Source organism: Plectropomus leopardus, chromosome 2 (assembly GCF_008729295.1).
Source record: "Plectropomus leopardus isolate mb chromosome 2, YSFRI_Pleo_2.0, whole genome shotgun sequence".
In the NCBI taxonomy this organism is placed as follows: domain Eukaryota; kingdom Metazoa; phylum Chordata; class Actinopteri; order Perciformes; family Serranidae; genus Plectropomus; species Plectropomus leopardus.
Window position 1 is genome coordinate 3,496,130 of NC_056464.1, and position 144,179 is coordinate 3,640,308.

Sequence of the window (144,179 nt, forward strand, 5' to 3'; positions counted from 1 at the left end):
TGAAGGGGTGGGACTAGATAAGTTTTGACTTCCTCCCACTCCATTTTGAACATGCAAATGACAAACTTATTTGACTCTGTGGTTGTTGTTTTTTTCTTTTCTGTTGTTTTTATGTTTATTTGTGTTTATGTCTTTAGCTTGTACTATGTTTAGTTGTTGTTCATGTTCAAAATAAAAAGAAAAAAGAAAAGAAAATAAAGAATTGAAATAATAACTGTGTGACTTTGCTGGTTACAACACTTAGTTTAGAAAAGTGTGATCTGGAATAATTTAGGGGAATTTTCATTGGGGGCAAAAAATCACTCATACAGTGTTTTTCCCAAATAATCAATAACTTCACTCTTTGTGAATATTTTATTTTATTTGCCCAATGTTCTGACATTTCAGAGACAGAGACATGTAAACTGTTAGTCGGCTGTTGATGAATTTAGTTGTAATTTTCTTAAAATTAAAAGGAAAACAAATCATTGGGGTTTTTATTTTAAAAGTTTCTTCAACAGTTTGCCAGTCTTTGCCATTTACATCATATTATATATATATATATATATATATATATATATATATATATATATATATATATATATATATATATATATATATATATGTATGTATGTATATGTGTATATATATATATATATATATATATATATATATATATATATATATATATATATATATATATATATATTTAAATTTATTTTATTTTTTTAGCCTTTTAGCACCGGTTCCCTCGTCTTGAAGTCTCTGGGTTTTTTGAATGGGGTTTTCGGTAAAATGCCTTAAATAAGGTCTGTGGTTAACACAGGCTAAAGATATTTAGACGTTTTGTTCTGCAACATAAAATACGTCAGCTTAAACCTGATTTTTGAACTTTTAAGTTTTTACTCGTCCTAAAAAATGTGGTTGCTAACAAGTGGCTAGATGGGACTACAGTGTTTGTCGGGGACGTTGGACGTCATCACACCATCACAGAAACTCATTAAACCCACTTGTCCGCCTCTACAGCTTTACAGAGTTGTACTCAAACTTGTAGATTTATCTGTTTATGATATTTTTTGATTGTGTTTTAACATGTTTTTACAGTGTTTGTAGTTGTGACGTTTAAGTCATGCGACTACATTGTAGTTAGTGTATAGCCTAACTATAGCTTTTTGCTTCTTGCCATTTCATTTACGCGTCAAGATCATCATGAACAAAACGTGGAAGTCTCATAAACTTGTGTTTGTCACAGAGCTTATTTTTGGCGATAACTGAAAATCCCATTCAAAAATCCTATATGGATGCGATGCTAACTTCCTGGTTGGCCTAAGAAAAATACGTCATTCATTCACCACTCTGTTGAAAAAAATCTAATTCTCTTTTGTGTTTTTTTTTTCATCTAAAAACATAGTGGCATCATGACAAAAACCTGGCATTAAAAGGGTTAAAATGAATGACTATTTGATATTTATTATTAGAAATGATGTTGGTCAAAAATGAAAGTAGAAAAGCCTATTAATGTAAAATATTTTTTTATACCTGATTTTTAAAAGTACATTTTGTGCTCAGAGCGATATGAGTGTGTGCAATATTAAAGCGGGCCCTTAGGGTTAATACTGCTCCTCGTGTCTGTCTCAGCCATTTTGGGTCCATCCCACACACCACTCATTCTGTATTTATACAGTATGCTAAATCACATTCAGAGACAGAGACAATGCATTTAAAACTTTTCAGGCTGTTGATCATTTTCTCCAGGAAATGTACTTTTCTATAAAATACACTTTCTACTCCTGAATTAAATCCTTGAAAAATTGCAAGCAAACTCACCTTTTCTTCAGAAAAACTTGGACTAGAAAGACTTGGACTGATAATTATATTTGATGCACAGATATAGACAGGGTTTAAAGATAAGATAATTTTTTTATTAGTCCCACAGTGGGGAAATTTGCATTATTAAAGCAGCAAAGGGATATCAAAGCAGGCTATGTACAAGATAAATAAAGCAAAAAGAACAATATGAATAGTATAAACACAACACAAAACGTGTCAGTTAACAGTTGTTGTTTTCTAGGTGAGGTCCTCTAGGTTTCTAGGTGTTTTCTAGGTGAGGTGCAAGTGTGTTGCTATACACACACACACACACACACACACACACACACACACACACACACAAACACACAGTGAAAATGGAAACCAGACAAGAAAGCAGCTGTACCTTTTTGCTGTCATTTCTATTTTGGTCAAAAGGATGGTGGCACTCTTTGACAAAGTCTGTTTTATTTTTAACGTTTTCATGCAGATTTGCATATGAATATTATTTTTGAGGCTGGTTTATTGCCAAGCTAGAACTCCATGGATCTGAGAGCATCACAGGGTGCAATGCAGTGAACTTTGAGAGATTTTGTGGTCATCTAGCAGGCCAAAGATCAGCTCATACAATAGGCTACATATCTACAGCATACATTTTATGCATTGGATGTTTGTATCTCACCAGTGGACCTCGTAATAAATCAAGTGTCTCTGCAGGATTCCTACATGTCATTTGTCTTTTTCAAGACTGTCTGGCTGAGGCAAATTGTTTGGCTTCAAGAAATGGTCTGTGAAGAAAAAGCCTAAACGCAATTTTCCTCTCCCCACTGAGCCTATTGAGTCCAGCGAGAATGATGGTGTGAGCCTGTTCCTACTCAGTGTGGTGCTCAGATGCAAATGTTTGCCAGGAGGATGCATTTGCAGAATTAGCAGGTCAGGGCATAAATAACACTTTTAGGACAGAGAGATAAAGCATAGGAGGAGAATTTTTGGGGGAATGACCTCACCTTCTAACCCGATGACTCAAATGAGATTCTGTTTTAAGGAGATTGATATCTGGAAGGAAACCGGATGGTCGACCTTAGCACTCCGCCAGATTAAATCAGAGGTCCCACCGGCTGTGTGTGTCAGTGTGTGTATGTGTGTACGTGTGTGTGGTCCCAGGACAGGTAGCTTATTTGATTGGATAACCGGCGCGCCACTTGCACTGACTGCAGAGCATCTGTCAGGGTTTATTCCAACGTCTCCCAGTGGAGACGCTGCAGCATCTGTGACCACAAACAGAGAGAATGTTTGTCCAACGCATTGTTTTACACCAGACTGTGCTACTCCGCTCGGTCCTTTGAGGGATATTATTTTTGAGATTTTTCACCTTTATTGGATTAATGTAAAAGACAGAGAAAGACAGAGAGGACAGGGAGAGAGGACAAATGTCATAAGCTTCTTTCATAACTGGGACATCGCATTAACCCTTTGAAACCTGGATCAAATTCACTTTTCTTGTGCTCCATTTGCACGCCTCTTACGAGTATTTAAAGCCTTGAACCCTGAGCAAACTGGATTGATTTGTTTTAAAAACATGGGGAAAACAGCAATGAGCAAGAAATATTCAACAAATTTCAAATAAATAAATAAATAAATAAATAAATAAATAAAATAAAGATGGAAAAATATGTTTTCAATAGCTTGGGAAAACTTTCTGGATAATTAAATTTTTAATTGTCAAAGTCATGTATTAAATTTTTTTTTTTTTTAAAATAGCTATATTTTAAAGCACTTTAGGTAATTTCCTGTTTCTCTCTCTCTCTCTCTCTCTCTCTCTCTCTCTCTCTTTATTTTTTTACTTTTTCAGATTTTTTTAATGCAGAATATCAAATATTCGGTGTGCAAAAGTGCAGTCATAAAAACTGTGGTTATTTAAGAGCATGAAGTAGACTAATGGCAGCAGGCAGGAAAGTCTTTCTGCAGTGTTCAGTCCTGCATCTTGGTGGATCAACCTGTGGCTGAACGTGCTCCACCCAAACACCTGCAGGGTGAGGGGAGGTTATCGTGGCTGTCTATGGTGCTCTTTAGTTTTGAGAGCATTCTCCTCTCTGCCTCCTCTCTGCCTCCTGCTGAGTAAAATCCAGTTCAGAGCCAACAACACAGCAATGGATAACTTGGATGGCAGTGCAATTGTTAATATTCAGGTCTGATGAACATACTGAAACAATGATAAGTTGGAAAACTGAGAAGCAAGACCTCTTTACAGGATAGAGGAATGCTGCCGTGAAAGATTTTGATTGAGTAACACGAGTCCATCTGTGGTAATGTGATAAAAGGTGCTAAGGGTGTTAGCTGATTATTTGGTTGCCTGTCCCTTTAGGGAGTGATTGGTAGAGTCAGTAATGTGCTGATGAGTAGAGTGCAAAACGCCTGGATCAAAGAGAGGTGGCTAAATCCGAAGCAGAAATGCAATGTCAGTCACAGAAATTAGTGTTTGCCTTTCATTAGCCATTTACTGTGCTTCAGTGACATGAACTTCTGTTTTCATCTGATTTGCAGCATCTGGAATGTCCTGGATCAGGTGTCAGCACAGAGGGAGGCGAAATGGAAATAGTATGGGTTGATAGATGCAGCAGCAGGCAGCAAACTATCCATCACCCAGTGCTTATCTCTTCGTCTAGCCAGGAGACGACTGCGGTCTCAGTGTCTGCAGTTGGTGTTCCAGTCATTCAAGATTACTGGAACACCAACAAGGCCTAGTGTCGAACTGGTCAACGAGTTTGAGGAAATTCAACAAACTTCATTGTCTTTTTGCAATTTACCAGTTTCCTCCTTGCCGCTGAGGGCAGGCTATCTTAATTCAAATCACAGTTTTAAAAACAATATCAGCTCACGTGACGAGCACAAAATTCCCAAACTCTGCGTGCAGCATGACCTGAGGTGCCCCGTCTCTCTCTCTCTCTCTCTCTCCCTTCCAATCTTTTAAAATCTGATTTAAATTGCATCTAAAAAAGGCAAACAAGGGGAACTTTAGTGGGAAATAAAGGCAACAAGACAGGTAACATTTAAATTTTAGACAAAGATATATTTACATATTTTCATAGTAATGCAGGAGGTGTCAGATCCAATTAAATAGGTTCCGGATCCGACGTGGGAGATGCCATAACATGTTCCATCAGGTTTCGACTCAAATTAAGCCCTGGCCACTGCCCCTGTCCACATAGTGGCTCCACAGTCAACAAAATCTTAAATAAACTCACCTCCTGCTCCATATACTTCTAGAGAAAAGGGTTTTTTGTATATCTTTTTAAAGTGGATTTTGTTTGTTCTTGTTTTAGCCCCTGTTCCAAAAGATTCCACAAAATTGTCATATTTTAAATGCATTAATAATAGACTAGCTTTTTCACCATTCAACTTTTTGTTTTAGTCATTTTGACTGTTATTCCAGTGTGTCTGTGTTTGAAAGGTGCTATACAGATAAAGCGGCCTTGCGTTAATATTTAAGGATAAAGAAGTTCCAACCTAATAGAGCAGATTTGAAAGGCTTAGTTAATAATTATGGCTGAGTGTGTTCTGACAATAACAGCTCCGAGATGGCATCTTTATCAAATCTCCCCTCAGCAGCAGATGCAGAGGATGGAAATGCAAAATGATGCCAAGGTCTGAGCCAAAGGCTGAATAATGTACTGGCCATCGAGGAGAAGATAACAAATTCATATTTAACTTTGACATTTACTCTGAATTTCATTGGCGGAATGAATATATTCCATGTTATTACTAAACCTTGAAATCGGAAGCACGCACACATACACACACACACACACACACAAAATAAAAAGCAACAGACATCTCTACAATCCATTGTCAGCTCAAATCACACAGAAATCTCAATTTATTTCCTCAACCTTTGGCTCGGTTGCTGCAGAAACCTGAGGAAGATGTAATAATTAGCAAACACTTCCTCTGAGACACTGGGCCATGGCTGCTTCAGTCCACTCCTCTCTGCCAGTCCATGGATTGGGTTGCTAATGGCTTTTACTCGCTGATGTACGAGGCGGCAAGAGCGGTCGTCTACGGAGGTCTGGGACATTAATATTTACCAGCCTGGAGGGGTCAAGGCAGAATGGATCAGGCCATCTTCAATAAAACATGTCACCACCAAAGGGACCACTCCCTCTTGCTCTCTCCATTTCTGTCATACCCACAACTAGATTTACTGTCAGAGCGTGTTTTATTAATCTTTGAACTGGTTTTGTGCGTGTCATCTGTGTAAAATGAGCTCAGCGGTCGTGGCACTTTAATGGGAATGGTGTAATCCACTTTATCCAAGGGTACAGCGGATAAATCAATAGGCCATAAAGTTCTGCTTTGGTTACTTTGTGGCCTGAAACATGGCTGTAAAAACTGATCAGTGTGTTTGTCTAAGGGTGCAAACGCCTTTACGCAGGATACCTGCTTCACATATTAAAGTTTTATAATGCAGGCTTTTAGATGTTACATAGAGGAGTTAACACAATGAGCTATTGGATTAGGAGATGTACTCGGCACCAGACAAATAAAAGTCTGCGCCATTATCCAAATGTGTAGAGCCGGTCGTACAGGTATTATTATTTATAATGTAACAGTGTAGTATCCAGGCTAGAGAAGGAGAGGTTCACACACACACACACACACACTCACACACCACACACACACACACACACCACACACACACAGACACACACACACACACACACACACACACACACACACACACACACACACACACACACACACACACAGCAGATAAACATGAATGTAATGATGTCACTGCTGGTCATGAATCCTAATTTGGGCAAAGTCTGGCTCTCTAACACAAGAAACACACTAGCTGCATCAGTGATTGTGAGCATCATGAAACCAGTTTGTTTCTGGTTTTTGTTCTGGCGCTGTGTTAATGTCAGAGCAGCCACCCTGCCTGTGTATGCAGTGCTGGTCAGCCGTGGCGCATCTAGAGAAACGGTGGAGTGCCAATTTTTTCTGTGTGCCGCATAATCAGCAGAAATAGAAACTGAAAATGGCGTTTGATAATTATATTGACTCTATACCACCTTTTCTCAGTTTAAAAATCTCTCTGCCACAGAGTTGAGGAAATACAAAGAACATTCAAACTCTGGTGCTCTCGTTTCAAGAAAAAGTCCTCTGACAATGTCTCTGTTGGCAGAATGCTATTAGTTGTTGACACAAGGCATTTTATTTTGAAATGTTTGCAGGACTGTGTTGTTGACAATACAGGAGTTGCACGACTTCATACACGGGTGGAATATGTACTCATAAATGATGAAACACAGAACTCATAGCAGCAGGTAGCTCTGCAGAAGTGACACAGCAACAATGCTGCCAGCATGAATCACAAGCGTACAACACACTTAGTTCAACGAGGTTGCCATCACACTCTGCTGACGCACCCAATGTGTTTCTGTTGTAACACCAAAGCAGAAACTCCCAAGGCTGAAAAGTGGACCCATTGCAGAAGTGCAAATACCTGCAGTTCCTCTAATGTCCACTTGCGGCTTTCTCCAAAACAGTCAATCCCCATATGTTAAAATGTCCAACTTTATTGCAGAAAAAAACCCAGTTTGGTACAAAAAAGGTTTTGGTCTCTATAGCTAATTTCAACATTAATGACGACTGCACAGCGAAGTAGATTTCTATAAAAACTCACCTTTTTACATTTTATTAAGGCTGACAGTTCCACTTAATTTTTAAAGGATATTTTTCCGCGTTTTTGCCTTTATAATTATAGGACAGCTTCAGAATGAAAGGGGGAGACAGAGGGGATGACATGCAGCAAAGGGCTGCAGGCTGGAATTGAACCTGTGGCTGACATAACCTTTGGACATGGGCGCTCACTCTAGCAGATGTGCTACTGGGCTGTCTGTGATTCTTCCCTACAGCCTGTGAGTCAGATCCATCCCCTCGCTCCACCACAGCTCTAACCTCTTGTCCAAATATGGTCATTTCTGGCTCCAAAAAAAACAAGATAGCAATGGCTCTAATGCCAAAATTGAGGCTTCAACACAGCAGTCCACAAACCAGTCTGTGAAATCAATGTACGTAGCTACCTCCATTATTTATAGAGGCAATGCTAATATCATGTAATAGGCTGAGACACCTGTCAATTAAAGTAAACGATCCTTTTAATGGATGTAAATTGATCAGCATGCTCCAATCCTTTCCTCTCCACTAAAATACATTTTAAGATGGAATGTTGGTTTAAAGTAGTGGAACAGTGGTGCAGTGTTACATGCTGAAGCTTTACAGTAAAAAATGTGTGGGGCCTCAGTGGACCTTTTGTCTTTTTTCCTAGCTTTTTCAAAATCTAGTAATTTCTTGCCGTTTGTGGAACATTTCTTACCAAGTTGCTAATTGCTTTTTCTCAAACATTTTGAAAAAAATTACACCAGTTTGCTAAGGGTTCTAACATTCAAATACTTAGTAAAAGTGATGTCAGGCCAGGTTTCAAAGGGCTAATTAATGTACATAATAATTACCTCTTTGCACTTTCCACATGAGTTTGCACCCAGGTTATGCGCTGTTTATCTTACAAAAGTTGTTGGACGAGCTCTAAAAGTACTTGCGTCATGCACTTTAGACAATACATTAAAGACATATTATCTGGGTCCAAAGATGTTGCCTCAATTCTGAAATCGTGAGCAGCTCAGAGATGAACAGAGAGACCAGCCGTCAGGAGGTAGAGAAAAGGAGATAGCTTTACTATAAAGAAGGCGTCGCTAGCAGAAGTTGCAACATCTCATCATACACGCATACATGGTGAATATATTTATGCCATTTTCTGTTGAGTATGTACCTTACAAAAGCTGTTATTTTTGCGTGTCGAAGCAAGACTTTGACGAGCTGCTCTGATACACATGGTAAAAACAAGAAGATGCTAATATGAGAATTCATAACAATAAAAAAAGCCAAACAGCATGTGATCAATCGTTGAAAAAACCCAGTTGCAAATCTTGCATGTGCACCAGTAAAATTCTACACTTTGCAGCATTTTTGAAATGAAGAGAAACACAGAGCAGTATAAAACTGTATACTGACATTTTCTTTTTGCCCCATTAGAGGTGAGCTGAGACGATGCAGACGGAAAAAAAGAGAGTCAACGTGCACCAAGAAAAGGACAAAAAAGAAGCACTGTGTGTCAGCAAATACGCATAATTCTCTTTTCTTTGTTATATAGCCAGTTTACAACATTACCCCGCTGTGATCCATTTGGGAGGAAGGGGAAAGACCATGTGGGAAGAGGGAGGTGCAGGTTACAAGACCACATCTGGAAGAAACGGCTTCCAACGAGTCCGGTGTGAAAGTATACGTTCCAACATTACAATGTTTGATCTCTCAGTGCGTTTTCTTCCTGTATTCTTCTTTTTCAGCTGCAGTCTCCTGTTCATGTCTAGATGTCTGTGCTCAGTGCTCAAACTAACAGCCCCCTGTGGTCACCAAGTGAACACACTGTAACACAGTGGCATCAGAGAAAACACCCAACTGATTCACAGGAAAGAGGGTATTGCTTTGAGTTTCTACAGAAAGACCAGAAGGACCATGAGTTTTTGGAAGAGGGAAGTGGTGACACAGAGGTTGGTTTTGGGATTTTTAAAGAGGTGTGAAATACCAAGCCAATGTTTTCATCTGTTTAAAAAGTGGTCGCCTGTCACTGGGACATACTGTGTTCCATTTTAAGGACTTTTGAAATCTGCTAAATGAAAATGCCAGAATGGCAGAATCGATCACCCTGCACCCTTCTTTTGCCCAAATTTGGTCACTTGTTTGCCAACCAGTCACATGTTTAAAGGAATACTTTGCAGATTTTCAACCCATACAGATGAACAGGGGTAGGGGAGATGGATGTATCAGCACTCGTAGCGGGGGCCTGTTTATTTTTATAAGAGTTGCTCGGTGGTGGATGAAGTCGAAATGGTTCAGCTGTAGCATTTTAAATGACCCGGTTGATCAGCGCTATTTTGCATCATTGGGCACACAGAGTGGGCGCACTATGGACTTGCACAGCAGAGCATGGCCAAGCGCAACTCAGCACAGCAGAGCAACTAACAACAGGTTTAGCACTCTGCTAGCGTGAATGGGAATGAAATCATTGAACCTCGCAGCTCTTTTAGACTTTCCAAATGTTACTGGACTAAATGGATTAAATCTCCATAGTGAATCAAGTCATTTTGCAGGGGTTCGCTCAGAAAAAATATATCTACTAATTTAGAGATGTCTTTTTCCCAATGTAAGTCAAGGGGGAAAAGTATTTTTGGTTGCAATGGCATCATGCAACGGACGCTGGAAATTTGCAGGACTGCTATTAGGCCACTATGAAAATTGACTTCAAAGCCCAGCACACTTACTGGCGGCACTGGTTGCTATTAGAGCTCCCCACCTGTCCAAAAGCCAAAATCCATACTTTTGCTCACAACACAGGCAGGAGGCACCTTAATACCGTTCATCTGAACACTCTCCCTTCATTGCTGTGGCACAGACCTGGTTGAAAAACAGCAAAGTATCACTTTTATTGTTGATTATCTTGTTAATATATTTACAGGATGGAAATAATGATTGCTGGCGCATTACAGATCTTTTTAAATGCATTCGCCTAGTCACCTGACACAGTGTTTGTCAGTGTATTAATCTCATCTTACCCTTATTCCATTTTATTACCACTTCTTTTACCAATTCCAAAGACATTACCATCATGTAACATAATGTTTACAATGTTTTCTAAATGTTTAAGGGTCAACTTTCTGGAACCAAATTTGGGCTTGATTATTTGATCTGTGTGAGGCTTGACCTCATTTGTGGAGGTGGAGAAGATACAACCTTAGTCCTCTCAGGTGGCCCCTGAAAGCAGCCCTGTTACCAGATGAAAATGTTAGAATTGTACCTTTCTGCAAACCCCAAATATGTAACATTTGTGCATTTCATATGTATCATATGAATGCTTCTAAAATAACATAGGAGAAGAGCTGACTTTGTTATCAGAAGGCGGAGGGGATGGTGGATGGCGTGACACCTGGCAAGCTGTAGACCACTTTTCGTAACCTTCGAAAAAAAAAAAAAGCAGCTTTGTAGCCACAAAATGTGGGTGATTTAAGTAACCTGTCGATTTTTTTTGAGGGGGGTTTGGGCTGTGGAAAGCAGTTGTTTTTCACTGAGACACTGATGGTTTCTCAGGCTGTGATTGCGCTACAAAGACCATAGTTTTTAAGCCCCAAAATGATCTTTTTCTACCTATAACCAAGTAGGGTTTTTAACCAAGATGGTCTGGATGAGTTTTATTTCATTTCAGTTGGGTTTCAGTGAAGTGTGTTTTATAGTGACTTCTGTGACCGAGAGAAATTTTAATTAGCACCACACACTTATTATGCAATATACCATATACCCCAATGACATTCCAGGAAGGTATGAAGGTATGAAATATAACATACCGCCCAGACCTAATTTGTACATATTCCACATGCTCATGAGCCAGTTGCTTGTGTATAAGTCACATACTTGTAAAGGCCACTATCATGTTACCAATGCGCAGATGGGAGTAAAGACGGATGCCCTGGAACTTACCCAGTATGAAATTGTTGAACTTTGACTCATTTTAAGATACATCGTCACTATTTTCTTTTTCTTAAACATGACCACAGTAACTTTACTTTGAGTACATAATGTCATATGTGGGGCACTAATTTGTGGGATACCATACAAACTGTTATATGAGGATACAGTGACAAATGTTGCCTATCCATGGTTTGCAGAAATGTACAATTCCAACATTTTATTCTGGTGATCAGGTTGTGAAATGAAACTAGCTTTGCAACAATTGACATGTTACGTGACAGAGAGATGACAAATGTATAACAAGGGAGTTTGTTCCAATACCACAGCGAATGCATGTTTTTTAGGCCTACTAGCAGTTTGTGTGCGACAATGCTACAAATCGCAGGAGCACTTTACATCTTATTTACATCTTAGAGAATTTAACGTGTTCCTCTTTCACAATATAGAATCCAAACCATCATCAAACAAGTGACTGATGGACTCGCTGCAGTCAGTATATTACAATGTCAAAGCAAAGGGCAATAGAGAGTGAAGGATGATTCTTGTTACTTTTTTCAGAGTGCAAATGTTAGTCAAAGCTACATTACAAAGGTGCAGGACAGACTAAAGATGCACCTGTCGCATTTGCTTGGTGGATACAGATTTGTGACTTTTTGTTTCCTTTTCGGATAAAGCATTTTTCTGGGGAAATCAACTTTTAAATATTTACAAATATAAGACTTTTTTTTCAGGACCTACATGTACAGAATATATGTCAAATAAATAATAAGCAACAATATTAATTTTCTCTGTGGTGGAAAGGTAATGTTACATAAATCTGAATGACAACACAGAGTAATTGTAATACAACATGAGTATGAGAAGAGCAGCACAATGGACAGATAAACATGAGCTTTTTGTATGTACCGTGACAGTTATTTTGTTGTTGTTGGTTTGTTTTCAGCAGAAAGCCAGCTGCTACAAATATCACAAATACCTTGAACATACTGTTGTGTTTAATGCTTGTCGTGATGAACAATAACAGATTCTGGAAACATCTTTATCCCGGCTATTTCTGATGTAAGACAACAAAATAAGTTGGTCAAAAATGTGTATATAACAATTATTAAATTAAGGACTAATATTAATACTATCCACATAATGTAATAAATAGAAATATAAAATAAATATTTGAAATACAATGTGAACTCCAGTCGCTAACTGCAGTACAGATCTTTTTGATTTAGCATCGGAGGGCTTAATAGTGCTGATGATTAGCAGGTAACAACAGTATGAGTGCCAAAGTGATGTGGGCAAACAAATGAGCACTCAGTGAACATTTAGTATAAAATCAAGAATTGACTGTCAGTCCATCAGTCTGCTAACAGAATGATTACGTGACAAATATGGTTGCAGGACATGTGAAATACTGAGCATTCATACTCCTAAAAACCTGTCCTGTTACTCAAACAGTTTTCTTTTTTTCTTTGCTTCCTCTGCGAAAACTAAAAAGTAAGCTGATACGCTTCCTTTCAAGGTGACTGTGAATTGAATGTATATATTTTCATGCTGTCATTTAATTCAAGTATTCTATGCGACCCTAACTCTTTTTTTTCATCTGTAATGATCAACAAATTGAGTTTATAAAAACTAGAGGAAGGGAGAGAGGTGTAGATCACTCAGTAGAAGTGGGTTCAGACTCGAGACAGAGAGTTTTCGAGGCGGTGCGAGTGCATATAAAGTCAATGCAAAGACATGAGAGCACATACATTAATGAACTGAGCCAAAGATGTGTCCATGTGAGTTGAAACTGTTTCAACTTAAGTGAAACTTTTTGCCTGTTCTGAGGCTTCATGAGTCCATTTTAATCAATATACAACATCTGAGAGAGGTCTGGAAGAAGGTAACAGAAAGAACTGGAGGTCGGTGCGTATGTCACTAACTATCTGACAACTAACGACTGTATGTTAGCTGTTTAAGGCAAATAAACATGGACTGCAGAAAAAAAAATCTAGAGGTGAAATTTGTGTCAAAAATGAGGCAGAAATGTAGTCTGAACGCACCCTAAGGATCCCATCCTCTTGTGCTGCATTCACGTCCCATGCAAAAGAACATAGATATTAGCTTCCAACTTAAAAACATTACACATCTCAGCTTACGGGAGATAAAAAGTATTCAAGAGCTTTGGGGCTGGGACCCCAGACTTCCAGAATTTTAGTGTCACAATTGAGAAAATACAATGTGGTTAGTCTAGAGGGATATATATCCATTAAAAAACTTTAATTATTCAAAAAATGTTCCTTTGTTGTACGTATTTATCAGTCCCTCCAGGATTTTGCTGTTTTTTTGGGATTATTGCTGCACAAAGTACCTGATTCCACAGCAGCTTTTCTTTTCTAAAAAATGCAATGCAAGTTTTGTTGAATTTATGTGGGGTTTTTTTGCAGAATAATTATTGGGGGAAATATTTCTTAATAGGGGACAAGCTGTGGCAGGGCAAAAACTGATCACCAAGATCTCTGCCTGGTTAGCACAGCTTAACAGCACTCTCTGATCTAATTCCTACTCATCATATTTTCATAACAACAAAACAACTAAACTCTGTCGTTATAGCCAAATTTTTGAAGAGTCTTATTTTTTTTTTTTTGTTTTTTTTTTTTTTTATAAAGCAACGTTCACAGGGATTGGCTGTATTTGCATTAATTGTTGTGATTGCAGCACCACAAACATCCTGGAGGGGTCACATTATGTGATGTTGGCTTGACGTTGCAATGCCTGGTTTGGTATAAGACACACTTTCAAAAGTTCTACTCGCTTTTTCGTGTGTCTAACAAATAAGAAACCAAACCCAAAAGAAGCATGGAGGCTTAACGGCAACAAAGTAAAACTGCCAACAAACTGTTCTTACAATTTGACATGAATGCAGCATTAGCCTGCATGCTAACTAGGAAATTCTCTGGGTTGTGGTCTACTGGTGTTACTCAAGCAAAACTAATGTTCCTCTCTGTTGCCTTCCATTTCTCTTTCACTAAGTTACTATCATGCTCCAAAATAAGATTTGTCTTTTTAAAAAAAATAAATAAATAAAAAATAACGGACTCATTAACAACATACTGTAGCAGAGCTTGGTGCTTGTGGCCAAAATAGTGTTTCTCTTGGTGGCCATTTTGAACATCTTCACTACAACATTGGATTAGAGGTAAGAAGAACATGTCTACCACATCATACAAGGCAAAGTGAATAAAAGCATGTGATTGAGCCTGCAAGTGGTAAAAAAAAAAAGAAAATGTGTACTTTTCCTAACCAGATTAAACCCAACATGGTATGGAGGAGGTGACAGTGCATAGTTTTGCGGGGCACTAAAATGTGTGCCACGACTGTATACAGCACTCAGTACGGTTCAATGACTCATCTACCAGCTGTGGAAAAACTAAAATCTTTCACTGCGTAAATATCAATATGATAAACATATCTGCCGGCATCCTGTTGAGTTTGATGGTTAGAAGCTGATATGTTACAGGACGGGGCCAGTGTGTGTGTGTGTGTGTGTGTGTGTGTGTGTGTGTGTGTGTTTAAGGGACCTCTTGTGTGTACTTTATTGGGATGCTACACAGAGGGTTGAGGGGCGTTATCAGAAGGGAGAGCAGGGACACTGAAAATGTTCGGAGCAGAAACCAAAGAAAAATCTCTAAAGAACGCCTGGTGATGCCTCCAAGTGCTGAAAGCTGCCCCGAAGGCACACTTCAAGTCTGTGTAAGGGCAGGCAGAGCGCAGAGGAAAACCAGCACTGTCCTCTTTGTCCAAACGTCACCTCCAGTGGGCCAATTTCTCAGAGCTGGAAACTAAAATAAAGGCTTGTGGTCTAATTCCACTCCTGTGTTCCCCTGTTACTGTATCTGCAGAGGAGAGCCTACACAGTCTCCAGACAGGCCCCGCTGCTTTCCTTAATGTGTTTCATATATTAATATATTCATGTGTGTGTTTGTGTCCGGTGTGTTGTGTCGTGGTTTGTCGTAACGCTCTCAAATCCGAGGGTACCACCGCATTCCCCCGTGTGCTGCTACGACGCTACGCCAGCGAGTAGATGGCATTGACAGGCGAGGTGGCCTCAGAGCTCTCATTGCCCTCCGTTTCGTCCTTGTCCTTCTTCACCGTGTACTGGCCAATGAAAGAGCCGTCCTCGTTGAACTGGCCATCGCCGCCTTCGCCATAGTCCACCAGACTGTCGTCGCTTTCCTTCACATTGCCATCTAGTGACGTTTGGCTGCCCTGGAGAGGCTTGTTGTCCTCATCGCTGCTGCAAAAGGGAATAAAGAGTTAAAGGTTAAAATGAGAGCAGGATGTTGTTAGACAGTGGCAGCAGTTCAGTAGTTTGGGACCCTGTCGGCGTTGGTTAAAAGGGGGAAGTGAAAGGTTATAGCGATTGCAGGTAAAGAAATGATGTTAACTTTATGTTTTTCTAACTCTTGGTGAAGTAACCAAATGTTCAGGTCATTTAGGTCTAGTCAGACTAGAATTTGGATTTTCTGGATTCATTTCTTTTCCATATATTCCTTAAAGAATAGGTTTGAATAATTTCAATTCCATATGAATACAGTACTCACATGCTATTTGCCATTTTGAAGACTTCTCTGTATTTATTCCTCCTAATCATACTGGCCATGAGATGGTTTGAGAAGTCCTCCTCACAAAAAAATGACACCACAAGTTGTTTGAACGAGCAAATTGGTACTACCCATATTTACATTTAGTGTAGGCGGCAACCTCTACAGCAGTGATACTCAACTTAAAGCCCATGAGCTAAATCTAGCCCCCGATGGGATGCTCGGTGGACCCCAACCATTTTCTTCACAATAAAAATGAAGTGATTCACACTGAGTATTGTTTTTGTACTTATAGTATACATAAGGTGCCAGAGTGCACAAAACAGCATCAAAATAGAATTTGTGCCAGTGAAGGATCCCCCACACCCACAGACAAAGGTCTTAGCTAAGCCCCTAATGTCCTTAAACCCTTGAAATATTCTAAAATCCTACAAATGTCCTAAAACCCTTAAAACCACCTGAAATCCTGAAAACATTCTAAAATCATAGAAATGTCCTAAAATTCCAAAACTGTGCAAAATTCTAGAAATGTCATAAAATCCTACAAACATCCTCAAATCCTAACAAAACGCCCCAAAATTCTTAAAATATGTTTGGGGCTGCTGCGACTGGCCCCTCACCCCCCTCTTATTTTGCAAAAAGTGGTGCCCAAGCAAAGCAAGTTGAGTACTGCTGCTCTGGAGGCTGTAGGAATTATGACAGGAGCAAGAGAGGAAGTCAGTTCACTTAGTATTTGACAGAATCACTGTTTGCAGCTGGTCTCAGTTGATGGATGGATCAAACAAAGACAAGACTTTGATCCAGGAGACCGCTGTTTGTGTCTTACATGACACTAAGTTTCTTATGTTAATGTAACATTGTGAAATTATGTACATGAGTTATATAACAAACATTCTTATTTTACAGTTTCGTTGTGCTTCAATAAAATTGCATCCCAACCTATCGGGCAGAAGAAACAATTACAACTCTCTCAACAAACTTGAGGCATGTGAGTACTGGATCAAGATAGACTTAAGAAAATCCAAACCTACTCTTTGAAAAGATTGCTGCATTGTTTTTTATACCAAAGATGCTTACTGATTTAGCTAAAAGTGGATTTTGCAGAACACTATACAGTATTCGCCTCTATGTTTTAAAAGCAACCCTGTCTCCTAAAATTTCTGTTCATATAAAATTAATTTGCACATGTATGCTTTATAAGAAAGTGCCAAAAAAGAAGCTAGTCCAATGAGCAGGCTAACATTATGGCTAAGCCAAGGAGGACGCTGTTAATATTTACGTTTTGCAATGTCACAAGAACGAGCCTCTTGTCCATGAGTAGATCTGTACGTCCTTCTACGCAGTGATACAGTTGGCAGGTATAGGTTGGTAGAGAGGAAATAGTTTCTACATGGAACTGCTTCTCTGGCTCTAAACGATGATGACGGCCGAAATGCCGTACTCGAGGCTTCAAAACAGCAGTCTCCAAACCAATGAGCGATGTCACGGTAGCTACATCCATGATTTATACAGCCTATGCTCTGTCATAGCACAGTGCATAAATTATCTGTCACACGTCCTAGACTGGCAAAAAAATATTACCCACATGAAAGTATTGGAAAGGCAAATGAGTAAACAAAGTCTTTGTTAGGAGACAGGGGCTGTTAAAAGAGATAAATACTGTCCTCAAAAATTCAAATAAGACATTTGCATACACATGCCAAATGTTGGCCATGTTCTGACCTGAGATCTAAGCACCAAAGCTCCATCGCACCTCATTCGTGGAGCTGTGCTTGATTTCAGTTTAGAGCATGGCTGCATGTCTCCTAACTCTGCTTTTAGGGGGAAGAGAACTTCATGCACAGAAGGAAAGAGCTACAGGCTAGCTTTCTTATCTCAGATCAAGCCGGTAGCATAACAGCAGGAAATGCACTCAAAGGATGCAAAAGTGAGATATTTTTCTGTTTGATTTCTCTTCTCCGCTTAGGTCTGTGTTGTATTTCAAGGTTATCAAACATTATGTATTCAGATTCCCTTGGAGGAGACAGAATCGACACTGTAGCTTCTCAGAATCATCATGCTCCATGCTGAAACACTTTGAGAACCACAGACATCACCTGGTACATTTTAGAAACCATACACATTAATAATCAAGAGAACAAATGGACCACGGCAGATGCAGCACAATCAAAGTCTGTCACAGTTCATATCAAATTCGACTCTGATTGAACCCAAAATCCAGAATGTGTTTCATCAATCCACAAAAAACATCTTTCATAGTAGAGCAAGAGACAGTGAGTGAAGCAGAGATATTGAAACAATGAACGTTTTCAGAACACATGCTGACGTGTAACACAGTGAAGAGATGAGAAGATGGAGAGTGGAAGATGAGCATGAAGTGGATAAACATGAGAGAAAGGTTGTCATAATATCATCGATTAGAATGTTAGCCAGTCAAGAAAATCCCTGTTGAGTTCACTTTGTAGCAGCTTTGGCTGTATGATAATGAGTCAAATGACAAAAGCAACCGTATATATAGAAATACAGAAAATATGTATCACTGTCCAAATACTTACAGACTGCAGACAGCATACACAGATCAGCCAGAACATTAAAACCACTAACAGGTGAAGTGAATACCACTGAATCATGTTACAATACAATTTTCTGCTGGAAAACCTTGGGTTCTGGCATTCAGGTGGATGCCATTTGATGTGCTCCAACCACTCAAATCAGTGGCAATGGCACTCCTTGATGGCTGTTCAGGAATGTCTTGATGAACATGACATAGAACTCAAGGTGTCTACACAGATTACAAACTCCCCAGATGCCAATCACTTAGTACGTGCTGGTACCATACCTTACAACCAACAGGACTCAAAGAATCTCCTGCTAACACCCTTGTGCCAGACAGCAAATGACACCCCCCAAAGGTCTTGTGTCCATGCCTAGACAGTTTAGCATCGAGTCAAATTCACAGGGGCCTAACTGTGGATTGGAGGTACCTCTGGGGTACTAGCACGCCCCACAAAAGTTTAATCAGATTGGGATCTAGGGAGTTTGGCCACCTTGGATCAGACAAAGTTTTGAACTTTCGAGGCATTGACACAGGACCTCTGGGGTATGTCCGTTGGTGTTTCGCACCAGGGCATTGGTGGCAAATTCTTTGACTTCTGTGCGTTGTGAAGTAGGGGAACTAGCCATACTACGAGAATCAATAAGATTGGGGTTTGGGGAGTTTGGAGGCCAAGTGGATGCCTTAGGCTCTCTGTCATGTTCCTCTGGCCATTCCTGAGCATTTATTATAGTGTGACATGACACATTGTCCTGCTGGGGGAGCCACTGCCATTAGGGAGCGCCCTTGACATAAAGGGAGTGCTTGGCCTGTATTGGCATTGGGGCGGAGCATGTCAGGTGACATCCTCACTGTTATTCACTTCATCTATCATAATGTTTTGGCTGATGTCCGTAAATGTGTTTGTAAACGAAGAAAAGTATCACTAAAAGTGCCCAGAAGGCCTGTAGGTTGTTGAATCATGCGGATGTCCTCTTAACTTGTTGATGCATCCGATTCAGTGTGCAGCAAGGTGAGCAGCACAGCAGCTGGCAGACAGAAAGTGGCTCTGTGCTACAATATCCTTTGAGTGTGCCAGGAGTAGATCAGAAGGACATCTTTCTCTATGCTCCAGTGCCACTAAAACGCTTCAAGATTACATCTCTTCCAGTTAATTAAATAAATGTAGCCAAGAGGCAGAGCCTTTTTCAAACTGCATGCCCCGGCCACATATGCCAAGCTTGCTTTCATTTGTTGACCGTACTGCACCACCAGTCTCAGTGAACCGGCGGGCTTTAAGAAGGAGCCTTTTATTTCAGTGACTTCAAAATGTCTTCCGAATGAAAGAGGGCAGAGCTGGGAATGATTCAATTATCTGATTAGGGTGACTTTTTTAGAGTAAAGGAGCAAAGGTGGGAAAAGTAACTTAGAAAATGAGTGTCTCAGATAACCCTCTAGCATAACAAAACATATTCTTGCCCATCTGCAGTGTTTATGAAATCTCATGAAAATTACACAATTAACATAACTGTAGAGTCAAGAAGTCAGTTCTGACTGCTGCTTAACTCGACAGATTTGTATTTGGGGACATTGTATAGGTTTAATTTGATCCAATATTGGATTATCCATGCTTTGAAAAGCTTTTTATTTAAAATTCATTAGGGTGTTAATAAATTGGAAACAGACATTAATCCTTTAAAAAGCACTGCAAATGAGCAACAAAATATGAGATTATCTTAGAGCAGGATCAAGAGGACTCAGGTGGAGACTCTTCTTTCATACCTTTCAAGAGACCTTTGGACCAATGAGGAAAATAAATCCCAAAAGAGACATAGGACAAAGACATAAAGTGGGAGGGGGTAGAACAGAAAGACAGTCATGACACAGATGGACAACCAGACATGCAGAATACACAGATACTGAAAAGGGAGATGCACACAACATCACAACATTAGCATGTATATATCTTTGCTACGAGTGGAAGGAAATGCATTTAAATCATTATAACCCTAATGACATAAATGAAATAAAAGTTTGAGATTCCAGTAAAAGAAATCAGTTCCTTTTTCTGTCCTTATGAGAAAAAAAGGCAGCATAGCATGTGTTGGGGCAATTTAATTCTACTTTGTTACAACTCAGGTCTCATTTTTGGCCATAGTTATAATAACACCAAAGTCACTAATTGCTGAGATATGGAAATATGGGTTCGTTACAACAGTGAAGTTTGACAGGGCAGGAAATACAAGCAGTAGACAATCATTGTCACAGCTCAGTGTCCAAATTAGTACACAATAGACAAATTCACACCTTGTAATTTACGCTGTCCAGTCGTACAATACCACTGTTCTTGTCTGGCAAGAGGGTTAGGTTGCAAACAAGAAAAAAGTTTATATAAACCACTTCATGAGTAGGTAAAACTGAAAGTGAGCTCAACTGGAACGGCAATTGTAATACTTAAATACACAGGAAAGCTGTGCACACACAAATACTCTACAGTGGGTAAGACAGGTCTAAGATGAAGCAGCTAGCAGATCTATAAAATCTGATGGACATTCTTACTGTTCATATTGAATTTCTCCTTTCTACATTTCTACATTTGGCTTGTTTACAACCTGTATGATTATCTAAGTGCTTGTGTTTCTTCACCCATCAGACTCTTAAGCAATGCTACTGCATTTCCAGATCACAGTAATTAACTTGGTTTGGACAGTATTGATGGCCAACTTAAAAAAAAAGTCCTCCAACCCATACAACCACAAATGTCATTTGTTTCTACCCTCTAATATCAAACACATAAGAAGTTTCTACATTAGTGCCCTTGATGGTGGGAAAAAAGAAACATGGTTTAGTTTAAAGTAAGTACGTTTGTCATGTTACTTGACTTACTATATGTCAAAAAACAGGGACTTTGTGTTACTTTATACTATGTCACCTACTTTCTTTCTTTCACTGCCTTGAAGAAATAAATGTCAGTCATGATAAGCTGCTTGTACAAAAAACCTTTGGTGTTGTTTTGGGGGAAAGACATTGTCAAAAATAAAGACCCAAGTTGTAATAAAATGGATTCATCTTTTACAAATACACTATTAAATCTTGTGGTTTTCATGCAGAAAAGTTAAACTGTTTTCCCTACAGTGTAATGTTTAACTATTATCCTGCACACTAAAACGGTTAAATCTTCTGAAAGATGACATAATGCAAAACAAGATGGAGGAACAGGAGAGGCTATGCGAAGAAGAAACAGAATGTTATTCTTGATGTTTTCACTTTGAAGCAATTTCTGCTTTCAAAGATTCGTGGATCCGAGGTCATAATTTTTTTTGTTTGCATCTCCTAAGTGTTTGTTCAATCCTTTGTCCTCCAACTGTTCTCCAGTTGTTTGTTGCTTTAATCGGTTCCTTAAGGGTGTCAAAGTGTGCCAAACATAGATCGTCCTGCCTCCCTGCCCTCACCACAACTCAAATTGATTTCCCTTGCCATCTCTCGCCCCATGCACCTGGTGGCGGATGCTTTTTAAATGTCAGCCGGCGGAGGAAAAACAATGCAATTAACCTCTAGAAGGGTGAAAAACATGTTGGTGCCTTAGCTGGAACAAAAAATCGCAAGACCTCCAATACTGTTCGCTGCTTTCTGGGATCACATCTGCTTGTATTGCCTGAACAGCTGATCCGTGAAGAGCTCAATGTGGTTTTGGGGGGTGGGACACTTCTTTGTTTTTTATATTTACAGGGAAGTTTTACACAAGCTCTTTTGGCACAGACTGATCCATATGCTACTCGGGATAACAGAAAAACACAGGCAAAGATTAACGGAGATGTGTTTTTACTTTGTGGCAGGGGACCATGGCCTGTGAGTTTAAATTGAGGTTTGGCCGCTAATTTGGTTCTATAAGAGCTTAGGGTTGAACCAGGGCTGTAATTAACCAGAGGCAATTTAAATTTAGGTCTGAACATTTACTCAGCCCTGAACAGCCTCAGTAGCTGCTCTGTTGTGTCCTGAGAGATAATGAAACTTACCTGAAAGATAATCCTGTGAATTACTGCGTAGTTATTTTCTATGAACCAAGTATACAATTTAAAAGCAGAATATTGGCAATGGAGGATATTCTGGGATTCATCTGTTATTATGGAGTATGTCCGAGTTTGAGTTGAAGGGGCTGTTTACACGGCACGGTTCAGTCGTGACGTCACCATTACATCAAGACAGAAGGGGTGGCACTCTGAAAACCCAAAATGCCATTGTTGTGTGAACAAAAGGCTAAACCGCAACAAAAGTTTGACATTTCATGCAAGAACCTTTGCCGTGTAAATGGCCTGTTAGATGTCATGTGATCATCATGGATGCAGAATGCTTTGCATGCTTTGCAGGCCATGTAATCAAATGAACAGGTCTTAAGGTTAGATCGTTTGGCTGATTATTGGATTGGCTGTTTGACACCCATAAAAGAAGCAAAGCCTGGCACTCGGCTGCATCCTGTCCATCTCTCTGATAATCAGATTTAATCACTATGGTGTTAGCTACTGTCTATGATGTGTCCTCTCTCTATCAAATTGTTCAAACAGTGCTTTAAAAACTAATGCAGGACAACTGGACTGATGTTGCTTACATCATGAATGAAATGTGTGCACTCTTTGCCGACTGACCAAAGAGCCAGCAATGCATTAAACAGGCACATTGTCCTGTTTGGTCTCTCCAAATAAGCTACGCTTTATCCAGCAGCACGCTCTCCCCAGCTCAGGGGAAACATCTACCCCCGACATGCACAGGCCAAGAGAGATGCCGTGCCGAAACCAAAGTACCTGTTCTCGTTTTCGTTCCTGTCAGGGACAGACGACCCATTTCAGCGTGGGGGAAAGAGATGGACGAGACGTGAGGAAACAGGGGAGACAGCAAGAGAGAGGAAGGAAGCCCCACATGATACATGCATGTAAGTCCTCGCATGCACACAAACACACGTACACAGAGCTGAGAGCTGAGTGGATTAGCACCAGAGATGGAGTCTGGGTCAGAATCACTAAAGCAGTGACCTTGACTGTGATGGAGGTGTTGGATATTAATGTTAGACTCATTATTGATTGAAAAACAAAACAGGATCTCACACACTGGAGAGATGGATTAATCACACAGTCTTTAGCACAACAGCACAGTACCTGATAATAAATGCTGATAGCACCTCTTTTGAAATTACCCTGGACACTCATGTAGATCATCTGTTGAATTTCAATGCCATCAGAGGCACTGCTGCATCAATCAAAGACTGTAATCTTGTACTTTTAGCAAAAACAAGTCACACCAAAGCAGAGCTTCTTGATAATAACACATTCTAACACATGCTCCTCCCAAGTCGTCATATATCGCCGCTTTGTCAGAGGACGAGTCCACACATAGAAAACCCCAGGAATGAGTTCTAAAGCCAGGAACTTTGTTTTTAGCTCCCCTTGTCTTAGAGTCAATAGGTGTTTTGAATGGGTTTTTGGTTCAAAGCCTGAAATAAGGTCTGTAGTTAACTCAAGCTTAAGAGAATTTTACATTTTGTTCTACATAAAACATGTGCATACCCCAACTTGTGAACTTTGAAGCTTTTGTGTCTTAAAAAGTCAGTTGCTAAGAAACTGATAATAAATCAAGCCAAACCATGCCAAACACGGCTCTGCAGTCTCATATCGGTGGCAACATCAGGGTAGTGTAGTACCTTAGTACCTAATAGCTTTTTATGTGGTAACCAGGGCGACATTAGTTTCCAGTTTAGCCTATAGAAAAAAGTCATCCCTGGGGCACTCTATAATGCTTAAGGTATCCTCCTGTGTCTGCTGTTGATGTTCTGGGATGCCGCAAACCAACAGGAATGTCAGTAACAGAACACCTGTCTGTGTATCATACTGCTGTGCCAGATGCCATCCGCGAAAGGTTCCATCTGGCCAGGTTACAAACTGTCGCCACCCGGTAGCATATCATACCATACTGACGCCGAAATCATTGACAAAGTGATGGTATATGATGACTTCGGAATGAGAATGAGCTGGACATACCCTAGTGCTTGGGCTATGATGGTCTGAATACTGTACAAGATGTACAGGATCCTTTTCTCACTCTACAGTGTTTCCAACAGTTAGCTAAAGACAGTTTTAGTGCCACTCTCACACAGCTGAGTTAGAATATGTGTGTCTAGGTTAAATCCAACATGTTTTTAGTCAAAGTGGACAGACACAGAAAAGACAAGCTCATTCTTCATGAGGAAGAAAGAAGCCACAGAGATCAGTGGGACCTGGAAGGAGCAAAGGACACATCACTTAACCAACACATACCATATACACTCACATTGTACAGAAAAGCCATTATATCCTCACATCACAGAAATGAAGGCCACTGTATATGTTTAGCTATTGTCATAGAAGCCCACTGCATTTACATTGATGTTGTTGGTTATGATGGCACTTTTAATGTTGGCTAGAGGGACGGCATGGTTCTGGTTGAGAAAGAAAACATTTATCCATACTAATGCAGAGAAATCTGAAATTTGTCAAATAGCTGTGTCCACACCTACATTTTCATTTATGTTTTTTTAAGCTTACCAGAAAAGCCAGAAGCAAAGGAAACAACAAACAACCACACTTCATCGGAATAGTAGTTAAAGAAGTATTTCAACAATATACAGAGAGTCATCATGCGTCTTTCTGTCTCTGCAACAGAAAGACGCAAATACTTTTGAAATTGGTACGTCATGACCAGAGAAAAAGGATGCTTTTGCTAAAGAGGGAGAAAACCTAGAAGTACCAGAATGCAATGCGCCGTACAAGACTTAAAAACACTCCCACTGTTGTGTGACATAATGTAGACTGGTCCATGGGAAACAATGACGGCCGGCCGGATCTCATATTACAATTAAACAGCATCTTTCTAAAAACATTTTACTCGGTAACAGAATCTTGGTTTATATTTGGTCAGTGCTGCTGAGTTTCATCATTTGAATTCTGTTTTTTCAGCCTCACTGTGCAGGAAGCAGTATGGCGCTCACTTCATGTTCACCATCTCTCACTATTCCAGCTACACAGGGTGTTAAATATGTTTCCGAAAACATTTTAGGAGAGAAATAGACAGTGCAGTAACATAATCTTTATTTATATTTCATTAGCACTGCTTAGTTTTACTGAAAAGTTTTCCTCTCTGATCCTTTTTTGTTAAGTCTTTTCAGATGTATCTGCATTATCGCAGGGAGCCCCATTCACTATGATTCACTATTAGCTGTAAGCACACCTGGAGGACTAATCGATCAATCAAGGGCTGGCACCTCTGCACCCTAAAACTCCTTCATAATCCAAGCATTGTCTCATCTGATCTAATCTGAAAACCCTCCTCTGTGCTTGTATGACATGCTGGTGATAATGGTGCATCTGGCATCAATGTCTTTGTGCAAATTCTCTCTGCAATCATTAAAAGATCTCATATCCTCTACAATAACTAGGAAAAGCTGAAAATGGACATCATTTGAATATCCAAAGTGAGGTTTTATTCATCAACGGGAGATCTATGATTCACTGCAGTGGCATAAATAGAAGGATGTTGTGACGTTTTTTAAGGATATAATGGTTTCAGAGATTATTTTGTGTTCAGTCACAAAGCGATTCTTTGCAGTGCACTGCAACACTGCTATACACTGTAAAATCACATGACAAATTGATCCGACTTTAAAAAAACAGAAACATAAGTAAATTTAACTATTCTGACATTATGTTTACTTTGTATCTATTTATGTTTACTCAAAATGTTGTGTACTTGCTTTATTTCATGAATTGAACTTAAAAATGACAAGTGAAATGAATTAAAATTAAATCATTATCATTATTAAATCATTATTTGATAGTAACTTAAGTAAACCAAGTTAGTCCGATTTAACTGGACTTTTGCGTTTGCTCGTAGCATTTAGGAAACTGAATGTGTTTTATAATAAAATAAGCACAACAAAGAATGATTCGCTCTCAGGATTATTGTCATTTTTAAAAAATGCCATTCTGAGCATCCTGAGACAAGGCCAGTGCTTGTACAAAACAAACAAAATTAAACAAATCCACTTTAAACCCAAAAAAATCCCCCCAAAAAACAACCTAGAAATATTCACACTAAATCTTTTTTTCAAAGAGAAAGTTAATTCATTCCTTATTTTTAAATTGCAAAAACTTCCGAAAACTAAGTAAATAGAAACAGAAATTTAAGTAAACTCAACAATTAGTTATGAAATAAACGTAAATTAAAACTAATAGTGGGATCAGCTTGTGAGTTTACAGTGCAGCTTGAATTGAAATATTATTTTTTACTTGTCACAATCTTAAAAAAATGTTTTTAAAAGATTAACATGTTCTTTACTGCAGCTGTATCTCAGGATCACCGGTTGGCAACTTGTATTTTTCATACAGTGCACACGATGAGACGTAACAATACATTCAACGATTACCACAAATTCTCTCGACCACTTCAAATAAACTTGAAATCGTCTCGAAGGTCAGCGTTCAGACAAAGCTAGTCTCTGATGTGGGTGGTGCAGATGGCATTCAGACTGTGGTATATACTTACTGGTAATCAAAGGATCCATCCTGATCTTTCTGATCTACTGGGTCCAAGGGAAGATCTTTTTTGTCACGGACTGTGGAAAGAAGAACAAAATAATTATTTTTTTAGCATTTTGCCGAGAGCTCCACTAATCTTATGGTTAGATTTGAGACACAAAACCATCCACATGTTGAGGGGTTTCTGGGGTTAGCTTTAACACAAAATCCTCTGTTAGTCTTTATCTGGTCATTTAGTTCCACATATTTTGTCCTCAGCCTTCATTGATTAAACTGTTAACTAACACTGTGTCCCAATCCCATACTGCATTTGTATGTTTCAAATGTATCAAAGTTTCTGAGTCACTTGGAGAAGATGGGGGATAGTTTATTCTATGCAAAATGCCTATAAGCCTGTGGACCAATAATCAAGACCAACAAACAACAACAAAAAAAAACCTTCAGCAGTTTTTTAGCCATCAAACAGTGATGTTTTTTAGCACCCTGCCGCTGTTTCCGGCAGCCTTTAAGTACCAAACATTGGTGTTGTCTAAAAGCAAACTTTTTCTTTATTTATTTTTTTTTTATCCTCTATGTATAACTTTTTTTTATCACTTTGTGTCCTCTATCTAAATTTGGATGTGTTAATTTTTTTTTGTTGTTAACACATCACATTACATTACATTTTCATTTTTAAAAAATGGTGTGTATTCTCAGGCCTCAATAACGTCTAAATGTTGCTTTGAAAATGTTCTTCCTTTGTTCTCATGTAACATTGTGGGAACATTCTATGATTTATCACCTCTCATTATTATTATTATTTGTTATTATATATCTTATTATATATTATTTGAAATGATAAAGATCCTTAAAAAGTTCTTTGAACATCAAAATGTTTGCTTTAAAACAGTATTGCAACCTGTAGGTACATTAGCCAATGTTGTGGGAACGTTCCCTGCTCGTTGAGTAATTGATCTGTCAGTGTGTTCTGAACTGATGTGATCTGATCTAATCTGATCAAATCAATGGATGAGGGAAGCAGCTGCTGCAGAGGGAGTGCAAGCAAACAGACCCAGCACAGTGACTGTTGATGGTTTCATTTTCACTTTGCCTGACATTCTGCAGCTCTGTCTGTGCCCAGAGTAGCTCTGCTCTGTGGTGCAATCAATAACCAAATAGTGTATGTATTCTAACCAAGTGAACAGTCCAGCTCGTGAAATGTAAATTCAGTATTCTGGCAGCAGATGTTTTGGTCAAGGAGGGCCGTCACAAATAAATTAATGCGTGGAAAAACCTTTTTTAGCAACTGGTCACTGTTTTTCCACCAGTGATCATGCCCCCCTGTATTTTAAAGCCAAAACATAATTATATCTTAACCATACCCAAGGATTTTTTATGCTTCAACTCAACTACCTGTTAACCACAGCATTGTTTAAATATAAAGTTTTAACATTACTGTTAAGTTCTACAGTACTTTGTCTGTTTCTCCCTCTTTCTCCAGTGTTTTCCCCTCCCTTCTTGTTAAATGTTTGTCCCCAGTTTGTTATCCCCATCTGTGTGTGTGTGTGTGTGTGTGTGTGCTGATCATTTCTCTGATTGCCAGCTACCTGATTTAAGCCCAGCCTTCCTCTCCAGTCTTCGCCAGTTTGCTGTGAACCCTTAAGTGGTAACACTGTGGCTTTAATCTTGATCAGTTTTTGTCAAGATTCTAGGAAGTCTGTCTTGTTTTTGGAAACCTGCCTGAGCCTGTCTTTTCCTCTATAACTCTGTCTGGCCACATCAAGCTTCTCCTTTCTCTCTTTTCATTTTATTTTTAATTTTAAACTTTTTTGTGTGTTTTTTTTACATGTCTTTAAAGTTTATTCTCCTTTTTTTTTACTTATTTTTGGGTCATTTCTTCTGTTGTTGCTCCGTCTTCCTGTGTTTTTGAAAGAAATCAAGCCAATTTGCTCAGGTTTCAAAGAGTTAATATGCAGTATATCGTGGTATGCATTAGAAACAGTGCAAGTTTTAAGAGGCTTAAAAGCCTGTTTAAGTAGCAGTTATATGACACTGGGTTGGGTTTGTAAGGCTTGTAAGTAGTCAGATATTTCACTCCCGGTGTATGCGTGAACTTCACATTCGTCTTTTTCTGTCTGTTAGTCTTGTGTTATAATCCTTATTTGTTTTAGCTGGGTGTTAGTTCTTAATTTTCACAGCATCACACTTTAACACCTACCCAGATATTTTGCGAAACCAGTCATGCAACCACCACCTAGATGTTATAGAAACTGCAAAACATTAACACCACTCCGAAATCTGTCGTTCCAAACCATTAAATTATCACATACTGTAGATCAGCAATAATATTGCACGAAGGCTGTTTAAATATTTCTCTGAACAAGGAAAATACTTTTTTTATGTGCATTTCAGTATTTTTTGGGGAGTAATAAATAGATTCAGTGCTGTATAAAATTCACAAATGCACACTGAGTACTTTTCATATTCATACTCATGACGAAGGAAGCTCCTTATTTTGGTGGCTGTGTTCAGTCTTTTACTCCTGTGATCAAAAATGATCTACAGCCCAATTCTGGCAGTGTTCTGTAAACACAAGAAATATGTGATCAACCCATATCAGTCTCAGGCTTTGTACTTCTTCTCACTCCTTTTTTAAAGAGTCATCGTGTGTTTGACCATTTCTTTTGCTTCATGTTTTTTTTTTTGTCTATAAATATTATTTTTATTTGTCTGTCCTCTTGTTTGCATAATATTTTTTCAAAATTTTTTCCATGTTCGAAATAAATAAGAATAAATAAGTCAATAAAATAAAAACTTCTGCTTAGGTTCCACTTGCTTCTGCTTTAAAGCCATATGTTTCTAATACATATATGGATACAAATCTGGTTAAACAGAAACAAAAAATGGTGACCGTGCTCATCCCTATGGGACATTTGACAGATCAGAGTGTAACAGTGTCATATTAATTTAAATTACCAAAACCAAAATTTATTTAAATTGCTTATTCTGTTGTGTATAGCTATCATTAAATACTTAAATACTTTGCTGCTTTATCGATGTTGTTCCAATCCTGCAAACCCTTGTCAGACAGCTCTGTGAGGCTGATGTTGGTCCTTCAATGGGTGTCAAAGCCTCAGCGTCAGGTCTTACCTGGGTATTTGCCCCCGCGACTCCTCTTGATGAAGCAGACGATGAGGAGGATCAGTATGATGAGGGCGATGGCACACATCAGACCAATAAACCAGCCCTGTGTGGCTATGTCCACCTGGTCTATGTAGGCTGGAGACAGGACACACACACACACAGACACACACAAACATGAACAAACACACAGGGTTGCACAGGAGAAGAGAGAGAGAAGAGACACACAGTGAGTGCTTTTCAGGACCAAAATGAGTCGCAGCAAACACATCAGTTCCCAGAGTGATCAGCACAAGTCAACAACTCAGAACCAACATCTCATTATTCGCTCCCAAGCTCACACACAAGATGATGATGTACAAAGGATCCCATCTGCACCAGTAAGGTGTTTGTCTTCTGTCCCTGGGAATCTGAATCAGGAATGACTTTGATAAGGTATGTATTGTGAAAGTTACTTCCAATATTCACTGAAAGCTTTTAGTACAGTCTGAAAGAACACACGTTCTTTGACAGCTGCCAGAATTTCTGACAGAGTTCCCATGGGTCATTACAATCTTTAAACATTTTTGAATTTGAGGGGAAAAGGCATTAAAAGTTTTGAAAATAGACATACAGACATGGGTCACTGAAAGTTCTTGACTTGATATATTTAGTGAAAGGATAGGAAAAAAAGAAGTCCTTTAGGTATTTTTTCCTTTCACAGTAACACAACAAATAGTCACACATTGCAACTCATTCAGCAGAATAAATGTTGGCATTGTACGTTTCTGCAACCGTGGTTACATTTGTAGGTTATTATCTAGCAGATATGCTGAAATGTCAGGTTTATTTATGTTTTGACAGTGCTGTGGTTAACAAATGGTAAGGTTTAGGCCTAAAAAGCAGTTGGTTATGGTTAGGAAAATATGGTTTGTATTAAATATTCGGTTTTGGGGCACAATTCCAGTTGGAAATGGAAATGTCACAGTAAAAAACAATCACTGTTTGTGGCACTATCCACACAATGACAGACCGCTAAGAAATACCAATGTTTGGTGGCTACAGCAATGCTGCGATTAACATGTGGTTAGGTTTAGGCACAAAACCCACTTGGTTATGGTTAGGAAAAGATCAAATTTTGGCTGAAGAAAAACCCAGTTTTGCTGGTACAATTCCTGCTGGAAAAGCAGCAATATCTCAAAAACTCAACTGCTTTTCATGCCACTATCCCAGCAGGAAACACAGCGGCAGATCCCTAAAAACACCCACGTTGGGAGAGTTAAAACGGCACAAAAAGCATGTCACTAAAGAACACCCATCTTTGGAGGATTAACAGCCGCTGGAAAAATAGCCACAGTTGACAATAAACACCCACATTTACTGCCTAAAAGGCTGCTGGAAGCACAGTGCTTACCACTGACCAAACATTGACTTTTGCCTGCCATGTTTATGCATTTATGATGTCGAGTTGGCAACTCGTGTTATAAAATAATGTTAGGACACTCGCCTGGCATGCTTTACATTTAAAAGTTTGCTTAACTGCTACAGCTGATGCATATATTAAAATGTGCAGGTACTAAAAGTAGCTTGCTAGTGTGAACAAAATAACAAAATATATCATTTTATCGTTAGTTGTTGACACTGTTTCTGTGCTTTCAGCCATTTGTACTTCCCTGAAATGTCATGCAAACACCACAACTTCACAAGCATCATCAAAATTTACCAATTTCCCACTCGTAATTACGACTTTGGAGGGCCGTTCATATGCTTGTGACTTGTAAATACAATATTTGTGAGGAGCACATGAATGCAACAACGTATTACGTCCCATTCAAAACGTTAATACAATATGTATAAAATATATAAAAATGTAATGTATTCGTGGTTTGCAGAGACATATAATGCCAATGTTTTCCTCTGGCAACTGGGCTGCACACTTTAAGCCTCACTGCTATCTGTGATAACAACATTTAATCTTGATCCATGTCTCAAACTATGTTGTGATAGGTCCTTAAATTTGAAGGGAATAGGCCATGAATGTCCTCAAATAGTCCTTGAATTTGATGTTTAAGAAGGTGTGGAAACCATGCTCTGAAATGTTATCAGTGACCTCAAGTAAATGAGATGCAGAATGCAGAGCAGTTGTTTCTGATCCTAATCAACACAGTATGTCTCCAGATCGTAAAGATCTTAAACTGCACTAAAACTATGATGACACTTATTATGTCCATTAAAAAAGCAAATCAAAGTTAAAAATAAGTACATTTGAGGTGCATTTGTGAACAGTCTGAGCCTTCTGAGAACATGGAAAGACACATGGAATCCCATCCCATAGAAATGCAACTTTCACTTCCACTCATGAAGTAGATACTGTTGATAAAAATAACCAAGCTGAAGCTTCATGACAATCGAGTTCAGAGGAGTGAACTGTCTCATTCTGACTGAATAGAGTTCACCTTAGGGAGAGCATGCTTGGAATCAAAAACCAACCACAACAACTCACCCAGCTTGGACTGAGTTACTGCAGATACTACCACTGACAGACTTGCACCCAGAGTAGCCCACCTGGCTGGAACCCGGGTTCCACCTGGCCAGGTGGGGTCTCACCTGCTTTGGTCTTAAAGGTGTAAGGTTTGCTGCTGACGCTGTTGAGCTCATGCGAGTAAACCCTCAGATGGTACGTGGCGCCTGCGATCAGATCCGCCACTGAAACGGGGGGCTGCTTTTTCACCGTTATATTTCTCACCGACTTGTCACCTTGAAGACATAAGAAAGGGGCCAATCACATTCCAGGGGGCGTGGCCTTCATTCCACAGTAAAGGCTCACTTACAAAGGTCACGGCATCACGATGCTTTGCTGGGACACAGTGAGAGCGGGGGTTAGTGAAGTGAACTGAGACTGATCACAATGCAATGCCCATCCTCATCATCAATATTCATTCATTTCTTAAGAAGCAGTACAGAGTTTGGTACCTGTAGCAATAATAGCTGGTGTATGAGATGCAACTTTTTGAAGCTCAGTCCAGCTTTCACATTTTGGTCCATTTTCTTTTATAGTACATATGGCTTTAAAATAATATCCCAATATTTTTAGGCTATATCACGATACACAATATACTGTATATTTCAATATTTTGAAGCTTCCTCTCAACTACTGTAAACTAAAACACAAAACTATTGTATGAACTACAGTTACAATTATATGTATGTATGTATATGTAATTATATATAAAGATAAATAAAGTAGATATTGTCATAAAGCAAAGCTAAACAAAGCAGCTACTGTCATGTAATTAAGAGATACCGTCATAATATAGTTAAAGTAGCCACTGTCATATAATAAAGTTAAATAAAGTGGATACTCTCACATAATTAAGATGAATAAAGAAGCTACTGTCATGTGATTAAGTTAAATTAAGCAGCTACTGCTATATAATAAGGTTAAATACAGTACTGCTATAGTAAAGTTAAATAAAACACTATTATAATTCAATAAATCAAAGCAAAACCTATGATGCTTTTATTTTGAAGGACCTGGCTCATCTCGAAGTTTTGATGTATTTGCTATTAATTTAAGGCTTCTGGTCAACAGTTGAATACTAGCAGTTAGCAGATAGCTAACTGTAACTGCAGTGTCTTTAAATGTGAGAATTAATTCACTGAGAGCTGGAAACAAACTAACAGCTCTCCAGCTTATATATCGCAAAGATTATATGTCGCACCAGTGCTCTGTGATTGTAAAATGTGACTAAATAGTCACGGTCTGGAGCTCTGCTAAAGCTGTGCTTTTTGTGTGAGTGCCTATAACAGGCAGAGAGTCAAAGGAGAGCGCAAAAGAACCAAAACACGAAAGCGAGTCTTGTGCCAGTGGTTTAAAAAATGATGTGACAATATTATACTACATATGTTTGCGATATAGTGATTTTATAAATCATACATGGAGTATATTCAATTTATTGCTAACCCCTAATTTGCAGCTATAAAAGAAAGAAGCTTGTCCTTTTGAAAGGGCATTATTCTCCGGAGAACACTCATCTGAAAATTTGGGAGTGATGGAGAGGAAGGGCACAAGGGGCAGGTGTTCCCTAAGAAAAAACAAACCAATACATTGTGGACATCAAAGTATCTTAACTGTGGCACAATTTAGCCACTGTGAATCATGTTAGAATGAAAATGGACCATTAGAGAACTTTCTTTGTTCTTGGGTAACACTGAAGTCAAAGGTGGCAAAGCATTGTTTGTCTCAATTATTCACAGGCCCACACTTATCTCCATGAGGTCACGAGTTAAATAAAAATTTAAAAAGCGTCAACAACCTACATCTTTCCTACGGAAAGACGTGTCGGTCATGACATGGCCGAGCTATGAACATGACTCTGAGGTTGCAGTGAGTGGAGAGGGCAGCACGAGGTGGTGACATCATGCACCATGCTATCAACCAATTCACAAGGTTGATGTCCAACATTCCAAAGCCATGCTGTTAATAATAACCAATATATAAATAAATAATACCAGTCCCAAAACCTGCCAAACAGAATGTCTAATGCAGACACAAGAGAAGACATGCCAGTCCTTTTCACATTCTTAGCAAATGTAGTGCTATGTAAGAGGCCAAAGCTGAGGATTAGTATAATAAGTACAGTGTAGCAAAAAGTATTCAAAGGTCTATTTATTGAGACTCCTAAAGTTCCATCTTTTTCAGACTATAGACCTTCATGTGATTAATCTCATGTTGCTATACTGCTGCTGCGGATCAAGCATACGTATATGGTACTCATCTTTGAAGTGACTTACAATCTGCGTAAGCCCTCCATCCTATGAGACCACATAGGTCAGCCTGTCACTGAAAGCAGCCCACCCTTAAAAACATTTAAACATGACTTTTTTGGCTATACCTAACAAAGTAGTTTTGCTGCCTAAACCTAACCGCAGTGGTTTGACAGCATTAACAACATATTATAACGTGTTCCCGTGCATCACACTGGGATGCTTAAGGGTTCCCTTTCTGTTGTTATGAGAAGCAGATGGGCGCTTCAAAGCTTTTGACAACACGGCACGGGAGCAGGTTGTAGGGACAATTAATACAAAAAGGTCACACCATTTTTATGTAATCATCATGTGAATAGACTGCCTAACAGTAAAGCTTTGGGAAGTCAAATAACTTTGATTACACTTGGGATTCAATTCAAGCAACTCTCACTTTTACTTAATAAAGCAAATATTTAAAAATATCAACTCCTTTCACAAGAATTTTGTGAAAACAGGTTGGACTATAATTATGTAGCCATGTACACATGTACAGTACTTATGCCCACACCCTAAAAGTTGTTCCCATTTCCTTTTCTTTTCTGTAAGATTTCTCATTTCCTTTTTTTGACTAATAGTGTTCCCAGCCAGTGTGCCAGATGTACAATCATTATAGTATTTGTACGGTAATTTTGCCTTCTGTACCATGTAAAATCAATAATTCCAAAGTTGCCATAATTTACGACAATATGACCATTGTGACACTTACAATAAGCACTTAGTTTAGTTTGCACGTCTCATTTTAACTCATTTCCTGCCTCTCATGATCTCCTCTCAGCCAGTCGTGTTTGGTGTATGCCATGTTCGGATCACATAGTCAAGCATATACCACTGTCATTTGTTTTCGTAAACACTCGGCCGCCAGTGCCAGACTGAGAAGACTGAGAATGTAGACTGAGAAATAGCTTCTCTCTGAGGCTGTGGCCGTTTACTAAAATCATAAATATAACCTATTCATTCACGTGATTATGACTGGCATACAGTAATTTTGAGCCCCTGGTACGAAACATTTTCAATCTGGCAACGCTGTTCTAAGCTTTCTTCTCTTATGCCATGAAAACATCATCCTTCACCTGAATGGACAGACATGTAGACACTGCTGAATCACAGTCAGGAGGAGAGGGGGAGGAAGATGGGAGGTGGGGGAGTGTCAGGGGCTCCCTGCCACTCTTCACTTAGAGTCAAAGCTTTTAAATTTGACCTTGGAGAACCCGGGATGGGTTGGGAGGGGCGGAGACCATTAGATCAATCTCATCATCCCCCTCTCCTCCCTCCCTCTCTCCATTTCTCTTTCTATTCACATTCAGACATCATTAAGAATTAAAGCCACTGCCAAAAAGTACATGAAAAATACATCCTCCCTTCTTTACGCTCTTGAACGAAGATCACAGACTGTTGAATTGGTAGACAGCAATAACCGAGAGCCTGGTACTATCCAATCTCAACCAGCCTTGAGATTCCAGAAAAGGAGGGATGATGTGACTTCGAGAGTGCTTGACACACAACCCAAAGCAAAAGCAAGTGATTATGGAAGCGTGGATGACTCAAAAAGTGACGCATTCAAACAGCATTTCACACAAAGCAAGCCAAACAGGCCATTCCCAGTGCTACTCTGACAAGAGCCACTCAAAGCCAGGCAGCGTGTTGAGAAGAAACCATCGTGATGTTACACTGCACAGGAGGTTAGTAGAGACAAGATGACAATTTTCCAACATATAAAGACCAGAAAGAGAGAGGAAGAGTGCAAGAGAGAAGGAAACACAGAAATACACACCTCTGTATTTTGAACCTGCTGTTTAGTTTCCTCTTTAAACAAAGTTCAAACTGAGACGACGGCCTCTCTGGTGAGAAATATACTGATTTTCTTCTCTTTTTTTAAACTCTGATGGTGCACATTTTATCAAATAACAAGATTATCTTTTTTAACTCCTGTCCTCATATTTCCTTTCCCTTCTTTCATGCTGTTTCTCCTCTATGCTCCAGCCTCATTACCTGCTTGTCTATTCAGCAAGAGATTGCCTGAAAGAGCTCTATATTAAGTCACACAAGGGCAGATTTTTGCAAACCCTTGAGCAAATAATTTGGGGGTAACAAAAACCTGCCACTGAGGGGTCATTTAAGTCAGAGCTAAAAAGTAAGGCATCAATTATTCAATAAGAGGACTGAACTCTTTCATTTTTGCAGGAGGCCTCTTATTGAATCAAAATTCTGCTGCTAACAGGATTGTATTTCATTCAAAGATGCAGGGAAAACATAATTTGGCCAGAGAATTACATTTCCGTCTAATGGGGATTTCTGTGAAAAATAAATAAACTGATCATTTTAGCTTTGAAGAGAGTGGGCTAGAGCGCTGTTGTAGGTCAAGGTGTATTTGTTGTCCAGTCATTTCTCCAATCCTCAGCACTGAACACCTTAGGTAGGCTAAGATTTATGTAAAAAAGATTAAACAATCTAGTCTTTGTCAAACATTGGACTTTTTTAAAGTCGCTAAATGTGAAAATATACAAAATCGGCTACTTTAAAGTTGCATTAATCAGGTTGGGGTTAGGGGCAGAACTCCAGAACAAGTCAAGTCATGCTCATTTGGCAAATATGATGAAATATTAGCTGGCTAGCTAGCTACCTAGACATCTGCATACTAACAATTTCTTTGTTATGCTTGTTATAAAGAAACAGACCAAAGTGCGCTGACATGCCATAAACTAAGATAATACGATGGTTATCAAAATTGTTCGTAACGCAGAAAATATAGTTGTGGGTTTTGTTGTGTTACCTGCGCAGCCATCTTGCCAAAGATTTCTCATAACACTGGTTATGACGTGTGCCTCAGGAAAACCTCCACTTGGAGGGCCAATCTACACTGCACAAAACCATGGTGTAAGAGCAAAGTGGTAGAGGCAAGTAATATATTGGGATTGGGCCTTGGGATTTCTAACTTGGGAAATTGCTAAGGTAGGACGGCTCTGAATTCTTATCCTAGGATAAGAGTGGAAGTGCAGTTAAAAAACACGTTTTTGTGACACCAAAAAAACAGAGTTAAGATAGGATTTCAGACATAAAAAGTTTCTATAATGAGGCCCCTGATGTGCAAAGCAGTCACTTCAGAGATGCTTAGCTGATTGAAACTGAACAGTTGGTAATGAATCTCTGTGGACGCATAAGCATAACTCAAAATTTACTTTGTCTGCTCTTTTTACCTAATATCATCCCACTACCCTGGTTGTTTTAGTCTTTCATAATCAAGTTCAGATCTAATTTCAACAGCTCGAGGTGGGCTTGGTCTGGTTTCTTACTGTCCAGTGTGAACTCTAGCACAAACTCGCTGCTGCCGGCCGGGAAGTTGTGTCGCCAGCTGACGTTAGCGTAGTTATTGTTAGTCTCCACCGTCAGATTCCAGATCTCCCGCCCAGGGGCCACTACACAAGGGGGGGTGGGGGTCAGGGGTAAAGGGTTAAGGGGCAGGGGGCAAAGATTGCATAGTTACAAAAACCATACACAGGCTCCATTTAGACCTATGTATGTTGCAAGCACTAAGAAAGTCTACCTACAAGAATGCTTGTTTTGATCAGGATTGATCCAGATCATGGTCTGCTCAAAACCATAAGTAAACTGAGCGTGTTCATAGACAGAAAATTCACCATTAAGAAACTCTGAACTTCTCATCCCATGAAACACTTAGTTGCAGTGCTTACTCCTGGTTTAGAGCAGACTAAATTGATGAGCCAATATCAAAATCCTCATCAATCCAAACATGTAACTCTCACCACTTCAAAGTGTTGAAGGGTACTCTCTTCAAGAACTTTACAGTTATCAATAGCCATATAATTTGAAACAAAAAAAAAAGGTTTGGATTCTCACTTCCTGACTAGGAGGATAGTTGCTGGCTACATCCCAATATTCTGAAGTAATTCCCCACTTTTTGTACAGCAGGTACAGCACAGCTTATCGGAATGCAGCCCTGATGTAGTTTCCTGTTTCGTCAGGTGGGAGAAGGCAATTGTCTTTTGATATACATTAAGTGCCACTCAAGGCAAACTAAAACACTACAAAGACTGTCAAAACCACAATGGGACAACAGCATGTACCCAACACATTCTGATCGGTACGCTTGGTGGTGACCAGCTCAGGAGGCGGGGTGGTAGTTGTCGCCTCGGTTGGAGTGGTGGTGGTGGTAGTGGTAGTAGTAGTCGTAGTAGTAGTAGTTGTAGTTGTAGTAGTGGTAGAAGTTGAGGTACTAATGGTTGTAGGAGCGATGGTAGTAGGAGGAAGAGGAGCAAGAGGAGGAGGAGTAGGGGTGAAAGCTGAAGCCACGGTGGCGTCGGTAAGCTCGACTACAAGGGTGGAGGTGGGAGAGAGCAAAGGGTTAAAGACAAGGCAGCAGGAACATCAAAAAGGTAGACACACAGCAACACACACAGGAAAGAGTCGACGAGCTGAAACACATGAGATGTTCTTCACACTCATTGCTGAGCACATCACACGCCTTACTGAGTCATCACAAGTCAATCACTGATCACACTGTTCATTCGAGTGTTCTCCACCACTCTGTTTGGATCCACACACACTTTATCACTGTCCTGCACTGAGTTACACTCCAATGCCACCAAGAGGACTAAAGCTGACATTACAACAGGCCTGTCACACCTTCTGTGAGGGGGATGCAGATGACTAAGCAGTCTGTTTAATAAGAGATATGTTTGGATAACAAAAACACTTAGGGACTGTTTGGTGCTATTTACATGCTTTTCATTCTTTGGCTGTGTTCGTGCTTATGGCATAAATTTTGCCTGAGTGTGACTGTGACTGTCTTTTGTTTAATCTTGAATTTTCCAGCTCAGCTCCTACAATAAGTCTAAAATACGCCATGGAATTGTTACAATCAGACTGTTAAGTGTAAAATCATGCACCTCTGAAACCCATTCAAACTGCAATTTTTGATCCCACAGCCTTCAAAGCATAAAAACATGCAACAACAGCATCATATTATTTCTGGATGTCATTCTGGGCTTTTGCATTGGAACTTGTCACTTTTAATATTTTTCTCCTGATGACACTATTTTTATCATATTTGGCATATGAAGAAAATATATGCTACTTCCACTCAGTGCCTGGTCACAATCAATGTTGCTGCAAATTGCTGACATATCCCAGGCTGCTGTAATGATAATATTAAAAAATTAAAAACTGCCATTTAAGGGTTAAAATTTTGAAAATTAATGAATATTTATAATAAGCACTGATGTTGGTAGTTAAAAAAAACCCTTAATGACTGTACAAAATTCTATTAATGTGTAATATTTTTTATACCCTGATTGTGGTATGAGTGTGAGTATTTGACACTGCACAAAAAAATAACAATGTATAAACATCAATGTTGCTGCTAATCACTGACATGTCCTAGGGCTGTGATAATCCAAAAAAAAAAAAAAAATCTACTCAGCACTCTCTCTTCAACAAAGACTTGAAAGCACGTAGAACTGCTATTCCTTCAGCATTTTTTCTTTTAACCAAGAACACTGTCAAGTTGGCTCAGAAAGTAATTCACAAGGCTTTATTTGGTAATCTCTAAAATATCCACCCAGCTCTGGTCTGATGATTTTTTTTCCATTGATCTTCTGGTGCCCTCTTGTGGGAGTCAGACTTTGCTCAAATCAGGAACCAGCACATCCTCTTCCACTTTAAGTGTTCACTCCTACTGTACCTTGCAGTTCAGGTCATCTCCAGCCGGTAACCCGTCTCTCCACTGATACCCGCACCCCCAACATTTCCATCATACAACAGCCCCAAACCCCGGCCAGCATGCTTGTATCACCAGACTGGATGCCAAGCATGCCCTCAGACCAGCGTGCAAGGGAAAGAGAGAGAGAGAGTCGGACAGGATGATGGAAATGTGGTTACAGCCCAGTGCGGTGCACCAGTTCAGCCCAAAGCTTCGAGCCACCTTACCTGTACTCCTCAGTACTGTGTGTGACACTAAGCAGGCGAACAGAAGCAATGGATAAAGATGGCAGAGTGACATGACTTTTGAAAAAAACTCTGAAGCACGAAAATCAAGCCAGTGAAGTAAGTGCACAAGCCAACTGCTGATGGAGTTCATCCCCAGCACGCTCATCAGGTTCATTCATCAGAGTGTTTTTGTCTCGACATCTTAATGCGATTCCGTGCATCTTCTCCCATATCACACACACACACACACACACACACACACTCCCAAAACAGCAGCATCATTGTGGCATTGTATCCAGTAACAATGACAGAAAAACGCGCACATTAGTTGCTGTTACACAAAGCTAAACTTGCGTTTCATGGAACAGGAAGCGGCAGTGATGCTGTGACATTACATTGTGAAGGTGCGCCATCAGGGATTGGGCCAGAAATCAGAGGTTAAAGGTCAACATGAGGATGATTCAGCAGCTATCAGGATGATCATCACACATGCTGCATTCATGTGGAAGGTCGTAGTTTCCGTGTTGGGAAGTCATTTTTCCAGCTTCGTTGTGCTCATGTGCTTTTAGGTCGTGAAGCTACAAAAAAGATTGGTGGCATTTTAATGCTAAGAGCGCTTAAACAAGCAATTGATAGCTGTTTTTAATTTATTTATGTTTTTATATATTTTGTTTTTTTTTAAATATTTTTTATGTATAAAAAATAAGTATTTTTTATGTGTAAAATGAGGTTGATAGCTGTTTTTATTTATTTATTTAATACATTTTATCAATTATAATTTTATTCATTTTAATATTTATAAACAAGAGGTTGATCGCTGTTTTCAGTTTATTTGTTTTTTTCTTTCAATTTTTATACATTTTATGTATTATATTTTTATATATTTTTATATTTAATCTAGGTCACTCTACTTTGACAGCCATTAATTACCATTAATACCAAATTACACTTAATATATGATCAAAAATTTATATTAAATACATGAATTAATAAAAGTTTCCTACCATGGACCAAACATTGACTTTTGCCCACCATGTTTATGCATTTATGACATTGTGCCAATGTTATTATTCTCACCTGGCATGCTTTATAGTTCAAAGTTTGCCTGCTTGCTACAGCTAATAGATGCATATATTAAAATGTGTATAGTAAACGATAGCTACTAGGAACAAAATAACTAAATATAAAATTTTTTACCATCAGTTGTTGACGCCATTTCCATGCTTTCTGCCATTTCTGCTGTCCTGAAACGGCACACATCACAACTCTGCAACTCGAGTATTAACAAAATTTCCCAATTTCCCACGCGTAATTACGACTTTGGAGGGCTGTTTATGTGCTTTTAATAACTCATAAATACGATATTTCTAAGGAGCACGTGAATGCAGCATTCTTCCACCATGATAGCAAAGATTTAGAATGTGTGAAATATGTGTCGTGAATATGTAATGCTACATGTTCCGTATATTCCATTCAGTCAACGTATGAATCAGAGAGGAAACTACTGTATGAAAGCCAATGATGACTGGAGCATGTGCAGAGGGCGTCTTCAATCCCTGACAGCACACAGCAGCAGACAAACAGCAGGCTGACACACACAGGGAGGACGGAGAGACGAGGAGAGGCAGACAGAGAGATGGACATGTGAGAAAAGAAAGAAAATATAGAGGAGACAGCAGTTCAGTCCAGTCATTTTTGTTTGGGGTTTTGACATGACCAGGTGCCTTAAAAAGCAAAATCTAAACCTTTTTTAGCCTGGCTTTTAATTTAACTTTACCAATTTATTTTTGACTATTTATTCAATATACATTTTAGTCTGTTTCACTGTTTTACTAGATGGTATATAATTGTATTATTATATCCCATCATAACATTTTTTTTATTGTGGTGTTATCCTTTCATTTAATTTTTACCTACTATTTAGAGTATTTAAATTTATTTATTATTATTATTATTATTATTATTATTATTATTATTATTATTATTGTTGTTGTTGTTGTTGTTGTTGTTGTTATTAATAGAATGTTAATGGAATGTATTTTTAGTTTTTGGAATGTCCTATGTGTGGATTTAAGGGAAAGCACATGGAATGATCATTTTTTATTGTTCCAACATCATCATCAGAAGTTCATGACATGCACACAATTTAATTTTAATCCAGTCACTTTTTCGCTGTAGTCAGATTTGTGTGTTTGGTATGTGCCTGTCGTGTGTTGTCCCTACTGTGCGAAACTCATTCAAACAGCAAACTGCAATTTTTGACACCACAGCCATCAAAGCATAAAAAACATGCATTGTATTATTTCTGTGTGTCATTCTAAGCTCTGGCCTTGGATTTAATCATTTTTACTACTATTTTCCCCCAGATTATGTCATTTTTACCATATTTAGCATATGGAGAAAATACATGTTATTTCCATGAGGTGCACTGTCACAATCAATGCTGCTGCAAATCATTGACATATCCCAGGCTGTAATGATAGAGAAAATCTACTCAGCATGTAGTATATTGAAAATAATTAAGTTTTTTTTTTTTGTTTTTTTCATCTACAAATATAGTGGCATCATGACTAAATGGGTTGAAATTCTGAAAAAGTATGAATATTTGACATTTATGATCAGGGCTGGTGTTGGTTTAAAAAGATTAACTCAAAGAAAGTACAGAATAATATTAATATATCATTTTGTTTTAAAGCTTGATTTTGAAAAGCTTATTTTGTGTGCAGATTTATATGAGTGTGTAATGGAATAGTGTCCTGTGGTGTACCACACACAGATCTTGTATATCTGAACATACTGTGTGTCTTAAGGTTAACATAACAGTAGTTTACTGATGATGTTACAAGAACATGAGGCAAATCAATGTTTACCCAGTGGGGAGACGTTAGCAAGTTTGCCTCCCAGTCTGTCTGCCATTGTAAGCTGCAGCAGATGGCAGAACTGCACTTTAGTGGACAATATAACAGAGGTGGACTGCACTGCTACTCAGTGTTAAGATGAACAGATAGAGAGACAGAGATGGAGGATGGAGGATGGAGGATGGAGGATGGGGGCAACAAGCACACTGTGCTTCTCATTCCTCATTACCTAGACCTGTAGAGTCAGTAAAGTTTTCTGCCAACAGAGAGAGAAGTGGAGAGGGGAAAGAGGTGTGAGAGAGATACAGAGGGACAACAAGCAGGACAGCAGCTGGAAGGTCCGTTTGACACATCCTCTCACTCACCACTAATGCTGTACCATGAAATCTATCAAACTCTGCAGTTTCTCCTGGAGGAAAAGTCCTGATGAAAATTTGCTCACAGTAAGCTCTGTGAGTTACAGAGACACTGATTCCACACAGACACTGACAAAACATTTTTCTCAATTTTTCAAATGAAATGTTGAGCAGCACAAACATAATTCCTTTCACTTCTATTTTATTGGGGTGGAAATGTAAATGCACTTTTTTTTTTCAAAAATAGCTTGATTCCATCTTTTGAGTAAGCCAGTCCTTAAACCCTTTGAAACCATAATGAATTGGCTTGATTTCTTTAAAAAAGAAGGCAGCACAGCAGCATATTGCTGCACTATGAATGAATGCAAAAATCAAGACCTGCATCTGATCTGCTGAGTGTGTGTGTGTGTGTGTGAGAGAGAGTGAGAGAAAGAGCAGTTCTTTCTCCATCTGATATCCTAACAAAGAGACCTGTGTTCACTAAAGGGCTCCCTCACTTTTTGTTTCCATGTCTTTGTCAATCTCTCACACATACATGCACGCAGGCACACACACATACACACACACACACACGCACACACACACACACACACACACACACACACACACACACACACAAACGCACACATGCACACATGCACCCACTGAAGTTCCAGTGATTCACACAAACCAACTCTCAATGTAGACACAATATCGGAGCAGCCCAGTTCCCATGCAGAGAGAATGGCTGGAGACGGTGTAATTACAGAGTCAAATATACACAGTGCAGCAGACTGAAGGTTCAGTGTCATACTGGGAAACACTGAGAAACACATTGTGTTTAAAGGAAAACTCCAGTAATTCTAACAATAAACTGATTCAGAAATTGTCCTGTGGAAATCCTAAAAAACATATATATTTCAGATTTAAGGTGATTATTGTAGTGAAATGTGCTAAAGGATAAAGCCATTCCATATTATTCTCACTATCAGCATTTTTCAACTACCAAAATAAGAAAAATACTGATTGTAGATTTATCCATATCATTTAAAATCAATTGCAGAAAAAAAAAATCACAAATGAAAAAAATATATACATACAGTATAATGAACTATAATGTCCAGTTTGACTGAGTCAGAAGTGACTTTATTTTTTGGCTCTCTTAAACCAACTATTTAATGTGAGAGCAACTGAATCCTCAGGTGTTTTTTTTTTTGTGTGAGGAAAAACTCACTTGGGGTTCATTCCGTTTGTTACATTTTAGATTTTGTTCAAACCTAATGTTCATGCTATTAAAGATTTTTAAAAATCTGTAATATAGTTTGGCTGAATTTTAGCAGGTGGTTATGTACGGTTAGCATCGCACCTTGTTAAATCAGGCTGTTCTCGTGAATTGTGGGTATGTTTCCATTCAAAAACTAATGTATATTCCTACATCCTGTGTACTTTGAAAGGCTACAATCATGTAGACAATGCATCGAAGGGAGTAGAAGGTTATCCCGAGTGCTCTTGTAGGAGGCAGGTTGGGGTGGTGGATGCACTGTAAAAATTAACTTTTTTTTTTAACCATATAAAAAAAAAGTTGCCTTAATTTTGCCTTAAAGGTTGACTGATTTTGAGAAGACCTTTTGAATCATTACAAAATTCCCTCAACTTGTCTGCTCAAATTCAGTCATCTTCTTTCTTTTGGGGCATTCTGGACATTCTGGAAGTTTTAGTTAAAAGTTAAAACAAATAGCTTTCTTTTATGGTGTGGGTCATATACCGCAGACATAGAGACACATATAAAACACTTCATAAACTTTAAGTGAACATAGAGTCATTTTAAGGCACGTCCTCACCATGTCTCTTTTCCTAAATCTGACCTCTTTAACGGTACGTTAGTTACGTAACTGTAAATCAAAGATGTAACTTCATTCATGGGGCTCTAATGTAGGATATATTAACTTTGTGTATGCATTTTCATATGATATTATACAACCCAGTCTATGAGAATACGTTGCTTAAACTAAAATATTAAGACAAGATGGAAGGAGCTTGTAATGGTACATATAAAAAGGTCCATAGAGACCCCGATTCACACACTGCCGTTTTAGCATCTGAAAAAGGCAAAACAATGCAATTCTTGCATGTCATACGTGCCATATATCAAATTTTGTCTATGTTAAACCCCCTAAAATTGATAAAACATCAATCAAATGCTCTATTTTTTGATAAATGTATGGAAATATCCATATGCATATTTTTTGGGTCACAGTCTAGGGCACAAAAACATCCATTTTGGAAATTTTTTTTAAAACCATTTCCTGGAGCTAGTAATGAAAAATATGCTTGAGCCTGCCAAGCATTTGGGCCTGTTCTACACCGTCTGCATGTCTGTAAACAAAAATCTGAAATATGAATGTAGAATCTAAAATCTAACATGTACTGATTTGGCATGGAATGAACTTCTGTTGAACTGACTGTTTTAGTGTTTCAGATGCATTTTCACTCTCAACAAGAACAGCACTGTGCAAGAGTTTTTTTTATCAAATAAACTTAAAACTGTAGAAACACTCACCCTCATTGGCAAAGTGTGGGGACTCCTCAGCAAACACCTCCCCCTCTCCCTCCTGCGTGCGTGCTGACAGATAGAACTTATAGCGGGTGGATCGGTCCGGCAGGCGGAGGGTGAACTCGGTCTCGTTGGGAGGGAAAGTCTGCAGCTGTCGACGACCCACCCTGGAGCCGTTGACTACACACACACATATTCACAAAAGAAAGGACAGACAGGTTGGCTTGCTATCAGAATGATTCCATTCTCAGAGTCTCACACGCTTCACTATGAGATTTCTCCTTACAGTTACTGCTGCTGACCAACAACATTTTAATAACTTAAGAACTAACTTTAAGAAGCAGCACTGCCTTTATGTTCACACAACAGCACAGAATGTAACGATGGTTTAGATTAGGCATCAAAGTCACGAATGGTTAGGTTTAGGAAAGAGGGACATGGTAAGATGTAGGAAAACCCACACATCCACAGTTACAGTCGATTACGTAGTGAAATCTGCATCTCTCAATACACATGTATTTGTTAACTAATGGAACTTAACCTCCCCAAAATGGTGCCCGTGCAGTTGCACATCAAACTGGGAATGCAGTATCTATGTTTCTATATCTATGGGCTCACCTAAGTGGCTCGCCATCCAACATCTTTTCCACATCCCGATGACAAATTCAGCTTGTATACTACATCACTTAGGAAACGCTGATATGATTCGGATGAAACATACAAGTGTAACGTATCAGCAGTACAACACCAACAATTGTAAGCTGGTTGTGTATTCATTCATTCTGATGCCCTTTTGTGTGTTAAAGCTGTGTGGTCCAAATTAAATTAACTCAAATAAAAACTACAAAACAAAGCAAATACCGCTCACTAACACTAATGTAGTTTATACTGCTTTGCAAATCATCAGCGAGAAGAAACACAAAGTCAAACAGTGCTTTCTGTCTGAAGGTGTGAAAGTTTTTACCTGTGTGTGAATACTTGAGCTTTGATGACACAAAACGCCTCACCTGTTTGGTACTTGAGATCGTATCCGGTCAGAATGCCATTGGGCTCCAGAGGTTTGTCCCATTCTAGGTGGATGGTGTCGAAACTTCTCCGGTTAATCCTGAAAAACTTTGGAGCATCGGGCACTACAAAAACACACACACACACACACACACACACACACACACACACACACACACACACACAGACACACACATAAAATAATAAAAAAAAAATTGAAGAGATGAGACAAGAGGGAGGTCAGAGATTTATGAAACAAATGAAACAAGAAACCTATGCAGCCCAAGTTAGCTCCATAGACACTGATTCAAAAAGAGTCAAAATATCTCTCAAAAAGTGAACTTTTGATGATGCTTTTTACATACAAAACATTATGGTCTCAAAAGCTAATTCTACTTTGAAAGTGCCTGTATAGTTGGAAATAAGAGAGACTGAGTGTTGGTTTATTGCCTGTTACACTGCAATTACGACCCCCACACTTGATTTGATTTGATTTGATTTGATTTGATTTGATTTGATTTGAATTGATTTGAATTGATTTTTTGTTTGATTTGATTTATTTTGAACATGTAAAAAAGAAAATAGAGTAATTATTATCCAAACAAGCTGACAAAAAAAGTAATTATTATTATTGTATTATTTTATCATTATTTTATTATTATTATTTATTATTATTATTATTATTATTATTATTATTATTATTATTATTATTATTATTATTATTATTATTATTATATTCACTGTTCTGAAGAGAGTTGCATATAACACTGGGCGGTCTATGCAGTCGAAAGACGCAAATATTTTTCAAAATGGTTCTATGTGAGCAGAGAAAAAGACCAGACCAATAAATGCTCTTGCTGTCCATTTGAAACAATAGCAATAAGGAAAATGTAGCAATGTAAATGCAAATGTGTATATATGTAACAGAATTACATATATACTTAAGATTATATATTTAAAATTATGTTACAGAAAATATATATGTGTTATTTTGTTTTGTTTTGTCTTTTTTGGGGTAATTTCCAGGACATCTTGTAACTTTTAAAAATTTCTTACGAATTTTAGGGGTAATTTCTTGAAAAGTTACACATATTAGATGAAGGGAAGTTGACCACTGTTCATCTACACATACTACCAACACTGATTTGATATAAAGCTGATAGAAAATCAGGTACAGTGATTCCAGTATGTTTTTATGACATTTTAACCCTTTAAAACCTGGATGGAAATTACTTTTCTTGTTATGCATTCAGACACCTTTCACAAGTATTTAAACCTTCAACCCTGAGCAAATTGATCTAATTTCTGTCAAAATGTGGGGGAAAGGGCAGTGCACAACTTAACAAGACATGTCTCACAAAAGAAATTAGATTTGTAGAATATGTTTTAAAATGACAGGGTAACATTTCCAGTAAACTATTGTTAAAAATATCCTAATCATATATTTAAATTAATTTTTATAGAATTGTTATAATTTTTAAGCAGTTTTTTTCTTTTTTAATCTGTGTGTTTGCTTCTTTGTTAATTTTATGCTCATTTTTGTGTCATTTCTTTTTTAAGTTGCTCACTGTCTATCCATGTTTTTGAAAATAAAATAAACTAATATGCCCAGGTTTCAAATGGTTAATGGTGTTAAATATAATCTCATGATTATCTAAATAAAATTGTGAATTTTATTTATTTTGGCCAGGATAATCGTGACAAGAAATGTTCACATCATCCTGTTCCTTGTAAGAACACATTTCTGCATGAGTCGTGTGCCTCACCTCCCTCCTTAGTGGTGAGTTCCACCGTGTTGCTGGGCGGACCTTCGAAGAGGTTGTTGGCCACAACCATGAACATCTTGTACTTGGAGAAGGGCACCAGGTCGCTGAGGATGCCGGACGGCTCGGCCACCATGCTGTAGAAACCTTTGGTCTTCTTCTCCTTGCTGACCACCAGACCCGGAACCAGACTGGACTCACGCCAGTAGTGCAACTGGGAGGAAGATGGGGAAGGAAAGGGGTAGGAAGTCCATAAGAGGGTGATGAGATGAAACAAGTCAGAATCAGTTTTTTTGAACTGAACTCTGCAGTTGGTTCATTATTGCAGTAGCTCCTCACGACCTTGCTACTTTTTTGCTATATTTTCCTATTTTTTCTACACCATGGCCCCTTCTGCTGAAGCACGACATTTCTACAATACAGAAGAAAAACTTGTCAACATCAGGAAAGTTGCGTGGGTTTTCGGACTGAATGCAGGAGACCATGAGAAGATCCCCACCAACGGCATACGCCGAGCGGCCAGTCAGAGCAAAGGGAGAAACGAAACCGAAGGTGCCGGACAAAGAGAGGGAGGAGAGCCGACATTCGTGCAAGGCTGACCCAACTTGGACCGAGAGCTGTTCCTCTACCAAGCCTTCTTCCAGCTAATGTCCAGTCGCAGGAGAATAAAGTGGATGAGATGTGATTGAGGCTCACTCATGGATGTATAATAGTGAAATCTGGATACAGCCGTGTGGGCGGGGCCTCATTCATTTCTATGAGAGCTGCTCAGTGGCGCATGAAGCGGAGAAAACTCTTTTTCCGGGTTTAGAAAAGTGTAAAATACCTGGATCTACTGGCCCATAGAGCATGCATAGAAGTGATTAACGACAGCCGAACGTGGCCGAGTGTACCCGAGCACTGACTCCGACTCACTGGCTCGCTCACACCAATGACCCGAGTGCTCGAAGAGAACAGCACCCGTTGAAGAGTATTCCTCTCGTAGTATAGTTTGAATACAGACCGTAGACTGTATATATGGTCTCTGATACAGATACGATAAGACGTCCATATTACAGGTTTAACAGCCAACAGCATATGGATGTGCTGTAAAATGGTCAAAATGATGAATTATGATTAAAAAATGATGAATTACAGAAAAAACATCCATTACTACAGCTGGCACGAAGCCTGTGCTGTGTCAGCTCTTAGAGTTAGATGCGTGTTGACGCGGTAGAGTCCCGTGGGTCCGATGCGCATTCATTTTATGTCTGGAGAAACACCGAATTCCAAATCTTGATTCGGCAAATAGCACATTTTACGTCTTTAGAACTTAATGTTTTTAATAATGGCTATAAAATAATGCGTTCTGAAAAGTCAACATGTCTCAAAAAAATTATCAAGTGATTTAAGGAGGTCTCTTTCCCAATGTTAACAAATGGAGAAAAGTCTTTCTGGGCCAGTGTGCATCACGTGATGCTGTAGTTCCACTTTCGGCCACTATGTGAATTTTGCTTCAGAGGGTGGCGCACTTCCTGGGGGCTTGGGCTCACTCAGCAACGAGAGATCAGTGGCTGCTCTGCGCACATCTTCACAGAGACAAGCTTAACCCCTAACATCCCGGATCAGGATGTTGCACTGGATAGGCGGACCTCGTTCAGAGCCAAAAGGACACAAGACTCTGATGCAAATTCAAAAAATGCACTGCAGGAATTGTATAATGCCACCAGCAGCAACATGCACAAGGAACCAGATGAAATCTTCATAGTAGCTACTGACTTTAATCAACTTATCCCTAAACTCCAAAGTTGTAGCAGGATCAAGGACAAAAGACTAATAAATCTACCTTCTTCTATTATCATTAAAAGACAGCCAGTCTCACTCTGTACTCCTTGAACTCTCCATGGACAGAGCTCTGGTCCACGGGCTTCCAGTGGATGTTGGCTTTGGTGCTGTCAATGTTTGAAACCCGCAGGTCAGTTGGAGCTTCAGTGGGATCTGAGGACACAACAAGCGACACAGTGTATGTGAACAGCTGGATACATTCAGTTCTGTTTATGCAGAAATAAGAGCACACTGCCTCAGTGGTGCTCTTCTTGCTGAGCAGTCAAATGGCTTAAAATTACATTGTGAAGGGTTAGGGTTTTTGTCACCCTGAAAAGCAATGACACGAAATATCCGCTTCAGTCCAAAAATCAATGCTGGTATCGTCTTTCATTAACTGATAATGAATGTGCATCGACTTACTGTCCTCTCCAGAGTATCCAATCACCACATTGGACTCAGGTCCATGTCCAAACTCATTCCTGGCCTGGATTTTGATCTCATAAGGCACGTAGGTTTCTGTGTTGTGGATGACATGTTTGGACCCCACCGTGGTTATGTTACTCCACTCCTCCCCTGAGTCCTTCCGTCTCCACCACACACTATAGTGCAAGTTCGGGCCATTTCTCTCCAGATCAAGAAGAGGCTAGAAAAAACACCAACAAAATCAACATGTTTACCACCTCACGGTTGTAGGCTTCCACCAACTACTGTAAAACTTCAATTAATAGCCCGGGCATTTATTTGCTAAAACTGCTGAACCCAGCAGGCTTATATTTAGGAGGGGCTTTTATTTCCTTTCTCACAAAGTTGTTGCTCAGCAAAGATGGATACAATCAAATACAATCAAATTGTTAATTTGATTGTAAAAACATCGTTTTTGCATCTCTCTTGTTTACTCCGCCAGAATTACTGTCATCTTTGGTGCTCACTGTTTCAGTAAAATGAACTGAATAATTGTAGAGAATCTTACCAAGCTAACCATGTGTGTGGCATATCCATACTGTCACAATTTTAATCATTTATAGATGAATCCGGTGAAGTACCAGAAGTAAACAAGTCGCCATTACTGCGGTGGCATCTCCCTCATCCCGCATCTGTTTTAATGCAAGCTGTACTGAAAAGTGTACAATTTTCTACTTTTACCTTTACTGCCTGTGTAACACTCCTTTTGAAATCGATGTCTGGGAATTGGGGAAGAACCTGTGCAGCTCTTAGCTGCTCTAACAGTAGTGGCAAACATCAGCTTTTGAAAAAAAAGTGAATGCGAAATTCACACGCCTTTACTTTCTGTCTGAGAGCATACAGTCTGCATAGATTTCCTGCAAAGGACCAACAAGTTTGCCAGAAGTAGGTCAAAATATTAAAGGAATGGACTAAATTATAAATTGTTTGTATTGTAATGTAATGTGATTTTTTTTAAAACTTTTTTTGATGTTTATAGAGAATGTTACCTGAACTTAAAGAAAATTTGCTGCTCAGAACATTCCTAAAACATTGCATGGGTTGCATTGTATCATTTTCAGAACATTTTTAGAACCAAAAATTGCAAGCTGAGTGGCCATCTTATTGGGACTAGGCTTACATTTGAAATTATACGGTAATCAAGTTACAGTTTACATCCATGTCTGTCCAGACTCATATAAAAAACATGCAATGAAGATTTGAAAGGCATTTCAGTATAAAAATTCAGTATCTGACCAAATGCCTGCCTTTCTGATTCAGAGATATGGTATTGAGTAAAGGCTAGAAAGTGTTTTTGCAGAACATTATGATGTCACAGGGAAGTTGACCTTTTGGATATAAAATGTTATCACCTCACCATTTTATCCTATCAACAATTCTGTCATAATCAAAGCATGAATTATCAATTTCATCATGGAGTTCAAGTGGACATTCATGCCGGTTTATGAAAAAGATTTCCTCAAGGCATTGAGGTGCTGTCACATTCGTCTTACCTCCCAGGTGATCTCCATGTTGTCCTTCTTGGATCCCCAGCCTCGCAGACCTCTGGGAATAGCATCTGGGGCTTGTTTTAACACAACCAAATTCATTTAGATTGAACATCAGCTCCAAAAAACCTCATGTCTGCAGTCTGACACCAGCTGAGAAACCAGATGTCTGTACTTTGAAATCTGAGATAAAGGGCCTAAAAGTACACATCCTGCACATGTGTTTAGTTACCGTTAAGTTATTCTTTGATTTTGCCAACAATTCAGTGCTTTATATTTTCCTCTTTTAATTTTTCCTTAGCTGTTTCATTATTTTCCCCAGCTCTGACACAGCCATCAGACAGCCTAAATCTGCTCATGTTTTTAAGATGCACCTGAAGACCAGCTTTTATTCTCCCGATCTTACTGTTATTGTGTTTGACCGTGTTTTTTTTCTGTTTTTATCTGATTACCTTAATTGTATTTAAACTTATGTAGACTATGGGATATAAAGTATAAATAGAATGAGCATTGTATATTATACTATAATATACAAGAAAAATATTTCAATTAAGTAATCTATTCATTTTCTATCAATGCTGCATGATTACTGCATATTATTGGCTTTTTATTTCACAGTAACAAAGTTTTTGTTTCTCTGCATCCATTTTTAACTCTTTGAAACCTGATCTGACCTCACTTTTCCTGTGCTGATTTCAGATGCCTTTCACAAACATCTGAACCCTGAGCAAATACGATTTCTTTAAAGAACATGGGGGAAAAAAAGGACAATGAGCGCCTTGGCAAGAAATGCCAAAAAATTGCAAGAAATTTGTAGATTTAGCAAATTATTGTCTAAAAAAGCTAGGGACTTTTTTTTCAGAGAACTATATGTAATTTAGCATACTTCTATATTTCAAATTATTTTTATAGAATTTTACAGAATTCATTTTATTTTTAAGAAGATTTTCAGGTCATTTCCTTGTTTTTTAATGTTTTTTTCACCTGTCCTTTTTTTTTTTTTTGCTTTTCAGGGAACTATGCTCATTTTCAGGTAATTTTCTCACCTAATTTGGGGTTCATTTCTTGTTAAGTTGCTATTTGCTCTCTTCCCATGTTTTTGAAAGAAATCAATACAATTTTCCCAGGTTTAAAGGGGTTAAGTGTCCCTAGCTATGAGGACATAACTTGCCCCTGTTAATTTGAGTTTTGAATGGCTGTCCTATTGGCTGAAACAGATTTATTTCTAGACGACATGTTAACAGCTTCAAATCAAAGGTTAAACTTATTCGTACAAAATGTAGGGAGGGGGATGTTACCTGAAAACCCTCAGTTAACCATATCATATTTTTTATATAAAGTGCAGGAAATGCTTCAAAACTACCTTAAGCAAACTAAAAAGTGATCTGTTTGTGATATCAGATGAGTGTGTGTTGTGCTCCACACCTGCTCCGCTGGTCTTGTATCGTGGTGAGGGGCGGCTGGGCTGACTCTGGCCCACTGCGTTGATGGCGATGACCCTGAACTGGTAGTTGACGAAGGGGGCAAGCTGCAGGATGACAGAGTTTAGGTCTCCAGGGTAAGTGGACAAGTCCTGCCACCTGCCAGGCTCCCAGCGGTCCTCCTCGAACTGGACCAGGAACTCTGCAGAGCAAACATTTACTGTTAGAGCGGTGGAGATCCAGCAGGTTCTCGATGGATCTCCTGCATATGTGGCTGCATGTATTCTCTTATTATGTCATTTCACCACTTAATATCCTCTAATGAGCCTGTTACATTAATTTTAAAAACCTTCCTATAAATTCAGATTATAATTATTTATTAATTATTCTAATTTTATCAGTAATAGCCTTCCAACTATGTTTTTCAGATGGATTATAATTGTGGCGTATCAAAATGTACATTTTCTTCACTAATGAGTATTTCTATTTCAGCATCTCTTCATTATTCTTTCCTTCCTCAGCTTGGTGCCCTGAGGACAAACTCTACCACGTCACCTTTTTAGATCTCAGGATACACTGAACTGCTACACCCCATCAGGACACCGGGAGAGAAGCTGCGACCCGTTAATGCCTACAAATCAGGCTCAGACTGTGCTTTTGAAGACAAATTTATTTATTTATTTATTTAAATTAATTTCCTCTCAGGATGTTCAGGTGTGTGTGTGTGTGTGTGTGTGTGTGTGTGTGTGTGTGCGTGTGCGTGTGTGTGTGTGTGTGTGTGTGTACTGACGCGTGACTGGGCTCCTGTGGTCGTTTCCGGGGATCCAGGTGAGGCGAACACTGCGGGCGGCTGGGTCTGACAGATCCAGATCCATGGGAGGGTCTGGACGGTCTGCAGAGAAACAGGAAATGACCTGATCTTAGACATTCAAGAACTCATAAACACACACACACACACACACACACACACACACACACACAACCACAGGCATGCTGCATCACACTTGTCACTCATCTCAAAGGCACAGTTCACCCCAAAACCAAAAATATATTTTTTTCCTCATACCTCTAGCAGTATTTATCAGTCTAGATTGTTTTGGTGTGAGTAACTGAGTGTGAGATATCGGCCATAGAGACGTCTGACTTCTCTCCAGTATAATGGAACTAGATGGCGCTCGGCTTGTGGTGCTCAAAGCACCAAAAAAATACATTTAAAAAACTCTGAACTGAACTAGCTACTTTCTACTGAGCCAAACCCAACACCTGAATTATCGTGCAGAAGGTAGCATGTTTCTACAGCTAGCTCACCTAGCACCACAGAGCTACTTGGTGTTATAGTTCAGCTGAGGAAGACTCCATTAATGTTTACATCTTACACTGTCATGACCATGAGCCTCTCATCCATGAGTAAATGCTTCCATCTGCGTTTTGATATGGTTGGTGGGTGTAGTTTGGTTGAAAAAAATAGTTCCTACACAAAACTTCACACAACACATCCATCTGCGTCTGCTGTTGACATTCCAAGATGGTGCAACCATGATGTTAACAAGTGCACATGGTGGGATAATGCTTCACGTGGTTTTGTTCACTCAAACAACAGCACAAGGCAACCAAAGCCGGGACGTCAACAAAAGCACATGCTGGCATGGATGATAAGGTTTAAGCAGAAAGGCACATGGTAATGTGTAGAGAAAAAACATCACATTTAGATAGGAAGCAAATGTCGGTCTTCTGCTTGAAGTCCAGTGTCTGTTGAATCCATCTACTGCCCCTCCCACCCATACTAAGGGAAATTCAGATTCCTTATATTACATTGTTATCGGCAGCGTCTCAACCTTACGCCATTCCAGTGGAGTATCATGCAGACGCGACAGGTGCCGTTCACCGACATACAATAACACTGTGACAGTTCTGTGCGGTCGTGTTCTCACTGCCATCCAGTGGAATATCATGCGGACGTGATAGGTGACTTTGCCATCGGGATCTTACGCAGATGACTTTAGAATGAAAACGGGCTGGCAACTCACACCAAAACACTCTGAACTGATAAACAGCACTACAAGTACAAGGAAAAATATGTATTTTTGATTTGGGGTGAACTGTCCCTTTAAGTTATGATACAACACCAAACTCCTCCTCTAAATCTCTTCACTGTCAAGTTTCAAAATCAACAGTTTCACAAAAAAAAGCAAACATATTGCCCATTGAAATGAGGAAAAATGAAGGAAAAAAAATTTAAAAACAATTTTGAATTAATGGAAACATAGTTCCAAACAGTACGAGACTTAAAATGATATTATATGACTTGGCAGGACAGATGCATGCATATAAAAATCCACTCTGTACTAATATTCATTATTCTCCAACACATGGAGAAAAAAATATTTGGCACATTGTGAAAAAATCATAATCATGTTTTAATATACATAAAGTCATACAGCAAAAGGCACAAGTTTGGACAGAGACAGAGAACAGTAAAACAAAGAGAAGACAGAAAAAACAGAAAAAAACAGGACAGAAAAGAAAAGAAAGACACAGAGTTTAACCCGAGCCGAGTGTTACCTGGAGGCAAGGCACTAGAGACTGAGGGGTTGAGGGAGGCTTCCTCTGTGGGGCGGGGTCAAGGACCAGGAAGTGAGGTATAAATGTTAGAGTTTGCAGGTTAGTCTACCAGCAAGTCAACAGCAAGGGAGCAAAACGGTTAACATGTCACTTAGTACACACTGGATTAATAAAAGTCAGCTTGACTAAGATGCAGTTTGAGACCATCAGGTCATCATCGTGTTCACATTTGAGACGTTTATAACTCCATTGAGGGTAATAAATAAGCATCCAAAATATGGAAATATCTGTTCAAAGATACAATAACACTGCATTTCCACCCAAATTACACAGCTCTGAAGCAGACAAGCATGGCTTTCTGTGTGTGTGTGTGTAATTTGTTTTGATTTGTCACATTACGGACACACCCCAGCCACCTCCCTATTCTGATAAATAAATTACAGTCCCACAACACCAGCACAGAAGTTAAGTTATATCCTGCTGTGGATGGGGCCTCAGCAAAACATATTTTAGCCACCTAAAAATATCAATATCAGTTTAAGTGTTCACTATATTTGAGTATTTGCTCCTCTTTAGCTTCCACAGCAGCTGATGGAGGCAGTGGTAGAGCAGCAGCTCCACTGTTCAATGGAGTAAAATGACATTGATGTTTGTGATGTTTTTCTCAGTGGAGTCTGGTGTTTTTGATATAACGGCTTCAAATCCACGTCAGTAAGGGCTGTTTTACAGCAAGGTCAAGCGCTGAAAATATTCTAAATATAGCATTGGCTACACTTAAACTGATAATTTTTTTCAGTGGCTTGAAACTAATCAATGAAGGCAGAGTTTACTCAGCACTGTTTTATTATATGCACTCAACGCTGTGGTTTTCTACCCCAAATTATTGTAAATTAGCAGTTATGATTGTGGTTTAGTCTACATCATGGATTGTATGAATAATATAGCAACTATCTGAAAGAAGGCATATCTTCACCTACTGAGGAGGAGTCGGACATACTTTGGTTAATAAATGGATTCTCTCTCAGAGCTTTTACACTGGGACAAGGACAGTGGTCCAATTAAATGGCCTAATCAAGCTTTAACTGTAGCTCTAATAACTGTGCATGTAAACGTACTGACTGTCAGAAATGAAAAAGTCTCAAATGTGAAACCAATGTTCACACAGGATGTTCAAACTGTGTCTACGATACAGCTGCACTAGAGCACTTTCTACACAACACTATACAGTCTCTCAATACGCTGCATGCAAACTGTTGAATCACTGGGAGTCAGTAGAGTTAAATCTAAGCTACGTCAGTATTTTAATGAACTGCAGCAACAATAAAACATGCATGATTTCCTTTGGAAGAGCTGAAAAATAGTACAGGGTCAAGAAAACCTCAAGACATTAACAGTCAATATCTAAAGATGATCTAAATAAGAAAATATAAAACACAAAAATAAAAGCATTTTTGTAGTCCATCTTTGTATCTGAGAGGGATAGTAATGTAATGTGTGAGTGCTGGAACCAAACTGCCCACTTTCCTTCACCATATTTCAAATGTGACTTTTATTTTACTACATTTGAGTGGCAGCAAATGTTAAGGTTGGGTTTCGAAAAAAAAATCATCACTTTTACGGACAACTCCTTTAGTATTTTCAGTCTAAATATGTCAGTAACACTCTGTGAAGACCACATCTATAATGCATTATGAAGGCACCCTGAGTAGTGACCCCGAAAGTTCCACAGGCTTTGCAAAAATCTCTTATTATGTGGCTAAAAACATTTCTGACACAGACTTCAGTCTTTTAAATGTATTTTCAAAGTTTTCTACTGTATGGTTGGTATTTATGATGCAGCATAGATTTTTATTAGAACACTTTAGTTAACACCAACAATGAAACATTAAGATGCAGCATGCATTATTATAAATACATCAATATGTACCTCACTTTACTTAACCCTCTAACACCGACATTAGTTTTCTAGTGGTGCATTTAGATGCCTTTCAGAAGAATTTTAACCGCTGAAACCTGAGAAAAATGGTTTGATTTCTTTCAAAACAGGAAAAACATAATGAACATGGCAAAACTTCAAAAAAAATAAATCAATAAATAAAAGGCACCATGGAAATAATGAAAATGATAGAAAAACGACCTGAAAACTATATTTACAATTATCTTAATTATATAGTTAAAATCGTGTTACAGAAGCAAAGAAAAGCAAAAAAAGAAAATAATAATTTTAATAAGAGAGAAACTTTTTTTTCTCCCCTATTTTTTTTTTTCTTATGAATTTCTTGGTCATTTATGGCCATTTCTTATTAAGTTACATGTATTAACTAGGGTTAACACATACAATGATAACTTATGATACTGCATTGACTGTTAGCACACTATGAGTCCTTACTACAGTTGATTGATGATGTGTGTTAACAGGTAGTGTGTAGGTATTTATGATGCATTCTAAGCCCCATCAGTCAACCTTTAGTTTAGAGCTAGTCAGTAGCATCCATAACACTCTTACCACTTAATAATCATTATAAGTCACATCTATAATATTTAATGTTTGTTGATATAGTGTATCAGTAAGCATTATTTGTGTTTATGAGTGTAGTCATAAAGCACTATACATGTATTAAAATTCACTATGAATGCCCTAATAATGCATTATAGTGGTGGTCTTCATAGAAAGTGTTAATATGTCTTTGATTCCAGCACAGTTTTGTGTGTGAGTGTACCTAACACAGTGAGGCGGGCTGAGGCTGAGTCCTCGTCTATCTCAGATTTAACAGTGCAGGTATACGATCCCTCGTCGCCCTCGTTCACATTGGGGATGGTCAGTGACTCGTCGTCTTTCCTCAGCCTGCAACACAAACACAGAGAGAGGATCAGCAAAATTTCAGTCTAAACTTTGTCTCTTTTGAAGCTGACATCTGTGTAAAATTAATTAGTATTTTAATTCTAATATCAAATAGCAATGGAGTGTACAAAAACCCCAAAGTGCTCTATATCTTCTCTAAGACAAGTTATGTTCCTGTTATGTGCTGTAACTTTTAACCAACGCAGTAACTTAAAACACATTGTAGCAATGTGCTATTACACTTCACCTTAGTCAGGACATGCATTAAAGGTCATTTCAATATCAATACGTCTGTTTACACTGGAATTAATAATATTTTGTAAGAAAATGTCACTAATTGCGTGAAGTGAAAACAATAGTTTTTGTTGGGCTAATTTGTGAGTGATATTTAATTAACCGCTACTAATGTTGGCTATCATAGTTAATATACCTGCAGGAAATTGGCAACACATTTAACCAGAGAACAACAATGGTGCTCACAGGCGCATCGCCTTTAAAACCTGAACAAATTGGTTTACTTTCTTGCAAAAATAAGGGGAGAAGGCAATGAGCAACTTAACAAGACATGGTCCTAAAAATAATAATAATTTCCTTTTTTTAAATGTCCCTCTTTAAAAGAATGCAATATGTGGGACACTTCCTGACGCATTGCTTACTGCCTTCTTCCCATGATTTTGAAAGAAACCAAGTCACATTGTTGTGGTTTCGAAAAGTTAAAGAGCTTGTAAAAAGCACCTGAACGCAGCCCAAGAAAAATGATTTTAATCTAGGTTTTAAAGGCTTTAATGTCTAAATTATGTTATCAATTTAATTAATTTATTATCCGTGAGTATTTATCCTGCAGGGGGCTGGGGCCTGTTTCAACCTGGACAAGTCGCCAGACTCTACAGTGAGTTGTATTTGCTCATGATGAATAATATTATGAAATAGGATATGAATTTTGAATTTTTTTTCTGGGGAGGGGACCCCATAGGTCCCAGATATTGTCCTACCTGATGTTAACTCCATGCCTGCAGCCTTGGAGTTGAGTGATTGCACTTGCTTTTAACATTGATTCATTATCTGCAAATTATTTGGCAACATGTTTTCCCAGTATTAACCCTTTCATATCAGTAGACTGTGCACACAACTTTCAAGAGCAGCCCTAGGTGACTCCTGTGTGTTTGCGTGAGTGCGATTTTTATTTTTTCCAGTCACTTTTGTGTTTGGTGTGTGCCTGTTGTGTTTTGTCTCTCCTGTGCCCCCCCCCCCCCCCTTGTCTGCACTCCTTCACTCTCCACACCTGGTGGCACTCATCACTCAACACACCTGCCTGCAATCAGCCAGCTACCTACAAGAGAGCCAGCTCAACAGCCAGTCCCTGCAAGACTGTTGCCGTACATGCTTTGCTACATGACACATCTGTCTCTGCTCAGATCTTGTCCTTTTTTTTCTTCTTTTTTTTGCCCGCTTGCCTATTTTTGTGATCTCTGCAATCCTGTCTACACCTCCAGCTGAAGAAAACTTCAGGAACACAGATCAGCCCTCACCTCAGCCAGTCATGTAGTTAATATTTTACCTGCAGAGCTTATTGTTGGAATAAAAGTGCTCTTTTTTTTCAAACCCTTTTGGGTCCTTAGTCCCAAGTGTGACAACAAGAAGTAGATGTTTCTATTTTGTGTCATGAGGCAGTCCTCCTTAAACTTGACCATAAATATATTATATATGTCTCAAAACTTAACGTGCTTCTCTGCCGAACATCAGAGTTGTAGCAAACAGTGTGGTGTAAGGGCCTTATGAAAAAAATCTTATTTCCCACAATCACAAGCAATCCAGAGATCAGTGAAATAAAATATTTTTTTAAACATTTACTGTTGTTGAAATCACACCTTTGCTTAAATCCGTGACATGTGATTGTGACTTGTCAGTAACATGGTAGTTTATGTTTTTGACTCTACAGATGCAGGATAGGAGCCTCGGGGATATTTTTGGGTCAGTGCAGGTGCTGTTACCTCCATCCCATGTGGAGAGGCTTGTCATCTTTGGTCCAGACCACGGTGATGGGCAGGCTGGGGTCAGACTTCACCTTACAGTTGAAACGAGCCGTGGAGCCCCTAATGGCTGACTGGTGCTCCGGGGCTCGGACGATTCGAGTCGGCTCTGAGTTTGAGGTACGTTGAAGAGGAACACATACACACACGCACACACTACATAAACTTGCACATTTTGATTCATCCAGGAAGTGAGTTACACAGTTAGGTGGATCATAAAACATAAAATTATAATAATAAAAACTATAGCTTTCTGGCATTTTTTCATTTTTAGCTTTTTAAAAATAATCTTCCAAATCAACTTATTTCTTGCAGTTTGCGGGACATTTCTTGACAAGTTGCTCATTGCCTTTTTTTTTCTTGTTTTTCTAAAAAAATCCAACCTTTTTCTGGCTTTAAAGTTTTAAATACTTGTGAAAGGCATCTGAAAATAAAGAAAACTGATGTCAATCCAGGTTTCAAAGGGTTAAAGTCCTGTGTTTTGTGCATGTAACCCTTCGTCAAACTTCACCTTGCAAATAAAATGAAGCTTCACAGCTTCGGCAGATTAGTTCTGTTTTTCAGTGCAGTTACTACCCTGTATGCAAGGATAGGAATAATCTTTGCGGTGTGTGCAGTCTGAATATAAATGTAACTGCAAACAGCAGATAAGGTAGTTTAATGAAAGGCACAGGAGGTTTGAAAAGAATCCAACAGTGCAGGCTGTTTGGCACATGGAGAGAAAATCACTTAATTTTTCACACACAATTCTGACAGAGTTGGAATCCATATAAATAGTCATAGACCCTGTTGGTGCTGGTCGTTGCACATGTCGCTCACACAATGTTTTGCTACATGATAACAGAATGATGAAATATCAACATCTCATTGTGAAATTATTTTTAGATTTCTGGTTCACTGTAAGTTTGGATTGTAGACTGTATACAAAGTTCAACGACATGACAGTCCCACAAAAGTGAAGCCAAAACATCTGGATTGCCCCCTGGTGGCTGTCTGCAGTATCGGTCATAACTTGTTGGACATAGGCCAAACTAAAAAGTCCCAGTACACGCCAAATAAATTTTTCCCAAAGATGGTTTCTGTCACTGAAGGTAGTTCTCATCACCCTGATGTTGTGATCGTTTTGATCATACGTTTGGCTTTAATGACTTAATTAATTCTACAAAAAGGGGATTTTCTGCTAATTGACAGCTGTGACAGCCAAACCATGTGCTTTCAATAGGACCTTAGCGGGAAATTCCCCAATGCGGAACTCACTACAGCGTAGACTCTGGGCCCAAACAATGTCACAAGCGCAAGATGGCAACGGCCACATCTGGGATATCTCTGCAGTTTGATGTCGCCATCGATTGGTTCTGTGTAAAAGTGCGGGAGGGTATAAAGGGGGAATTTTGGCCCTATAGCGTTATCTCTGTGTAAAAATGGCTCGTCGATTGGGTCAGACGGGTGGACTTCCATAATGCAGCTTCAAACTCCAATCACTACTTACGCAGACTCCAAAAGTGCAAGATGGCAGCGGCTGCATCCCAGATTTTTTAGGTTCATTTTTTGTCAAGATGGGTAGAGCTCTACAACCCTAACTGAACCAACCCATGTGAGTTAAAATCCAAAACCTGACCCATCAGGTTCAGATTGAGAACTCTATAGTTGGGGCAGTTATAGAGGTTAACTCTAACTTTATATAAAGTGTTTGTTCTGAATGATGAATCCCAACAGAATACCTCATAAGTCTGACTGCAACATTGATATGATGTCTGACCTTTGACCTCCAGGCGAACTTGGTTCTCGGCCTTGCCCAGGATGCTGTTGGCCACACAGGTATAGGTGCCCTCGTCCTCCGGTCGGGCCCGTTTGATCTCTAGTGTGCCATTGATGTAAACACGGTATTGACCACCATCGAGCCCGCTGCCCTGTCCATTCTTAAACCTGCACACACAAAACAGAACCAGTCATTTCTAATCAGACTGTATATATCAGAGTATATCAAGAATATCAAGGACATGTGGATGTGAGTTACCAGAGGATGATGCTGAGACCAATATTTTTGCATTCAATAAAGGAAAAAATATAATATGCTCACCAGCGCAAGTCCGGCAGAGGGGAACCAAAGAAGGGACACTCTAGGAAGGTGCGGTTGTTCTCAGTGACTTTAATCAGTTGGTTTTTAGGGCCCAGCATCCTCGGAGGCATGTCTACAAGAGAGGGACAGTGGATAACACGTTACCACCTTGTCCTCTTAAGTCACGGGGGGGCTGAAGCCTATCCAGGCTGTCCTTGGAGGAGAGGCGGGACACACCGCGGACAGGTGACTATCACAGAGCTGGCTCTATTGCAGCCACCATACTAGCTGTCATTATTTCCAATCCAAGGTGACGCAGGCGTGTTATGTAAGTAATAATGGAAAGACAAGCCCCTTATTGTACATGGGAGCATCCACGTATGAGGGATTTCTGGGAGGTGATAGACCACGATTTCACAGAGGAATTGTGTATTTAAAACTTCCAGATGATCCACTCAAATCTTTAAGAGTTATGTTATGCAATAACAGCTCTTGTAGTTCCTGCTGCATCATTAGGAGGACAAGTTCCTACTGACAAGCACATAGCCATAGCATCATGTGACCCCAAAAAAGTATTTCCATTGCAGTTTTGCAAAATATTTATGGCTTTTTTCAGATCACCTGAAATACCTCCTCATGCCATCGCAAAAACACTAAGTATGAGAGTTTCATCGAAATTGACGTGTTTCCATTAAGCATATTTTATATTTGCAATTTCAGTTTGTGCAATATGAAGGTTAATGGAAACCCGCCTAAAGAGACATAAAACCATTCACACTCACATCCATAACCTACAGCCAATTTCGAGTCAATAGTTAACCTGCATGTCTCTGGATTGCTGGAGGAACCCAGAGAAAACTCAAACTGACATGCAGAAAACATGCAAACCCTGCACAGAGGGCTTCCCCACCCAAGGTCCAAACCTCGCTCCATACCGGGTTTGTACGTCAGACCCTCTTGCTATGAGGCAACAGTACTAACCACTACACCCGCTCTCAGATAATTAAACATTTATAAAGCAATTTCAGATCTAAAGGATTAAACAGTTTAATCAGTGATCTGGTTCCGTGTTTTAGAAAAAGTCGTGAAAACTGTTGTTCTAGCCCAACAGGCCTTTTTCAGAGCAGACAGTCTGAGTTGTCAAAGTAGGAGAAGCACAGGTGTAATTAATACATTTTGAGACATGTCTCACCGAGGACGCTGACAAAGGCATTGGCAAGCAGATAGCCGTGTTGGTTGGAGGCGTTGCACTGGTACACAGCGCTGCTTCCCATCTGCACCGAGCGGAAGATGATGGTGTCACCGAGAACCTGTCTGCTCAGGTTGGGGGGAGAACCTAGAGTCAAGGAAGGCAAAAATAAGATGGTAAGAAAGTTTTACAGAATGAATGTGATACAAACAAACAAACAAACAAACAAACAAAGAGTTTGTACTTTCTAAAGGCTCTCCGTTGAGGAGCCACTGGATGTTGGGTTTGGGGTTGCCATTGGCGCGACACACCAGGCGCCCGTTCTCATCCGGAGCGAGCACCAGGTTTGTAGGTTTGTCCAGCCAGTAAGGAGCCGCTGTGAAGCACAGGGAATCAGGTTAGTATTGCGGACTCAAACCACGTCCTCCCTCCATCTTTGATAGATGGTGCATTTACAATGAGTTCCAGCCTATACATCAAATGAACTAAAGACATACATTTTGATAACACCATTGTGTCTTTTCAACAACAATCTGGAAAATTTGCCGAAACGACACTTCTTTAGATATCTTAAGACCCATATTTATGCTCGTAGTGGATTTGCTTAGTTTTCAAAATTCTAAAAAAAACAAAAACAAACCAGAAAAGTGTTTTTTTTTTCCGTAACATAATTTAATAATTTAAATATTTTATTTTTAAACTATTTTTTAGACCATTTTCTTGTCACCTTTTACTGATTTCTTGCATTCTGTGAGACATTTTGTACCAACTTGTTCATTGCCTTTTTTCCTCCAAGTTTTTGAAAGATATGAAACCAATATGCCCAAGTTTCAAAGGGTTAAGGGTGAATTGGTTGTCAGACCAACAACCATTATGCTATGTTTTAGTATTTAATGTTATTTTTACATTATTTTGCATTACATACATGGATTTACATATTTGATTTGATTTGATTTGATTTGATTTGATTTGCTCCCTGTCTTGGTCTGGGTGCTGGTTTGGTTTTCTTGTCTTCATCCCACTTTTATCTCTGTTATACTTACTAAATATATATGTTTCCTATCTTTTCTATATTAAAAAATCAAATAACAGATTATGGAGGAAAAAGTAACACATGCTCATATATAAACACATCCCACCATTGTGACCTCCTTACCTTTGACCTGAACGAAGATGGAATGGCGTATGCTGCCTAAATGATTGTTGGCCATGCACACATACTCCCCAGCATCCTCCTCTGACACGTTGATAATCTTCAGGGTCTTGTTGTAGTTCTCAAACTTTACTTTCCGCCCTGGAAGGTCCCCACCCTTCTTAAACCACTTGATGGTGGGCGTTGGACTGTAGGGAAAGGACAAGGAGGGACACAAAGCTAAAGATGCTTTCGCTGCTAGTTCACTATGTCTGCATTAGCAAAACACCTAGAACTGACCTATTGAAATTAAAAATAGTCTATTCTTTTGCAGAACTTGCTTGAGCAGTATTAGGATAAACCAGGCTATTTAGAAATCCTCTTTTTTAATCCCGTCAAAAATACAGGCGCTCCTCTTTCAGTTAAACAAACTGGATGTAGCACACAGCACACACCACCAGAGCTCAGTCTGTGGGCCTGGTGGTGCAGGGAGAAGTTAAAGGACTGTAAACAGCTGGTGACCAGCAGGTAGAGAGAGACTGTGGGGAATAATGGCGTGTTTTTTACATCTCAATCTGTGAATTAAGGATTTATTTGGACCAAACCACAGCTGGTGGTCTCATTGGTGCTGGATTACTAGCAAGAGTAATGCCATGAAACCTTTCCTGATATGAAATCGTATGAACTTTGATTGACTTTAACATACATCCTCACCATTCTCCTTTTCCTAAACATAACCACAGTTACTTTCCGTTGATTATGTAATATAATTCGTGGGGTGCTAATTCCTGGGATATTATACAAACTGTTGTATAAGGACATGTTGACACATGTCACTTATCCATGGTTTGCAGAAATGTTATAATGCAAACATTTTCTTACCGCAACAAAACTAGAGCTGATGTTTGTTGGCACAGTGGATTTACTAACTAGATTACTAGCAAGAGTAACCAAGACAGTTTGGGTATGGAAGGAAGGTATGAAGGTATGAAATATTACATACCGCTCAAGTCTAGTACTTACTACAATTAACTTCATCTTACGGTTAGTGTGTGTGTGTGTGTGTGTGTGTGTGTGTGTGTGTGTGTGTGCACGCGCTCACAGTCCAGCAGCAATACACTCCAGCAGCAGTCTCTCGTCTCGTAGCACCATTTTGGAGCTCTCACTCCCCGATGGTGAGAGAAAGGTCGGCGTGGACTCAGCTACTTTACGGCCTGCAGACAAGGAAGAGGGCAGGGTTAAAACACTCAGACAAAATCTGGTTTATCTTTTGTATCAAGACTCACTTCCTACAAGGAGCTTTTGTTGGCGCTGCCACATAAATCTTACACTATTACTCTGATCATTTCCTTGTGGCTGTGTTCCATCTCCGCCAGGCTTTGGCTCTCCCTGAAGTCTGCTGTAAGGCCAAAGAGGCCTGTAAACGGGTTTACACCCTCTGGCTTGTCTCACAGGAAGACATTAAGGGATACAACAACAACAACAGGGTCATTGATCTCGCTTTATGTTTGCCAGGGGAACACAGACGGCAGCGACTGACATTAAAAGCTTTAATGGAGCAGCTAATAAAATGTGTTCAGTTTTTTCTGCTGTGATGAGATTAGTTGAACAGAAAACGGAGGTATATTTAAGATCATGTTGCTGATGATATAATTCAACCCCACGTTAAATCCTCCCGAAGGGCTTGGCTAAAGCAATGAGCAGCAGTAGTGTTGCCAAAATGTGAGCCTTTAGAACAGAGCCAGAGTTGGCTTTTAGGCTGTAAGACCTTTTATAATCCACATACACAGAACAAGGACTCATACAAATCTAATGGAAATTACATGTACAAGTTTTTGATCCAATAATTGAGGGGAAGTTTAGTATCAGTATTATCTTAGTTGACAGTTAGTTGGAGCAAACCTTTGAACAGAAATGGTGATTAAAACATTTGAGCATAAATCAATCCATTCAGCTGAACTGTGGGACCTGAGCAATTTGTTAAGCGCTGCCTTTGTTTGCTTACTACAACACCCAAACACATGTGGCATTTTAATCATGTAGTCCAGGGTAAACTTGCCCTGATTTATGTACATATATACATATACATATACATATATACATATATATATATATGTATATATATACTATTTTTACCAAAGTCTCTTATGTATACCCAATTACTGTCCACCACATAATGTCACGATGTCTATGACGGGTGCACAACATGAAAGGAAGGTGTCAAGCAACACTTTTTTCTGTCAAAAATTTGTCATTTCTGTAGAGCGCCCCTTGTTGTGATAAAACAGGATTATTCTATAAATTCTATAGGGGAATATGACTTCAAATTTGTGAGTCGTGTAGGCTGACTGTTCAGTGCTCCTAAAGGCTTGGGCTGACCTTACACTGCATCCAACTGCATGCAGCACTGGTAATGATCATTTACTGATTGCTGTTACAACTCGGCCAGTGACTGAACTTATCTGGAAAAAAAACAGAAAAGCTGCTTTTTAAATCTCATTGTACAGAGTCATTTGTCTGACCCTTTTGATTGTTACTTAGAGTTCCAGGTGACACATTTCCACTATGATCAAATCCCGACACAAATGCTGTTAACACTGTGGACATGAAATCAGTCAGCAGAGAGCTACAGCTAGCTGAAAAGTGTGTGGGCTTAAATAAGCATGAGCCTCCTTTGTGATGCAGATCTGTATGGGATTAAAGCATCTGTTAGCAGTTAGCTTCTCCAGAGGCTGTTATTGTTAGTGACACTGAGAGAAGACAAAGACAGATAAGAGGTGAAAACACACAGACGAAGGTAAGTGATCAAAACTTAGTTCGTGCTGCGGCAATGCAGCGAACAGACAGGAAAAGCAGCTGCTAATGACGCTGGCAGGGCTTCCCAGGATCCACTGCAGCTTTAGAACCTCTAAAAAAAAGACAGAGTTCTGTTTTTTGCTTCAGTGTGCGTTCGTCAGAGATTAGTGCTAAAGTCGATTGCGTGTGGATGAGTGTGTCTTTGAGAGGTCGCATGTGAGCATTTCGACAGCTGCTCCAGTCACAGAAATGGGTGTGAGAGAAGAAGTAGGAGGCAGCAAACCTTATTTCCATACATACATGACTATTAATGAATCCAGACTGAATATTCATCATGTGACCTAATCCTCCTTCAAGCTGGAGCATCGTGGCCGTCCTCAGTCCCACTGGGAGCCGCCAGCCTGCTGTGTCACTGGGAGCATCTTCTCCCTTTGGGACACATTCCATCTACCCCTGTGCTTCTCTGCCCCCCTTAGTGCACCCACGGGCACATATGCTGCCACTTAAGCTGATCTGTCCCCTCCAGCTATGGGCTCATTCAGTAGGTGGATGGAATACTGTATGCGCAATACAATTGAATTACAGGTCATTTGTGAGTTAATTACTGCATGTTTATTCATTGCATGTGATCATTTAACACTGATTGAAAGGTGGAATAAACAGATCATGGACTAAATGAGATGAATACTTAGTTCTACTGTGTGGGTGCATATAAGGTCAGAGAGGTGTTGGTTTGCTTCTTTTGGATGTCACGTGTGGTCCAGCCGTTCATTCTCCTCGCCTGCATTGGATATAATTTATTTTGATTTGATTCTATGTAAAATGGCTTAATGACGCTACACTAAATGAATAGGAGTAATTACATTCTAATGCACCATTTGGCATTAAATTGTTTCTGCTGTTGTCATTTATGTTTCAGTTTTGATATATTTTATTCCCACTGAAACAAAAGACAAAATCTTTGATCGAGGAAGGACTACTGGGTGGCCAACAGACAAATTTAAACATACTGCATGTAGAACCAAAATGGCACCGGCTTCAGTCGAAAACTGTCTTAGTATTTGTATTGCTTAGATAGCTGTACTTTTTATCCCCTAGTATGTAGTATCTGTGACATGCCATATTTAATTCTTGGCATTCATGTGTACCTTTTGAAACCTGAGCGAATTGTCTTGATTTCTTTCAAAAACATGAGAAGAAGGCAGTGGGCAACTTTATAAATCATAAGAAGAAATGACCAAAAATGTAGCAAAAAATCTGTAAAAAATAAAATACATTCATTTATTAATTAAAAAAAAAAAATAATAAAATAAATATATATATATATATATATATCAGAAAATTATCTCAAAATTTGCGAAAATATATAAAATTTAAGAAAAACAAACAAGAAAAGACCTGCTTTTTTCTTTTTCCCCAGACATTTTCCCCTAGCTTTGATATAAGTGAAATATTTTTGGATTTTTTTTTGTCTAATGTGGTAACTGCCCAGCCAGGCATAGAACTCTGGTAGACATTCTGAATATATGTGGATTTTGTGATTTTTTTTTTAAAAAAAAATGATTCATTTTAGTACACTGACTTTTCCACATGAAGCCATACAGTGAATTCTACACATGGAGAGAGCTGTTAGAAGGTTAAATTTGTGACCTCATTGTCACTGAGCTAGCAGGTTAGTGTGCCAGCCGTGTTATCAACTAATGAGGTGGACAGGAAGTAGAGCTGTCCTGACAGAAAGTGACTCACCACCAAATGGGTCACTGGTATTGTAAGCTGTGTCATTATACGGCTCCGCTGAAAACACAGGCACAAACAGTGGCTCATAAGTCCACACGCATACATACATACACTCGGAGGGCCTGAAGACACACACAGTCAAAACTATAGGAAAAGATTTCATGTTTATGTCAAGATAATCCAACATTTCATTGTCTTCAGTACTCTGCAGCCTGAGAAAACAGCATTAAAATCATGTCATGTCATTACATCACCTCTAGGTGGGGATATGTCATACTCGGTTTGTGATCAAAATACACACAGCAGACATTGGCCCTTTGAAACTTGAGCAAGTAATGTGTCAAAAGTACAACAGAATTACCTGAAAATTTTTTAAAAAGTAAGAAAAATTTTTTTAAAAAAAAAACAAGGAAATGACCTAAAAAAGTTCTCAAAATTATAACAAATTCTGTAACATAATTTCAAAAGGGTAATTATGATCATAATAAAATATAGTTTTCCCTAGCTTTTTAAAAATGCTGCTGCTGTGTGTGTGTGTGTGTGTGTGTGTGTGTGTTTTACTCACTGGTCATAACTTTGAGTGTGAAAGGGTTCTTCTGCTGGATGGTGTGTGTGAAGGGGAAGCGAGCGTTGCAGCTGTAGTCAGTGTGAGCGTCTTTGGCCAAAACATTGGAGAAATACAGATCACCGTTCAGACCCATGGACACTCTCTTATCCTGAGGGATCGGAATCATGGCTGGAGGACACACAGGGTGGACAGAGGGCAGGACGGAGGGAAAATGGAAAAAGGGAGAGAAAGAGAGAGATAAGGAGAGAGAGAGAGGGATAATGGAAGCACATTAACAATTTGATTTGGTCAGTAACTAACAGAAACTTCAGCATTAATAACAGATAGTAGTTTCTTGTTCCCTTTAACCCCTCCAAAGACATGAATGTTAGATTTAAATATGAACTTGAACAACCTTGAGCTCCAACAACCAATGAAAAAAGACTTCAAAACAAACATTACTTTTGATGGGAAAATAACAGTTATGATTTTGAAGTCATAGTGTCCATTTATTTTAGGGTCTGTGATTCCCCTATACGGGGACAAAAATGAACACGAAATAACAAAGAAAAAGTGCTAATAAAAATGAAATATATTATTATGTTTTTTCTGTAATATAATTTTTAATATATAATTGTTATATATAATATATTTTTTTATTTTTATAATTTTATTTTATATTGCCATTTTACATCTCACATCTTACATTATATGGTTTTAATTTTATCACAACTCTACCCTAGTTTTCTTCTCTCTTGTGTTTAGTAGGACTGTTTGGCTTTTTTACTGTTGTATCTCCATCTATGAATCTTGTTTCTGCTTTGCTTTGTTTGTCAAAGCACTTTGTAAACTCAAAACCCTACTTTAAAGGTGTTACATAAAAAAAGTTATTTTTATTATATTATATTATTCATTTACTACTTCCTATTCAAGGGAATACCTCTGTCATGGTCCAGGTTGTGACATCATCAGTCCTGTCCTCCATCTCATGTTTTCCTAGTGTCTTTCCCTGTCTGTAAAGTGTGTGTGTGTGTGCGTGTGTGTGTGTGTGTGTGTGTGTGTGTTAATTAGAGGCGTGGCTTCACACTGCTCTCCTAACACTGCTGAAGAACTGCAGCTGATCAGCTCATCAGCAGTCCTACAAGAACTCCAGGCTTTCCTTCACTCAGGACCACAACATTACGTCCCCGCATATAAAACAGGAATCCACCAAACAACAAAGGCCAAGTTTCATATTTGTGCTCAAGCAGCAAAATATTGTGAACTGTGATCTATTTTCCTTGTTCTCAGAGACCTTGCCGCGTCCAGGGTCGTCTTGCTCAAACCCTGAGCCAAGGATCCTGTCTTTTCCCTTTAAGCCACGTCTGCCTGCCCCCGCTTTGCTCTCCCAGCCTGCTGCAACCTCCACACTGCCAGTTGAGCTCTGCCCTACCAATCTTCAGTTATCAATAAAAACCACCCAGTTACTCTTCCTCAGTCTCCGGGTCCACTCCTGCGTCCAAAACTACACTCTACAAATTAATTCAGGGGACCTGTCACGACCGCCAAATTAAATGCATGGTTGCAGGATAAAACATCTAATTTATTGATTTAGATAAACCAAGAAAACATAATTTTGATGAGTTGTGTTGACATAATAATGTTGATAATTAGATCGACTAACTATTGTGTGAAATTTTAACTCAAATTTATGCGTGAACTGATTTAGAACAAAATTGGCATTGCAGTAAGGAAATAAAAAAAAATTGGCTTGACATTTTAACCTTTCTTCATTTCTCCTGAACTCAAGTTCAGGATTTTAAGTCACTTATGGACAGACAGTTAAGTCTGTGTTAGGGACCTAAATGCCAATCAATATGACATGCAAAAGACATGTCTTACTAAATTTGTAAAACTGGTATTTTTAGGCTATATCTCAATACACAAAATATATATCTTGATATTTTTTAAATATTTTCAAAAGAACTTTTTAACACTAGAACTGGGAGACAGAATCAAACTTTTTAAAAATAAATTACCTTTTATATGTGACAATATTGAAGGAATGACAATTGGTATTTTGAAAAATATTAACAAAATTCCATTTTTGATTAGTTATAATTAGTAATGTAGCTATAATGTCTTAGTGGGTAAGGCAAGTATTAAAACAAGCAGAACTGTCTGATAAGTTAAGAAAAGTAAATCACTTCACTGTGACGCAAACTCTAAAATCTGTAGAAAAAAACTCACCATTTTTTCCATAACACAATATAACAATATTCAATATCTAAGACGACATAGTCTCATATGTCGATAAGATATAATATCTTTATATTGCCAAGCCTTACATTTAACTTTCACTTCAGTTTTAAATCGTAAGGTTTTAGCTGAGCTCATCTGGTCTGAAAAAGTGGGTGTTAATCGGATTGGCAGTGAAAAAATCAGTTGCATTGTGGGAAATGCAGCATCAAGCATTTTTGGAGATTGATCAGCACTATGGCCTACAAGTCTGGGTATCTCTGCCTCTACCGCTTTGATTTTGACCAGTCTTTTATCTGTCTATTGCAAGTCCTATAACTTTACGGAAGTAATAAATTAAATTCCTTCAGTAACCCTTTAATCAACAAGGCAAACATCAACTATCAAGGCGTGTATATAAGAGATATACAGATTATTTATGAATGAACACTAACATCCACTGCAGTGACAGTATTCTTGTCAGAAACAAGCAGATGTTATAACACATCTGATCACTCAGATCTTGTAGCAAAGGTTAAAAATATCATATCAAAATGTGTAAAGTTCTCTTTAAGGCCACACATTGGCTTGTAGATTGTTTGATGTCTATATTTTCACATACTTTTAGGTTCAACGTCTGTGCGAGTTAGCTCTGCTAACCCGGCTGATATGTCATCCTGCAGTCGCTATAGGCAAATGTTAACTTGCAGCACACCCACACAGACGCCCAGACAGACCGTCATCCACACTCTGCAGGCACGCCAGCTGACGTGAGCCGTATGCTCGTCAAGACACTGCCCCAGGACCTATCAGCAGCCGGGCCAGCAGTCCTAATCATGCGTGTTACAGTGTCTGGGCGACATGACACACTGATGCACTGAGGATGAGCTGAGTGTATATGTCAGTATGTGTGTCATATAGGCTTGTTACTGAGTGGTCAGCTTCCCATAAAGCGAAATAACCTGTAGCTGCCCTATCTACATCAGCATCAGTAGCAAAATGACAGGAGGCAAGGGGCCAGTCGCAGCAGCCTCATACATGTTTCTGGGATTTTAAGACATTTCTAGGACTTCAGGATGTTTCTAGGATTTTAGAGCATATGATTTAAGCACTTTTTTAAAATCTCAGGACATTGCTCAGAATTTAGGACATTTCAGGCACATTTCTTGGATTTTGGGATGTTTTTAGGATTTTAAGACATTTCTAGGATTTTAGGATGTTTATGGAATTTTAGGACATTTCTAGGATTTTAGAACATTAGGGGCTGAGCTAGGACCTTTGTCAGGCAGATTCTTCACTGGCGTTTTTTTTGACAAGCTCTATTTAAATGCTGTTTTATGCACTCTGACACCTTATCTATACTGAAAGTATAGAAACAATTCTCAATGTGTATCATTGATAAACATTTTTAATTGGGAAAAAAATCTTGATTCATATTCTGCTAGTTGCTATTGCACCTTCTTCTGGTTGACCTATTACATCACATACCAAACAAGTTGGCAAGCGGTAAACAGGTTACATGTTAAACAGTGACATCATAGATAACTTTTCCACACTGTACATTTCACTGGCTCAGCAGTCCTGTAGCGTAACCCTCTTGGGAAAAGGACAACAGAGTGCCAAGTAGAGATGTGATGATAGAAGGCCAGAGTGGTTCGAGACAATGAAGTCTCCTTACAACTGCTGAAAGAGAGAAACTAAGATAGAGACGAGGGATAAAAGACTAAATAAAACACTCAGAGGTCAATGGAGACAAACTGCTATGAAAAAAGGGCAATAAAGCCTCTCTCTAGATGACCTGATAGACCCGACACAAATAAAATGCCTTTCTCAGCATCTAGATTGTTCTACCTTGGAGAAGCTGATTGACTTTGTCAAAAAACACAACAGTGATGCAGTCAGCCTCAAAGGTGCCCAGTTTTAAGATGCTAAATCGCATCTTAAAATTGTTTTTGAGGAATATAGCTGAGTTGTACTCAAGATCACCTCAACCAAGATCAAGTTGTGATTAAGACAAGAACAAGACACAAGTCCCATTCCCACTGCACAAAAAACCTACTAACACCCGCTAACATCTGGATTTTTTAAGTAATGGGAACATGTACTATCAGCTAGGGCTGGGCAATATACACAATACATACCGTTACCATGATATGAGACCACATACCGTCTGAGATTTTGTATATTGTCTTATGATGATATGAAGTGATGTAATGTTCTAAACTTACCAGACTGTTCTACTTGTTCTAATACTCACGTTCAGCCACTCAAGTGTCATTAAGTCATTAAATCCATACTGATGATAATCCAAAATCTCATTGTGTTAATATTTTGTCCAACTACAAACAGTCATCCCTAAAATACTGTCACAGTATCAATAGCTACGGTTTTCGTCAATTCGTGACATTTGATTTTGTTGCCCAGTCCAGCATTTATGAAGCTTTTGAGGAGATTTAAAATAGTGTGATATATATTGTGTACCGTGATGTCTCCCAAAAATATTGTGATATTATTTCAAGGTCATACTGCCAAGCCCTGTAATCAGCATTCACACCCAGGTCAAATGACTCTGCAGTACTCACTGGTATTTATTGAGTCTGAGACTTTCATAAATGGGCCTTGAGACTGAGGCCAGTCTGAAGTACTACAACACTAGAATATGGAACATGGAAAGGTCATTATATCTCCGGTGGCGCCATGTTGGATAAGACAGCCTAAAAAGTTAGCTCTTGAAGAAACCAATTAAAACTAGCTCTTTTAAACATTATTAACAACAGTTAGCGGGTCAAAGTCAAGAAAACTTGACAACGAAAGTCAACAACAACAAAAATGATGGAGACAAGGTCTACCAAAAAGGACAATGCGAATATTGAAGATACGGACTTGACAAGGGGAGCCACGCCGGATAAGGGAACCGTCGGTGGGGAACAGGACTCGGTAATATTGGCGGAGTTGCGCAAGTTAAGACAAGAGCACACAGAAGCGGCTAAGGACAACAAGAACGCTCTAGTGAGACTAGAAACTAATCTAAAGGAGATTATGGAGAGAACTGCTTCGCTGGAGCAGCGTACAGTGGACATGGAAGAAAGGCTGGGGGAGACGGAAGACAGAGCAGCGCGGCTGGTATCCCGGAGGGCTCGGAGAAAAACGACACCATAGGATTTGTAACTGACTTCATCCACTCATCACTACAAATCCCAGCGGCCGTGGACATCCACATCGAAAGAGCTCATCGCTCGCTGATTCCTAAACCGAAAGAGGGAACGGCCCCCCCGCGAGCCATCATAGCCCGCTTCATCGACCACCAGGTGAAAGACCGCATCATACAGCAAGCATGGAAACAAAAAATAACATATGAGGGACGGACCATCTACTTTAACCAAGACTACACTACAGAGATACAGAAGAAAAGGAAACAAGTGCGGGATGTAATAAAAAAACTGAAGGAGAAAAACATAAAGGCACAGTCTCCATATCCTGCACAGCTGAAAGTGTTTATGGAGACCGGGTCTAAGACATACGCCGCACTGATGGATGCTACACCCATGCTGAAGAACATAGGGATTGACGTGGAGGAGGATGAATGGGAGAAACTACAGAGAGTGAGGATGCAGGGCAGCTGGACAGCGGTGCCAGGACAGAAGGGGAAGAGGAGACAGCCGCGCATCACAGAGGCAGATCTGCAAGCCCTCATTCAATGAACTCTGAGGTTCACAGTGGTGAAGGCAAGACTAAAGGTGAAAATAAGTGTCAATCCTGAAGGGTAACACGGTCAATTTGAATATATGTCTAGTATAATGCTTAAAGAGAATAAAAGGAGCTAGTTATGGGATTTAAGTATTACTTACACAGATTAATGTCAAAATTGGTAGAAAGAGCGAAACTGAAGCTCAATTTGAGTAAGCAGCAACTTAATTACAGCTGAGAAGTTGCAGGTGCACATTGTGCGATTTCCCCAGAGAGATCATGCCACAACTCTCTGAAGATGGGACTTTTGGGAGTCATAGTGTGTTATTGTTGTATATTAGCTCAGAGGGAGATGTGTATTGTTTGTTTGTTTTTTCGCTGTGTGCCGTTTTACACAGTTGTTTTGATTTATAGGAGGAACGGAGCGGAATGCTTACATCTTAAAGTGTCATGACTAGGTTGAACCTTGTTTCTTATAATGTGCATGGTTTAAATCATCCCATTAAGAGGAAGAAAATAGTGAGTCAGCTGAAGAAACTTCAATGTGCAATTGCACTAATACAAGAAACCCACCTGAATGAGAGCGAACATAAAAAACTGAAAAGGGATTGGGTAAACCAAGTATTTCATGCTTCATTTGGCAAGAGAAGGGGGGTGGCCATACTAATTAATAAATCCCTACCATTTTCTGCAGAGAAAGTGATTAAAGATGATATGGGAAGATATATCATGGTGGTGGGCACAATAGGAGATGAGACTATTTCGATATTAAACATATATGCCCCAAATGAGGAAAATGAAACATTCTTTAAAAACATAGCTAATATTATTATTATTACAAGTAATGGACGAGGGATGATAATCATGGGAGGGGACTTCAATACTATACAGAAAGGTAAATTAGATAGGTTGCCGTCAGAGAGGGGACCAAATACAAAAAAATCCAAAGTCTTAAATAATGTTATAAAAGAATTAGGTCTTATTGATCCATGGAGACATAACAATCCTAAAGGAAGAGACTTTACCTTCTATTCTAACCCACATGGTAGTTACTCAAGAATAGACTTTTTTTTGTGTCAAAACAACAGATTTACAAGATTAGGAATTGCAGTATAGAGTCCATAACTATAAGTGACCCCGCCCCTATCACGCTATCTCTTGAGCTTGGCAGGGAATCCCTCTTTAAGTACTGGAGACTAAATGTGTCAATCCTATCAGACGAAAAGTTGGTCAAAGAACTAAAGCAAAATTTAAAGGAATATTTCCAAATAAATGACAATGGCGAGGTCTCACCATCAATTCTGTGGGAGGGAGGAAAAGCAGTCATAAGAGGGAAAATAATAGAAATAACATCCAGATTGAAAAGAGCTCGATTGGAACAGCAGAGAAAGCTAGAAAGCAAAATCAAAGAGTTGGAGTTAGAACATAAAAGGACGTCTAACAACTCCACTCTCCTCGAATTTAAAAAAAATTAGGTGTGAGTTAGATGAACTTTTAACATATAAAGTAGAAGGAGCTCTCCGTTTTATAAATCAAAAATACTACGAAATGGGCAACAGGGCAAGCCGGTTACTGGCATTTCAACTGCGAAAAGCTCAAACAAATAGAATAATCACAAAAATTAGGCATCCCAGTACCAAACTAATCACGGCAAAGCCAACAGAGATAGCGGGGGCCTTTGCAGAATTTTATAAAAATTTATATAGCGATTCAGAATCTAACCTTATTGAAACCAAAACACAAGAATTCTTCAAAAAACTATGTTTACCATCATTAACAGGGGAAGAAGCATCTGATATGATAAAACCAATTTCATTACAAGAAACAGCCAACACTATAAAGACCCTAAAAAGTAACAAATCCCCAGGTACAGATGGCTTCCCAGGAGAATTTTATAAATGTTTTGCAGAAGATATAACACCAGTATTATGTAAAGTCTTTAACTATGCTCTGTCAACAGGAAACCCCCCAGACACTTGGTCAGAAGCCATAATTTCCGTGCTACATAAGGAAGGCAAAGATCCAACTTCATGTGAGGGATATAGACTGGTCAGTTTGCTTTGTAATGATTTCAAAATATTAACAAACATACTAGCACAGAGAATGCAACAACATATAACTAAATTAATCAAACCTGATCAAACAGGGTTTATCCCGGGAAGACAGGGGGCTAACAATATCAGGAGAACATTAAATCTTATATCATGTTCGAAAAACAACCCCCAACCGACCATGCTGCTTAGCCTAGACGCACAAAAGGCGTTTGACCGCGTGAAGTGGAATTTCTTGTATCAAACATTGGATGTTTTTGGGTTTCATTCAAAGTTTATTGACTGGGTTAAAATTGTTTATAAAAATCCCAAATCTCGGATCAGAGTCAATGGCTGTTGCTCAGACTTTTTCTACCTAAAAAGAGGAGTCAGGCAAGGAGATTGCTTGAGTCCACTGCTGTTTGCTGCAAGTATTGAACGATTAGCAGAGTCAATAAGACAAAATAATAACATTAAAGGAATAAAAGATGAAGGGGGCATAGAACACAAAACATCGTTATTTGCGGACGATTTATTAACATATGTAAGTGAGCCCTCCACGTCTATACCAGCCCTACTAGACAACCTGAAAGAATACGGTGAAATATCAGGGTACTCGACGAATGAAGCCAAATCAAAGGCTATGATGCTCTCAGGAAAGTTTCCAGTGGAACTTAAAGAAAAGGTCCACTTTAAATGGACGGAAAAAGGGTTTAGATACCTGGGAATAATCATTACTCCTGATACAGCACAATTATTTGAGGCTAATTATGGGAAATTGATAACAGCGATAAAAGATGATTTGGCTAGATGGGAGGTGTTGCCCTTGACTCTGGTAGGAAGAGTGGAAACAGTGCAGATGAATATATTACCAAGAGTGTTGTTTTTATTCCAATCATTGCCTATTGGGATCTCGGGAACCTTTCTAAAAAATTTGGACAAAATCATATCGAAATTTATTTGGCAAAATAAGAAAGCAAGAATTAAACACAAGACGCTTCTTAGCAAAAGAGAGAAGGGAGGGTTAAATTTACCTAACTTAAGAAATTACTATTGGGCAGCACAACTCAGAGCCTTAATTATGTGGATCACTAAAGAGAAAGATTCAGTGTGGGTGGAGATGGAACAAAATGCATGTCAACATGTTTCTTTAAAATCTCTCCCATTTCAGAATGAAAAGGCTCGGAAGAAACTCAGGATGGGTAACGAGTGGATCAGGGGAACAATGAAAATATGGGCAGCAGTACAAAAGAAGCTGAAGTTGTCGAATTCAGTAAGCAGGGCTACTAAGATAGCAAAGAACCCAGACTTTATACCATCTACCATGGATCCAGGATTTAACAAATGGGCAAACAAAGGGCTAATATATATTAACCAAATGTTTCAGGGACAAACATTGAAATCATTCACACAACTACAAAAAGAATTTAACTTACCAGCTAATGATTTTTATAAATTCTTGCAGCTAAGAGACTATCTACAAAAACACCAGGAATGGGAGAAAATTTGCAAGACACCATCTAAATTAGAAGAAGTGTCATTTTCAGAGGACAAATCAAAAAAAGGGGTTATATCAAAAATATATAAAGCACTACAACACGAATCAAATGATAACAACTTTGATATAAAAGAAAAATGGGAGCTGGAAGCTAACATCATAATATCAGAAGAAGAGTGGGAGGAAACATTTATAGAAGGACACAAATTAACGAACAGCCCAACATGGAGCGAATTCGACTGGAAGGTGAAAATGCGCTACTTTAGCACTCCGTTTATTACATCAAAATACAGCAATACAACTGATAAATGCTGGAGGGAGTGTGGAGCTGTGGGGGATTACACCCATATATTTTGGGATTGCCCCAAAATACAAAACTTCTGGGAAAATATTCAGAAGGAAATTAAACAGATTATGGGTATTAATTTCCCTATGGAACCATCATTGTATATTTTGGGTATAATTCCTGATACTATGACAGACAAGAGATCTAAATATTTGCTAAGAGTCCTGCTACTGGTAGCAAAAAAGACCATAACAGCGTCATGGTTGAAACCACTGCCCCCAAGCATAACACAATGGAGAGACAGGGTAAAAAATGTATTTGTCATGGAGAAAATCACAGCGAGACTACAGTTGAAAACAGTCATGTTTGATAAAAAATGGGCATTATTTAAAAAAGCGGTGCCAAACCTCTAATCACCTCCAAATTTTTTTTTTTTTATTATTATTTTTATTTACTTATTTTCTTTCTCTCATAGGAGCGTTGTTTTTCACACTTGTAAAGTACTCATACGTTGTATTGTTTTTCTCACATGAAAAGTATCTGTAATATGTACAGTTGTTTTATTTTGTAAAGTACACGTACTCTGTAAGGAAAAGAAAAGACTTTCAGTTTCAAGGATCCCAAGCAAGTGTAACTTTATATAATATACATCTCCTTGGTGTTTGTTAAATTTATGTGTGTATGTATGTATGGTTGTATGTGTAAAATAAAAAAAAGTAAGTTAAAAAAAAAAGGAAAGGTCATTATTCACCTCCATGCCCCCTTTGTTGTTAAAGCCAGTAAATACCAGATTTATGAGACAAAATGAGACAATATTGACCTAAAAAAGTTGTTGATAATGAAAACTATGATAAAATCTATGTGTCGTTTTTGTTAAAGAGACAGGACAAGACAAAATGTTAGTGGGTACTACTGGACATTCAAAATGAGAAGATCACAGAGGAGAACAGAACAGCCATGCGTGCAGTAATTTTCTCACGTCGTATGAGCAGCAGTATGAGACAAGAGCTCTGACTGGCTGTAAACTCCAGTACATAGTCAGCACCAAGATGTTTTGCGAGCCTGATTTTAAACCTCCAGAGTGCGACCAATAAGTCAGAGTTTATGATAACCTGGGTACTAAAATTAGTTATTTGTGGTGTTTGAAACCATAAATTAAGATATTTTGAGCTTTTTGCATTAAATTTTAGACCCTTTTTATTTCAAACTTATCGCTAAATGAAGGTTTTATTCAATTTGTCACCTTGATTCTAATATCTTAGACCTGTAGTAGCCTCATTAGGTTAGTTTTTTTTTTTTTTTTTAAAAGCACCTGGACTAAAATTTCATGAATTTTCGTCAACTAAAAGGTTTCGAGTTTTCATCGACTAATACTAGACTAAAGCCATGGAGGATAAAAATGACTAAAATGTGACTAAAACTAAAACTTGTGACTAAAAGACTAAGACTAGCTAAATCTGTCTAGATGTTAAATAACTGCCAAAATCAATGCTGGTAGGCACACAGTTGTCACCCAGTGCTGCAAGACCATTAAAAATATTGCTCACATGTTAACGTCCACCTAAAAAGATGATAAAACTGCATCTGATAATGGGTGATACACTCATTTTCATTGGCTAATACAGGGATGGCAGCGAAGAAAACTATCAGAAGACACAGATAAAACTATATGTATATTTGTGTCATTGTCACTCACCGCTGTTCATCCAGAAGGTGAACGGAGGAGGCAGGCCTGGTGGGGGGTTGCAGGGTAGAACCAGCGGGGTGCCTTCGGTCACCACCACTGGCTCCAGCACTTCTTTAGGCCACAGAGGAGCCTCTGAAGGATGGGTAAGGGCGAGGGGAGGATAGGAGGGAGAGAAGGGAGAAGGAGGAATGAGAGACGGAGATGTGAAAAATGATACATGACTTTGATTTAGGTCAAACAAGGGTCAGAGAGGGATAATACGATTTTTTCCCTCAGACAGAGTCTCCCACTGAAGTCTAACTGTCATGTTGTAGCGTTTTTCTGGTGGATGCAATTGTGGCCAGATATTTTAAAGCATAGTTAACATTGCACCAACCATTTCCAAAACCTTTGCCTGTTTTGTTTCATCTCTATTAATATAAGGTACCATAATGCTTTGATTAAACCCTATGGAAGCTGAAGTCACATTACTTTTCTTGGGAAAAGGCAATGAGCAACTTTCTTAAGAAATGTTCCACAAATTGCATGATATTAGTAGTTTTAGAAAATTACTTTTTAAATAAAAGCCAAGGAAAATAATATGGAAAACACAAAAAAAAAATTTAGGGGAAAACTATATTTATAATGATCCTTATTACATAATCAAAATTATGTTATAGCTTTATTGTAATTTTTAAGCACTGTTTGTTTGTTTCAATTTGTTTTTGTTTTTTTCTGTCTTTTTAATGTTCATGTTCAGGCAATAAATAAAGGGTCAAATTATTTTAAATATGATCCTAATTATTTATTATGTAATAAAAAATTATGTTACAGTGTTATTATAATTTCAAGTCTATTTTGTCTTCTTTGGATGGTCATTTTTTCAGTTTTTTATTTGTTTTTGGTTTTTTTATGTATTTTTTGTAAATGTTCAGGTAATAAATACAGGGAAAAATGTATTAAATATTATCCTAAATACGTAATTAAAATTCTGTTTCAGTGTAATTATAATTTTTAAGCACTTTTCCAAGTTTTGTTTGCCTTGTTTGTCCACTTTTTCTTTTTGTTTTCTTTTTTTTACTTATTTTCCGGTACTTTTCTCAAACTTTTTACAAATTTCTTGCTAATTTTTGGGTAATTAATTTAGTCTGTAATGATATTTTATTGTATTAATAGCGTGTGTGCATGTGTGTATTCTTACTTGACACTCGGAGAAGGATTTTGTTAGACAGAGCCACTCCTAAGTCATTGTGGGCGAAACACTGGTACTCTCCCTCATAGTCCTCTGGTCGTCCTCCACTACGGAAGCCAATCTCCAGAGTTCCAGAGCGTTTTCGCATCGTCACTCTGGGATCTTTCCCGATGTTGAAAAACTTCCCGTTCCTTCGCCATTGGAACCTGAGTCAAAAGACAATGAATCAAAGGCTTAGCATTTCTACACTGTTAATCTCTGGAACTGAACTTCACTCTACTGATGTCTCCGTATTGTTGTGCTCATTTTGAGTTTGAAATAGTCTTTGTGGTGAAAGCCAACTTTTATTGCTTTGTCATCAAAGACATTTATATGAGACCTCAGAGTCGGCAAAGAGGAAACCAGCAATACTTGGGATGCACAATATTGGATTTTTGCCAATTTCCAATATGCCAATATGACAATATGACAATATGCTGATATATGACAACTCATTTGGCCGAAAATTTGGTTGTTAATGTGTTAATTTGCTAACTGGCTAACTAGAGGTTTTCCAGTTTCCCATTTTGAACGATTACAGACGTCCGCCGTCTGTTGGTATGTAGGGTATTTTCTTTCACACAGGCGCAGAATTTACATGCTGGTTTGCTGTCTATTTGGAGCATTTCTGTGCAAACTTTTTAGCCTAGACACAGGAACATCAGATGATGCAGCTGGGGGCTTTAGTCGCTGCTAGTTCTCGGATGTTGGCTTGGTTTGTCACTGTCTTGATTAATTTCTCCACTGTTTCAACAATCACCAGCTCTGATTTGGTCCAAATAAATCCTTAATTCACCAAGTTATATGAATAAGAAATGCCGTTATTCCCCATTCTCTCTTTTGCCTGCTGGCCGCCGGCTGTTTACAGTCCTGTAACTTGTGTCTTGTGTCTTTCAGCTCAGCTGCCTGTTCCATCAGTAGAGACTGGAGACTGAATTCTGATGCTTTTTGCTGTGCACTACATACAATGAGTTTAACAGAAAGAGGTGCACCTACATTTATGATGGTATTGAAAAACATACCTCCAGGATTTCTGAATACCCTGGTGAACGGTAATACAGAGATACTGGATATTTTGATTGATCTTTGTTTTTTTGATGTTTTGGTGCTTAAATAGAGGCACTGTAATTAGTGCCATATTTAGAATAACAGTCTGAATATGCCAGTGGCAAACACAAGCACTTTTATTGGATGTAAAAAGAGGGCACAAATTCTCTAAATAGCTGCAACCTTCTTCCTCAATACTGGACCAGTTTCAAAAATAGTTATCCAATCAGTCACACAAAAACATCTGAAGCGAAGGTCCAGGTTGAAAAATAGTGAAATTACTTCACTTCCTATGCAGTTATTTCACATTGATACCCTCCTTACATCTCAAACAGTCTACTTCCATTGAATTGTAATTTGACATATCTGTAGGAATTATTGTATTGGCTGGAATTAATCAGTACATTAAAACTGTATTTTTGGGTAGCAGAGTTGTTTGTATGACTTTTTTGTTTTACTGATGGAATTAATCAGTATTGCAAGATGTGGTGTGTAAGTGGAGACAGTAAATCCAGGGGAAGCATGTAAAAAGTGATCTGAGCATTGGCATGGCCACTGGGCTATCACCATGTTAACATGGACTCTGAATTGTTTCAACAACCGTAAAATGTGAAAGTCCTCTGCTTGTCATGTGGTTGCCATCTTACATTACTCTACTGCCACATGACAGCTGCACAGAAATCCAGCTCAGCACACGCTCTCCATGTGCTTGTAACAGTACTGGAGCTTAATCCTGCTCCATGTGGTGTTTCCAGAGGGTTCCCTGATTACTGAAGAACACTCAATATGCTTACATAACCCAACGCTATTTTTAGTGATGAGCGGGGATTTACAAAAGATGCTTCCTGTCATTTTTAAGCAAAATACGGTTGAGCTGGGCCTGTTTGAGGTGCAGCACAGCACCGAGCCTGAACAATGGGCCACTATTGAAGCTCTAGAGACCAGAGCTGTGTGCGTGTGTGTGTGTGTGTGTGTGTATTTGTGTGTTGTGGCATGTGTTGCGTAGTGAGAGACTGACTGTGAGTGAATAAGTGAACGATCCCTTACGCTGAATGTTTCATGAGCATGAATAGTCAACTGAGTGCATTATTGGAGCACAATGCCTGTCCTGGGAAGGGGAGAGCCAGTATGTGTGCATGGGAGAGTGGCTGTGAGTGCCTTATTGTGAGGTTGTGTGCATGTGTATGTGTGTGTGTCTGTGTGTTTGTGTACAAGAGTCTGTGTGAGTGTGCATGTGTTTATGTGTGTGTGTGTCTTACGTAAAGCCAATCTGTCTCTAAACAATGTACCACTGTCCTGAGCTGGTCATACCCCCCAGTGATGTAACCACACACACACACACAGCGTCTCTGGTGGTTACATCACTGGGGGGTATGACCAGCTCAGGTGTGTGTGTGCAGTGTGTGTGTGTTGTGCATGGGTGCATGCATGTGTAGACTGTGTCTTGAGAAAGAATATGTGCATATGTTGATGTTTGAGGTGTATGTATGTACGATTCAGCAGGTTTTTAACTGAGTTTTTGTATGTATGTCAGTCTAGTAGTTGTGGAGTTCGTGTGAGTGTGTGTGGTGTGTGTGTGTTGTGTGTGTGTGGATGTGGCAAACAAAAAAAAGAGGACTGAGGAGAGAAGGGGGAAAAAAATTGTGCTATGAGAGTGCTTGACCGAGAGAGGAAAAGAGCAAGAAAGATAGAAAGACAGAGACTAGAAATCGGAGAGACAGGATAATCCGTGGACTTATACTCCGCTTATTGGATCCCAGTCTACCAATCATCCCTTCCTCCAACTGGCTTATGTTATATAAGAAAGAAGAAAGAGAAAAAAAATATCAAATAAAACCATACTTGATCATCCATCATTAGTTGCATGACTATTAGATGAAAAATACCTTTTAAAGAAAAATTCATGAAATTGATAATAGAATTAATGTTTCCTGGTGCCACAAAATACAGCTAACTTAAAAGTAGCTTAAATAAATAAATAAATAATACTAAAAAATAAAAAAAAAAAAAAATATATATATTTAAATAGAATTTAAAAATAATTAAATTATATTAAAAAAATATTATATATATATATTTAGTATAATATATATATAGTATAAATATATATGTATATATATAGTAAAATTACTATTTCTAGCGTTTTGTGAAATATAATGCATCTGATAGAACTGCGTCAATTTCAATGAGACTCCCATTTATCACAATAAAGTTTTTACGCTCATCATGAGGTGGTATTAACAGGCGATTTGAAAAAGATATAAATATTTCACAAAACTGCAATGGAAACACATTTTTTTGGCTTTTCTAGATCACATGATGTTATGGCTAAGTGCTTGTCAGTAGGAACTGGCTCCCTCAATTTGCTGTGCTGCATAAGTTGAATTGACTCTTCAGTTACTGTACGTTGTTGTGTCTTTGTGTCCACGTTCGTAAAGCATACCAGAACTACTCAGATCCGTTTTATGTGCTCATTAAAATATATATTCATATGATTTATCAACTGTGGCTCCTGAAATTTAATGTTATTATTCATCAAGATGGAGATTGACCAAGAGTACAGTTTTTTTACCTACATCAATAATGTTTTTTCAACTGCCTTAAATTGGCATCTCTGCCGTTATGGGCATCATTCTGATGTGAAAGTTATTTGTAGGTGAGTATTTTTGCGTTATACAATAGAAATGATGAAAAAATGTTTGGGTTTACAGGAGCAGACAGCCAGACAGTGCGATGGAGGTCAAAGAAGGACGATGTGGGGGGCAGCAGAGAGAAGAGAGTGCGAGCAGGAAAAAAAGCACAACTTGTCAGGTTACGGCTGTAGGAGACAGGCAGAGACAGGTGTCACACTGAGTTTATAGGGTTGTTAGAGGGCATGAGAGGAGCTTTGGGTAAGAAAGAAGAGGGTCACTGAGAAAAGAAAAGGTTTGGCGATGGTGAAAAATGTGATTATAATTGTGTGTGTGTGTGTGTGTGTGTGTGTGTGTGACAGACATATACAGAGGGAGGCAGAGTGGCAGAAGAGCACATTGAGTGGCACTGTCACTCCTCATAACTCACACTGGCACAGAAGACAGAGTTGGATGGATGGAGAGAGAGAGAGAGGGACAGGGGCAAGGAGACACCATATGACACACAGAGCGGGGTGACAAAAGGCAGCAGAGGAGAAAGAGAAAATGTACAGAGACACTAGGCAGTTTTCCATTAACCATAAAAAACAATTGAGCAAATTGACATTGCAAATATAAAATAGGCCAAATGAAAACACTCGATTTATAAAAAAAAAAAACCTCTATTAATCGCAAAAAAAAGTTTGATTGAGGTGTATTTCAGGCGATTCGAAAACAGCCATATTTTGCAAAACTGCAATGGAAACACTTTTTTTTTCGCTTTAATAGATCATACGATGTGCAACACTGGGTGGCAGTAATGCGACTTTTTATGGATGCCAACCGCCATTAAACCCAAAGAAGAAAAACCAAGAACAAGACGAAGCAAGAAAACAAAGTCACGTGACATTCTACAATACATGCGCTCAGTATGTGTGAGGACGGAGGAAGAGACCAGATCTTCGGACTCTAATTAGATCCAAAAAATTTATGGTGATATTAGATTGGACTTTATTGAATATGGTTATTATAATGTTATTGTCAGAGGAGAAGTCAAAGAACATTACTCAATGGAATAGCAGTCACCTCACAATTGTGTTTTATCAACATTTTGAAAATATCAATATGCAAAATAAGTTTTGCACAACATCTGTAATGGAAACCTGCCGACTGACAGTGAGGCTGAGTGAAGAGAATGACTGGATGGACAGTGGGAAGGAGAAGAGGAATCAGCATCACATGGATCTCCCATGGTCTGATCTGTCCTCAGCTGTGCTGCATTTGCCTGATTTACTCTCCAGCTGCATGTGGATCGCTGCTCACAGTCTGCAGCCTGTCACTCTGTCAAGCTGACACATCAATCTGCAAGGTTTTTCAAACTTTGTCTGAAAGCGTGCTGTTCCACATCTGTTTACTTCAACCACTCGATCCTATTTTCATTTTCATCAGAGGTGTGTCCAACTGATTTAACATGTTGACGACAGCACACACTTTAACACCTGCATCGACATCAAGTTTTCTTGTGCTGCATTCAGACGCCTTTTACAAGCACTTCTGAAACCTGAGAAAATTGGGTTTGATTCTTTTCAAAACATAATGGGCAACTTAGCAAGCAAATGTCCTGCAAATGTCCTGAAATGAGTGAAAGAAATGGATCTGAAAATTAGCAGGGGAGGAGGATTTTTAATATTGTCAAAAAATAAGGGAAAATTGTCCAGAAAACTATATATGTAAAGTTATCTCTATTATTGCATATTTAAAATAATGTTATATAATATATAATATATATATATAGTATATATTGTGTGTGTGTGTGTGTGTGTGTAATGTGTGTGAGTGTATATATATATATATATATATAAGATTTATATATATATATATATATATATCTACATTCAGCACTTCCGTTGAGGCCATTTCCTGTTTTTTTTCCTTTTTTATTATATAATTATAATTTTCTTGTAACATTTTCCTATAACATTTAACGTCATTCACCTCCTGTGTAATAGGGTGGAGGCAGGTAAAAATATGAATGTAATTGTTAAAATAATGAAATGAATTTCAGATTTTATATTCAGATTCTGCAGCCTTTCGACTAAATGGAATGTCTATTCTAAAATTATAAATAAAAAAATAATATTGCTGTATTTTGCCTCCTTAAATATATCATTCTGCTTGTGTCCTCTGCAATCAGATTCTGTTCCCTAAAATTCAAAGTAAAGAGCGTAGGATGGACAAGTTGTGAGCATGACGTAAGTGAGCATGTTGTGAGGTCAGTCTGTGTGTGTGTGTGTGTGTGTGTGTGTGTGTGTGTGTGTGTGTGTTCTGCTTACGTTGGCACTGGTTGCCCTTGGCCTCACACTCGATGAATGATGTTATCTACTGGGGTCGACAATGTAGTCCTTCACTGACTGTTTGGCCAAGGGCAACCCAGTGCCAACGTAAGCAGAACACACACACACACACACACACACACACACACACACACACACACACACACACACACACACACACACACACACACACACACACACACACGCACACACACACACACACACACACACTGCTGCTTTGCTTCCTTTTGAGTGCACTCTCAACAACATGGGTTTTTAATAACTGAATCCTTAAAAACTCAATACAGTGATTTACAAAGCTACTAAGGGCTGTTCTCAGGTCAGTCTACGGCAGCGCTCAGACAGCTTCCCCTGTGAGCAAGTTTTGGTTATGAGAATGTATAATGCAATGTTTTAGTAACCTTTTATAGCAGCAAGTTTTCTTTTAGTTCCCAGAATGTTCTTCTTAAAGTTCAGGTAACATTCTCTATAAATATGCAAAAATGTTTGTTAGACTTGAAAAATGCTGATCACTTTCAAATCCAAGCTAAAGCCTTGCTTGCTGACCTTTGCTTTTAATTTATTATTCTTTTAACCCTTTGAAACCTGGAGCGACATCAGTTTTCTTGTGCCTCATTTATACACTTTTTTCAAGGTGGTACGACATCTTTCACAGACATGGAAAAAAAGGCAATTAGCAGCTTGACATGACATGTCCAACATATTGCAAGATATTAGCAGACTGAGAAAAATATTTTTTAAAATGCTGGGGAAAAACATCCAGAAAATTTTATATTTAATTAACATAATGACATATTTATAAGTTATTTCACATAATTATTTTAATTTTCAGCTCAGTTGCTTGTTTTTGTTTTGTTTGCTGTTTATACTTTAGCATTTTGTTTGGGGTTTTTTTTTGTTTTGGTTTGGGGATATTTTTTTTTTTGTGCCAATTTTTAGGTTATTTTCTTGGGCTTTTTTACTAATGTAATGTTTATTTCTTGGTCATGTCCTCTTAAGTTGCCCCTTGCCTTCTTCCTGTGATTTTGACAGAAATTAAGCAAAATTTCCTCAGTTTCAAAGGGTTAATTCATTCAATTTAATATCCTGTCACTATATCAATTTAGTATTTCCAATTTTTTATTATTTATTAATCATTGTCTTTTTTTTCATTTGTTATATATCAGTCTAGACTCATTTTAATAAAAGAAATAAATAGCTCATGGTTTCCATCTCCCCTGCTGTGTTCAGTCTATTATACATATTTAATGGCTCATCAAACCCCTCAACAGCACAGACGCACCACGCAGCCAACATTTCTCTGCCCTTTGCATTTCCAGCCCACTGAGCCCTGCAGGGCTGTGCATCTTACACTGTGCACACGCACACACTCACACACACACATACTGCACACACTCACACACATACTGTACACACAATGCAAGATAAGAAGCCCTTCAGAGGGCCAGCCGCCTGCTAGATTAAAGGAGCAGCTCGATGGTGTAAAGACAGCTCTGTGACTGCACTCCTGTCGAACACAGAGGACGCAGATGAGAGAACAGTTTCTCTCTGTAATTGAAGCTATTGCAGCTAATCTCATCCACAACAGAAAAAAGACTGTATTATACATATCCCTCTCGTTGCTAGGGCAACCATAAGAGTATTTTCATAGTATGCATGCTCATGATAAAAGCCAAGCTATGAGAGATAATTGCCATGGAAATTACTCTTCAACACATCAGCTTATAGCACATGGTGCAAGCCTCACTCTCTATAAATTGCCTCTGAATGATCAGTGCTGTGCTGCTGTGTGTGATGCTGCTGTTTTTCACTGTGTTTCATACTGTTTCTAACAGCCAATCATCTGTTAGATTATGTCAATCTACCATTTTTAATGCATTTTGTGGGTGTATTATCTTTTTCACAGCCAAATTTTCATGTGCTACTGCAGCATTGCACGCTACGAGCTACCAGCTACCAGCTATAAAATAAGTAGATGGGACATTAGCGAAGACATGTTAAAAGGAAACACTTACGGTCCTGCAGGATCTTTGCTGTTAGTCCAGTGTAAAGCCGAAGAGACACAGAGAGAAGCATGGACAAATTGTAATGTGACTGTTAATTATATTAGAGACATATAAACATTCATTCAACATTCAAAGTATCATGTTATGTTATGTTCAGCTCAGTGGTTCCCAACTGGCAGGGTGCATTTTGAGGGGGCTGCAAGCAGGCTGTCCAACTTTGTCAAAGAAAGACATAAATGTGATGCAATTTCAACAGCAGTGCTTTTATTTTTAAAGTACCCTGTCTGTCTTCCTGTAGGGTCATATAATGAATGTTATACTGTTTTTATGTAGCAGAGTAAATACTTGCAACTTTACAGTACAGATGAACATGAGAATGACAGAGAATATAATCTTTTTTTTTTTTTTTTACTTATGGTGTAATGAACACAAAAAAGAAACATAAACCTGTCTTGTAGTGAAGTGCTGTCCCGGTTTCCTCATTTTTAGGTGGGATTCCATTACAGATTTGCACAAAACTTACACGATATTTTTTAAAAATATCGATAAAACACAATCGTGAGATGGCTGCGTTTCCACAGAGTGATGTTATGTGACTTCACCCCACACAATTACATTCCAAGAAGCATGGTGATGATGTTCAAAACATCAGCAGCTTTATTTCTATTGCAGCCACCACACTAGTCGTCAGTATTTCCAAATGAAGGTGTGTTACGAAATGATAATGGAAAGGAAAGCTAATTCCTACCCACAATCACATAGCCATAGTATCATGTGACCTAGAAAAGATTTTTAAAAAAGTGTTTCCACTGCAGTTTTGCAAAATATGGCTTTTCTCAAATCACCTGAAATACCACCTTATGCGAGCATAAAAACTCTTTTTTGCTTTTTTTTTCAAAATTGAAGCATTTCCATTAGGCATATTTTATATTTTCAATTGCAATTTACGCAATTTCAGGGTTAAAGGAAACCCACCTTGTTATATTTACAGCACTGCAGCTGTATTGCCCTGTTTCCTTTATCGCATTATTTTTTGGGATAAGTGGTATGTTTTAGTAGTCTGAACAAGCTGTTCAATTTTTTATTTTGTGAAATCAAATTAAAGAGGTTTAGCAAAAAAGTTTGCAATGAATGGATGGAGATAAACTGAATGGGTATTACATTGGCCTGTATGTGTGGAGTGCGCCTTGACGTTTAAAACAACATTATGCAAGAATTGGTACACTGTAAAAAGAAATAAGTTGCTTTAACTTTAAAATAAATTTGCTAAGGTTTCATGGAGTTAAAGGGAAGATGCTGCATAATGTTGCTTTAAGCTGAAATCTGAACCATTATAGTGAACCAGTTGGGAACCATTATTATAGCTTACCGTTATGTTAAGTAGAGTTGATGTGATTTTATATAATAAAATGTCTAAATTAGTGGTTACAAACATGAGGGAGAGAGAACTGTGATCTATCAAATGAAACAGATGAGTGAGGACTCACCTGTAAGGAGTTCCCGAATCAGCAAAGCGTGAGCAGAGGAGAAAACAACACACAAATTAGGATTAAGATTGCACATCAAATATTTTAACACACTGTCATACTGTATATTTCAACCACAAAAAAGAAAGAAGGCATAAGCCTACACTGTAAGTAATTACTGTTTATTTACAGCCAATCTTCAACGATAAAATACTGTATATGTGTAAAACGCTTTGGTGCTGTAGTTAGCAATGCATTGTGGGTGGCTCCACTTGAAGCAACAGGACGGAGGCCATTAACAGTGTGCTGCTGTCTTACATGACAGGACACTGCAGTATTTTTTGGAAACAGGGTGTTGCATGGAGAATTTGGAGCGCGGTCAGAAGTTTGATTTAAAGTTAGTCTTGTAATTCTGACATTAGGTGAATGCTTTTTGTTTCTCAGTCAGTTTTCTTTTAGAGAAATAGACAAATAATTTGCTCTCAACTCCCAAGGGACATCAGAAACTATCATTTGGACAGCAGTTTTTCCCAAAGAGGACGTACAAAACGGAGGACGTGTTACACATCAACAAGACCTGCTTCATCAAAATTAATGGGTGTTGCATCTACAAATAAGATAATAATTAGAGGGGACATTTTTTGCCAATATCTGGTTCATATTGCTAAGAATGTCTGATATCAAGCTGATGCTCAACAGGTTGTCTATTTAGTTTTAATATGTCATTTATTAGTGACGAGGAGATTTGAAAAGCTCAAACAAGTTGCTTGCTCATGGGCAGTTTGTATTTCCTTTCAACTTTTACTTCATTTCATGTCAGTAAGTGGGACCACGGCATGCTTTTTTTTGACAGCCAGATGCTGTATGTGATTCAAATGGGTTTTGGTTTCTGCAGGGCCACAGGAAAACTGAGGACAGTGAGGTGGTAATTGTATTACACTGAGTTGATGCCAGAAAAGACTTTTATTCATACTGTATCATTTTGTCCCAAATGGTAAATACTTGATTCGAGTAAAAAGCTAGTTTATGTTTGTCCAGTTTTTCTTAAATGCACACTGGGTTTGATTTGACTGAGGTGAAGTGTTGTGCTGACTGACAACAGTCCGATAAAGCTCTACAGCTCTGATCTGACAATAAGTTGGGTAATGTGACTTATTCTAGGGGCCTGACTGTACCCCTTTTCTGCCAAAATTAGTGTGTATGTATGTTTTTTTTAACACGGCCAAACCTGCTACAAATAGGCTAAAGACTCATTTCCCATTGCCAGTAGAGCAGAACTGTGTACACAGCTCTGCAGCAGATGAGTATGCCTTTCTCTGTATGTGTGTGTTCTTTTGTTCGTTTGTTTGTTTGTTTTGGTGTGTAGCATTCAACATCACAGACAGGCTACAGAACAGGTAGACAGCAGAAAGCAGCATGGATGGAGGTTTATGAAGACTTTGTAGCACCTCTTTTTATACATCTCTTTCTAATCAGTCTCTCTTTCAAAATCAGTGCAAGATTATTTGGATCAATGTTTTAACGTGGTGGAGACGGACGGTATGTTAAGGTTAAGGCTGGTTAAGGGGCTGAAATTAATGCAGTCACCTGCGTGTTGTGTTTCCATCAATGCTGATAAATACTTGTGATCACTTCATAGTCATTTGATCCAGGTGTAAATGCTGATTACACTCTCTCCCATTACATTAAAAAGCCAGATGTTAGCAGGTGTTCGTGGGTTGTGGAATAGTGAAGATGCTTAAGTGAGGGGAATGTAATGCAACACCAATAAAAAAAATTATTCAACTGGAGCACATGGTAAACCAAAGCTGTAATATACTAGCTGAAGGTATACATATTTAGCAGTAATTTGAAATTGCCAATCGGTCACACACAATCATAAAGCCACCCTGTGTCAAGAGCTTGACCTTGTGCGTGACACACAATGTAAGGTATGTAAGGTAAGGTGTAAGGTATGTGTTGTGCGTGCACATGTGTGCATGCTGACATTTATGCTGTTACTCACTATTATGTATGTTTTGCCTGCATGTATCATATATTTGATCCAGCTAATGTTGATGTCTGTGCCTTGTCAACAACAGTACAACACCACAGACCTTTTTAGTGAGCTGAAAGAGAATGTATCATATGCCCTTTAGAAATTATTATGTAAAGACGAAAAGTGTGTGTGTGTGTGTGTGTGTGTGTGTGTGTGTGTGTGTGTGTGTGTGTCAGTGTGTGTAAGTGTGTGTGAATTTCTGTGTGTGTCTTGTGTGTGTGTGTCCTGTAGGGATGTGCGGAAAGCACTCATCAATAAAGGTCAAGAGTGCAGTTTGCTGTGAAGCAGATAAGGAGACATAAGGAGAAAGGGGGATGGGACTTTTCATTCTGTCTAGTGAATGAACCCATAAACACACAGTGGAGCATGTGGTGCCTTAGTTAGCTCGGATGAAAAGCTAAGAGAAAGATGAAAAGGTTTAGTATTATTTGAGTCACTATCCACTAAATCTGATCAGTGCCTCTTGCAAAAGCACACTGGTGACTTTGATTACATTCAATGCCTAATAGTGATTTAAAGACCAATACTGAGATGGTTCTTGCATTCTGTGTGCAGTTACATCCAGAGCTACTGGAATGCCATGAACCAAGTCATATATATATATATATATATATATATATAATATATATGGGTCTAAAAAGTTTGCATTCACTCACTCTGCACTCTGCTTCTCCTCTCATCCATCTCATTCCAACACCATTTGATAGGGTAAAGCAACTATTGTTTTTTTGTTTTTTTTTAAGTACTTTTACTGTAAGAAAGGCCTGCAGTCAGTAAAAAATGCTCAAGGCCAGACCTCATTAAAAGATTGATTTAAAATTTTGATCTTTGTATTATGTTTCATTCTATTTATTCTGTTTTCATTTAAAATAATCTGTCGTGTCCACTTTCCACCAGTGCCTAAAATAAAAACATTAAAAAAGTGTTCAATTTTAACACACATTAAAGTTGCATGCATATCTTATTTATCCAAATCCTTGTATGCAATGGGTCATGAAGCAAACATGCAGCCTTTACTGAGTATCATACTGAGCCGTGAGCTGATTCTGTGCTGGAGTGACTGACTGATTGTCAGGAATTAATCAAATCTCTGTCTGAGTGTCACTTTATCACACTGTGCAGAATATATTACAGAGAGGTCACTGGGTTATAAGGGTTTTATCCAAATTGTCTCTGTTGGGCAAGATGTGTGTGTGTGTGTGTGTGTGTGTGTGTGTGTGTGTGTGTGTGTGTGTGTGTGTGTGTTTGTATCAGATCAATAGAGCAGCATAAGTCCAGGGTTGAAAGGTCAGGCTTATAAAGAAAACACAGAAGCAGAGAGAGATGGCGCCATGGGGGCGGCAGAGAAAAAGAAGGCTGAGCAGCTGACGGCTGACTGCTGCGTGCGTGTGTGTTTGTGTGCGTGTGTGTGTGTGTGTGTGTGTGTGTGTGTCAGTGTGCAGTTGTGTATGGAAGATATAGGCCAGGTGTCCTTGGCGCTTCCTCAGTTTTAAATCATTTTTCATTGTGTGTGTGTGTGTGTGTGTGTGTGTGTAGTTAAAGTAAGAACAGAGGAGTAAAAGGCAATGACTCCTCCCTTCCTCCTTTGTGCTTTTGTTCCTAATTCCCTCAGGAATCCATTTGACAGCAGAATCCAGTCAGGCTTTTATACATGTCATAATGGCAGGTATGAGAATGTGTGTGCGTGTGTGTGTGTATGTATTGGATGTATATCTGTATTATATATTAATATGTGCATGTTGGAACCCATGGAGACCCATCATCTCTGTATGTGTAGTGAGGGAGCCACCCAGAGTGGAACCCGATTACCCTGGGATATGAATCCGTCTATTCTCATGATAATCACATGTTAATGGGATCACCGTTTCAGCTCCAGCAACACACTTATGCTTTCATATTTTGAAAATTAATGCTAAATGATTTTGTGCATCAACTTCAAGGTTTGGGGCTAACTGTCTTACCCTAAATCTTTGGCTTTTTGTTGTGTGATAAGAATTTTTAAAGCTATCAGCTATCAACCTCTTGTTTAAATGCTCTTAGCATTGAATTGTAACCCATCTTCTCTGCAGTTTCCATGTTGTTCCCACTTTTTAACTTCAAAGCACATAAACACAACAAGGTCGGAGGAATGACTTCCCAACTTGGAAACTCCAACCTTCTGACATCACATGAGCCCAGCATTAGTCTTGTTTGCTCCACCCTTGTTTTTCCTGCTGCACCTTTTACTGTCAGCCAATCCCTACTTTTCCCTGTGTCCACCTCCCCCAGCTGTGTCTTGTTCTTCTGATTAGTTCCCTGTGTATATATACCTGTGTGTCTCCCTTTGTTCCTGCTTAGTTTGTCTGTGGTCCTCCCCGTTGTCTCCAGCAAGTTTGCTGTTGTCTTCAAGCTCTGAGTTCTGCCTTGTTGGTTTCAGTTTAGTTTTTGATTCATGTTTCATTTGTGTTTAGGTTATTTTTTGAACATTTTCATCGGCATGAAAGCTTGCTTAACACCTGTCTGCCCTTTTTGTTCTGCATCTGGGTCCCCATTTCAACTCATACATGACAGTAGATGTCTGTAAGTGAAAGCAAAGGCCCAGCAGAATAAACGGTTAGGTTTCACTTTCAATGCTCAATTAACAGTCCAGTTAATTAACAGTCCAGCTCCAAAAATCTTTTTGTGGGTATGGATAAGATATAAGATAAGATAATCATTTATTAGTCCACAACGAATAAATTTGAATTATTATAGCAGCAAAGGGATATCAACGCTAAGAATGTACAAGTAAACAGGCAATGAACAGATCCTGTGAGATGGTGATGTCACTTCACGCAGGCTTGTGGTGTTCCTCTGTTGTGTGTCATAACAAAGTTACATGTTGTTACAGTAACGCCAACTACTGGCCTGCCATGCATACTAAAGCGTTTTTGTTTTTTGCGAATCTGTGTACACAAGTATTGTTCTCACAATGTTATCATATGAATGCAGATTTTCTTAAAAACACAGAGTAAAGACTTTTCTGTTATAAATAGGGCTGGTCCTCACTAAACATGGCTTCAGACTCATTAACTACACCCACAATGCACCCTGTTTCAGTCCTGCAGGACAGCTTTGTGAAATGTCATGCATCTTTCTCTCCACTATGTTTCCTGTCTCTCAGCCAAGTTCTTTGACTAAATAAAATGTGTGACAGTTTTTAGTGCGGCAGTTATATCATTTGCTGTAACATATTGAATGAAAGTGGATCTGATGATTGCTGAGTGACTTACGGTCTTGTGGGACTTCGATGGGTGCCACTTCATGCCACAGTAGCAGCAGTAATGACACGAGAGCCAGGGCCACATGGCCGCCCTGCCCCAACATCTCTCCCCCTCCAATTGGCCGGCCTCGCCCCTCACCTCTCCCAATTGGCTAGGCAGTTCTCCTGACAGCCGCGCTGAGGACCTGAGAGCACAGACCCAGAGACAGGGACAGATGGTTAGGATGGAGATGGCATAGTAGACAGCACAATATATCTACAGTATAAACTGTGTGTGTGTGTGTGTGTGTGTGTGTGTAGGTGAGCGTGTAGCTGTGTATGTACTCTGGCATGAGACCGTGTGTCGTATCTGGCCTACATTCACAGCTGAGTCCCTGTGTGGCTCCCCGGAGAGAGCAGCCGAGAAACAAAGCCAAGGAACAACTCTGAGCCATTCATTCTTAAAGTGAGATCAGCCTCCAATCACAAGCTGCTTCCCAGTCAAATGTAGATCGGTTTATAATCCGCCCAGAAATGATGGTGAGATTCCACTGATGGAATGATGCCGATAACCTCATGTCTTTGCTACAATGTATATTTTCGTAATCTTTTTATCATTTGAAACCTAAATAAGTTGATTTGATTTCTCTCAAAAGCAAAGGGAGAAGGCAAGAAGCAACTTAACACGACAAACCCTTGCAAAAAAAATACAAAAAAGTTAAAAGAAAATTACCTGAAAAAAACAAAAGAAACAAGAAAAGGACCTAAAAAGTTCAGAAGATCAAGAATATATACTCTATGTATATATTTTATGTATTTTATTATATTTTTCTGTAACTTAATTTTACATGTAAAATTATTATAATTATAAATATAGTTTTCTGGACATCCAAAACTAAGCTTCAGTGTGGCCCAGTCGCCAGAAGAAAATGGCATTGTACGATTTTGAAAACCATTAATCATGTACCATATCAGCATCCTTAAAGTGTTGTACTATATAAGCTGAATGTGTCATTATGAGATGGAGGAGATGGTGGATGGCCAACATATTCTCATCGTGACTCGTCAAATAGATGTTCATCAGATGCATTTATTCATTTTCAAAATAAATCTACAAAGTCTGTAAAATACCCCCTATTTAAATGTATTTTAGTGTGCAACACAAGCCCATGGTTAGTTTAAGAAAAACATCTTAGTTTGGCTCTAAAAATATCGTATGGGAAGCAGGCTTTGGGCTGAAAGTCCTGGGTTTGTTGCACTCATACACCTCCCCTGTAGCCCACCCTAAAGGGACTCTCCAGCAACTTTTATTTACTTGTGGTTACTGGCAGCATTTCATACTGATGGCGTCCAGTGGGTTATCATACTGCTACAACAGGTGCTGACCAGCCAAGTTATAAACAGACAGCACCCGGTGACATATCATACCACCATGACAGGTGCCGTCCTGCAGCATATCATACCACCGCCAAAAGTGGCTTTTGGTCTTCTGACGCCAAAATCACTGACATAGAGGCGGTACTTGACGACTTAGGAATGACAATGGGCTGAGATGGTATGTCAACTTGGGGAGCCACCTGCCAAAATGCAGACTACTGTTCCAGATTAACAAACAACAAAACGAGTCAGTCAGTGCTGTATTACAGAAACTTTTTAAGCACCAAATATGGGTGTTTGGTAGCTCCCAAATTGCTTTTCCTACAGGAACAGTGACACAAAAACTGACTGTTTTATACCAAGACATCGCAACCAAGGATTTTTTGTTCCTTAACCTACCACACATTAATGAAAGCACTGCTGAAACTTAAAGTTTCAAAGTACCCGCTACATAACTATATGCAAATGTATGGTATCCATGGTTTGCATGAATATACAATACCAACCTTTTTCTGGTGAATGTGGTTATTCCTTGTCTTTTGCCCAGTTAGGACTTTCTTAAGCCGGCAAAAACAGCACTGAGTGCTAAACCCAAATAGGAGTTTTGGATTGACCCTGCAGAAGCTTGAAGGCCAGTGACAAAACAGACATTACATCCATGTTTTTTTACACTCAGTGGTCTGAACTCTTCCTATTCAGCAGCCAGCCCATGAGCCAAAGATTTTTTAATTTACTCCCCACCACCTCCACACGACAGCCAGGTCTGTGTACTGGAAACCATGCCAGGACCACCTGCCCACTGTTAATCCCTGTCCCCCATGCTGCCATCCCCCACCAGGATCAATCCTTCACTTTGCTTCACATCACACCAGAGCTCAAAGATATGACAACAGGATAAATTATACAAAATCAGGTGGGAGTGTGGGGGTGGGTGTTTACCATAAGGTTGCCATTTCTAAATGAGGGCGGAGAATGTGACGTAACACAAAAGACTGCTGAGGAGCTGAGGAGGACTGTGACTGCAGTGGGCACACCCTGTCAACTGTTACTGAGTCAACTCAGCACAACTGGGATTTCTTAATTCCAAAAACTAATTCATTAATATTAATGTATTATTAATTACAGCAACACTACAACAAGAAACATTAGTCTTATACAAATGACATGCTAAGCTCGAAAGCAATTAAATGCACTTTTGCTTAATACAGTAGGGTTCTGCTCTCCATTGTTTACCAACCTGTTCTCCAGTCTGTTTGTGACGACGAACTTGGCACACTATAAACCCCCACACACACAGAAAAGCATACATGTCTGCTGCAGAGCCGTGTATACAGCTCTGCTTTATTAGCAATGAGAAAGGACTCATAGCCTACTTTTAGCGGGTTTTCCCCGTGTTTAACAACCTGCATACTTGCTAATTTTGGTGGGGAAGAGGTATCACAGTAGTGGCTTAATTCGGTTATAGTTTCAGTAGTTTACTACACAAAAAAGAAAAAGAAAAAATCTAATATAGCTGAATCACCATGCAGACATAACTGCAGTTGAGCTACCAGCAAGCTACAGCAAAATGTAGCTAAACTTCTAATTTGTAGCTCACTACTGCCCAAAACTGCTTAGGCTACTTCATGTGGTATGATGAGCAGCTTATGGTGGCTAGGTGGCTAATATTAGTTAATGCTGGTTTCGATATAGCACTGCCGTAAAGAGTCTTTTTTTTATTATTATTTACTTTTTTTTAACTTTTCTCTACTTGTGCTTCGATTACACTGAGATTTGACCCTCATTTTAGCAATTACCATTTTTACAGTTTAAACATTAATTATTTTTATGGATTAAATTAGCCTTCTAAGCTAACTCTGGCTCAATTACTCATTTCATTGCTTGATGTTAATTTAGATGTTCAGCAAATGTTACAGTTCCTCTCATGATAAAAAGATCCAAAATCAAAAAAATTACATCAAACTGCTTGTGATTAGCATGGAGCACTGTGGAGGTCCATTAGAATAATTCTATGACAATAATATTTCATGATGAATAGAAAAACTACTTGCTTCCAAATTCATCCAAATCAGCCTTTGTCTTTTTAAACGATGAGCTGTGAAATAACACAACAGAGGGGACACAACAGCTTTTTGTCCTCGGGGCAGTAGCCAGATTCACCCAAAACCTGCAAACACCTACCACACACACATACACACACACACACACATTATGCACAAACCATCTGGTGGTATGTCAGTCCAACACTATTCAACTAAATAGCTAATCTGCCCCTGGGGAGCTAATATCCCCGCATTGGCTGGCATGAGGTGCCAATCAAAAAAAAAAAAACACACATACACACACACACACACACACACACAACCACATACACAAAACATGCATGGATGCAGATCCACAGGGAGGTACAGTACATGGTCACACATGGATGAAGACACACCCCGACACACCCTCACACTCCACACAGCATACATGCACACACACATACAATAACGCACTCATATCTCTGAAGCCCAGCTGTTGTGAAACTTAACCAGGGCAACCCCATCTCTGTTAATTACTGAACTCTTTTCAGCACACACACACACACAAACACCACACGCACAGACACATGCACACATACACATAAAGACACAAACACACAAACACCAAACAGAAAGAAGAGCAAAGGGAAGGGATTAGATTAAAAAGAGCATGCCACACAATCCACAATGAGCCTTAAAACAGAAATCTGCTTTGCATTGCAGATGTGTTCCCAGCAGAAAAGTCACAGAAAGAGAGAAATCAAGATAAAGAGGGAAGACACAGAGAGCGATATGGACAGAGAAGAAAGAGAATGGCAGTGAAATCTCTGAAATAGGTCAATGTTTCTTCCCACGTGTGGAAGCCTCTCCACACACTGCAGTGCATTATAAATGATATCACACAGAAATACTGAGAGGCTGAGTGCACATGCAGGCGAGGAATAAGGCTCAATGAACGTCACACGCTACATACTACACATGCCCTAACCTGGCTGTGGAAAACCGCAGCTGTGCTGCAGACTGCATAGACCTGGGGCCCGTTTTACAAAACTGTCCTCAAAGGGTTGGCAGAATTTTCCTCCATAAATGTTAATCACAAGTACTGCAAATATTTTTTCAAGCCCAGAATCAGCAACTATGAAAAACTACGTAGAATAAAATAGAGTGGCAAAGGGATGACGTATTATTGTAGGCCAACCAGGAAGTCAGTTTTGCACTCGTTCACTCGTCAAAAACCTTATGGGATTTATAAATGTGATTTTCGATTATCGCTACAAATAAGCTCTGTGACGAAGTTTATGATACTTACACATTTGGTTAAGAATGACAATCTTCACATAGGAACGCCACTTTTGTGTGTTTTGAAGCATAAATGAAATCAGAAACAAAAAGCTATTGTTAGGCTATACATGAACTACATCATGGCCACATGACTTTAACGTCACAACTACAAACACTGTATAAACACGTTAAAACACAATCTAAAAACATTATAAACTGATAAATCTACAAGTTCGAGTGCGACTCTGTAAAGCTGTAGAGGCGGACAAGTGGGTTCAATGAGTTTCTGTGATGGTGTGATGACGTCTAACGTCCACGACAAACACTGTAGTCAGATTTAGCCACCTCTTTTAAGACAAGTAAAACCTTAAAAGTTCAAAAATCGGTTTTAAGCGTATTTTATGTTGCAGAACAAAACGTCTAAATATCTTTAGTCTGCGTTAACCACAGACCTTATTTAACACATTTGTGCAAATTAATATTAATTAAAAAACCCATTCAAAAAGCCCAGAGACTTCAAGACGAGGGAACTGAAAGTGCTGAAAGGCAAACTTCACCACTCTATTATAAAATGTTGAGCTCATTTTTTTTTATATATATATATATTCCTAATGGTACTGTTTCAAGGGTTCACTTGGTGTCAGTAACAAGGAACTGGTACAGTCCTGATCATGAAAACAGCTCAGCGAAATGGGAGTGGATCATGATGTAAGAAAAAGTACAATTATTGTGTTAGTCCGACTAAAACTGACCTTTTAAAATATATGTTAACATGTTAGTCTGACTGAAATAGTACTAAATCAAATTTCTCAGAGTCAAAGTAACATTCCTAGATAATGTGGTTGGGGGTTGATTTACTCTATCATGTATATGCCTCAACCAGACCTGTATTGGCCCAGGCGTTCTGCACCTGCTCCATAGTGCCTGAGCTGGGTTTTGACCTGAGTGCATAAATTCATAGAAAAAAGCAGAGAAAAACAAAAAGAGAAGAAGGAAAGAAAACAGACAAGAAAAATGTACCAAGTAAAGTGTAGTGTACATTTGAAATGTACAGGGCCAACATATCCATGTTTTCATCTTTTTTAAGCAACCCATTTGCCGCTTTCTAACTTGTTTGGTATGTGACAAAATAGATCAAATGGCAGAAGGTCCAATAGCAGCTAGCTGAAAGAGAGAATAACTTCACCTATCGCGTCTGACATATTTCTGTCAATAAATTTACTCTCTCCCGGTGCTTGTATATTGGGACAAGGACAAGTCCAATTAAATGGTCTAATCGAGCTGTAACCGTAGCTCCACTTAACTGTGCGTGTAAATGTACTGACTGTGTAGGTTAAAGGTTTCACAGGGTAGTCTGGGGGACACTAACAACGGGCAGCTTTGGACTGGCTGGCTGCTCTCACAGAATGATGGTGTACTCAACTGTAGGCTGTTTCTCATTTCTAGTTGACATAGTTTGGTTTACACATGCTGTGAGACACACACACACACACACACACACATACACACTTGGTGACCTAAAAGACTAGCAAATACACAACCAGGTCAGAGTTACCTTCATTTAGCTTAAGGTGCACAACCTCAGGCACACATTATAATCACACACACACACACACTGAGTATTTTCCCTAACATTACATCAAAGGGTGCATCACAGAAGCTATTAGACAAATGGATGCAATTTTGGTCTGCATCTGCCTTCTGCGCCCTGTGCTACAGGCTCTAGCAGAGACAGACTGGCCTGTTGCGGGCTATTTCTAAATTTAACATGTTCATTTGTGCTTCACAGTATAGTGTGTATCACTGAGCACTGCTTAGTGACCTTCCATGAGTTTTGCCAGAAGCACGCTCAGAGTGCAAATTACGACCAAGAACGATAACATAAATGTTAACCTACTTCCAGAAACTGCATTAATTTGCTAAATTAGACCATTAAGGCAACTGTTCTTTAATATTCTATGACTTACTCCCTTATTTCAGATGAGAGTAGACTACAGATAGTTTATTATAAATGCAGGAAATTACATTTTCCAGTCATGTGGGGTCAAATGGAGAATGAATTAATTAATCTGAAGACTTATTTTCTTATCATAACCCTCACGTTTCATACTTCTTAAGAGACAGAAACTAAAATGCAAGAGCTGAACAATTCCTAACCATCATTTAAACTGCAAAGGCAAGCATGATGAGTATTAATGTTACAGCTACAAACACAAGGTCCACTTTCTGAGAATGAATGAACCATTTATAACAACAGTGTGAGCAGATTTGAAAAGGATGTGCTCTTTGAGGGAGCTCTGTAACAGCAGATCACATACTGCAGACACTAGTGTAGGATATATACTGAAGATGTCTTCAAAATAAATGGTGCAGATGAGTCTTTTGTTGTCTTATTTTTGCCTTTTATTGTCATCCTTTCCTTCAGGATTGTGCATGTACAGCTTTATTGTGCTTCCTCTTTGTCCATGCAGAGAGAACATTCATATTCAATTATGCCTATCCCCATCCCAGAACACACAAACACTCACACAGTCTTTGTACCAACTGCCACTGTCCCATTGTTCCTATGACTGTGAGTTTCCATTAGTGTTGATTTGGATAATGCTGAGTGCTAATGGTGCTCTACAGGCACAAACACAGTGAGGAAAGGGATGAGGTCGTGAAATGACACTGTTTTCATACAGATTTTGAGTGTGCATTTTAGTGTGTTTACATGTGTATAAACATGTCCCAAAACCGGAAAATCCCTAATTCCACACTTGACTTCCATTTAATGGCTTTGCATGTAATTGTGCATGTAGAGCACATATGAATCTTAATGCCAATGCCTGCGAACAGGGCCAGTCTGTATTTATGTGTGCGTGAATCCTTCTGCTTTGTATTAGTTAAAGCTTTTGCTTTGCTGTGCTATGTGCAGTTTTCAACTCCCCAAATATTAAACACCTTTGGCCTCACTCAAGAAATGTGAGCAGAATGAATTGGTGTGTTAAGTGTTTGCAGAAGGAAATTTAGGTGTGTTCTGGCATTCCTCAATGCGTTAATAGTTTCAATCTGTTCATAGGTACTAACGAAATCTACGACTGTGTCTGACTGCTCATAGAGCTTGTGTGAACAAGGAATGCAGATTTCTTATAATTGCAATTTACATTATAAGAAATTACAATTTTAATTCAGATTTTGCTGTGTTCACAATATGCAGATGCCTTTGAAACAGGAAACTTAAACATGACAAAATTGTAGAAATAAAACACACTTGGCTATATTAGTTTTATGGCTATATTGGTTGGCAATTAGCAGGTTCAGTGATTAAACATAAGTGATGGCTGTCAGAACGTAGAGCGATTTGAGATCCTGACATAGCTTAGAATGAAGGCTGCTTAACATAGCTTAAAGCCTGACCTGCTCATGCTTATCTATTTTTTGTTTTTTAGGTGTCTAAAATACATCTTGCAGCTGACCCCACCTACAGCGGTGCATTTCTTACCTCTTACTCCGGCCTGCTTCTTCAAACTGGGGACGGGCTGACTGATATCCACTGGCGGTTACACACTGACTGTGGATAAGTACTTCACACAATCCCACTTCAAAAACTGCAAACTACCCTTTTAAGTTTTGGTGGAAGGCTGTATTATTAACAGTGGATCTATGCTGTTCTCCATTTATCAGTGTGACATACATTACATTTAATCCCACTTCTTATAAATTATATATTCACTGCATGTAGTATATGCAGTGAATGTAGGTCATACAGATCTATGCTAAGTTAGCATGATAAAAAGACAGACAGATATAAAGTCTTGGTGAACCTTTTCTTTTTTAATTAAACCCTCTTTCTCTTGCAGAAAAAGCTTGTTCTAAATATAAATCTTTCACATTTTTTCTCTGTTTTTTTTTTCCGCTCTGAGACAGTGGCAAAGCTAGAGGCAATAACACATTATCTGCCCCTTCAACCATCTCTCTGACCTCCATATACTCCCCAAACACAGCACCACCAATTCTGCTCTACAAACGCCCCAAAAATAGCCCTACACCCATCACACACAATTACCCTCAGCACCACAGTGCTTCAATAGCTAGTGGGAGCTCTGCACGCACATAAATAAATACTGAATGTAAAAGCAAGCCTGCAGTCAAAGAAATCACAAACAAAATCAACTGCAGGAAAGTAATACACACAAAAAAGGCCTATATACATTGGACCACTTGGGACCTCTGATAATTCGTAGTAATCCCAGAGGTCATCTGTGATCTTAATTTGGTGTAAATCTGCCATATCCATAATTTGTCAAGTTATACTTTAACCACCTATTACCTACAATATTTCCCAAAAACAGAGGTCATGTGATTCTATAATCGTTAGTGTCAAATTTGAGGAAACTCCCTCAAGACCTATTTGGACAGACAGAAATGCAACTCGAAAACATAATGCTTCCCATCATGGCTAGCACTGGCACAGAGGGAAAAAAAAAACCTTTGACACATTATCAGAGAGATTGTTATCCCTGTTACTTAGAAGTAAACGGTAAATGGTCTACACTCGTATAGCGCTTTTCTAGTCTTTTGACCAGTCAAAGCGCTTTCAATCTACATGTCCCATTCACACACTGGTGGCCAAGGCTACCATACAAGGTGCCACCTGCTACCTAGTAACCTCTCACACACTCATACGCTGATGACGGACGCAGCATGGGGACCAATTTGGGGTTCAGTATCTTTGCCCAAGGATACTTCAGCATGTTGACTGGAGGAACCGGGAATCAAACTGCTGAACTTTTTATTAGAGGACGACCCGCTCTACCTCTGAGCCACAGCCTAATTAAACCAACCACTTTTATGTGCTGTTGTGTGTCATGTCATTTATGTCATTACATGCCATTTCATGTCCTGTCCTGCTTCACTTGTGTGTGTGTGTGTGTGTGTGTGTGTGTGTGTGTGTGTGTGTGTGTGTGTGTGCTCCTGGTTTTAGGTGCAGCTCACTAGTGATTAGTGATTGATTGACAGCTTATTGAGAGCAGCACTGTGAGGCTGTGGGCGGGGCCTATATCTGTAGCTTCATGCTCTGCTCACTCTCTCTGTTTCCCTGCAGCAAGACCTAGCTTTTGGTGATTCATACTTTTTTTTTTGAGTTAAGAAATGTGATTCCTTTCCATACAACCTGGTGTTGTGTCCTTCCTTATTTTGTAGCTCTCGAGCCAGTAGTTATATAGGTACATATGTTTATTTATATAAATGTGCACACACTTACTAAGTCCATTGTTAAATGAGAAGCTGGGCCACCTTCCTAAAGATTAATGAGCTGGTGAAGTCTCCACAGTATATTCTTGTGAGGAATCATGTCAAACATGCAGCACTGATTAGACAAAAACATAGACTTACGTTCACTGATGTGGACACTTAGCCTCCGTCTGTCCGGCCACTCTGTCGTCACCACTCAACAGACCTGACAAGACACAAAGGCAACACATAAACAATAGATCAACCTCTTGAACGAACAAATGACCACATACAGTTCCCTCATCTGACTAACTATTCAAAACCTGGATTGACATCACTTTTCTTTTGCTGCTTTCAGATGTCTTCACAAGTATAAACCTTTGAAGCCTGAGCAAATTGTTGACTTTCTTTTAAAAACCTGGGGGGAAAGGCAATGAGCTTACTTGGCAAGAAATAAGCCACTAGTTGCAAGAAATTAGTAATTGTTTAAAAAAATGTACAAAAACTATTTTTTATTAAATTTATTTTATTAGTTATTAGGTTTTTTATTTCCTTTTTTGTTTTTTATTTGTTTTATTTTATTCTTTTTTTTTTTTTTTTTTTTTTTTTTTTTTTTGGTTTTTGTTTTTTTTTCTAAAGTTTTAGGTAATTTTCCTGTACTCTTTACAATTGTTTTGCCAATTTTGGGGCCATATCTTGCTCAAGGTTTTGGAAAAAAAATCAAGCCAATTTGCTCTGGTTTCAAATGGTTAAAGCATCATGCAAAAGTTCAACAGATGTCCGTTATTATATTATTCCAAACAAGCAACATCTGTGGTCGCTCTGGCACGCTGTGTTGTAAAGTAATAACCAGATCTGTTTACATCTAAACCAGTTTATTGTGCAAAGAGAGACAGTTTGCAATAAAATAAATGGAAGAAGAAGACTCCAGTCAGATGTGCTGACTGCTCATTAATGGGTGCAAGTCTGAGTGCAGGAAGAAGCAGTAAATACAGTCGAGCAGACAGTACACACTTACACACACACACACTCACGCCTCAGGACTGTCTGCAGCAGTGTTGTTTCTTCAACTATGTGTTTTTGCTTTCAAAGAGCTCGTCTGCTGCCCTTAGGATCATAGGATGCTCTTTCCCTCTCTCTTTGTATCCTTCTTGTCTGTGTTGCTGCTGCTGCACACACTCACACACAAACTCACACTGACACACAGTCTGCCTGGAGCTCTGAGGAGAAGCCTCTCTGAGAATATAAACCACAAAAACATGCTGCATCTCCAAAACAGATTGTGCTACAATGACAACAAGCTTTCAGTCAATACAACAAAACCGTATTTCACTGTGAAAACAACACTTTTCAAACACAGCTGCTGCTCTGCCCACACACTGCTGACTGCACACAGTTCAGTTGGAGGGTCAGATGTGTTACAGTAGCAGCGAATTTAGCCTGTAGCCTCCAGCCTGCAGCAGAGAGAAGCAGCGGTCTACAAAAGGTCTGCTAAGCTCACCTTTTTCTAGCTCTCACCTCCAGATTATTTTTTATTTTACAGACTTGTCGACTGTCAAGTGACATCACTTGAGGCAACTTATTAGACTTTAATTACTTTAATGTGTAAAATTCATGGAGAGTGCCTCACCGGATAAGATCGTATCGAATTGTATAAATATAGATAAGATAAGATAAAACTTTGTTGTCTATTCTCACAGGAATTTTGTCTAACATCTAGTGGCTAGTTGACAGCTCAGTAAATTAGCTTTTTAAATTAGGTTTTTTTGCACCAAAACAACACGTTACATGAGCTATTGAAATTAGATGAGTACATGTCAGTGGATCATTTTAAGTCTATGCTAGATAATGTAGTTACTGCACAGTGCTTTGTGCTTTTTCACAGACATGATTATTTATTGTTTTTATTGCCATCATTTTTACAGTTTTTCCTTCTGTTGTGTTGTTATGCATTTTCCTTTTTCACTGGTTGTAGATCGTTTGCTGTTTAATCCCTTTCACCTTTTTTTATTGATTTTATTGCAGTTTGTTTCTTTCAATGGCCATTGCTATGAGTTTTGTTGTTGTTGTTGTTGTTGTTGTTGTTGTTGTTGTTGTTGTTGAAATTGTTGCTATCATATGTTGTATATCCCTTTAGCCCACTGAATGTGAATCCAGGGCATTGCTATAAAAGAGTTTATAATGCCCACTTAATTTCCCACAAATAAACAATAGCTGATAACATCCACATGGTCCAAACAATCAACAGAATGACATAAAACACTCTGTTTTATGGCCACTGATCCTGTCCTCTGCTCAAAGGGTGAGTAGCTCCTGAATTCCATTGTTTTACCAATTTGCCAACATTTGTGGCCACTGCTCTTCCTCACTGAGTAAGCTGCTCACTACTGCGCACTGTTCTTTATATCTCCCGCAGCAGGTCGCACGCATGACACACTGTAAGATCATCACATCCATCACATCCATGATCCTGTCCTGCTGGCTTGTCCTTTTAATACGCTTTCTTTCTGCACTGTTACCACCACCCTGATCATACCTTATATACAGCACGGCAAGGCGGCATGAAGGGTTTAGGTAGCCATTATCATGCATGCTGGTGGTGCTGCTGAGCTTCTGTCTCATTTGGCTGCATTTCTCAGCAACCTTATTTTCTCCGGCTAACACAAGAACATGTATGAGTATGACAAGATGTTAGTGAACATCAAAAAATCATAAAGGTCTCTGTGTGTATCTACTGAGGGCTATTTTGGGTCGATCTCAGTAACCTAATGGAATGAAGACAAATGTGCTGTGCTTTGTTGTGGATACGGTTACATTTTATAGAGGAATTTTTGCAATTAAATTCTTCTGAATGTAAAAGCATCTTTTAGTGTACTCTGCTGCATTCTACAAAGTATATTTAGAGTGGTTACAGTTTCAAAATATCAACATTTATAAGCTGTTACATCATCCTTAACTCCATCTGATGACTTAAGAGTTCATCAGATACATGTTCAGCAGTTCACCCCCCTCTCACTATGGTATAGCACATATTGAACATCTGGGGGAGGAATGTTTAACTGGGTTAAGTGCATTGCCAAAGGGCACAGTAGTAGTATGCCCTACTTGAGGAGACTGTGTGTGTGAGTAAGACTGCAGATCTGTGTGACACTACTGACATGCACAGCAGAGACTCTCTTCGTCAGCTTGTTTCACAGCAGCAAAAACTACAACAGCAAGTTATACTTTCTCTCAGTCAGGGGAGACTGACAAGGCTTAATTGCCTTGTTAACCCTTTGAAACCTGAGTAAATCTGATAGATTTCTTTCCCAAAAACAAACCAAAAAAATAAATAAATAAAATGAAAGTTAAAAAAGAAGAAGGAAATAACTTGGGAAAAAAGTGCTTAAAAATAATAATACTATAACATAATTTTGAATATATAATTATGATAATTACAAATATAGCTTTCTGGACATTGGTTTCCTAGTTTTTTTGGTATTATAATAAATATTTTCTTAATTTACTAATTTCTTTCAGTTTGTGGGACATTTTATGCCACCTATGCGTCATATGCGTCTGAATGCAGCGCTAGAAAAGTGATTACCCATCATAAAACAGACTTAATTCAACTCAACAGAAATAAAATAAAACTCAGACAAACCATCTTGGTTACTCTAGCTAGTAATCTGGATAGTTAGTCCACTGATCCAATAATCACCAGCTCCAGTTTGGTTGAAATAAATCCTTAATTCAACAAGTTAGATGTAAAAAAAAAAACATGACGTTCTTCCCTGCAGTCGCTCTGTGCCTGCTGGCCTCCAGCTGTTTACAGTCCTGTAACTTCTCCCTCCACTACTAGGTGTCACAGTTTTTTTCACCTCAGCTGCCTGTTCCACCACAAGAGACTGGAGACTGAGCCCTGGTGGTGCATGCTGTGCAGAAAGAGGAGTGCCTGTATTATGATGGTATTGAAAAAAATACATTCGGGATTTCTAATTGTCCTGGTATACTGCGATACTGCCCAAGCCTTATGTATGAGATGAACTGAAGGCTGACAGATGTGCAAAATGGTACCTTTTTAATCATCTGAGTTTTGCCATTTGGAAGATTTGCCAAAGACACTTGCCTCAAACATTGCGTGCAGCAATAGCCCACATCCACCTCGGACAGCCCCGTGGTGCTTGCTTCCCCTTCCACCACTAGGTGTCTCTGAGTCTTTCAGCTCAGCTGCATGTGCCACCAATAGAGACCAAAGGCTGAGCTTGGTGGTGCATGCTGTGCACTACATACAGTGAGTTTAATAGAAAGATAAGTATGATCATCAGACACACAGCTGCTCTGTGGAGCTTCATGTTTAGCCTGATTTCTCCACAGGACTTCTTTCTACTGACATTTTATAAAGGACTGTTTGCTATAACTTAACAATGTTTATGTTACCATGTTAGCCTGGAGCAAAGGCTGTTATCTAAATGAAATTAGCCCTAAAAAACATACATCACTTTTGCGATCAGTCGGCTGATATAATACACCTTACATCTCGAGCTCATTCTGTTAACACTACTTTGAGATCAAGTAATGAAGTCTCAGAGGAAGAAGATAATCACAGAGTAGACAGAGCTGTACAGTAAAAACATGACCCTCAGTAACATACAGTAAATCTGGTGAACAGAAGCTGAAAGCACTGAGCAACATTTGGTCTTAATGTGATTACAGTCCATTAGTCATGCTCTAAATCTATCGTCACATCTCCAGAGAAGGGACTTCTGTCAAATGATCCTGCAGAGGAACAGAACGTGTCACTAGAATGCCATACATTCTTTGCAAGTGCAATATTGACAGCCTGGTTTGTTGATTCTACACTCATCTTTAAAAGAAAAGAAAAACAATAAAAAATACTGATTATGGCATGAAACCAAAAACTCATTAAAGAAACAGATTGGAACCTTCTAAAGACCTTTCTTATAAAATGATGAATGTTGCTAAATTTTATTGTTTCATTGCTCCATTGCTTCATTGCTTTTCAAATGTTACTTTTTCTTATATTTTCAGCTTCACAATGTGTTATTTCTAATTTCCAGACATTTTCTGTATACAGATTGTATCCACCACCACTAACATTCTGGTTATGCCTCTCTGTTACATCGCATGTTGGTTTGTAGCACAGTGGTTCCAAACTGGTCCACAAGTGGATTTTGGATCCTTTCTGAATGGACTTCAAGTTACTCATAAAGAAGTCAAGTTTGTAAAAATCACACGTTGTTTGGAAGTACATTGACACACTCACAAAAATTAATCATTTTTAATATACTACCTGCAAAGAAGATGGATGATTTTGATTGATGACCACAGTCTGTGATATGTCAGTGATTAGCAACACTGATTGTGACAGTGTACCAAGTGGAAACAGCATGTATTTTCTCAATATGTTTTTATTTTTTTAAAAAAAGGTGTCATCAGGTGGAAAACAGTAAAAATGACAAATTCCAAGGCAAAAGCCCAGAATGATACCCGGAAATAATACAATGTATGTTTTTATGCTTTGATGGCTGTGGGATCAAATACTGCAGTTTAAATGGGTTTCGGTGCAGCATTTTTTGCACTTAACAGTCCGAATGCAATAATTTTGTTTCCACAGTGTACTTTTGACTAATTGTAGGAGCTGAGCTGAAAATTACAAGATTAAACAAAAATACACAATCTTGCTAAAGTTTATGCCATATGCACAAACACAGCCAAAATGATCAAAACATTGAGAATGAAAAGAATAATGTACCAAACAGTCTTTAGGGGTAATTATATTCCAAAATGTTAGAGTGTTCCTTAAAAATTACAGGAAAAGAACAATAGAAGCCAGTATGCCAGCTCTGTCTACATGACCAGGAGAAACATGTGTCCAGCTTTGAACTGGGTGTGTCTCCACGCAGACTGTAAACAGTAAAGATGCACTCAGTGTGTGAGGTGAATAAAGAAAGGACTGATGTTGTTGATGCTGCTCTCTGTGAACGGCTTTCAACAGCCTCATGGGACAATAAGAAGTGTGTGTGTGTGTGTGTGTGTGTGTGTGTGTGTGGGCACTTTGATGTCCAGTCTATCACCTGCAATTCCCTGATCTATAACAGGTCTAGCACTCACCAGTTCGCTAATGATGGTCCCGAAGGTGTGTGTTTGTGTCCGTGTGTGTGTTTGTATTCTGTCGCCTCTATACATGTATATTACCTCCCACCCCCATACATCCCCAACCTCGTCACCCTCCAGCTATGGCCTTTGAACTCCATCCATTACTGTGCCTCACACACACACACACCCATTGAGATGTCATATGAATAGCTCATGCACACACAGGAAGGTCACGGGTCACATGCTAAAGAGGTTGCAGGGGCAAATGTCTATATGAGAGTGACATCATTTCCTCACTATAGATGCTCTTTAAAGGCGTTGACATGACAACCGCTCTCAGGAGCTCGTGGGATAATTGGGAAAAGTGTGGGAGGTGTTGGGATCATGTATGTGTGTAATGAGGTAATTTGTGAATTCAGTATTTGGCACAGCACAGAAATATTGCAATGATGTTTCTTAATTTGATCACAATTATTTGCATCATTGCAGTTTGTCATCCAAATAGTATTTTAGCTGCTGTCACCAGATTGTTTTGTTTGGGTTTTTTTCATGTTTGATACGTAAAATTCACATGTTCTTATCTTTATCACCGACAATTTTCTAAAGCATGAAGCACACCTGCAGATAGTTTCTCCTCTCTTACTGGCAGCCATTTACTTGAGTTTATTTATTCAAATCAACAGGCAGAAACCTCAAACTTGCTCACACTGGGCAGTCCATCACATCAAATATATTTTGTGATAACATCTGGGAGAACATTATCCTCGCTGTGAGGTAATGTATTCGAAAGCATGAACTCTGACTTGTGATGCGTTTAGGTGAGATATGAGATTTGGCTGCTGAAAAACTCTGAGGCCTATGCACACCAAGTCTGTATTTTTTTGATATGGGTCATTTGATAAAAATCCTTGTGAAACCTTGCACACTAAGTTTGTCTATTCTGTCCCAAAAGTGCCTCACAGACATTTTCCTCAATAGATTGAGATGCGTTCGAAGGATCAGAAAAAAATCTTTTTTTGCAATCAAGTTTTTTGCAGGGTATCATAATAAATCATATGTACTTAATTGCATCTCATATGTGAGTGTTTTTACAAATTTTGAGGGTATGCTTCAGAAGGAAAGTTAACCTTCTGTCTAACCCTCCCCTTCCGATGGCATAGAATAACCTGTGATGTCTAAGTTATATTATTTAAATAAATAAATAGAAATTAAATGTAAAAAAAATTAACAAATAAAAAAATTTAAAAAATAAATAAAAATGGTTTTGTTGTTTCTTGGTCTTAAATAATGGTGTAAAGCTTGGTGGTCATTTGGAATGCTGGATGCTGTTGTGCTTTTACAGTTTTTATTATTTCTGAAGTTTTATTTTATGGAATTTATTGACATAACAGTGTTAACCTTTAGAGGAAATTGGCTTGATTTCTTTCAAAAGCATGGGAAGTTAACGAGAGACAAAGGTATAAATTAGCCAAAAATTTGCCAAAAAAATGTCTATAAAACTTAGAAGAAAATTACCTGGAAATACTAGAAAAAAAAAATTAAAAAGGAAAAAAAGTGCTTAAAAATTAAATTGACTTCTGTAAGATAATTTCATTTTTTTAGGTTTTCCCTAAATATATTTTTCTAAATCTACTAATTTCCCACAATATGTGCAACATTTCTTACCAAGCTGCTCATTGAAGGTTTTTTCCCCCATGTTTTTGAAAGAAATCCATTTGCTTGGGGTTCAAAGGTTTGAATACTTGTGAAAGGCGTCTGCAAGCAACACAAGAAAAATGATGTCTCTCCGGGTTTCAAAGGGTTAAAGATATTGTAATTTGGCACAAAACATCAATATAAACCATCAGCTACATGGATCATCTCTGTACATCTTCCTCTATGACACTTTAGGATGTTTCAGTTTCCAGCAACAAAGATCTTCCCCTACCACTGCACATCTGTGGACGTTCTGCATGTATGTGTGAAATTAACCCTCCTTTCCTCAACAAAACACTGCTCAATTAACCCTCGGTCTCTCTATGGAAGTGGAGCAGGGACAAAACACAGCGGTGTCAGATTGCAAAGCCAGCCCTGTGCACCATCACAACCTCCAGGGAAGGTAAGATGGAGGAAATGAGGATGGAGGATGGGGGGGGGTGAACGGTTGCCAGGCGATACGTGTGTATATGTACATGTCATGCTTGGCAGGAGCTGTAGCTCAATGTTGCAGAATGACCTACTTTAAATCAAAAGGGAAAGAAAGAGCAAGGAATGGATGGAGAGCGAGGGAGAAGAGACAAAGTGGGGAGACGAGCAGGTTTACCGGTTTGGACAGAAAAGAGGAGAGCAGGAGGGGAGGACAGGGGACAGACAGGTGATAAAGAAGTGAAAAGATTCCCCCGAGGGTCAGGCAAGAGAGGAGAGATGAAAAGAAAGATACAGCAGAGGAGGGAAGCTGTGAAGGGGAAAGGAGAAGATGCAGAGTTGACTGATTGGTCAAATAAACCAAAGCTGACACTGTTGGCTTTGAACCCTTTGAAACCAAAGGCAAACTGGCTCAATTTCTTTCAAAAACATGGGCAGAGGGCAGCAAGCAAATTGCTGGAAAATTTCTGTGAAAATTAGCTGGGGGGGCATTATTAGATATTGTCAAAAAGAGAATAAAATGTCCAGAAAACAATATTTATATTCATTTTATTTTAATATTTATTTAACGTTACAGAAAAGGGATCAAAAAGTTTATAAATACTTCAGCACTTTCTTGAGAGCATTTCTTGTTTTTTTGTGTTTGTTTGTTCGTTTACTTTTTTCTTATTTTCAGCTGATTTTCTTTTCTAGCTTTTCTACTAATGTCTTGCCAATGTTGGGCCATTTCTTGTTAAGCTGTCTGTCACCTTCTTCCCATGTTTTTGAAAGAAATCAAACCAATCTCAGGTTTCAAAGGGTTAATGGTGCTGACTTACAATTAAGGGTCTTGAGTTTGAGTCCCCTTTGATGAGGCCTGTGTCTTTAGATCAAACCCTGTATTCATCACTCATTACCTTTAACTTCAGCTGCACTGACACATTGTAAATACTTTTTATTTTTACAAATCAGTTGGACACTCTGCATTAAAGTTTGCAGTGAAAATGAATGTTTTAGAAATATACAATGAAGACTAATTACTAAAGCTGCTACCATCTGTAGGATGGTGAGGGAGTCAGTGATGAGACTGTTGCCCTCATCACTGAAACCACCTTTGCAACTTCGTTAGCCATTTCTAATCATCTCAACAATTGCGAATATAGACTAAACGTATATGCTATTGATTGAACTTCTGAGAGCAACTTAAACAGGAGGACATATGGTGTTGTGGTCAGGAGTGCTAGCTTTTAACTGCCTGACCGTGGTTTGAATCTCATTAATGGCACACACATTACCTTTAACTTAACAATAAAAATGATAACAGTGAGTGTACTCTGCTGAATTATAGTGCGGACGCCTACTTTCATGTAGGATTAAACAAGCCTGGCTGTTAGCCTGGTCAGGAGCAGGCTAGCTGCACAGAAAAAATCTCCATGGTAACTGATGTGCCTCTGCTTTTATGCATCCAAGTCAAGGCTAAATTCAGCCTGGATACCTGGAAAATCCTGACTTAATCTGCTATCCAGGTTTTGTCTGGTTTGCTCTGCCCTTGTGTTCCTGCCACACCTTTGATTGTAAGCCAGTCCCTGTGTTTCCCTGCTCTTCTTTGTGTCCACCTCCCCCAGCTGTGTCTATTGTGATTGGCTCCCTGTTATCTGCAATTTTCTCCACTTCTGAGTTCCTCCTAATGTGTTCCTAGTTGATTTCCCGTTTAGTTTTTGATTCATGTTTCATTATACTTTGGTTTTTGTCACAAGCTTGTTTGTTGGATATTTTTCATCAGCATTAAAGCTTGATTTTTGTTTGAACCCCCTTGTTTGCCTTTTTGTTCAGCATTTGGGTCCACATCCTGAACTTATCCGTGACATACAGTTTATAAATGCAGATAACAAACCCCACCACTGTGATGTGAACCAACCAGTGAACCAACAGTCACTGGGATGAATCATATAATTAAACTGCTCCATCTGCATCATATCAGATGGTGCATATTATAAAAGATAAACATCAGCCATGAACTCTGCATCTTTCTGGCCTGCATCTGCAACATGTAACCAGGTGACCATATCCAGCATAGCTTCACCCAAAACAATCAGAGCAGAGCACACACCAAAACCACATCATGTCAAGCCATCCAAATCCTCTGCAGCTGATACTGTCTGAACAGGAAATACAAGAGGCGGGGGGACCCCAATCAGCCCGTTACCCCCTGTCAGTTTCTGCCCATCACACCCGCCAAGACTGGATGGGGGAGGAGAAACAAGAGGGAGAGAGGTTAAAGATGCAGACAGCAAAACATCATAGGACCAGATAAACCCAACGTATATGTAGCACAAACATTAAGTGGTTAAATGCCACAAGATCAATAATTAAAACAATTAAGATTATTTTAGGGGCTCTAAATACAATGTTTCCACACGAGCCGAGAAAAAGTGAATTGGACTTGTAGATTTGAAAATGCCAGTGACAGAGAGAGAGAGAGAAAGGTGTGGAGAGTAAAAGGGTTGTAACATGAACAGATCAGGGTTAAAAGGACAAAGAGAGAAACAGAATGAAAGAGAGGAAAGACTAAACGGGCTCGAGAGGTGACGGGAGGGCTCATGATGTGCCAGATGTTGTAACACTGTCTCACAAAAAAACCAAGGAGGTCAATCCTCATGTCTGTCCTCATGTGTCACACTTACACACACACACACACACACACACACACACACACACACACACACACTGCCAACGGTCTAGACAGAAGAACACACATGTGAATGGAGACCACAGCACAATGCTCTATAGGCCAGTTTACTGTCTGGTGCATTTTGCGCAGTTTTCATTCTTCATTTTTTAAAATTTTGGCTGTGTTCATGCATATGGCATTCATTTTGGCTGGTTCCAATTTATATTACAGCTCTCTCCACATCATTATCTTTGACCTTTCTCCTGTCCTTACATCAATACAGTTGCTCAAAGGTAGAAATATGTGTCCTCTGCTGTTTGCAAATATCTGACTTCCCCAAATGAGCTGCTGTCCATGGTTTTGCACCTGATAACCCCTAAAATGAAAACAGCTGATCCAGGATCCATGCTGTCACATGTTTGATTTGTGTGTCTGTTATGTTTCCATTAATCATACTTTACTGTGACAGTTAAAATAAAATGCTTTTTTGTGATGAAACATTTTATTTTTAAAAAAATGTTTGTCCTACGTTATGAACATTTTTATACAAACTAACAGTAGTTTAGATGTTAAGAGCTCAAAAGCAATTTTTAAAAAACAACTACAAAGAGTAGTAGCAGTTTGCAGCGAGGCTTTCTGACAGTTTTCTTGTGCAGTGTGTCTCTGTCCATCTTAACAAAGAGCCTCCTTCTACATACTTGATGTGAAATATTGAAGACCTCCTGCTGACATCCAAATCACACTAAAGACGTCCCCTCTCACCTTTGTCACGACATCACGTATTCATGACATACAAAGAGGCTATTTAGTCATCCCTCCAGGCACACTGTTCACCGTCCAAAACCACACCCACCCACTGGGAGCTGGCAGCCGGCCAAATCTGTTCACCGCAACCATAAAAGCTTTTCCAATGTAGTGTTAGAAAAATCAAACAACAAAAGGACCATGTTAGGTCTACCTCTCCATATTGCTTAATGCATGATTTTACCATTTGTTTCTATTGTGTTGCAGTCATAACAATATATCTGTGGTATTTCAGTGTGACTACTCATATTTTTTCCATAGGTAATAAAGCTCTTTATATTGAGGTCTGAGTGCACACAGCCAGGCCATCAGACAGCAGCAGTAAGTCAGTGAGTGTGCAGTGTAGCAGATGAGAGGGCTGCAGCCAGCTGGAGGTTAAATAAATGTTAGGTCGGCTCTGAGGGCTCAGCCAGAGGCTTATGACAGGACTGCTGCAGCTCTGCTCCGCTGGAAAAGGCTTATTAAGGCTGAATCCCCACTGCAGCCTGCCTACCTGTGTGTGTGTGTGTGTGTGCGCGCGTGCGCGCGTGTGTGTGTGTGTGTGCACGTCTGTGTCTGTGTGTGCGTGTGTGTGCTTCCATACTTGATAAGGACTGAATGTCCTATAAAAGACAAAGAGGACAAAATTGTGCACGCCCAACGACGAGGAAGGCCAATTACGACACTTATGTAGCTTGGGAGAGGAGATTTCGGAGGACCTTTGGGAGGATGTCCTTGATAAACTACACAAATCATTGCATTGATTCAATGCAAAATTGTACCTCACACCCATTTCACCAAGGTTTTTGTAGAATCTATAAAGATGTGAATTCAGGTTGCGACAGGTGTTGTCAAGGCCTAGTGAGCCATGTCCACATGTCCTGGTCTTGTCCGGCTTTATGAACCCACTGGGGGGAAATCTTGAGATCATTATCGAGGGTTACAGGACAATGCAATGATCGCGCTGTTCAGTGTAACCCACAGTACCACTCTCTGCCCTTGATGCAGGCTTTTGTCAACCTACTAGCCAGATTCTTGGTATTGCTGAAGTGGAAGTCTCCACTACCGCCTTCACACACTTCACACATAAGTAAGGCTGGACAATAAATCAATTTTATCACCAAATTCAAATTTATGGTTTAGGACGATTTTTAAAATGAAAAAAATTTTCTCTTTGACTTCCTCCGCTGCTCACTTTGGGCTTCCGTAGTTCAAAGTGTGCTGCGCCCTCCCCCGCACCTACTTCCTAGAGATACACACACATGACAACATAACAGCAAGCGTCAATGGCAATGAAGAGTACATTCCCAAAATAGGCACAGGCTCCTCAGTGGATTGGAACTTGTTCGGTTTTGCAGCATCAGATCTCAAAATAACCACAGTCCGCTGCAAAGTTTATTTAAAGGCTGTTGCAACTTAAGGCAGCAACAGGACCAATTTATTTCAACATTTGTTGGCTGTTAATTTGCATGATATAATACCAATTATTGTGCATGCATTTCTGTAGGATATCACATGACCCAATATACGAGAACATGCTGCCTTGAGCAGGAGTCTGAATTGTAACCAGTAGGTATGTGCAAAATCTACATTGCCTTATTCAAACAATATTTATGAAAAGTGTATGTGTTTGATTCTTTTAAGAGTAATGCTGCCTTCAAACTTTGAACTTTAAAGAATGCCAGGCGAGTATACTCGTACTAACATTAATAACATTATTTTATAACACAAGTTGCCGACTTGAAGTCATAAATGCATAAACATGGTGGGAAAAGTCAATGTTTGGTCAATGGTAAGAAACTTTTTTTATTAATTCATGTATTAAATAATAATTTTTGATCACATGTTTAGTGTAATATGATATTAACTAATGTCCATGTAGAGTGACCTAGACTCAATATAAAAATATAGAAAAATGTCATTTATAATATATAAAATATATAAAAAACAGCTATCAACCCCTTTGTTTAAACGCTCTTGGGATTAAAATGCAGTCCATCCTCTTTGTAGCTTCCATGTTTTTCCCACTATATGACTTCAGAGCACATAAACACAACAAAGTCAGAAAAACGACTTCACAACTCGGAGACCACGACCGTCTGGGTTCAGCATATAAATAAGTTTTAGTTCAAGGTTAGGAAATGAGCTGTCAATGGCAGGCCCTCACATGTATAGCAATACAAGAACATGTGTGTGTGTGTGTCCAGAGGTAATGTTCCTTTGTGCCAGCCAAAATAAATGAGAGGGTACAGTCTAGACCTCTCTCTCTTCTTCTGTCTCGCTGCCATTCACCCTCCCCATCTTAAATTACCTCTTTCTTTCTTTCTCTCTTTCTCTCTCTCTCTCTCTCTCTAGCCTTCTTCTCCTATCCTTTATTCTCATCCCCGTCAATTCTTTGTTCTCTTTGCCAACATGATCTCATTATTTTTGATTGTTGATTATCCCCATCTATAGCCAAACTCACTCACTCTTCATTCTTTGTCCCTTTAACCCCATCTTTTATGCAGTGCCATTTCTATCGCTCCTTTCTGCTCGGCTTATCACTCCTTCCCATTTTTCCCTAATTTCTCTGGTATCTCTCCTCGATCCTATCTCTGCCTCCATGCCTCCGTCACCCGTTGTGGCCATGTCGATGCACCACACCGCCTCATTAGCACATCTGGATCTCACTCTGTGCTCCTCCTCCTCCAACCACTGGTCCCTGCAGCTACACTGACACCCCCCCCCCCCCCAAAAAAAAACACACCAACGCCCTCCATCCATCCTCCTTTTTCAACTTCCTCTCTTCTCCTCTCCTCCAATGAGAAAACTCTCCAGTCACCACGGCTCCTTAGCAACAGCCCCACAAGGGGTAGGAGGGATGGAGAGGGGGTGGGGGGTGGGGGTGATAGCGAGTAAGAAGGGAGGTGAGAGAAGAGGTGAATGGGGAGGCCAAACCCAGCGGGAGTGTGAGGCTGGAGGTGTGTTTGCCATTATCAAAGCATTGCATCTGAGGAGTGTGTGTGTGTGTGTGTGTAGGGGGGTGAAAGAGGAAGAGCGTACAGGCCTGAAAGGGATGGAGCAAAAGTGCAATCATTGTGTTTTATCTCAGAGTGTGTGTGTGCTGTAGAGCAAAAAATGGCAACTGTACACACAATCCAGGAGGCATGATTTCAAAGTGTGTGTGTGTGTGTGTGTGTGTGTGTGTGTGTGTGTGTGTGTGTGTGTGTGCGTGTGTGTGCACACACGTGCATCCTGGACCTTGCAGGGAACAAGGTGCACCAAGCAACAATGCCCCACAGTCATATTTCATCGCCTGCTAACACTCTCCGTCTTCATCTCTGTTCACGCAAAAACAAAATCTCACCCTCCTCCATAAAGAGCCAGTCTTTCTACTTTATATTCTAATTAACAATAAAAAAAACAGCCTAATAGCAAGGTCGAAGATGGTATGAAAAGCAAGCAGACTGCCTTGTAAGCTCCCAAGTGACTCTTTGAAAAAGAGAATGAATAAACATGAATCCAGCGTGGTGTTGGATTGTAGACATAAGGAGCATGGGTATAAATATGTCATTTAATGCCTAAACCTCACCATATATATGCTTAGCATGTCACTCAGAATGCAAAAGATCATATCGAAAAGAGTCATTAATGTAAAGCCTCTTTTCCACTGCAAAAAAAATACCCAGCTACACCCGCTAACATTGTCAAATGACTCTGCAGCAGACATGGGTATTTATTCATCACCTCCATCTGCGATCAGCATAGATGGGAACAGAACACCGAGATGAATGCACTATTTTTTATCTTAACTGGCAAGATGTAGTGATGTTCCAACACTAAATACCATCCATCTCCGCCTGAGGAGCACTCAATTGCTCCAAATTTAGTCTGCACCAAGTTTGAAAGAGAGACTGAAGTAAAATTTACAGAAAATGAAGTAAGCAACGTACAGTTTTCTCAGGCCTCCATGCTGCTTTCTAATGTTTATTAGTCTGTTTTCTGACTTGTCAATGATGTTGAACTTGACACACCAAAAAAAAAAAAAAAAAAAACTCAAACACATGAATAGGCATGGTTGTTTGCTGCAGAACCGCGTACACAGTCAGTGGTAGCCCTCGGTGTCAGACAGTGACGCACTGAGGCATCCTTAAGCACTGGTGAGACACACTGGGCGGCAGCATGTTTTGTTGCAGCCGGCAACTACTGTAGTATAAAGAGTGAGAAAGTCTGTATGTGGTGAGCAGATGGCGCGGTGGATTGGTCAAACAAAGTATAGACTTTCACCTGAGACACTGTTGTTTGTGTCCTGTGTGAAATCAAAATTCAGTTGAGTTATTTTATTAGAAAGGTAGCAGGCTAGTATGTGTAGCATGCTAGTAGGCTGTGTACCATACTATGCTAGTGATGTATGTCATGTGACGTATGTCTCATGACATAGCATAATGTTGATTACAAACTTATTTCCAGCCAACCCTTACCACATTCTTTTGATACCGAAACCTAAGAAAGGTCACCTAAAACAAAGTTTAATACCTACGTTCTAAGTTTATTTTGAAAAGAGATTATGCATTTAATGAGTACACATTGTACATTTCCTGTGAAAACAGAAGTCACTTTGAAATGACGCAATGCAATAAGCAAAACTTGCCACAGTGTCTCAAAGCACCCAAAACTGATGCAGGAGGGCTACCTAGTGCATCATATTTTGACGTGTAACGGCACTGACCAAGCGCTGGTATTTGACGAGATGGGAGTCAGAATGTTATGGCGCTCTTCAAAGCCAGACTCTATTAGGAAAAACGCTAGTTTAACATCTCTGAACACAGTTTTCAGTGAGCTTTAATGACTGTTTTTCTCTGTGGAATCTGGTGGCTTCAACATGGAGCATTGATGGGGAACTTCAACAGTTAATACAGTGGTGAAACCATCCTAAATATAGTATTCATTTAAACGGAAAAGAAATTTAGGTGGATAAAACATGATTTTCTGCTGCTCCCATCCAGGGCAGAACATTGCTTTACTTCCATGTCAGTTCTTCAGCCTGCTTCTCTGGGGGCATGCCAACAAACATCCTGTATATAATACACTGACAATTGATAAGTACCTCATACAAAACCACTTTGTAAAATCCAAACTTTAGTAACCTTAGTTATGTACAGCACCGAGTATTTTTGTGGCAGAAAAAGTTTTAGGCCAATCTCAGGCCAAATTTGCCACATCTTGACACACACTACAATACATAGTGTATGCTGTACATTAAGGTGACATGTGCATGTATGTGTGAATACCTCTGCTAAGGTCATGTGTAGGGCTTCCATGAATATGTCATGAGGAGGCTTGATGCAGGACACATCTTCACCTGTCATGTTTTCTTTAACTCTGTGAAACCTGGACTGACATCAGTTTTCTTGTGCTGCTGTCAGATGCCTCTTACAAGAATTTACTGTTTCTGAAATGTGAGCAAATTGGTTTGATTTCTTTCAAAACAGGAATTTGCCAAAGAAATTTAGTTCTTTAGTTCTAATTATTTTTAATTATATATTTAAAATGAAGTTACAGAAGGAATATATTTTTATTGTATTATTATTACTATTATTATTAGGATTATTTTTTTTATTTATTATTAATTGTAGTAGTAGTAGTAGCAGTGGTAGTAGTAGTAGTAGTAGTAGTAGTGGTAGTATGCACTTTAGTCACTTCCTTGTTTGGGTTTTTTTGTTGTTTGTTTGGTTGTTGTTTTTTTATTTCTTGATAAGCTTTTGTGGCATTGTGGCTTTTAATTGTAGTATGCACTTTCCCCCAGGTCACAGTTTTCCTTGTTTGGGTTTTTTTGTTTTTGTTTGGTTGTTGTTTTTTCATTTTTTCTCTATATTGATAAGCTTTAATGGAGTGTTTTTCAATTCCAAGTTTAATGAGTAATCCCATTGTAAGGGGTTTACTTAATCACAAAATCTTGTTTTTCTTCATGTGTTTGTTTGCTTCTTTGTGTCTTTGTGTTACAGTTTGTTTGTGAGAAAAGTGCAATACAAATAAAGTCTGATTGAGTGATTAATTGATTGATTAAAAATGCTAGAAAAAGGCAAAAAAAAATCTGTTGAATATATGAAGAAAAAGAAATTAAAAAAAACAAGCAAAAACTTGAACCACGCTGACATCGCCACTCATTTCTCTGTATTCCACCAGTGTGTGTGTGTGTGTGTGTGTGTGTGTGTGTGTGTGTGTGTGTGTGTTTGTGCTGCTCTGTGAGCTTGGCTACCAGGCCTAATTTGCCAGCATGGGCCCCTCTGCCTGGAGGTTACCACGGTGATTAAAGTAATTCTGCCATTGGCTGGTTTCTCCTGCAGCCACACACACACACACACACACACACACAAACACACACACGCACGCACACACACATACACACAAACAGTTGTCCTTTCCAATTTCGCTGCCATGATTATGCCATTACCACATCTCATTTTCTCAGGTTTCCCTCTCTCCTCTCTTTCTCTCTCCATCTCTCTTGCACAGCTGTAAAATGACATTAGGTCCATTATCAGATGTGTGCGTCCACTTATAGGGACAGTGAACAGACACGTCCCTGTCCTCCATCTCCCGCTCTATTCATTCATTATGTAGGATGATATTACATCGATCCCTCCCATCTCTCCTTTATCTCCTCCTACAAAAAACACAGCTGCTCACCTGATTATGGCTCATGTTTGTTTTTAATATATAGACACATAGATAGTATAAATAGAAGGGGCGTTTCAAGGATTTGAGGACAGGAGGGATTTTTTTTTATTTTAAATAATTTTTTTGCACTCTGCATCTTAATTTCTCTTATTTAGTTTTAACTTTCCAGATTATTAATGAACAGTGATTTTAAAAATATTAGTTGCTGTTCATAATCAGGATAGAGTGGAAACACATTACAGTGCTATCATTAAAATTTTGAGGAACTTGTACTTTTCCATTTGATTTCCTAAAACATCTCAGAGGGAAATACTGTAGTTTTTACTGCACTACATTTATTTGTCTGATTTAGTTACTTTGAAGAGTCAGATTAATACAAAATATAATCAACTAATAAATGATTATGAATGAACTACCAAACAGTTTACAAAGCATTTTAAATGAGCTCCCCCTCTAATGGCAACATAAAAGTGATCACTACTACCCCCCTTTTTGCACACACATAATTACACTAAAAGCGCTGCTCAAATGACACAAATGACCCAAAACATGGGCTTTTGATCAGCAATATTATTATTTTTTAAGGGGGGGCCTAATGACACCACTGGTGTATAGATAATGTACAGATTACATCAACTTTCCTGTAGTGAAGAACCACATGTCTCTTTGTTTGAGCCCCTGTCTGCTCCTTCTGTCTGGCTCCTTTTGCACACACTAACAGCTCAGTGTTAGTGTTTGTGAGTGTGTGTGTTTCTGTATTTTGGAGATGAAGTGCGTGTGTGCGCGTGCATGTTTGAACACTCTAAGGAAAGCCCCCACCCCCTCCAATCTCAAGCCTCCGCTCCTGAGGGAGCCATGGTGTTAAAATGACTGACACAGTGTGTGTGTGTGTAGTGATTACTGCTCTGGTGGAGTGCTTAAAAGGTGTGATAACGTGTCTTTGTGTGAGTGTGTATGGACACACATTTAAGGGGATTAGGCAGGATGATGGTGTGTGTGTGTGTGTGTGTGTGTGTGTGTGTGTGTGTGTGTGTGTGTGTGTGTGCGTGCGTGTGCATGTGTGTGTGCGTGTGTGTGTGTGTGTGTGTGTGTGTGTGTGTGTGTGTGCACGCACTTGTGCATATGTATGTGCTTTTGTAAGAGTAGGTGTTTTTTTTGCTGAGTCTGTAAGTGTGTGTGTGTGTGTGTGTGTGTGTGTGTGTGCACGCGTGCACTCATAAAACGGTACAAGGGCTGGTTGTGGGTTTGGAGCTGGTGACAAATCTAATTAACACTTTGGAGATATGTATCAGGTACCAAATACACACACACACACACACACACACACACACATCCCTTACACAAGACACTTGGGCTGTTTCACAGACAGCATGTTTTAGACAAAGCAACAAGAATTACAGAATTAAGTAAATTTTTTTAAAAAAAATTTTTAAAAAACTACATAGTTACAATGCACTCTGGGAGCAGCAATAGAAAAAATAGAAAAATCATATCAGAAAAATGAAAATGATACTGCCTTTATTTGGCCTCAGATTTGTAAAAGGCTGTTCCAAAGTCAAGAATCTATTAGAATTTATCACCATTCTTTTTCAGCAGGGAAACCACAAAATGTTAATATCACTGACACGTTGATTAAATCACCAAATCATCAAATATTACGACCATAATGGCGTCTTAAATAAATAGGTCACTGACAACAACAGATGTACTGAAAAATCAGCAACACCAGCATTTAAAATGACTGATCATAGAGTGAAAGTGAGAGTTTTAACACTTGCATGAGGTGGTATTTCAGGTGATTACAAAAAGCCATATTTTGCAAACGTCCATGGAAACACATTTGTTGCTTTTATAGATCACATGATGAAGTTACTGCCCCCCTCCGGCATGATGCAGCAGGAGCTACAAGAGGTGTTATTGCATGACCTAACTCTTCAAAAGTTGAGCAGATCATCTGGAAGTTTTGAATCCACAATTCCTCTTTGAAATCGAACTATCACCTCCCAGCAATCCCTCATACGTGGCTGCTCCCACGTATAAGGGGCTTGCCTTTCCATTATCACTCCATAACACGCCTACATGGCCTTGGATTGGAAGTAATGACAGCTAGTGTGGTGGCTGCAATAAAAATAAATCTGCTAATGTTTTGGACATCCATTACCATGTTTCTTGATATGTTATCACAAGAGGAGAAGTCGGAGAACATCACTCAATGGAAACAAAGTCATCTCACTGTGTTTTATCAACATTTCGAAAATATTGCTTAAGGTTTGCGCAAATCTGTAACAGAATTCCACTGATGGATATACACTCTTATTTATCTTAGATCAAGAAATAAAAAGAAATAACTTAGGATTGATGGATGAATCAACTCATGCTGAAGCATAAACCCTTTATATCCATACAGCATGTCTCAGTAACTGGGTGAATAGAAATGGGAGAGGCTACCCCAGCAGTCGAGCAGTGGTTACAGATTAAAGGAACCATTTCACGACTGACTGGAGCAATGGCCAATGGCAAGCTGAGCCCTGAGTCCTCCCTAATCAACAGAGTCATTGAGCGGAAAAATACATAGAACAAGTCACCCCCAAATTGCATTTTCAGCTATCACCCCATTTATTCTAATGGCTTTATGACACTGTTTCAAAAGAGGTTTATACAGATGTGCTGGTCGAGCCTATTTACTGTTTCATTATTGACATGTGTTTTTCTACTGCTGCTCCCTGAACTTGCCTGTAAGAAGTCGGGGTTCAGAGAAAGTGCAGAGAAAATTTTCAACCAAATTTGTACAAAATCGATAAAGGAAAATGTTAATTTATGTGCTTTTCCGTCCACCACATTTATGCAATTATCAGGTGTTAGTTGAATGAGATAAACAATAGGCAGCGCCAGTCATTATACCACTGCAGAAGAAGAAGGTGCAACAAGATGATGTAATTAAGAGAGCGCCAGTCAAACATCAAACAACGGAAACCATTGGATATATATCAACAGAGAGAACTGAGGACAATGGAAATCGATTTTTGAACAGCTAATATTACAGCTGCTTGCGTTTGAAAGAGTTCTGCTGGCAGAACTCACACTCGCACCTGTTTCCCTTGCACCTTTTATCTATATACCAACTTTTTCACTGACCCCAAGTGTAAAAACATTTCAAATTTTTGGTGTTTCCCCTCAGGTGGATGGAATCACACATATTGTGTTTAAAAAATACACACTAAAAATGCTAAAAAAAAAAAAAAAAAAAAAGTCATATTCTCACACCTATTTCCATGTTTAAACAAAGAAATACAACTGTACACCATTTGAATTCAACTTTCTCTCAGCCAAAAAAGACTGACAAAGCTTAGTTACCTCCACTAGGCAGAAACAATATAAAAACTTACCCAAACTGTCTTGATGACTCTAGCTAATGATCTAATTAGTCCAATAATGACCCAATCCTATTTGGTTGAAATAAATCCTTAATCCTTAAAAAGTTAGATGTAAAAATATGCCGTTATTCTACATGATCTCTCTCTGGCTCCCAGCTGTTTACAGTCCTGTAACTTCTCTCTCCACCACTAGGTGTCACAGTGTCTTGCAGCTCAGCTGCCTGTTCCACCCATAGAGACCACAGACTGAGCTCCGGTGGTGCATGCTGTGCACTACATAGAATGAGTTTAATAGATGGAGGAGCAACTGTATTTATGATGGTATTGAAAAACATAGCTTTCTGTAGGTTAATAATTTAAGAATGTTTGTGGTATTGTCTTTACTTTGATGACAGGGACAGTACTAACAATGTATGCAGTAGTATCTAATTGGAGAGGAGGGGCAGAAATGCATCTTTTTTAAAAGATGTACTTTTCAGGCACACCTCCTAGTGCAGCTTACACAATTAAAAAAAATGTCACAATTAAAAATAAAGTCTTTTTCACCAAGTGCAAACACCTATTTCATTTGACCTCAAGTACATATTTAGTCTGCAGTTTATTTTCCAAGGAGCCCTCCCCTTGGTTAGCAAAATAACCAAAATGCGTCTAACTTGCCATCCTCATCCCTTAATCCACATATTCTGAAGTACAGACAGCAGCACACAGCCATGACCTGACAGAACACACATGCCTGAACAGTCTCCGTACCACGGTGGCTTTTGTAGGTTGCCACCTCTGGCTCCAGAGCATGTGTGTGTGAGTGTTAATTTTTGATATAGTGACATGGTGTAACAGACAGAGCTGTCCCCGGGCCTTATATCAAACATGCACACACACACACACACACACACACACACACACACACACAGTCTGCCTGTGCAGTAATGTAGGTTAAGTACCTGGCTCATGGGCACAACATCTGTATTCACACCTGGAATCAGGCAAGTCTGGGGCTTGACCCTATTTAACATCTTCGTCTTTCCATCCCACACTGATCTAACCGTTCTATTTTGCCTGTTTCTTTATCATTCACAGGCTACAATGCCCTGTTTATTTTTATGCAGATTTTTTTATTTGTTAAAAAAACTTTTAAGACTGCCAGTGCAACACAAGAAAAGTCAGTGCCAGAAACATCAGGCTGATTTCTAATCCTTGCCTGGATACAGAACACATCTGTTTTTCGCATGGTTTTCTCCTGTGGTCAGTATATCTATTTCCTAATCACAGCATCTCCTCCAACAGTAAAGACTTGAAATTCAAAGCATCATCTGTTTTGCTTCTGTGACATGGACCATCTGCACAAAACATAACCTTCCCATCTCTTGTTCTTGCTTAACTCAACACACAGCTTTCAGACAGGATATTTCATGACAGGAACTTGGTTTTTGCTGCATGCAATGGTTTTTCTTTTTATTGGAATTTTATGCTGATGAGGGCTTATCCGCTGCTATCTGGCTAAACACACTTGCACATGTGAGTGAGACACACACACGCACTTTGAGCCAACAGATTAACTGGACATGGCAGTAGGGAAGTCATCTCCAGCTAAATCTCTACAGTTACGTAAATATAACAGTCAAAGCAGCAGCGATGGAGAGGAAACGAAGACTGAGGAAAAAATATGCCTCTATAATCCTACTGTTGTTTAAAGACCATTTCATTGCTATTCTGTAGCTTTGGTCCATGTTCACTTCCTGTCAGCTACCAAGGAAACTTAAAAGAAGGATAAGACATGATATCATTGACAGTGTTTGTATTTTGCATTGGAGTCAGTTTTTGGTGCCACTTCCTTTGGAGTCAATGAGGTACGCAAATCACACTATAACCCATCATATACTGTATTTGTTGTTTCAACTTGTCATTTTTATCATTTTTTTGCAAGTCCATAAATGCAGCGCAGGTGAAACTCATCATGAGTTATTTATCTCCCACATGAGTTTGGATTATTGAGGGTGGAAGCAGAGTGCAGAGTGAGTGAAAGCAAATGTTTAGACCCCGCACAATGAATAATTAAGTTTCACTTCACTGTACCTGGTGTTCTACTGCTCCATCTGTGACAACAGTACACTTGGTGCTCTGAGAGTTTGGTGAAATGAATAACCGCACAGTATATATATATATATATATATATATATATATATATATATATATATATATATATATATATATATATATATATATATGTGTATATATATATATATATATATATATATATATATATATATATATATAGATAGATAGATAGATAGATAGATAGATAGATAGATAGATAGATATACATATAATAGCTTTAAAAGATCTATTTGTGGTGGCAAATCTTTTAGTTTTGGCAGCCCACCACAAATGAATATAGGAAACCCCAGACTGTTGATTTTTTTCATTTAAAAGATGCATCCTTGTTTTTCTTGTTATTGGTCTCCTAAAAGATCACAGATCTATCTGACAGCTGCATCAAGCCCCTGTTGCGTACAATATAGCTACTGCTACTTGCTTTGTTAAAACAAAATGACTTTTGGTTTCACACGAACTGCAGTTTTCTGACTTAAAGTCTTGTTTTATTTGATCCATCCACCTCCCCTCCCTATGTGGACTTTTTTGCTCTTTGCACTACGTTGGATTCTCTCAGCATGAAGTATTGCATTGGTCTTAGTTTATAGCCCATTGAGTTTTTCTAAAGGGTGACTATGGTGTTGATATCACACACTGAGGGGCATGACAAAACATCAGTATTTGACAATCTGGGAATGAGAGCGGGCTGTCAAAACTCCAAAAAGAAAATTATAAAGCATCTAATAACTAATATAACACAGAGTGGAAGTTCAGCTCCTATGCACCCATGAGCCACCCTGACTTTACCCTGCATAACATGAAGGTAATACCAAACTGCATTAGCACTGCACATTGACACATGCTGAACAGGAGCCAGGGCTGCTTTTTTCACTCACTCAGAAAATATAATAATGTCTGTAAATGACTGTTGTAATGATTTACTCATGACAAAGGATCCACACGATGACTTTCAATCAAATTCACATCTGTTTCTCTGCTTTCCAACAACCACATGATTGGCATCAGGCACATGGCCTTGAGCATCGTTCTTTCTAGGAAAAAAAAAGCCATGTAATGTGGGTAGATCAGAGTGACAATTTGTTCTGATCTTTTCCCTTTGGCCATGAAGAGAGGGGGAGGAGAGAGAGATGGAGAAAGAGAGAAAGGGGGATGGGATGGTTCGTATGAAACCTCTCGGCCAAATATTTGCAGTGAAAGGCCTGTCGTTGTCCATTAAGGTCTCTCTGTCTTTCTCTCTCTCTCTCTCTCTCTCTCTCTCTCTCTCTCTCCCTCTTTCTTTCTGTTTTCTGGGTGCATTAACCTCCTCTTCACAATGCTCCCAAACAAAGACACCACTGTATTTGTGTGTGTGTGTGTGTGTGTGTGTGTGTGTGTGTGTGTGTGTGTGTGTGTGCGCGCGCGCACTCGATGCTCTGGCAGTGCTGTCCACCCCTTCCATCCCTTAACAAACACTTGTCCACAGCACACACACTCACACTCACACACTTGCACATGAAAAAAAAACACACTTGAAATGTATTAATGCAGTAATCCTCCCACTTTTATGACACACACACACACACATATACACACAAAACAAACATCTGTGAGCAGGTTGTGTGTGTAATGTGTGCAAATGTGTTCAGTATAAAAATCCTCCTACGTGACAAACAAACAGCATGTTCAGACAGCCTTGCGTCACTACAACCACTTACACCTCCTACACACACACACACACACACACACACACACACACACACTGTGTATACAGTATGGTTAGACTCAGGCCACAAGGTACCGTAAATGCAGTTTATACTGTAGAGGAGCAGCAGAAAGCTTCTTCTTCTTAATGAATCATTTCCAAAAAATATAACATTTCCTTCCTTATTGATCTGACTTTTTGACCTCAGAAAAGGTTAAATGTCAGTGACACGCCCCCATAGTGCTGCACAGCAGACCACTGCTAACAAGACATAGATGTTCACATCATTAAGTGGTGACAGGGTTTCCAACACATTCATTTATTTGTGGCTGCCCACCACAATTAAAATATCAAATAGATTTTATACCACAATAGAAAAATATACACTGTGCAGCTATTCATTACACCACACTCTTTGAGCGTCAAGCATACTGTTGTCTCAGATAGAGCAGCACAACATTTTGCACAGTGAAAGTGAAACTTAACCATTGAATGTGCTGGGTCTGAAAGCTCGCATTCACTCACTCTGCGCTCTGCTTCTCCTCTCATCCGTTGATCTGATCTGATGAGCTCTGACCGGATCAATTGATCAATAATATAATCCATCCATAATCCATGACGCAACTAAAACTGCTGCTGAGGGATAAAAATTACTCATGATGAGTTTCAAAGGGAAGGGGGCACAGAATAATAAAAAAGGCGGCATCCACAGATTCTGCCACACATAGATTCTGAGTCTATTGTGTGTAAAGTGGAAACTTGATGTAGTTTACACCTTAAAATTTCTTCACTCCAACCCATGAATAAAGGAATGTCATGTGACTATTAAAATCTTATTTGTAAACACTGTATAAGCACAGACACGACACTGAATTGTACTGAAAGACATTTAGAGAAGGATATTCAAAGAGGTCCTTTTTGAATATGTACGTACCAAAACTCAAAAAAACAAATCTACACTGCAATAAAATTCACATTTACTTGATCATCTTACTGGTTTCCTGGATGCCAAGAAGAGGAAATAATATATAAAGTACAGGGAAATCAATACCTATGCCAGATGTTGTGCTGTTTAGTTTAGATTAAGCCAAACTAATCAGTATCAGATCAATAAAAGCACAATGTAGACTTATTAGATGACACGATTCACAAGCCCTCATAACTAGTTCATGAACCTCATTACTTCTTCAACTAGGTGTTCCAGACATGAGACAAGCATGACACCACGACATGTCCGACACGGAAGCTAAGCAGTCTACAGCTGTGGTGGGGTCAGCAACCTCTTTTTTTTTTAACTACTTAAAAAAATCCCACCTAAAAAAATCAGTATCGATTTAAGTGTTATATTGAGAGTATTTTCTCTGGTTTACCTTAATGTCAGACAGTGATTTTCAACTAGAAGTGCAACTAGAACTATGAAGTCATTTTATCGCTCTCGTCAAAGCCAGACTCCATTGAGAAAAACCGTGATATAATATCGCTAAACACAGGAGGTGCTGGTCTACCACTGCCTCCATCAGTTATTTTGTTTGTGTTATTGTGTGACTTTGGCATTTAAAGGAAATAGTTCTGATTCACCAAACTGACACGATAAAATCAACTAACAAACTGACTGAAGCAACAGTAAACCAACAGCTCCCACATTCAACAACCTTAAATTACTGTTTATGTCAAAGGACTCTGGTGGAGCACAGATGGGGAACTAAAGCTGTTAACAGCTTCCCTGTCAGAACGAGTTGTCTGACAGAATGGTTGAGTGGTGAAAGCGCTCCAAATATAGTGTTCACTTAAAACTGCTATTGATTTTTTTTAAGGCCAGACTTTTTTAAGTGGTTAAATAAGTTCTGTTCCTGACCCTCCACAGCAGTACAATGCTTGGCCTCCATGTTGGACTCCAGCCTGCTTCTCCAAACTGGGGGTGTGCTGACTGACATCTACTGTTTGTAATACACTCACAATGTGAAAGTACCCAATCTGAACTATCCCTTTAAGACTCAGCTATTATAACACAGCCAGTATTTGGTATGAAACAGCTAACCAATGGTGATGACAACTGGGTACCTCCAATATGGCCGTCACACCACATCATATCTGTGTGATGTTATTATGCAGGAACTAAATCTAACTCTGCTGTTATTCTCACCGTAGGTGTCTGAGAATGAGGCTGATATCTTAATACATGAACATAACAAATGTTGAAGTTGAGGAAATCAATAAAGAGAAAGAGACAAAACTACAGACATAGCAGCTTTAAGAGTGATTGTGGCCAGTGAGGTAACATACAGACAAGACATAATCGATATTTTCCCAATCAACTGTGGCAGACTGAGTAATGTGTGTGTGTGTGTGTGTGTGTGTGTGTGTGTGCTGACTGGCAGTATAGACAGCTGTAACCACAATGCATTTCTCTTCCTTTTAACAGCCCGAATAATTACTTATGCAGCCAATATAAATACACTTAACCACAACATAGTAGAAATAACATGATCTGTGTGGCAGGTAGAATATTGAACATGTTTTTCCAATTAAACATTTAAAATGATAAAGATGTAAAATAACTCGTAGCTACAGTGCCATCCACAATAACGATGACGCTTGGAGAACACATGCCATGCAGGATGACTTATTTCAGAATGGATTCACAACGGCGTTCACTCACACACAGAGCACTACCAGCCTGAATGACACGTTTAACAGATTTTGATATTTAGTGAGGAGATTAACACAATCGCGGGACACGGCATGTGAGCTGTGGGGGATTTAAATCTATGACAAAGTACAGTACATTGTATTCTGTTTGATTCACATGCTGCTATCGTTGCACCTGATTTCTCAACAAATGAGTGTCTTTACGAGGCTTTAACCTCTTGTAAATTGAGCAAATAGGCACAATCTCAAATGAAAAGCATGTAAGGTGATGAACAACATCACAAAAAAATTACCCAAAATAAAGTGAGGAATAAGTAAAAAGTTACAAGAAAATTAGCGCACAGAAAAAGTAAATATAAATTGTAAAGAAAACAAAAGATCAAGGTAATGGCTTTAAAAAGTGCTACAAATGTTGATGAAATTAATATTAGATATGTAATTATAATTTATGATGGTATTGAAAAAATAGCTTCGGGATATATATATAACTATTTTCTTATAGCTATTTTTATATTTTTGTCCTTGTTTTTTCTGTTTTTTTCACCTTTTAAGTTAAAAAGAATACCAATTTGCTGAGATTTCAGAGGTTTAAATGATTATGAAAGGTGTCCAAAAGTAACAAGAGGAAACTGATGTTGATCCAGGTTTCAAAGGGTTAAAGAACACAAAAAAAAATCTGGTATATTTTCACAAAGTTTTTATTTCCCACGCACAGTTTATACTGTAGCTGCAGACTTAATCTCTATGCTGTAAAAATGTTTTTTACTGTGAATTTCTAATGTTCGCTTGAAAGGTGGCTAAGTTCTACAATCTGCACATAAAATAAGAGTGAAGCATGAAGGAGTTTATTCTCCCCTTCCCAAACACACAATTACATATATACACAGTGTAGAGATATCAGTACCTCTGTCAGTGCAGCTCTTGCATCCAGGTGTACAGCAGTGCTGGGTGACTGTGTTGTATCTCCATCCCCATCAATCCTTCAGCATCCCAGAAACCAAAGAGAAAACAGCAAACACAAAGACTGAGCGTCTGTCAGCCAAATCCACCACGGAGCCACACAACAGATGTAAGGTCTGTAAAAATGGAGGAAAACACTACACTCTATCCATCTCTTACCCAATCTATTTCCCTTTTCCACACTCTGTCTATCCCTTTCTCCCTCTCTCTCTTTGCTCCCGCTGTTTCTCAGACCTCGGCCACTCTCTCTCTCACACACACACTGATTCTCCATCTGTCACCGCCCCCTTTCCTTCACCCCTCCCACCTCATACATTATTAATGAGCCTCAGACACACACACACACACACACACACACACATACACACACACACACATGCTCCACTGCTGTCAAACACACTCACATACACACATTTCAAGCGGTGTCCCACACACACATGCAATTCAAACACTGTGGACAACCTTTGGACAATCCACTGTTATGTGTGTGTGAGATCACAGGTTCTTTTGAATTACAAAAGAAATGTGTTGGACTAATGTTTTTCATGTTAAACTTAACAAAACCATAAAAAAAAAATTGAAACACAGACATGATTAAGCAACAGGTTTCCCCTTTTTGGACTAACATTTGGTGAAAGAGGACGTACTGGTAAAAAATTGGTGCATCAAACCTGCCATATTGTTGAGGTTTTTGGAGTGAGGTTTTACATGTTTTTGTAACACGTCATGTAAAGTGTTTTATGCCTGATTGTATGCCTGATGCTGAATAGCTTGCATAAAAACCACCATGGCTCAAAAATTCAGAATATAAAGATTCATAATTGACCTTGTTTGCAGTTGGAGATGGGGAAAATGCTTTCTGGGTTGCAGGGGATTTTTTCGCTGTAATACTGCAATGGGCCGCTAAGAAAATCGGCCGCAAGACTGAGCAGCTTTGGGGCCTGGCATCTCCGCACCATTACTGCCGCCAGGGAATGACTAAAGGAGAATAGCACTTTCTGCTTAGAAAAATCACCAATAAACGCTTCTTAACACACCTGTACATGTTCCAGAAGAAAGATAATCCAAAATTAAGGAGAAATTCTCATCTGCAACAAAGATTATATGTTTCCCTGTTGTTAGCACGTAGCTACATGTAGCAGTGTACTTGCAGCAGAGGGATAACTGTAACAAAGTTACAGCAGCACTTTCTGCCATGAAAAAAATCCCCAATAAAAGCTTCTAAACTAAAACCTTAAACATGGTTGAGCAGGATCCATATAGGATCATAGGTTTCCCTGACGTTAGCATGTAGCTAAATGTAGCAGTGTAGGCTATGTGATGTTAACACTTGCAGTAGTTTGCCTGGAGCAGATGACTACATAAAGAAATCCATCACAAGCTGATGCTAGCTTGAAAGGAAAGTAGCAAAAGTGCTTGAAACAAAGTATAACTCAGGGTTCTTGCTCGCAGAGGTTACTCTTACATACGTTTAGGTAAAAGTCTAAAAGGTCCCCTTTTAGGTAAGGTACAAATTAGCTATAGTAAGATGGTAAATGAATAGTAAATGGGCTATAGTGCTTTTCTAGTCTTATTGACCACTCAAAGTGCTTAACACTACTTGTCACATTCACCCATTCACACACACATTCACACACTGGTGGCCAAGGCTACCGTACAAGATGCCACCTGCTACTCAGTAATCATTCACACACACTCACACTCCGATGACGCAGCATCGGGAGCAATTTGGGGTTCAACTTCGACATGTTGCCCAGAGGAGCTGGGGATCGAGCTGCTGTCCTTCCGATTAGAGGACGACCCACTCTACCTCTGATCCACAGCCACCCACAGCCAAGATGATTATTTGAGTTAGTCAATTAACAGACATAAAATTATTTATAATTTCATATATTATTATTTATTAAGTAAAGACACTAAATGCACAGCTTCCCAAGCAGGACAGGTTTTTTAGTACTGTTCAATGAATAAGCTATCTAGAGACATTAACTGACATTTTAAAGACTTTTAACTACTTCGTGTTGCTAAAACGTGACTGAATTGTTTGAATTTTCTTCACTAAGACAATGTCATCGCCATGACAGTAAAAGCTTTTCATTTTATCCTTGTTTGAATGTACCTTCCCGGGGCAAAGTCTCTCTTTTTGTAGCATCCTTCCCTTGTGAACATAAATGAGCAGTCGTTTGTATTGTCTTTATGAAGACACTAATCTCACTGGGTTTGTGTGGTGAATAAAAAAATGCATTCCTCCCACACTCTCCCCACATGTACATGTAACCTATAAAAATTCAAACACACACAACAGCCATGCATGAGCACATTCACACGCAAAAAAACACACGCAGGTCACAGAGAAGACAGGGCCGATCATGCATGAATGCAGGGCATGCATGCACACACACCAAAATCCAACACACACACAAACACACATAGTTGTCCATGCATGCAGTGCAAGCGAGGAAGCCCCCCTACAGCTGGAGGCTATCTGAGTTTTCTCATGGACAAGACATGGCTGGAAGTCAAAGGAATGTGTGTGTGTGTGTGTGTGTGTGTGTGTGTGTGTGTGTGTGTGTGTTTGTGTGTGTGTTTGTGTGTGTGGGTGGGTTGGTGGAAGCAAAACCTTCCAAAAGTACAGCACATTAATGACAGATATAGTAATATAATAGTAAACACTGCTTTTTCAAATACTACATATTGCAGTATGTAAATGAACACTCCTGTGTGTTGGTGTAGACCCTACTTGCTGTTTTACCCAAAGTCAGATTAGAGGTTTATATCTGGATCTCAAACTGGACAACAATTCCATTCAAGAGTCAGTTAGGGATCAAAAGGATTTAGGGCAGAAGGCAAACCTGGCAACTCCACTATGAGGACAGGACCTTTGAGATGTTGCGTGCAGTCACTGCATCCAGCTGCTGATCAAGAAGAAGCTCTAGTAGAGATGTCATGTTGGCCTGGAGGCTGTAACCCAACCAAAATTTGTATGTGGGGCCCAGGTGGATAGTAAATGAGTTGAAAAATGGGCCCTATATAGAATTGTCCTTGTTACCCAAGTTGACCCCAGATAAGATGCCCACATTGGGTCTATGCATGTCCTCTTGGTACCCAGGTAGTTCTGTCATAACCCATTTGGGGCCACCTTGAGTAAACTTACCCATGTGGGCAATTAGCATATATGTTATATGCCAATATAGAAACCCATGGACAATCCAATGCGGGGCCCATTTTTCAGCTCATTTACTACCCACATTAGCCCCACATACAAATGTTGTCTGGGTACCAATCAAAGCGCCACATCCTCCATTTAATCTGGCGGTGGAACTTTGTTTCATGCAAATACTACTGTATAGCCTATTTCAGGTTTATATTTTTTACTTTTGCTTCCAAGCTTTGTGCAATGCCATGTGCCAACCTTGAGACCTCAAAATAAGGGAGAATTCTTGACAAATATATCAAGAAAAAAACTTCCCTGCAACAGCATTATTACATTAAATGCTCTCTATTATACTTAAAAACAAGCAGCTAGCAAGGCGGCGTTAGCCACTCTCTTCCGAGGGCATGTGACATGCATTGTGTAGCAATACACTTTAAGAGTGGACGGCGTCAAGGCCCTCTAAATCAGGAGAAATGGGACTCTGGGAGGACACCAAGAGAGGGCAGTGAAAAATCGGGAGTCTCCCGGGAAAATCGGAAAGGTTGCCAAATATGGATGTGGCATTTAACTTCTGCTCAAGGTGGAGATTGTGCGGAGAACTACTATTAATTATGTGAGGTCTCCAAAAGCCATGCATGAAAAGGATGATAAAAGTGTGGGACGTCCTCTAGCTCCGTGAGTAGAGCGTCCGCCCCATGTAGGCTGAGTCCTTTGCGGTGGCCCGCGTTCCACTCAGGCTTGCAGCCCTTTGCTGCGTGTCATCCCCGTTCTCTCTCCCCCTTTCCTGTCACTCTCTAACTGTACTATAATAAAGGCAAGAAATGGCCAAAAAATAATCTTAAATTTAAAAAATGAAAAAAGGATGATAAAAGTGTCCTGCAGAAAAAGGTGAAGATAGTAAATGATAAATATTGACAAGTCTGTTTGTCCAAATGTCAACGTCAGTCAAACAGAATCATTTGAAAATAAAAATTTAAAAAAACATTTTTGATTTAATTAGCAATTTCAAGCTGTGGGAATGTTCTTAATGGGAGAGAAAACAGAAAGAGAGCAAGAAATCTATAAAGGAAGAGAGGAGGTCTGTGGGTGGGGGGCTGGGTGGAGGATTTGGACCTTAAGGGCATGTTATGGAGCCCCCCCCCCCCACTTTAAGCAGACCTAAGGCCTGGGGAGACAAAGAAAGACAGAGAGATTTTCTGCTTTATGTATCTTTTGGGTGTGTGTGTGTGTGTGTGTGTATGTGTGTGTGTATCTAGGCTTGACCTTCTGACCTCAGCCAGCATTTTCAGCTCCCTTCTGTCTCCAGCCACACCCCCAAACAATCAATAACCCCCCCAACCCGCCGCTGCTAGCTCTGACATGCAAATGACCCTCACATATAATTAAAATAAATGCCCTGACAACAATAGGATAACCTCAAACTCCCCTCTGCTTTTTCTTAAGACGTGCGCTAAGACATTCACTAACACACACACACACACACATATAAGTGCACAAACAAAAGCAAAGACAACATCAACTCGTGCCCAGATGGACTTGAGTTAGTTGACCTCTGCTCAGATCAGCAACAGACAAGCAAAACAGCAACACAGCCAAAAGGATTTTTGCACTTGAGCCCCCCCCACTAAACACACACATACACACACACACACACACACACACACACACACACACACACACACCCCTCATATATCATCCTGTTACTACCTCCAAACTTAAGCTTGCAGCTCAGAGTTATGCGTGTGTCCAATTACTTCCACTTAATACTTAATTTAAATAATAAAGACTGAGGCAGGTCAGCACACAAAGGACAGTCCATTAAATGTATGTTTGCCATCTTAAGCTAGCAGCTAGCAATTTTTGGTTCTAAAAATGTTCAGAAAATGGCACAATGCAACCAATGCAATGTTTTAGTAGTTTTCTTCCAGTTCCTAGAATGTTTTTTATAAAGTTAGGGTTACATTACTAAAACAGATTTTAAAAAATGTTTAAAATGTTGGGGGTTTTTTATTGTTAACATATTACATTACATTACATTTTCATTAAAAATGGTCTGTAATATCAATGACATGAATGCAGGAGCATTTTATAAAAGAGCATTGTATGATCTGTCATCTCAGAATCCTCAGAATGTTGCAGTTCCAACGTTACCTCCTAGTCAGCATTTAACCTTACAGGGACATTATTTGAAATGATAACCATCCTTAAAACATTCTTTGAACATTAGATTAACATTATTACAACTTGTAGGTAACATTAGCTAATGTTCTAGGAACGTTCCCTGCTGGTTGGGCTGTCTCCTGGTGTCTTAACTTGTTGTTTGATCAAACACATCTTGTTCTCGTCTCTACAGCTTTTATTCATGAACATCAGTGAATGATCACATTATATATTAACCAATAGAAATAAAAAAAAAACTATAAAAAAGACTATTTTTTATGATCAAGAGACAATTAGAATTTGAGAGCATAACAGAGCTGTAGAGCTCAGACTTGAGACTTAAAAAAGTTGACTTGACTTGGACTGCTTAAACTTTTTCCATATATTTTTTGATTTGTGTTTCATTTGTACTTTGTGTTTTGCTGGCCTGCTTGTTTTGTGTGTGTGTGTGTGTGTGTGTAGTGGGTCTGTTTTAACATAGCCTACATAAACATTTTTATAGCCTGTTTAAAAAGTTAATTAGTTAATTTCAGCAGTCATGAATCAGCTCACAAACCAATGGGTGATGTCAAGTTGGCTACTTCCATAAGCCCACTTTTTTATACAGTCTTTATTGATTTCCTGGCTTTGCATACGTGACTGATAAATTAGAAAAGGTTGTGTTGAAAAAGGTGTTAGGTAAGGTATTATTTTGGTATCACACTGAAACTTATATTAAACAGCAGTGAGTGGGGAATTAAGAGAAATGGGAACAGTAAGGAAAGGAGAAGGGATGTAAGAAATGAGGACAACGTCACAGCTACACAATAACTGGACTCATTACAGTGTATGCCAGGGGGGTCCATGCGTTAATTAACTGTGCCGTTGACCCCTACACACACACACACACAAAAAAATCTACAGAGTGCAGTCATGTCCTGTGGTTATTGAACCGGGTGTCAGGGGCAGATCTCACCCTAGGCACTGGGAAAGATTGTTTTTTTTTCTGATCAAATGTACAAAAGTAACAAACACACACACACATGGAACACACTGC

The 144,179-nt window shown here is 39.0% G+C and overlaps 1 protein-coding gene and 1 long non-coding RNA gene across 6 annotated transcripts; both read right to left on the reverse strand.

Moving 5' to 3' along the window:
* Positions 1-8,507: 8,507 nt before the first annotated feature.
* nfasca (neurofascin homolog (chicken) a) lies at positions 8,508-82,983 on the reverse strand. Of its 5 annotated transcripts, none has more exons than XM_042498600.1 (26): positions 82,901-82,983; positions 71,505-71,675; positions 70,949-70,996; positions 67,509-67,620; positions 66,431-66,615; positions 65,519-65,650; positions 65,278-65,421; positions 64,107-64,218; positions 63,786-63,952; positions 61,988-62,135; positions 59,875-59,999; positions 55,383-55,484; positions 54,597-54,794; positions 53,178-53,248; positions 51,643-51,865; positions 51,278-51,393; positions 49,420-49,630; positions 47,656-47,778; positions 46,655-46,828; positions 43,989-44,015; positions 39,041-39,286; positions 38,249-38,371; positions 32,757-32,906; positions 30,180-30,308; positions 27,058-27,127; positions 8,508-15,649 (listed from the first exon to the last, which is right to left on the reverse strand). In XM_042498600.1, exons 1-26 carry the CDS (start codon positions 82,908-82,910, stop codon positions 15,421-15,423), a joined length of 3,546 nt encoding a protein of 1,181 aa, XP_042354534.1. In that variant the 5' UTR covers positions 82,911-82,983; the 3' UTR covers positions 8,508-15,420. The 5 variants fall into 5 exon arrangements, with proteins under 5 accessions (XP_042354534.1, XP_042354526.1, XP_042354540.1 ...); XM_042498592.1 differs by lacking the exon at positions 43,989-44,015 and adding an exon at positions 57,155-57,199; XM_042498606.1 differs by lacking the exons at positions 38,249-38,371; positions 39,041-39,286; positions 43,989-44,015 and adding an exon at positions 57,155-57,199.
* Positions 82,984-92,121: 9,138 nt separating this feature from the next.
* LOC121952127 lies at positions 92,122-138,068 on the reverse strand. The gene is made up of 5 exons (XR_006106430.1): positions 137,989-138,068; positions 137,774-137,849; positions 108,900-108,963; positions 98,873-99,047; positions 92,122-92,144 (listed from the first exon to the last, which is right to left on the reverse strand). It is a non-coding gene; the product is annotated as an uncharacterized LOC121952127 (long non-coding RNA).
* Positions 138,069-144,179: the final 6,111 nt, after the last annotated feature.

Excerpts from the sequence above, each read along its gene's own strand:
- nfasca (XM_042498592.1), bottom strand. Across the intron at positions 65,422-65,518 it reads CAACGGAGAGCCTTTAGAAA|GTTCTCCCCCCAACCTGAGC; the intron begins GTACAAACTCTT and ends CCTTGACTCTAG. Across the intron at positions 62,136-63,785 it reads AGTTCGCCTGGAGGTCAAAG|AGCCGACTCGAATCGTCCGA; the intron begins GTCAGACATCAT and ends CCTCAAACTCAG.